Below are 116,964 nucleotides of genomic sequence, written 5' to 3' on the forward strand. Positions count from 1 at the left end.
TTGGAGCCTTCCAAGTGGTATTTGAGTGACGGGGATGTGGTCAACTGGATGTTTTCCGGGCCATCTGCAGAGGGATAAAAAAAGGGGCTCATTATGAAGCTTGGCGATGGGGCTGAGAAGTAAAACCAGAAACAATCAGAACAATGTCGAGGAGCTCACAGCTGATGTAGAGCTGGACCGGGTCACTGGTGCCATTACTGATCACGTTGAACACGTGACACCTGAACGATCCTTGGTCGTAGCGGGTCACGCGACTTAAGGTGAGGTTGGAGCCGCCGGCGGTGATCTGAACTCTATCCCCGGCCGTCATTGGCAAGCTGCCGTTCAGCCAGCGGAAAGAGAGTCCGGAACCAGCGGCGACGGAGCAGGACATGCTGAGCGGACGGTTGGACTCCAACAGGTCTGTGCCACTTGCAACCAAGACCACGCCGAAGATCCGTTCTGTGAATAAAAACTGTAAATGGCTGGACGAATAAATATGAACGCAAGCACGTACCGTGTACATCCACTTTGCAGTTCCCACTCTGATGAGCCCCACCGGCCGGGACGATGGTGATCCTGAAATTTCCGGTGTCCCTCAGGCTCACGTTCCTCAGCTCCAGCGATCCCGTGTGACGGAGGAGGGTGATCCTGTCCCGGTACTCGGGCGCCGTGACGTTGGCAACGCTCGTGGAGGATATGACGATGCTAGTGGCACCGTGCATGTCTGTCACGCTCCAGGTGATCACCAGGAAGGGTTCTGCCGGCGGAGACACCGTGGTGGCCAGCGTCAGCGTTTCGCCGGCAACCGCCACCAGCCTGTCAGCAGGCAGCACACCGGCGGCGTAGCTCGAGCCTGACCAGCGCAAAAGATGGGATTTGAGTCACTTTTGAAATCATTGAATTATGAGATTGGAGTAATCCTAAAATATTTACCAACTATTGCAATTCACATAAAATCCAGACTACCAGACTGAAAAACAGTTTCTTCCCGAAAGCCATCACCACACTGAACTCTGAGAGGAAACAACACCAGCTATAGTATGTTACCAATGCACCTTTATACTAACACTGTCACTGCTGCTGTCAACACTACGTGCAATAACTATTTATTATTTAATTCCTGTACATACCTCATTCATGTTTATATAAATAGCCACATTGTACACACCGTAAATAAGATTCTTTCACTTTTATTCTTTATGCTCCCTTTATACTTCTTAATTTTTGTAATGTTTAGTTTTTGGGATTTCTTTTTTTTTATTGCACTGGAAAGGGAGAAGCTCTCCAATTTCGTTGTACAATCGCATTGTAAAATGACAATATACGGCATTCTATTCTATTCTAAAAACTATCCATCCATCCATTATCTGTACCGCTTGTCCCCGCTAACCAGTGCGCCACACTGTGCTGCCTTATAAAAAACTAACACATATAAAATACTGCAGACTTATTTCATTGTTACAATTATTCACAATACTAACAATGATTAGCACAATTGTGTATTCATAATCAATGATGAGTACATTTAACATAATTAATTCCTATTTGAAATGTGAAACAATCCAATTGATCACAGCATATATTTCATTTCGAAATGATAAATATCAGAATGTATTCAGAATGTAAAATTGTCAAAACTCCTTTACAACCTTTTGACAGTTCATTTAACAACAAGATGTATTTGGTTTTTAAAAGATCGACATGTCAATATTCATAATTGACGAGCGTGCGAGGGCTGACCTGACAGGGCTCCCAGCAACATCAGAAGCAGCACGCGTGCGGCCATCGCTGCAGGCTTCGGACATCGATTAGCGATTGCAGAGACGTGGCAGCGCACTTAAGGCACCACTTAGAGGGGAGGAGCCTCAACCTACTTGAACCTTGGCTCACTTCAATGCTTTGGCACAATTGTTTTTTTTGTCCTAAAATTTAACTGTTCACTTTCTCAATGTTATGAGGTATTCTGGTGCATGTCAGGAAAAAAAGTTAATTTACTGCTAATTCAAAAAGTGGAACTCCTATGGATACATATTTAATGTATTGAGATGCGCCCGATGTGTCATGACCAAACAATGGGTTAGCAAAAAAAAAAAAAAAGTAGTTTTTCGAGTTGAAGTTTTCATATTCCACTCAGTGGAATTGATGTACAAAGTCATGAATTATTTCTGCGAGAAAGGCGTGAACACAATTGGTGCCGTCTTTCTTGATAGACGCATGCAACAACAAACCTTGCCACATGAGCTTTGATAAACGTTTATGGCGTGACCATCCCGATAAGGAGTTATCACAAAGCCATCAGAATACCCATATGGCTCCATGATAACACTTTGGATGGACGCCGGCGAATAAAAGAACAAAGTGAAGATCAAATGGAAGGTCAAATGAGGTTGAGCTTGAATATGAAGAAATGAGACACAAATTATCTTTCACGGCTGTCAAAATGAAGCAAAATGAAGAAGTATACGTCAGGAGACACTACATAGGATGTCACAAGTCCTCATGTATCTTTTATTATGATGTCGGACAGCACTTTTGCAAACAGTCAAATAACATTGGAGGAGGGACAAGCTTTGAATGGAGGTACAACAAACACGTTCAGAGAAAACGTCTTTTAGATCAACCGGAAGCCAAGTGACGTCAGGACTGCGCAAACCAGCACGGACATTCGGAGGGGAACGGCCGAGTCTGCGCGGGAAGAGAAACACGTTACTCACTTTCCATTTGCACACGTTTTTTCAAGTGGCACTTGATCGTCTTTTGCTAAGCCGCGTCCGAAAGAAGGCGAACTGACCACTGGTATTTGAAAGAAGAACTTTCTAATATTTGGTTGGCTCTTTCAAAGGCAATTACGGTTTAACAATGAGTCACAAGTGGTCCTTTGCGAAATCTTAATTTTCGGTTGCACATGTTTAAGCAGTGGAAAAGTGACACCATTGTGAGCATTATATTCATGTGCAATTGATGTACCTACATGTGAAAATTAAGAAAATGCAATAAAGGTAATGAGGGAGGGAGGTTGGATGGATGGATGGATGGATGGATGGATGGATGGATGGATGGATGGATGGATGGATGATGGCTGGGTGGGTGGATGGATGGATGGATGGATGGAATGATGGATGGAATGATGGATGGAATGATGGATGGATGGATGGATGGATGGATGGATGGATGGATGGATGGATGGATGGATGGATGGATGGATGGATGGATGGATGGATGGTGTGATCACAGCGTATTCCAACTTCCGCACAAAGAAATTGGATCATATTTCACTCGGAGAGCAGCCGCCATGCCATGTTGGTTGAGAAACTTCATTTTAACCAAGGGACAACGGTTGTTATCGTAAGATGAAAAATGCTGAGCTCAAATACCCTGCAAGGTGTGTTCCGTCGAGACCCGCGAGCCGGTGATTTCGTTGTGCGCCGTGCAGGTGTACGTCCCCAGGTGGCGATTCTGCATCTCCTCTATGTCATAGCGGGGACCAGACGCAACCGTGCGCTTGAACTTCCAGGTGAACTTGGCCTTCGGTAGCGAGTCGGCTGAGCAGAGCAACGTGACGCTCTCCTCGAGTTCTGCGCCAACCGGGTCTTGATCGATAAAGGGTTGGTCGGGCCCGTCTAAGCAGAAAGGACGGAGAGGAGGTTCTTCTTTAGGTCAGTGACGCCCAATATGAGACTGAGATGCGTTGGCGTACTTACAGAAGACTTTGAGCTTGCATTTGGCAGTGGCAAAGCTGATGGCGTTGCTGACGTTACACAGGAAGACGCCGGTGTCCTGCCTGTCCACAGGGCTGACGGAGAGCACTCGGCCGTCGTCGTGGAAGACGAACCTGCCGCCGGGGAGCAGCGGTTTGCCTTTTCTCGTCCACGCTCGGTGGGTCACCCCACCTTCGGCGTCGCACGTCAAGTTGAGGGAGCTTTGACCTTCAATCAAGTTTTCCGTGGGACAGGCCATAACGGGCACAGACACCACACCTGAGCACGGAAAGGAATCAAACAGTGATGGGATACTTGAAAGGGGCGTGGCATGGCAAATGTGACTTTTGAATTGCTTGGATACAAATACTTTAGTCTTAGGGGTCTTTGAAGTAAATCTTTTGTTTTGCTGGCTATTGAAATCTGTTCATTTGTGAGGTCTCAAAGGAGGTGGGGGGCGTCACATAATACTACTCTTAGACTAAAATGTGATTTAAATAACTGATATAATTGATTAAAAAGATGATTATAAAAAGTAAGCGAGTAAGGGGACATTCACGGCTCGTGTTACTCACTTAGCACGTTCAGTCGAACACGCCCATGAATGGGCTGGGCGGCATGCGGCACCATGAGCACCTCATATTCTCCGCTGTCCTCCTCCGTCAGGTTTGCGAGCACCAGAGCGCCGGTGGTTTTATCCAGGGTGACCCTGCCCTCGTAGCCTTCTCCCACCACGTCCACACTGGTGGAGGTGATCACGCTGATGGTCGCGTTGAAGCTCCAAGTCAGAGCCAGAAAGGGTTCCGATGTCGGCGTCAGGGATGTGGTGAAGGTCACGCTCTGTCCAGGTGTCCTGCGGAGCCAGTCGACTGGGATGATCCCGGCTCCGTGGCAAAGACCTGCAAAAAGGATCGGTGCGCTTAGCGTACTGGACACGTGGCGGCCCGCCGGTCCGCTCGTCGTCCCGACTGACTTACTGACCCGAGGAGAGCAGCACAAAGACGGCCGCCCGGCAAAACATGTCGGCCACCGTCGCCTTTGATTCTTTCTGCTCCTCTTCAATTGTTGTCTGCACTGTTTGAGCAGCAATAGAAAGAGTGCCTTGGAGATAATCTGCAATCAAGAAGACATATCAACAAGGTGGATACTCAGCACGCTTAATTATTACCACCATTAAGTTACATAAGCAACACAATGCTTCATAATGTAGCCCAACATCTGACTAGGATTTATAAGTGAGATATCAAATGCTGTAGGACCTTTGGAATCATTGCTACATGAATAGAATTTGATGACATCTTTACATCAAGCAATTCACAGAATTTAACAGTGAGCAAACATATTTCAGTGGATCTGCGATTCATACAACAAAAATTTCTAAATTCATAACTTCTTAATATCTCCCTCCAGAAGCATATTCTTCGAATTGCAAATTTGAAACAAGACAAACTACAAGAAGCCTTTTCCTGGTGGAAAATGGCAAATGGTGCCACGCATGTTGTTTCTGTGGCTGCTGGAAACGACAAAGGGGACTTTAATATTTCAAGGAAATTTTGTGTCGTATCCACGTCAGCAAAATCATTCAACTGAAAGTTTTTACTAAGCCACCTGGCCGTGCCTTTGTGTTCACTTCCAGCACAAACACAAGAGGGCGACGCGATGCCGCATTGAAGATGAGCCGTGCAGCTTCCCTATTAGCGCTGATGGACTGTGGCCCAGCACGCAGGTAGTTTACTGCTTGTTCCTACTTGAACGTGTCAAATGGAGCTGGTGGAAGAGCTCAATGCGACATTCTCTGCTATACAAGTTACAAAAAGATGAAATGGGTAACCTAGCAGTGTTTTGCATCTTCTGGGCGGCTTTCACAGGTAAGCTGAGCACTCATCTGGTTGACCTAAAACTGCCTAGTCGGTGTTTGTTAAACAATGTAACGGCGTCAACGTGGATGAAGAACATGTTTTGAAACGCAATTGTATTATGAGTCGTCTCAAACATTGCTTTGTAGATTCAGCAAGCCTGTCAAAGGGCAACAAACTAAGCCTGGCCATAAACCTCATGATAGGGCACTTAAGAAGCACCTGGACAAATATTTGTAGACTACACAGCAATTTGAAGTTTAAACTTTGACCAGATATTTTATCTCGTTGAGTGAGTTTTATTTTTTAATCCTAACCCATCGTGTAGGTTTGACCGCAGGATCCGGCGTGTTGCCCGACGGGCCTCTGACCGCAGCCGTGGGAGGCTCTGTGACGTTTAACACCACAGTGGCGGCCACGCCGATGCCGTTCCCGACGGTGATCTGGACGTTTATCGAGGGCAGCAATGAAATACCCGTGATAACGGCCACGTCTCAAAACAAAACTGGCCCCGGGTACCAAGGCAGGATCACTCTCTTCAAACGGACTGGGTCCCTGGAGCTCAGCAAGCTGGCTCTCAGTGACAGCGGAAAATACAGTCTTGTCATATTAACAGAGAGCGGCGACCAAATCACGGGATCCACCACACTGCAGACGCTTGGTGAGCAGATGTTTTTTGGCGTGTTGGATGTGATATGAGCGTGGTGGTGTGACGAGGTTTCAAAATAAGAGCATTGATTTCTGTCAAATAAAAAGGTTCTGCTTTGTCATCAAGTGAGAGGAGGCCCTTGATTTCGACAGTAGTACTTTGCCGCCTGTTTGTCTGTAGCCAATTATACTGTAAATCTCTCTTAATTCTAAGCAGAAGTCCCAAATTTGCCCTCTTCATAAAAAATCAGTTTGGTAAATGTTGCATTGTGAAGTCATCGTGTCGTCCATAACCACCGATTTCTAAATATGTACAGAGCCAGTGTCCAATGTCATGTTGACGGTCAACAGCACAGACTTGCTGGAGTTCAACAGCACTCTTCGTCTGTCCTGCTCTTCGTTGGGATCGTCCGTCTCCTTTCATTGGCTGAACGACAGCGCCGAGATCTCGGCCGACGACAGAGTTCAGTTTACCGACGAAGGCGCCGCACTCACCATCGCTCCCGTGACCCGCTACGACCAGAGGTCGTTCCGATGTCGCGTGTCCAACGCCGTCAGTGAAGATGACAGCCATTCGGTGCATCTTTCCGTCAGCTGTGAGGGCCACTCCTCTTGAAACATTTCACCCACCAAAACATTAGATGCACCTGCACAACCTGGCAGTCTTTCTTCATCTTTGGATTTCCTAGCAGACTGGATGCCCTGCGTTGCCTTCACAGGCCAGTCTTGGCAAGATCTGGTTTGCGAAATGTCGATAAGAATATGATATTTTATTTGAGGTGTGTAGGGTCGCAGAAAAAATACTTTAATGTTACAATTTGCTACGCATGTAGCTCGCCGTAATAGATTGTGCCGGTGTACCAAATGTTGTGGTCAGTAAATGTATAACCTTTTAACTCGCGGATGTTTCCAAATTTACCATCTGCGCACCATACATTGCAGACGGCCCGGATGATACACATCTCGTTATGTCGCCACGGAAAGAATACGTCGCAGAAGGGTCGAATGTCAATCTTTCCTGCTCGGCCAACTCCAGGCCAGTCGCCACCTTTACCTGGTTTGTGAACGGAAAGCTGTTGGTCCGGGGATCAAATTTCTCGCTGGTGAACGTCCAGCAGCATCACAGTGGAAATTACAGCTGCCAGTCCTTTAACACCAAGACTCTGAGATACAAAGAATCTCAGAAATGGCCGATTCATGTGCTAAGTAAGGGCAACTGCACTATTTAACGCCGGGTTCTTATACTATATATACTATGCATTCACATTTTGCGTTCAACAGAGAAAATTTCCGGTGCCTCTGTCACACTGTCAACGAGTCGCCCAGTTGAGGGAACGGAGCTGAATATGACCTGCGACGCCGCTGGGTCGGTCTTCTTCAGAGAGTGGACCAAGGGTGGCTCGGCGCTGATCCCAGATGAGCGTGTGACGCTCCACGACAAGAACAGGACAGTGTCCTTCCGCACCGCCGTCAGATCGGATAGCGCTTCATATTCCTGTCGGATTATAAACCCCATCGACGAGGAGGAAGTGACGTTGGGCGTGCTTGTGAACTGTAAGTAATCAAAATCTACAAAATACAATCCGCCCAGTTTAGAAAATTGGTCGTTAGTTACTCAAGGCTCCAGGACAGATTGCGTCTGACTTTTCAGGTTTTAACCCAATTGTACAAACTTCTCTAACTTCAAACATTGCCGTGTCTGGCAGATGGGCCTGACCCTGTCCAAATCACGGGACCGAGCCAAATCATCGTGAAAGAGACTTTAACCTTAAGCTGCTCCGCGGTGTCCGTCCCAGCCGCAACCTACATGTGGACAGCACTGAACAGCACAGCAGTGCTACATAATTCTTCAACCTTTGTCAAATACAACGTCAACTTTTCCGACAGTGGAAGCTACGTTTGTAGCGCCACCAACGGTATTACTGGCAAAAGCATGTCGGCTAGCCACAGGTTGGATGTGACAGGCAAGTAGAAGCACTAATGTGCCTTTGGAGCATGCAGCGGCATCGTGACAGATATCTGCTGGGATACATTCACAGATGGAACAGATACGGCGTGTTCGGCTGGTTGCATCGCCGGCATTGTGCTGGCGTGTTTAGTCATCTGCGCAGCAGTCGCTGGGGGCGCCTATGCCTTCTACATTCAACGGTAGGTTCCCAGGATTGTCCAACATTCTAAACAAACCTCTCTAAGAAAATGTTGGAGCCAAACGATAGTCAAAATAAACATTCTTTGACATCTCAATGAGATATTATCCTCATATTGATCTACGGTATGACAATGTCGCAATACAGGAACAAGACAAAGAATCGCCCCGACAGAGACATCTCGAACAGGACAGGTAAGTGTGACACGGAAATTATTTGATCCAAACTGAGCTTTTCTTTAGGTTTTGTATTAATTCACATTCCACTCAACGTAATGCTGTTGTTGACAGAGATATGTCCGTGTATTGGATTGAAATTTCTTGCAGGAGGAATAGGCCAAGACAACACAGAAGAACCCCGAAATCAGGTACAGAAATTCAGTTGGTCCGGACCGACAGACATCTGAAACATCCTCCAAGAGTTTACTTTTATTTAATCATTAAAACTTCTGTATGGTGTGTTTCAACGATTCTACGACATAGCCGCCGGTGTGGGACAAAAAAACAACAACTTTACGACTTTGATTGTTGGCTTATGAGTCTGGGTTCATGTTTGTTGGGGTTGTCTCTCGTCGTAACTCATTGGACTTTGAACCGGGAAGAAGATACACCGCTAACAGTGGTATGGAAACGGGAAGTTGCGTTATTTGTGCTTGTGTCTATTTAGGGAAATGCTCCTCTTAGTTATTTCTTGGTGCTCTCCATCTTTCAACCAGGAGTTAAACTATGCCGACGTGACTATTCTGCACGCAAAGGGCGGCGGCAAAGGTCAGTTGGAGCTCCAGGCCAGCCAGACCGAATACGCTGAGGTCCGAGTGAACAACGCGCCTCCTTCCTACGACGCCTACGTACGGCGGATGAAGAGGCGAGCCCCTCAGCCACTAGAAGCCCGCCCTCAGGTTCACAGCAATGAGTCGTGTCATGAAAGTGGGGAGCACTCAACAGTGTGACGTATGCTCACACTTCCTTCATGGCACCCTAATAATGCCGAGTGTTTGCGTAGTCATTGTGTGTGTGTGTGTGTGTGTGTGTGTGTGTGTGTGTGTGTGTGTGTGTGTGTGTGTGTGTGTGTGTGTGTGTGCGTGCGTGTGTGTGTGTGTGCGTGTGTGCGTCCGTGTGTGTTAATCATTGATCAGTTGACTGAGAGTCACAAAAACACAACGATGCCTGATTAGATGTATCGACTTGATTAGATTTGTCTACACAAGCGCGAATTGGCCAACTATGGCACACGGGCAATCTTGGCATTTCTGTAATGTATATGCCCCCCCTCCCCAAGTTTATGAATGTATTCATGTGACCAAAGTGAATGTTTAAATATTGTTTGAAAGACTTCAAAAGTGTAACGTGGACTAAGAGCGTCACGTGAACGTCTCTCAAAGGGGCAAATAAATAGTTCTTCTTGTGGGTTGCTTCCATAAACATATTTCTTTTTTATAATCTTCACATTGTTTAAAAGTCGGAAATGTTATCTACTGAGGAACCTATATATGTCCTTCAAATACTGTAGGTGCAACACAAGACGAGCAGAAACTTGTTAATATCATCCTATAAGGAGCTGACCTTTAGAAATTGTTTGAACTGCAATGTCAGTGGATGTTTGATAAGAAAGTCGTCTGACCTCTTATTGTGGCCATGTGTTCAGGCAAGATGACGTCTTGTCTCCCCCGTCGTTCTCCTTTCACTTCGCCAACTTTTTCATTCGTCACTAAGGCACAATAATTTAAAAAAAACTGCGCTACACAAACTAAGATAGAATTTTATCGTCGAATTTTGGCGGGTTCTGACATTTTCGGGTTAACGTGACTATTTCAAGGAACGTTATTGGTTAATCACCGTGATTTAATCTGATGAGTCCACCAACATTTAGGGGAAAATACCGATTTGTTTGTTTACCATGCAAACTGATAACAATTACGTTCAGGTACTCTTGGTACTAACCTTTATAAACAGAATGTGGCGAAACTATAGGCGACCTCTCGCCAAGTACACAAGGAACAAGTATATCTCGAATTCCAAGATATTTTACAGCAGAAGAATTGTTGCAATAAATCCAAAGTGCAAAGTACAAACATTCCAATGACAGCATTGCGAAGATGAACCAGAAAAAAAGTATGTGTTTTAATGTATTTTAAAATGTCTTTTAAAAATGACATTGGTGTAAAATGTCCCACTGTGAAATTGGTTGGCAGACAAGTGTTTGTTATGAATATTTCTCATAACGTTTGTTAGGGGCTTAACGTCTATTTAGCCCTTCTAGCTGTTGTAGCGCTCCCTGGTGTATGTATCTATTGCGACATCCGGCTGACTTTGGTTTCCCGTCATTGCGCACCTCTGGGAAAATACCGATCATGTTGCACCATATCCTATAGTTTGTTGTGAAAATGAAGGTGTGGCTAATTTCTTAGCTTACAAAAGACTGTTGAAACTCCACAACTTCAACTTGTCCACACGGGGAGAAGATGGTCGCCGTTTACGTCGTTTTGCTGCTGCTGGTACTGAATGGTAAGAGAACATCTTCACCCCCAAAAATTCATATATTGTAACATTGATATTTACTGTGGCTCGGTGAGTTTTTTAATCTTATTATTTAGAATTAATGTTTCTTTTTTGCAGCTTTAATAGTATTGCATAGTATATTATTATTATTATTATTATCAAGGTGGCACGGTGGCGTACTGGTTAGCACGTCAGCCTCACAGTTCAGAGGGTACGGATTCGATTCAACCTCCGGCCCTCCTTGTGTTGAGTTTGCATGTTGTCCCCGTGCCTGCGTGGGCCTTCTTCGGGCACGATAGTTTCCTCCCACATCCCAAAAACATGCCTGATTGAGCACTTCCAATTGCCCGTAGGTGAGTGCGAGTGCAGATGGTTGTTTGTCTCTGTGTGCCCTGCGATTGGCCAGCAACTGGTTCAGGGTGTCCCCCGCCTACTGCCAGGTGACTGCTGGGATAGGTTAAGGTAGGTGAGGATAGGGATAGACTTCACAATGCCCACGACCTCCGTGGGGACAAGCGGTACAGAAATTGGATGGATGGATAATTATCAAGTCTAACAGGCCTCTCCATCTTTTATCCCCGTCATGCAGGTGGACCGGTATCAGGCTTCAAATTGCAAATTGGTTGGAGTGGTAGAGTGAGCGCCGGGTCCAGCACCACATTCACGTGTTCGTCCAACTGCTTGGCAAACTGCACCTACTCCTGGTCTCTGTTCAACCTCACGTTCAATGGGAGCACGCTCACCTGGACGCCGGATGGACTGCACCCATCGGTGACACTGCAGTGCACGGTGCAAAAAAATACGGGAGATTCCAGCACCACCAAGACCATTTTGGAAATTAAAAGTAATTGCAGTACAGCATGTCTAATGCCACTCCTGCATATATAAGCATACCTATACCAGCCATACCTATTACATTTGCAGATCCAGTGTCAGTGCAAGTCAGTCCACCCGGTGCTGTTCCGTCTCTGAACCGGCCCGTGGACCTCGTCTGCCACATTAATGGACTCCCACCTCCCACCCTCTTTGCGTTGCCGGTGGTCTGGTACAAAGATGGGCAGAAGGTGGTGTGGCGAGATCATATGCACCTGCTCCACAACACTACGATCCATTTTGACTCACTGCTGCCATCTGATGCTGGATTCTACATGTGTGAGACCATGCTGAAGCAGACTCGGGTTTTCAGTCTGGGCTACCTGCTAAGCGGTAAGTACATTGAGAGCCCAAACTCTTTATAGCCATCGTTTCGTTTTTTTAATCTTCTTTTTGGCAGATGATGCTGGGTGGAACGTCAGCATCAGCGGGCCCGACCAGGTGTTTGCGGGACAAATGTGCTCGTTCACCTGCTCAATGAAGTGCACCTTGAACGTGGACTGCACCGTGAGGTGGCCATTTGAGGGCGGTTTCCCCCTGGGAAGTTACTTTTCCGTGCATGAAAACCAGCTGTGGTGGGTTCCCACTGTGCCGGGAACCTTCCAAAATTTCACCTGCCTTGTGGAGAACGTCGCAGCGGGACGCTCAGCCAAGGCCACCAAGATGGTGGAAGTAAAAGGTAGCTGCTGCTGGCCATTGGTTGTGAATTAGTGTTACGCGAGCTCAGATATTGTTCAACTGAGGGGAATAATAATTTTATTTCTTCTCCTCTGAAGGTATTCCTCTCTCTGGATCCATACAGCTCACTGGATTGTCCACTTTGATTTTCAGCCTGGCTCTACTATCAATGACTTTCTAACAACTCAAAGAGCTACTTTAATATTGATTGTTGACTTCTTACATTCACTTATTCTCTATATCATGAAATAATTTATGAACAGTGCAAAGATTGAGTAACATTTACTTTTTAAACTCAATACTATAATTTCCTTGAGTGTAAAGAATTCAACAGAGTAAATCATAATGTACATTTTTCCCAGCATGCTTGCTTTGGCCACCGGGAGGCAGTATAACACAGTCATGCAGACACAAAAGAACAGCACTTCTACTTGTTCAGTAAGTCACTCAGTAAGATGCTGTTATATGAGCCGTTTTTCATTGAGGGTAAAAAAAAATCACCTGTTAGTATTTTTATATTATTTGTCTACATGTGTCGAAAAGCGTATCAATGCACATAAACAGGATAAAATGCTGCCTTCCCGAGTGAAAAGGACTGCATGGTTTTCGCGCCCCCACCACCACCACGGTTCTGGCGCACTTCCGCAAATAGAAGCTACCTTCTCGTCGTCATGGCAACAAAACCCGGACTGGCCATTGGCCTTGCAGCGTATGGGTCGAGATGCGGGCTGGCTTATTTGCGTTGAACTGGCTTACGATTTACAATTGGTATGACTGATGGCGCACGTTGCCGATAAAGCGCCCGACCACCAGCCAGTGTGGATATAGGTTTGTTTGACTGGATGACAACCTTTGACCGGTTCGTGTTATTGATTCACCCGAAGCTAAATGGAAGCCATTGTGACGTACGTCGGAAATTTTCAATGACTATCCTTCCCCTCTCTGACTCATATTTATTTTACACACATGTGAAATACAAGTGTGTGAATCACACAAAGCAAACATAAGGGTGACAAAGGTCTCCGGTGTGTTTTGACGCATTATTGGGCCCCTCACATCTTGCTGTATTTGCTTTTAGATTATCTACCCCTGTCATGTATGGATATAAGTCAGACAATCATTATTTTACTCTTACATGATCATAACCAAAACATTGTTAAGTGTTGTAACTATTTGAAAACTATCAGCTCAAATGAAGTAGCCTTCTCAAAAATGTGCTTTTGTATACGAATGAATGACATGTTTATGATTGTGTCGTGCACTTAATAGTAGGCCCCACCCAGGGACGTGCGGTCAGTGAAGGCAATGGAGGCCGTTCCTCCCCTGCCATCATGAAAAGGGGAAAAAAACAAATTCAATTGTTTTTATTATAAAGTCATTTTCCTTTTAATTTCAGTAGTTTTGTATCATTTTGAACCAAAATCGTTGAATTTTTATAGTTATGTAAAACCGAAGACGAGTCGTTCGGAGGAGGCAACTTCCTGCCTTGCCTCCTCTGAGGATTGCGTAATCACACGGCTACCTATGCTGACAGGCTATGCAGTTAGACTGAACTGCTGTCTGTCTCTACGTCGCTGTTTAAGTGTTCAAACTCTGTGGCTATATTAACTAATTTCCGTAGTTACGCTGCTGTATATAAGATCTAGTGTTTTTTGTCATCTGTCTGTAACGTCGTGTTTCTTTAGATGAACAAAACGGCTTTGAAAAGAGACCCAACGGAGGCAACGAAAAGAAGTCCTCCAGCCTTATGGCAGGAAGCGCTAGTAATCCCGGGATGCTTCATGCGCCCACCTGGAGAATAAGTGATCTCCAGTTCAAATTTACAGTGAACAACTGAGGAGCAGTCGTCCATTTATTTCGTTTTACATTCGTTTTTTGTTTTGGTTTTACATTTTGTTTTACAATGGAGGATTACATATGCACACTCAAACGATTTTCAACTTTTCGGTCGAAGCAGGAGGTCATCAGTAAAGGACGAGCAACTGCGGAGTTAAAAGGTTTGATTCGAACAACGGGACTTCGGAGCAAAAGTTTTTGATTCCATGTGCTCTATTGAGTGTTTTTATGTGCGAAGAGTGCTGATATGGGATTTTAATTAAAATAGTTCAAATTAAATAATGAATAAGCTACTCTAGAGCAGCGTTCCCCAACCATTTTTGTGACACGGTTAGGTGTCGGACAAATTTGACCGGGGGGGTGACGTCAGTGCCTCCCCAGTCATGAACCTCACCGCACGTCACTGGCCCCAGCCACACGGGATTTTAAGACACCGAACAATGAAAATGACCCGGCAGCAGGTGCAAATTACAACACAGGAACCGATGTCAACAACAGTCTGTCGTGTCTCCTTTTCTGAGATTTACACACAACATTTGCAATTACAATAACATCCAAATGAATTCTTCTCCCTCATCTGGCCAAAAGGCTTCTTCCTGGTCTAGCGCAAAACTGAAACAGGTCACCTATTGATATCATGTCTTCCAAAGTTTTTCAACAATAATGACAAGAAGGACATTTACACCTCCCATCTCACCCGCAAGGCGACCAAGATTGTGAGGGATGTGAGTCACCCCGCTCACTCTTTGTTTGAGCTTCTGCCCTCTGGGAGGCGGTACAGGAGCCTGCGCTCCCGCACCACCAGACTTTCCAACAGCTTCGTACTCCAGGCTGTTAGGATCCTGAACTCGCTCCCCCTTTCAGCGTAGCGTCCTGTTCTTGCTGTATGCTCACTGGCTCGGTTTTGCCCCTCATGTTCAATGGGTTATTGGTCTGTTTTTATTCATCGCTCATTTTATTTTATTTATTTATTATTTATTATTTATGGTTGTGCCTTCTTGTTTTTGTATTGTGTCGCCTACTTGTATGTCTCGTCACCGTGGGATGGAGGAAACGGAATTTCGGTTTCTTTGTGTGTCTTGACATATGAAGGGATTGACAATAAAGCTGACTTTGACTTTGACTTTGAAGAAGCTGGCGTCTTAATCGGACCTGCACGGAAAAGGCCATAGAAGCCTGAACAAACAGCATCCCCGGCCGGGCCCCCTTCAGTCTCGCTGCACACAACATAGCCCTTGTCATCATTTGTCATGCGTCGAACTTCACCCAAGATGGCAAACAAAGATGGAACACAGAAGCCACCTGCAGATAAGAAGCAGCATATTTGAGGAGATGGGGTTGGACGTATATAACGCTGGCAGAACAGAGGTGGTGGTCGACACCTCAAAATGGAGAGAGGACAGGTTGCTGTGCTGCTGCTGCTGCTTTCAATACAAGGTGATGCTGAAGTGGTGATTGTGCAGTGGTTCAGTTTGAGCATTCTTTTTCTTTGCCCCCACCAGGACTTTCGGCCGTGCGGGTCCTCCCGTCCTCCAACCCGGCGGCGGCCGGGGACACCCTGACGCTCTCGCTCTGGCCAGCTGCCGACCTAAAGGGTGGCAGCTGGGCGATGGGCGACTCCCTCATCCTGACCTGGCTCAGGGACCAGCAGGCGGTTTTCCCTAACCACAGCGGCAGGGCGGCGGTGAACGTCCGCACAGCCGCCCTCACCCTCAGCTCACTCACCTTGGAGGACTCGGGAGTGTACGCCGTGCACAGCAGCGACCCCCCGCTAAGGGCCAACGCCTCCATTACGGTGCTGGGTGAGACGCTGTATCATGGATCATCTTACAGAACAACAAATGCGAGCATTCAGAGTCAGTTTATTTGCCATTTGTGGAAAACCACATTGGAAAACAGTTTGCGAGAGCTCAAAAAATACACTTATGACAAGAACAATAGACAACCAATAAGCAGATAAATAGACAATCAATAGACAGATACAATAGATAGAATAAAAAGGACCCTTTGCCCCCATGGATAGGCTGACAGTCACATAAGAAAAATACAATTCATATAGAAAAAATGCATATTAGAAAAGTGCTAAGTGCAAGGTGCCCGCCACTGGTGCCTGCAGGAGCATATGCAAGCAAAACAAAATAAAAAAAGTAATAATTGTGCAGCTTTAGTTTGTTCAGGCTGCGCACAGCCCTAGGGAAAAAACTGTTTGCATTCCTAGAGGTAGAGAATTTTATTGCACGATACCGCCTGCCTGACAGAAGAAGAGCAAAAAAAGCAGAGGCAGGATGAGTGGGGTCAGTTAAAATAACAGAGGCACAAGACATAAGCCTGGACCTGTAAATGATTTTCGGATCTGGCAGGTCAGTACCAGTGTTCTTACGAGCAAGACGGACAATTCTTCTCAGACATTTCTGATTGCGTATGGTCAGATTTCCAAACCACACTGCAAGTGAGGAGGTGAGAACACAATCATAAGAATTTGATCAAATCCGGCAGTTAGAAGTGAATTCCATAAGTTTATGCAGAATAAAAAAGCCGTTGAAGAGATTTTTGAACAATGATGCTGGTGTTAAGATGCCAGCTGAGATCACTGATAGTAACACCAAGAAATTTAAAATTACTCACCATCTCGACCTCTTCACTTTTAATAGTGAGAGGGAGATGGGACACCTTATTCCTACGAAAGTCAAACAAAATTTCCTTTGTTTAGGAGGCATTTAAAATCAAATTATTGTTCTCACTCCACTTGATTAAGTTCTCTACCTCTAGTCCAGGGGTGGCCAACCAGTCAGAGACTAAGAGTCACATTTTTTACTGTGTCATCGCAAAGAGCCACATCATACACATGAGCACACATGAACATCCCCCCCTCACACACACACACACTCACACTCACACACACACATGCACACTCACACACACACCTCTGCTCAGCCAAATTTATTGTGTGACATTATCATGTCACGCGCCAACATGATAATGACAAATTGACTCCTACAGTACTAAAACCACAGACCAAAGACCACATTTTCAACAATGAACATTGTGTGCATTGTCTCACACAGACAAACTCTCAGTTCAACAAATTCCACAAACAAAAACATAAGTTTTTTCACTTACCATGTGTGGCGGGACAGACCATTCGTTTTAGTAGATTTCAATAACCTCACTGAGGCATTTTTTAACGAACTCCACTTCATTGTATGGCTTTTTAGCCCGTGCAATGTTCCAAGCCAGTTGAAACAATGCAAGCGTGACAGTCTCTGAGTGCTTCGTAATTTTTTTGAAAAACTGTACCTATTTTTCTGCCTGACTTTTCAAAGTGTCCAAACTTGTGCTTGCGAAATTCAGTCCCTTTTGGAAAGTCCTTATCGATATTGGCATGAAGTGAGCTGAAGTGGCACTGAACATTTGAAGCTTTTAAATGCGCTAATGACGTCCGACATATCAGGAAGAATGGCTTGCCATTGCGTTCAACAAAAAACAACTTTAACTCTGTTAAAAACGTCCTGTGTTCATCGTCATATATTCGTTTAGCTGTGCATTTTTTCCTTGCCATTTTGAGAGCGAAATTGACACTCCTCAAATGGGTTTGTCCCTCCTCCTTTGCGGGATTTCACCTCACGCGCATGCGCGTTTGACCAAAATACCATATTGAACTCAAGCGAAGCAAATACGCACAAAAAATAAACACAAATATGAACGTAAAAGAGCCGCATGAAACCAGCCAAAGAGCCGCATGCGGCTCGCGAGCCGCGGGTTGGCCACCCCTGATCTAGTCTATACAGTGGAGCCTCGGTTTTCGACCACAATCCGTTCGAGAAGGCTGTTCGAGAAGTGAATCGTTCGAATTCCGAATTATGTTTTCCCATTACAAATAATGGAAAAAACATAATCCGTTCCAAGCAAAAAAATAATAAACGCCTTTTTTAAGCATTTTTTTATTTGCGCATTTTTGTCCGATCGCGCAACAGCAGCGCACCGCCGAACGCGCAACCGTAGCGCGTCGCCGACCGTGCAACTGCACCGCGCTGGTCGCATTATTGTGACAGAGCCGTCGCTGAAATTTAGAAAATATTTTTAAAATCCTGATGTACTTTCCAAAATTGAAGTGGACCTCAGTGCGCAGGGAGCTTAATTTGGTCCGACCGCGCAACTGCACCGCGCTGGTCGCATTATTGTGGCAGAGCGGTCGCTAAAATTTAGAAATTATTTTTAAAGTCCTGATGTACTTTCCAAAATTTAAGTGGACCTCACTCAGTGCGCAGGGAGCTTAATTTGGTCCGATCGCGCAACCGCAGCGCGCCGGGCGCTCACTGTCGCATTGCTTTAGGAGCGTCTTTGTGTTTTAGGATGGCTTCACTGCTCCCACTTGTTTCCTTTGGAGGCATGATTAGAGTTGATGCAATCCTCAGAATAACGAGAATGTAATAACGAACGGAGTCAGTTGGCATGCGGGTCCTCTCGGCTCATCTCGCGAGGTTCGACAACCGAATTTCGTCCGACATCCGAAGCAAAAAAATCTCAAATTTTTTGTTCGAATACCGATTAATTCGAGAACCGGGACGTTCGAAAACCGAGGCTCCACTGTAGTTTGATTCATCATCTGAATGTATTGGCCCAAGGATGGTAGTATCTTCAACGTATTTTACTATCAGATTATTCTGGAAAGAGGCAGTGCAGTCATATGTACATAAAGAAAACAACAAAGGATTAAGGATACAGCCTTGTGGTGAGCCAGTACTTAAGACAAGTTTGTCAGACACACAGTCCCCAATTCTGACCCTTTGAGGTCTCAACGTTCGAAAATTAAAAATCCACTCACATACAGCATCACACAAACCGAGACGCTGGAGTTTGCATTTGTTAGAAGTCATTCACCAATTTTTGTTTGCTTTGACTTCTGAGATGCGAGCACTGTATGGTGCCAGGCAACTCAGTAGCAACAGGTTTCCATCGTAAGATGTCCCAAAGCAACATTGACATAAGAACTTAAAGTATTTCAATGTTTGGATTGACAACCAGGAAACCGAGTTTTTTTTTTTTCTCGAGTCAGTGAAACCTTGTGTACGTGTGTTTTGGCTCAGCTGAGACTTTCTGTCGCTACGCATAATGGCATCAGCTCCTGTCTGACTTGTCGTGTGTCATTACGCTCTATTTGGAGTATCATAATCATCATCATGAGCCAAATTCTCAAACACAGTAAACTAGACTTTCCCAGGAACCAAAGAGAAGATCCGCCAGCTTTTACACCGAGCTCACGTGGATGAAAATAGGGCCCTTCATGTTTGATAGGTTCTACTTTTTCAAACACTAAGACAATGTACAGCAAAAAAAGAGAAAATCTTCTCTATTGTCCATTTGTGTCCTGCCCAGAGCCAGTTTTGAACGTGACGCTGGGGACCAAGCAAAGCCGCCCGCTGGAGTCGTCCCCAGTGGCGCTGACATGCTCCGTCTCCTCGGGATCCTCGCCATCTTTCCTGTGGTTCAACGGAAGCTCGGAGGTGACGGCCCACCACAGGGTGGCGTTCTCCGACGGGAATTCCACTCTGACCATCCTCAACGTGAGTCGCTATGATGGAGGCCCCTTTAGGTGCTTTGCGTTTAACCCTGTCAGCAATGGCACCAGCAAGCCCTTCGTCTTCACCGTCATCTGTAAGCGACACCCTTTAAACATAAACCATGAAAGTGAACGCAGCCGGCGTTAAAATTCTTCTCCTCAGACGGCCCGGACAACGTGGCTTTGACGGTCAACGATCAGCACGCTGCCGCCGCTTCCTTTGCGAGCGGAAGCAACCTGACCGTACGCTGCTCGGCCCAGTCCGGTCCGCCGGCTCTACTCCACTGGGCTTTCGAGGGCCAGTTTCTAAATACCACGGGCCCGTCATTGGAACTTGTCCACGTCAACCAGGAGCAGAGCGGACCTTATTCTTGTCTGGCCTTCAATAATGAGACCAACATGAGCAACAACATCACTGAAGACATCCTCATAACTAGTTAGTGGTGTCATACTGGATATGTATGTGCGACGAGTGGTACATGTGCTCCTCTGGTGCTGAATTGCTGAATTAAAGTGTTAACTTTTTATTTTTAAGGTGCTAATAGCATTCTGCATATGGTGCCCATAATGTGTGCTTTGTCTCAGAGTCCCAGGCGACATCGTTGAAGCTGCACGTGTGGCTCCTTCCCGTGATGCCGTGGTTCGGATGCCTCCTGTCTGACGTGTGACCTCAAAATGTAACGATCTAGCAGTTTAAGCTTTGCTTAACTATACACTCAACGTCAGGGACACAATCTGATCCGTGATTCAGAACCTGCTTCCTACTATCATGTAATAATGATCATGCCTCCCCGGTTCTTATTGGCTCAAGTTATGTTGAGACGTTTCAAAGGGTGTTTGTCCCAGGGGTGTCAAGTGGCCTGGCAAAGACACTATGGTGCTGTACAAGCAAAGGAGGAGAAGACTGAAACAATGACTGCTTGTCTGTTCACAGATGCTGGCAGCCCCTGAAGAAGCACATGTGTGCACGCATGTACAATATCTGTGTGAATCTGCAGTGTCCAGACTTCAAATACAATTTGACACAGCCATCTTTGTCATTTTTTCCTGTGACATTGGCTGCTAATAGATAATGCTACAAATAAGTCACTGACAAGGGTGGGCAAACTTGATTTTTTGACTCATTTTGCAGGGGGCTCATTTAAAGTTCTTGATGAAAATAAAAGCTGGAGGAATTATATCTTGGTGATTTATATGGCAATGATTACTGATTTACTATCAACATTTTGGACACCCCTGAGGCAAAAGCTGTCATCAACAATGTAGGCTTTGTTCCATTTCAATTCTATTCTAATGTTTGCTCATTGTATCATATTGTTTGCCTTCATTTCATGTGATGTAACGTGCTCGTGATAATAAAATATTTATCCAGCGGACACGAGCTATTGAACGTGTACAGAAAGTACTTGGCGCCAGCACAAACATGTCAGACGGGTGAGGGTGGATCAAGTGTAAACACCAAGCAGTTTCGTTTCAGTTTCAAATGCCACGGTGCGGAAGAGGCCCACATGTCCCCTATGGATCAGACTATAATAATATTTTGAATCGCAGTAACGTCGTCATGCAAAATGATTCATCATAATTCCACTGACTGCTGACCTGCCATCCTCAATGTCACAAATAAAAGACATTTGATGTTTATGTGTGCATAAAAGACACTTGTCTTTGCTTTTGGGTGGTTTTGTGAACGCAGTAACCAAAGCGCATTTGTTTGATGTCAATTTATGCTCCAGTGGCGCACAAGTCGAGTGACGACCGCTTAATCTAGTTTGGGCTCGGGCCAATGCAAGGGTACGTATGGACAAACACGCACGCATGACCAATTTCGGTTCTTCATGCATGTATTTGGAGGGCCCAAAATTCCAAAGCGCTAGGGAAAGGGTTCCCCAGAAACACCACCACTGAACTTATCGCAAACAAATTTGAAAGAAAACCGCCTCTACGAAATTGCATCTTTGCTAGTTAAACACTAACACACTGTTAGCAAAAGGTATTATTTTTGTGTGTTTGCCCAACTGAAATTGTCTGACCTCAAACTGTTCATGATGCAACAAATATTTCTGTGTTTGTAAAACATGGAGGCGATGTTGCTCAAGCTCAAACGTCCTTATCTTAAGAGCAACAGAAAATTAGAGAGAGAACAATTCATCAAAAAAGAAGTTTCAAGCCGCTTGGGAAAATTACACCTTGTGTACAGTATTCAAAACAAGCACACACCTTTTCCCTTTAGCTAGCTTAAAGCTAACACATGTTGAAAAAGACAACAGATGGTCTGAGTAATGGCATCAGGAGCCAGATATGTGAATACAAATAGTGCAGCAACACAAACAGACAATATAACACATTTTCTTGACCTTAAGTATTTTTTTGATTAACTGAGTAGTTAACTGACTCGCTTACAGACTTCATTTGTGTCGTCGTGATTTGTTTTATTGGATCCAATGGCCAAGTTGCTCATACTAAATCATAACAAAAACACTATTTTAATTCACAGACTCGTCAAAGTTGCTTTTTGTGAGTTAAACACCAAAATATAGAATTTGGGCAAAACATTTTTGTGTTTGCCCAAATACAAATGTGTGGATTGGGCTGATGTGAAATTGCTCATTACACAACAAATTTTCCAGTGTTTATTCAAAGTGTGAAGGAATGTTGCTCGAGCTCAAAGGTCCTTAAGTTAACGTTGAAAGGAAAGCGTCATTGTGTTCCCCCCACTCCCACGACAAGTGGATGGAAAGTTGCCGAACAAGAGAGGTTTACAGTAAATGGACACTCCTGCGGCGCAGCTCCGGGAGGATCAGGGCAAAACAGGGCGTGGTGGCTTTGTGGCGGCAGCGTTGAGCATTTGCATCAACACAAAGTTGTGCACAGCAAATATTTGCTATCAAGGCAGCGAGCAGGATTGGTCATCAATTAGTTTTGCTAAGAAGGCCTTGGGGAACGCATCATGTTAGTGTGTCTCATGCTCATATCGCTGTTTTCCTGCTCAGCAGGTAAGACTAAAATCTCTCTGAAGCAAATGATAATGAAGCAGCGCTAAAGACCATTTTCCCTGTCTGTAGATCGTGCGCAAGGTCAAGGAATATCCGCCTCGGAGAACCCAATAGCAGTGGGGAAGAATGTCACCCTTTTCAGCCAGAACCAAGTTAGCACGGGCGCGTGGCTCTTCAACAATCATCTGGTGGTCATCATATTCCCCGGCGGAGCGGTCACCGCCTCCAACTGGACGGGCAGGGTGGTGTTCAACGCCACCACCTCAGCGTTGACGGTGATGTCGCTCGGGCTGGGGGAGTCCGGGACGTACACGCTCCAAGACGTGGGTTCCTCCGCTTCACAGTTAGTGCTGTCGGTTCAAGGTAAGGCATGATTTGTGGAGAGTAGCTGGATAGCTCAGGATACGCAGTAGAACATGGATGAATTGATTACACGGTTGTCTGTCTGCATGTGCCCTGATTGACTGTTGACCAATTCAATTGATTGCAATGGACTGTTGTCAGCTGAGGTACTGTAGGATCCCACTTTCCCTTGACCAAGAACAGGATGAAGTAGAAGGATGGATGGATGGATGGATGGATGGATGGATGGATGGATGGATGGATGGATGGATGGATGGATGGATGGATGGATGGATGGGTGGATGGATGGGTGGATGGATGGATGGATGGATGGATGGATGGATGGATGGATGGATGGATGGATGGATGGATGGATGGATGGATGGATGGATGGATGGATGGACGGGCGGGCGGACTGACGGTCTAAATGTGCTCTCCAGTTGATTGGCGAGCAAGCCAGGATGTATTTTGCCTTTTGTCACAGAAAGGTGGGATAGGATTGAGCTGCACCCAAACCTGAATGAGTTGTAGATGGATGGCTCGCTGGCTGGCTGCGTTTCTGTCCAGCCCTGTGGTGGATTGGGGAGCAATCCAGCAGATATGGGGGACTCTAATCACTTGACAGTAGTCAAACTCGAGCTGTTGAATTTAGGACTTCTGGCTTACTTGGCTAAAATGTATGGACCTTGACTTGGATATGACATCCGCAAACCAGATGCATGACTTGACAAGTCTTTCCACGTGACAGTTGAAAGTCAGCATAGTGCGGCGTTTTTTTTTTTTTTTTTTCTCTTTCAAAGACATGTAACAATGCAGAAGAGCTTTGCTGTCTGTAAGAGCCTGCTACAGTATCTTCCAAACATACACACACAAGAGGGAAACTATTTTGTGAGCAGAGGTTTTAAGTTTTACTCCCTCCCTTTGAGACTTTTCTGTGATTAAGGGCTATATAAATTAACTTGACTTTATGTTGTTGCAAAGTTATCCAGAACCATCTTATATAGTTAAGTCTGCACTTTTTTCTTATACTTAAGGAATCGAATCCATACTTTGACTCCCTACTTTTCCCACTTCAAGTTTGAACACATTACAAATCGTTTGAAAAAACTTTTGTGAGCCCTTCTTTATCCACAGAACCTATTTCGGGTGTGACAATGTCCGCAAATGGCACCGACCTGGTGGAGTTCAATGACACGGTGGCGCTCACCTGCGCTGTGCTCACGGGCACTTCCCTGTCCTTCACGTGGCTCAACAACACGGCCGAGGTGACGCCCGGAGAATACGTGCACTTCAGCCATGACGGCTCCGTGCTCACCCTCAGCAAAGTGACACGCTACGACGAGGGCCCGTTCAGGTGTAACGTGACCAACGGCATTAGCCAGGGAATCACCTCGTCTGCACAATTCAACATCAGCTGTAAGTTGCAGGCCACAAAAGTGTTTTTGGTGTTAAATATGGTCTCGTTAAAACTTTAGCACCATTGCTGATGTTTCTGGAATATACATATCTCACACTCCAGTACTATTTCCCACCATTCCTTTTGTTCCTCCAGATGGACCCACAAACGCCGCCGTGTCAGTCTCGCCCCCGGTGCACACCCACATCACGGGCTCAGACATTACCCTGACTTGCTCGGCCGAGTCCAAACCCCCTGCTACGATCCAGTGGATGTTGGATGGGATGAACCTCAACCACAGCGGGGCACTTCTTGAGCTACCAATGGTTGCAGAGAACCACTCGGGGGACTACCAGTGTCTCCTGCACAACTCTGTCACGTCCAGGTTCAGCAGTGTGAGCTCAATGATCAGGATCATGGGTAAGGTTGGCTCTTCTGTTGCAGGAGAGTGTCTGTTTGTGGCCCGTGAACTCCCCCGTTCATGAGCAAATAGATGAATCCATATATGGTAGTCTAGATCGAAGGACTGAATGGTGACCCTTCTGGGTTATGTCTGTCTTTGGACAACATTCAATTGGTACAGGGCCCAGTTTCCCCAAATGGATGGTGTTTCCAGTTTCTGGATGCTCTAGTTTCAGAGCCTGAACGCAATAAACAGCAGAAAAATAGTAGCTGCTCCTCTGTCTGTTTGTGCCCTGTGATTGACTGATGAACAATCCAGGTGTGCCTTTAACCCAGTTAACTGGGATAGGTTCCAGTCGTTGCAGTTTTTTTTGGGACTAAATAGAACAAGCGTTTGAAAGTAGACATTATGCGTTAGAGTTTACGAGTGACCTTGCATGCGATAAGCGGCGCAAAATGGCTGTCTGGTTTTTGGTCTATATTTTTCCCATGATGGCAACCAATCCAAGGAGGAGTTTGCCTTCCACTTACAGTCAGCTAGGATAGACTCATGACCATGAACAAAATAAGTAGAAAATGGATGTCTCGATGGCTGATAGTCATGTTCTGTGAATGACTGGCAATTTAGAGGAGGTTTCAGTTACTACCTGTCACCGGTGGCCGGATAAACTGCAGAAAATAAGTGGATGGAGAAATGGAAGGTTGCTGTCCTTACGATTGACAGGCATTCAATCCAGGGAGTAGGCGGTCTCAACAGGACAAGCAGTAGAAAATGGATGTTCTATTATTTATTGTCCTTTCAGATTGACAGTAGTGCTCACACTTCACAACACACTTGAAGTGGTGCTTTCACAAACAATGACGAGGCGGTTTCATGCGGGCTCAAGTGCTGGAATGTTTTTGGGCTAAGAAGTTAATCTCACACCATTTGAGACCAAAACTAACATCAAATCTCCTTGCAATGATGTTTTACCCTAAACAAGAATTGGTCCCACAGCGCCAATAACGGCCGTCGCGGTGAACCACACGGGTGGAGTGGCGGTGGCCGATGTGCCCTTCACCCTCAACTGTCACGTAACCGGAGAGGCAGAAGTCATCCATTGGATAAAGAATGGCAACCTGGTGTCCGCTGACAATACCACCATCTTTGATGTGGAGAACCGGACGCTGACTCTGAACCCGGCCCAGCTCTCCGATGCTGGCCAGTACACGTGTCATGCTTTCAATGCAGTGAGCAACATGTCCAGCAGTCCCTATACCCTGGAAGTCTTCTGTAAGTCCAAAACATGTGGTCCACTGATTCAAGTAAAAAATAATCTTGTGTTGATTGTTTTTGAAGACGGCCCACAGACGCCAGTGATTACAGGACCCTCCATGGCCCTGACTGGAAACCAGGTTCTCCTCAATTGTTCCAGCAGCTCGCATCCTCCAAGCGTGTACAGCTGGCACTTCAACGAAACCAAGGTGGCTGACACCTCCGAATACCTGACCGGCCCGCTGGCGCTCAACATGAGCGGGACATACACCTGCACAGCCTTCAACAATGTCACCGGGAAAAACAGCACCGCGTATCACACGCTCACTGTTTTGGGTAAGTGGAGTGACTCATTATTTAATTTCCTCAAATGGCCTCTGACAGAAACTGCAATATTCTATGCTTACATTTTGTCACCTCCTGTCCAATGTATGGGGCAATGTTGATGCTCCATGTCTTCCCTGGCTTCAACCTTTCCACAGCTCCGGTGCGCATGGCCTCGGTAATGGCGGCGGGCGCAAACCCGATCCTGAACCACACGTTCAACCTCACCTGCGAGACCGTAGGAAGCGTGGAGTCCATCACCTGGACGCAAGACGGAGACCCGCTGTACGCGGATGGCAACACGAGCCTCTCCTGGAACAACGGCACCCTCACCTTTGAGCCTCTGTTGTTATCCCACAACGGCAATTACACGTGCAATGCTTCTAACCCTCTCAGCAGCTTCACCAGTGAAAATTATACCCTCAACGTCATATGTGAGAATTTTTACACGAGATGACACGACCACCAGTGTATCTGTCCTGTGACAAACGAGAATACAAATTTGATGTTTTAGATGGACCCGGAATGCCTAACGTCACGTCGCCCAACGTGACGCTGGAAGGAAGCAACGTCACACTCAGCTGCAGCGCCTCATCGTACCCGCTCAGTCAGTACACGTGGTCCTTCAATGGCACGAATGTGGCCAACACCTCTATGTACGAGACAACTGCTCTCAGCACCAACATGAGCGGGACGTATACCTGCACGGCCCGCAACACTGTCACTGGCGACAACAGCTCGGCCCATACAGTGCTGACCGTTCTCGGTGAGACCTTGTGAACTTTTTCCACCAAGAACCAGCATAGCGACAATCAGAGTTGCAACAGATGTTAAAACTAGCTACTGTGACAAATATTCATTTTATACCATACATAGCCCTGAAAACAACCAGCAAATAACCCGTGTGTTATTTTTTTCAGAGCACATCAAATATGTCCACATAAATGTGTCCGTGCATCCTCCCGTGGAAGGATACGCTTACATGTTGATGTGCAACGTGTCCGGGCCCGCTGACCATGTGTTGTGGCAAAAGAATGGAGAGCCGCTGATCACCGACGCCAGGATCACCATGTCCTCCGATAACCGGACAGTCACGTTCAACGAGCTGCACCGTAATGATTCCGGACAGTACCATTGTTGGGCTTTCAATCCGGTTCAACACATGCTAAGCCCTCCTCACTTGCTTCTTGTCAACTGTGAGTATGACGTAGACATCAAACGGTGACATCGGTGCCAAATCAACTTCATGCTTTATTGCTGCAGTTGGACCGGAGACGCCGATGGTTTACGGTCCACCCGTGGCCGTGGAGGGACAGTCGGTAAACTTCAGCTGCTCGGCAGTGTCGCTGCCCGATAGTCACTTCAGCTGGTGGCACAACATCACCTTGGTCGCCAACAGCTCTATGTTTGTGACACCTCCTCTGACGCTAAACATGAGCGGACAATACACCTGCATGGCCCGCAATCCCGTGTCAGGAAAGAACGTCACCAGAACCCTGATGCTCCACGTTATTGGTAAGAATCCACAACAGTGCCCAAATGTCTGTCTCTATGTTCTGGTTACTAACATCAGTTACAATTTAAATTATTTTTTATGCGTGAGGTCAGAGCATGGCAGCAAAACACAAAACGAACTAAGGGCTAGAAGGATGGAGCCAACAGGCAGTTCAGAGAGCAAAATATTTGTAACTCTAGTTGTTCTTTGACAAAAGGAGAATTTCAACTTAGAGCAAGTTGTCATTTTCAGAGGACATCAAGTCAGTGAAGGTGCAAAACGACACGATTCCCATCGACGGCGACAACTTCACGTTGACGTGCGTAGTGGACGGGCCGTACACGTCCATCCAGTGGAGGAAAAACGGCACAGAGCTGGCGGCAAACTGGTCCGCTACCAATCACTCCCAATACCACATGGAAGAAAACAAGCTTCACTTCACGCCCTTGACACGCTACGAGGACGGCACGTATGAGTGTATCGCCAGCAATCTGGTCGGGTCTCACAAAAGCCCCGCGTACGAGCTCCTGGTCAACTGTGAGTACTGAACAAATTGAAGTTTTTGCTTACCGACAGCCGGAATAGGCCTCAGCTCAAACCCCGACCAGAATCAGGACAAACGTTATTAAATGGATAAATGTAAAACATATTGTGATTGGCACCTTACAAAAAAAAAAAATCTCTGGCTTGTTTGACCGCTCGTTCCACTTGCAGACGGCCCCCTCAGCGTGACTATTTTGGGTCCGGAGTTGTCCAAAGAACTCTTCACCGTTACCATCACGTGCGTGGCAGATTCGCGGCCAGAAAGCGAGTACGAGTGGTTCCTAAATGACATCCCCTCATCGGCCGTTGCCTCGAGCAGCGTCATCCAAATTCCGTTGCTGGAGTCCAACTACACGTGCAAGGCGACCAACCCCGTCACCAACATCAGCATGTCGCGCAGCAAGTCAATCAGCCCTTTTGGTGAGTACGACTCTCCTTCAACGACATTCCATCATGGGCAGAAAATGAGAAATTCCCTTCATTTCTCTGAAATGTCATTTTTTCTCCAGGTTCTGCTTCTGCCCTCCAGTCCATATCGCACAAATATCTGGTGATCATAAGTGTTTTGATCGTGTCTGTCCAGGCTCTCTTCCACTGAGTAGCTCCAAATCATTTGCAGCATCCCGTCGTTGGTCAGCTCGGAAAGGCGGTGGAGACATCATCTGTTATTCATTTTCGTTTTTGACGGCAGCACTTTGTGATTATTGCTGTCACTGCACTGGAACGTGCTTTTCCTACTTTCAAAGTGGCACCATTGCTAACAATCAACTCTTGCACTTTTGGCCAAAGTCGTGTGAGATCAAACCATATGATGTGTGTTTAGACATTATCAGGCGTTGACTTGTAGTATTTTCTGCGAAATCAATAAAACTTGGAAGACTGGTTGATCCTCGGGCCGTGTTGTTTTGTTTGTTTAATTTGGGGATATATACATCCAAATCTGGTGAACGGCACGGGACTCACGTCAGTATGTACCAGCACTTCTCTGAAGTGGAGGACATAGCAGAAGACCGGCCAGTAAATATACACAAAGATCACACCCACCAAAAGAATGCTGTTGTCTTTCTTTAATTTGTCTTCTCAGCTTACAGTGCTCGCAAATTGAAGCAATGGAATTTTCCTGAAGGCCAAATTGGAGCGGCACCTCCCGACACAAGAATTGTGCAACAAACACATTTGTGGCGTTTGTTGTTTTCAACTACAGTACAACAGCAAAAAGTGCTTAAGGACATGGATAAAGTCTGAGGAGGAGCGTCATCACGGGACAAAAACAGGAGTGGGAGCTTCATTTGGACATTAGTCTCCTTCTCCAACATTTCACATTTATTTCATAATTATTATTTCACTATTTTCATTTCAAGTGTTTTGGTCCCATTACCTGTAACAGTGATTGACAACCACGTCGCCCACCGATGCGTTGTCATCGATATTATTTGTCATTCTTGCTAAGCTAGCGGGTATGAGGGACCAGTGCGAGTCGTCTATACGTGCGCATGTGTGTATGTGTTACTCAGTTCTCGGCAGACCTGTCTAGCATGGACTTGAGGTGGGTTTGCAGCGGCTCACACACAGCCTGGTAGGCCTGCGGACTGAGGTGAAGGTAGTCGTACATGTCCTGGTGGGAGATGCTGCCGTTGGAGTGCACGAAGCCCGGGTCCACGTTCAGGAAGGAGGCGTGAGCGAGGCCGGCGACGGCTGCCCGCACCAACCGGTTGACCTCGGCGTTGCGCTCACGCAGCGGGTTTGGGGACTTACCTCTGGGCAGGAGTCCCTGCATGGAAGAGGGGTTTTCAGGTTGAAAAAAAAAAAAAGCAGAGGCCGCTATCAGTACTGATATTTAACGGAGGCGTGACGACTTACCAGAACGAGCGTGTGAGCGTGCGGCAGCTTGTTCTTGACCACTTGGACGATTTCCATGATGCCGCCGCAGATCTGCTCTGCGGTGTGTCCATGGTTTTGAGTCCCCACCCACAAAACAACGATCTGGTGCGACAGAAGCGACGGGATGACGTCACCGTGTCCATGCACCGAAAACTAATGATGTGCACAATACCTTTGGGCTGATGTGGTCCAGTTCACCGTTGGTCAGTCTCCAGAGCACGTGCTGCGTGGCATCACTGCCAACTCCGAAATTGAGGGCGTGGAGTGGCGAGAAGAGTTGTCGCCACACCTGCAAAACATATCTGGCTTGCACATGAACATAAATTTAGAAGGATGGACACAAAGGATGGTTTCTTACACCAAATTGATGCATGTGCTGCACCAGAAAGTCACCAACGAAGAGGACGTCGGGTTCTTTGTCTTTGCTGTCGGACAGGAAGCGGTTGTGCTGCACATGGGCAGAAGAACTATCAATACAGGAAGTGCCATATTGAAGGGTTTTTATGTTATTTTTGTGATGCCGCCACAGTGGGGCTTCGGCTGGATCAGCCCTTTCTGCCAATAGAGGGTGGTGCTCGACTTTAACAGTCATAAGTAGTTTAATGCACTAAAATGTGGCTAGACTGGATGAAGACTGGTAATGTGTGGATGTACAACAGCGCCGGCAAAGTTCCGAGGCAGAAATTTTGAGTGGACCTATTTTTGTGGTGTAGTCATTCAACTACTAGCCCTGCGTCAATTATTAGGAGAGAGGTTTTGAAATTGTATGTAAATTGAATGTAATTTGGCGGTCTGCCTGCAATTTCGTGACTGTGTTTTGTGTGTGTGTAAGGAGGGGGGGGTTACGCTCATTTAAATTACGTTATGAACACACCATCGACATCCATCGTCCGTCTCCCTGGGTGTCCAAACAGGCGGTGGGTGTGGCGGCCGGGTTCTTCTCGTCGGCGCTCATAGTCGGCCCCGATCAGCGTTTAAAAGCCGCCACGTATGACTTTGGCTCTTTCTGTTTCAACGGCCCAACCCGAAAGAAAAAAAGAAAACAAACAGTCTAGACAACACGGCTAACCGGGCGGTCGTTTCAGACGCCAATGAAATTAGCACCGGCGGCTAGCTTGTGAGTTTTTTTTATTTTTTATTCAACTTACTTACGTTTACCTTAGTTGTTGAAATAATTGTGCGCCAGGCTATATGATAGATCAAACCAGTGAGAATTTACGTGAACGTTGAAATGGATAATTAAATAGTGCAAAATCGTGTCATCATCTCCCCAAATCCGTTTCAGGAAGTGAGGTTCACGCTGATGGCCCGTACCACTGCAATCCTGTGGGGATAACGGTGAATTGTTTCAAAACATTTCATTCCCTTAGCGGTGTTTTACAATCACGATTCACCATTGGAGAAAAATATTACATATGTTAATACTGGGCTTCATAAAATTTAAATGGGGAAATGGGAGAAAAAAAAATGCTACGTTGTGGGACTCCTTTAGGAATGTGTCAATGGTCCGGTCGAGTGACGTTTGAGAGCGCTACCACTGCGCATGCCTAGCGCATATACGCGTCGCATTTGGGGGGACGGTTAAAACTTTACAATTAGCTGTGATGTCGGCAGTTGTTTTTGAATTAATTTAATTGTTAGGTTCATTCGTCGGGTTCGCTGTTAATTCCGCCTCACGCGGCTTAAATTGTTTGTAGTTAATTTGGGCGGAGTACAGGAACATCATTCAGGTGCGTCTTCCGTTTAAATTGCAGCTGCAATCACCTGCATACGGCTAACGGGCGCGATCGATTGTACCGTTCACCATCACTGCACGTTTTATAAAATAAAATAAAATGGATTGATTTTGCAGGTGTGGTGGGCTCTTTGATCCTGACCAGTCAGTCTCCTCTTTTGGCTCTGCAGACGTCCGTTAGATGGCGCCCTCGCCAGTTTGTGAGTAAAGTGAACTTTTGATCGAATATCTGCAACGCGGCCACGTTAGCTTAACTTGCACGCGTTCAGTGTTCAGTTTTGGATCGAATTGAAATAATTGTAGACTGCCAAACTGCTGCTTGTTCTGCAGCAAGTGAGTTGACTGCCACCAGACAGCACTTGTATAACATCTGTATCTTAAAATAGGGTGATATGAGTATACCGGCAGTATGGCAGTTTTTTTCCCAGAAATATTTTATTTTCAAACGTGTTTAATTTTGTTTTTTCTCTCAAGTCAAGATGAGCCACTTAGCAGAGAGACAATCCGTGGGGGCCTCTAAATGCCCAGCGGACGTGAGCAAGCACAAAGTGAAACGCCTGAAGTCACGTAAGGAGCGCAGTCAGGTGAGAGGCAGCAAGGACGCCTGCAAGCTCAAAGCGCGCAGCTGCCACGCTCATGGCAACCTGGATATCGGGCACACATACGGCTGCTGCCGGCACAGCTGTTGCCGGCATGGCTGCAGGAGGGACGGCGCATCGACCCCGCCGCCGGCGCTCTGTGAAGCGCTGGCTCCCATGCAAGAAGCCAGTGTCATCACGGAGGCCCGCCTCACCGGCCGCCGTGGGCCTCTTCAACCGCAAGGTCAAGTCTATCGACATCGAGCAGCTGTTACTGGGGAAGAGGGAGGCCAGGGTCAAGGAGGCAAAGGCGACATCCTCGCACGTCATGACTGCTGCAAGTGGTCCCGATGAGGAAGCCGGAGCCACTGAGGAAGGATGTGACAACAACAGCCCGGCGTCAGATGTGACGCCGGACCAAAGAGAACAACAACATCCAGCAAAAAACGATTTGCGCCAGGGGCTGCCATCCTCTGCTGAATGCACGCCGCAGAGAAAGAACCCCCCTGACCCGCGCCCACCACCTAGCCCGATTCGCTGTCGGCCCGTCGTCGTGGAAACCAAGGCGGACACGCATGCCCAAAGAGAGGACACTGGCTGTAAGTCTGTCGCTGTGGTGGCACGGCACCTGTGCGAAGCCTTGCGCCTCCCCTTAATGAGGAAGAGGGATCTGGTGGCGGAGAGCAGGGAGGTGCTGGTGCGGGCTCTGCGAGCGGCGCACGGCCAGCGCTTGCAGCAGAACCTCCTCCGCATACACTCAACCACCGACCTCCACCATCATCCCAGGACAGAAGTCCAATATCCCACACGGAAAGACTGGGATGGACGCTTGATGCCAGGTAAGTGACGCCACAAGCGCCAGAGAGCCCAGAATCATCCATGAGAACCTTCAACTAAAATATGCCGCACTCGTATCTGGCATACTTTAACCCCCTTTAATTTATGGCCTTTAATTTGATAAACAGCTATGGATTTTTGTTTTGTTATTAGACACGTTCCCAGCACCATTTCAAGTCCACTCTGCGGATTACTTCTACTTCGGCAGCAAGGATGCTTCCGCTTTGGAAAACACAAGGAAGGGAAGGCAGCACGTTCCCTGGGATCTCAGGAGCTCGCCACAGCAGCACTTCAGCCAGGTATGAATGTCTGATGTATTTTTTTTTTCTTGTAGCAAAGCCTTTAGCCGCCTGCACCTTACTTTGTCTTCTGAGAAGACCGACGCTTGGCAAAGCAGCCCCATGAACACCTCGGCAGGCTTCTTGGAGGACATCTTCAGGCCTCGCGTCTCGCCGGAGGAGTTCAGCATGGATTTCGGCTCCTCCTCGACAGAGATTCATCACTTGTTTGGCCTGTCCCCTCCCTGTCGAGCGGAACCGGCGACACACGGCTTTGCCAAAACGGACTACACTGTGGGTCCATTTGAGGACTGTTTTGCGCGGAGGAGGTTGAGTCGATCGCAGGCGAGCTGCACGCAACTTGGCGCCCGCCAGGAGCTTGCAGCCCGATATTCACCTGAGAGCTTTCCCCTCGAGCGGGAAACCTTCTTTGAAAGTCAACAGTACTTCCCAAGCCCCATTTTGTTCTCACAACCTTTAACCTCCTTCCACGACCACCGTTACCAGCCATCTTACAGTCCTCCATCTTTATTTGCATCCTTGTCAAGTCCGAAGCCCTTGTCCTTTTACCACAGGAAATTGTACTAACTATTGTATTAACCCAAAAAGGCAACGTATTCTTAGCAATAATATGCTCAGTCTTGCCCCCAAGTCCAAATACTTTATTCTGATGGGTTGTGCATTTTTTGAAAAATAATTAAGCAGATTCAAACCTTGATTTTCATCTGGCACATACGACAGAAGAATCTTTCTACAATCAATTCTCTTTGAACTCACTTTCTGTTCACGTCTCGTATGCTTTTTTTTGTTCTCTCATAAACAGTCAGACAAAGAAGAGTGAAAGTGGAAAATCCAAAATGATCACAATGAACCTCGAAAATGTGGAATGTCAATCCAAATTGCAAAAAACAGTCCAAGCGATGCATCCTTTCTCAAAAGCTCATTAGTCGAGGCGCTTGTATCTCAAAGCAGGAGACATGATACATTTTATTTCACAATTTCCAATGCTTCCTCTGTGTTTTAATAACACGCCTGTGACATTTGTTCACCAAAATAGCCAATTAGATCAAGAATTACATTTTCTTTTCTTTTTTTTCTCATTTGCAATTCCACTTCAACTTTTGCAGATTAAATGACCTGGATGACTAACAAGCTAATTAGTCGCACAGTTATTTTAATAAGTGTAATAGTTTCCATCCGCTATGAGAGTCTGAGTGTCAGAATCTCCCAAATCGTCCGGAGCCGCCCGAGTTTCGTCACCGTCCTCCATCTCCAGTTTGCTCCCAGCCTTTACTGCACGACGCAACTGATTCCAGAAGAGCTCCTGGGCCTGCTCGGGGTTGATGCAGTCCGAGGAAGGCCACTGCAGATACGTCTTTTTGAGCATGACCTTCCGCATGCGGTGGTAAGAGGACATTTGGCGTTCTGAGACGGGCTCCAGGAAGACAAGCAGGAGCACGTCGCGGTGTTCGTCAAAGAGCCGGTAGCTGGCCAGCTGGATCTCCAGGGAGCACCACTCGCTCTGGATGAAATTGCGACTCACCACGCAGATGGTCTTGCGGCTACTGTACACAGCCGCCACGATGTTGTCCACAATGTCCCGGCCGGGCTCAAAGTCGCGGTGATGCAGGCAAAGTTTCAGAGACGAGCCGGTGCCTTCCAGCTTGGGCAGCAGCTGCTCCATGACCCACACTTCGTCGTTGGAATTGTATGACACAAATGCGTCGTACGTGCAATTCTCCTCCTCCTCCTTGAATTTGCGCCACTGCTCGCCAAACCAGGATCGAAAGACGTAGTAGCCGTACTTCATTTTCCAGTAGAGTTTAACGTAAAGCAGCGGGATGACTGTCAACAGAGCCGCGGCGACCGCCGTGCTGAAGAAGAGAAACTCGCCCAGGTCGATGTAGCAGACGTTTGTCTCAAAGTTGTAGAAGTTCTTCTGGCCCTCCTGGCACGGTAGGTTGTAGACGTAGACCACTTGGACCCTTTGGTTAATCACTGTCCAGTTCTGCAGCTGTGAATTAAGGCAGGTGCAGCTGAGCGGAAGGTTGCGTATGTCCAGGTAGCGCAGACGATGCAGGTCGCTCAGCATGCCCACGTCGAGGCTTTGCATCCCGTTGTGGTTGAGCTGCAACGACTGCACCCGGCTGAGATTGCCAAACACCTCCCGGGAGAAGTTCTGGATGCCCGCGTTCTCTAAAGTCAACTTGCTCAAGTTGCGAAGGTTCTTGAACATGCCCGGCAGTAGCGGAATGTTCACGTCGCAGCACTTGTTTAGTGTGAGGAAACGCAGGCGCTTGAGCTCATCAAAGGCATCAACGGCAATGTACGAGATTTGATTGTTGGTGAGGTAAAGAGAAGTGAGGTTACCCAGGCCGTGGAAAAACTTGCGTGGCAACAGCTTGAGGCCATAGAGACGCTGGTTGCCCAACTTCAAATCCTCGAGTCTGCTGAGATTCACAAATGGCGATATGACGGTGAGCCGGGAAAAGTGAATAAAGTTGTTCTCCAAATCCAGGACCTTAAGCATGCCCTCAAACACGGGATGGAGGCACATGTCGATCTGGTTCAGGTGGTTTCCGTCCAAGTATAAGTTGGACAAGTTTCGAAGTCCTTCAAGTCCTGCGGGCCGAATCTGGCTGATCTTGTTCCCTCCCAGGTCCAGCGTTGCCAGATTGTTAAGCCGGGAGAAGGTCTTGTTGAAAATGACAGAGATACGATTGTTGCGCAGGTTGAGCGTCTGCAGTGAAGTCAAGTCCTCAAAGGTGTCGCAGAAGAGGTCGGTGAGGAGGTTGTTGTCCAGACGCAGTGTCCTGAGCCTGACCAGCCCTTTGAGCGCTTTGTGAGCCAGATAGGCGATGTTGTTGATGTTTAAATTCAGGGTGACAACGTTTGGCGTGTGATGGAAGGCGTAGGAGTACACACTCAGAATTCGGTTGTAGCGTAATTTCAGCTCCTCCAACTTGTGGAAAGGCCTCACATTCCTGCACGAGTAAAGTCTGGTTAGCTTGTTATTCTCCATGATGATGGTTTTTAAAGATCGATTCTCGCCGAGAAAACGGAGGCAGGTTGAGTTACTTTCCTGGAGGCTCCTGGAGGTTATTTGATTTCGCGATAGATCCAGAGACATTCTGATTGTGGGGCAACGGGATAGCGTGTCATTTGCAAGATCCCGTATGTTGTTGTTGCCCAAGCGTAGGTCATTGAGATATTTCATCTTTCGTCTCAGCACCTCGCACAGCTCAAGCAGCAGAGAGCTGTTCTTCACACCTGTGCCAGTGAAGTCCACGTGGCCCGCCTGGATATTACTGATGTTTAAAAGCTTGATTACGTCAACCGCGGTGGTGTCCAATTTGAGGTAGTTGGTTCGTTCCAGGTCCACACCGGCAAAATCCTCAGCGGTCAGTCTAGAATTGTAGGACAAATCCAAGATCTCCACCCCCGAGAGGAAGGAGCGCTGGCATCCCAACGTGGACAATTTGTTTTGATACAGGTACAACTTGGTGAGGGACTTGGGGAAAGCAATGCGGTTGTGCTCCAGAGACGTGAACTTATTGTGGCAGAGCATCAGAATCGACAGATTCCCCAAGTGGGACACCGACTCGACAATCTCTGAGAAGTTTGTCAGGAGATTCTCCTGCAGTATTAAAGTGCCAAGCTTGTGCACGGCAAAGAAAATTTCTACCGGGAGCCGCTTGAGTCGATTGCCCCTCAGCAAGAGGAAAGTGAGATTGTGCAAGCTCGCAAAGAGCGAGGGGCTCAACTGAGAGATGTTATTGAAGGACAAGTTGAGAGACCTCAGTTGGTGCAGGTCGCTGAAGGCCAAGGCGTCAATGGTGCTCACATTGTTGCTGTCCAACCGGAGCAGCTGAAGGTCCGTGAAGCGGGTGAAGGCTTTGTCGGGAATGTGCGGGATGGAGTTGCCCCAGATGCTGAGATTGATGACATGTCCCTGCAGGTCATCCATGATGGCGGAGATATTGGTCTCCTTACGTTGGATGCATTTGAAGCCAAGGTTCCTGGCTCCGTCCCTCGTCTCAATGCAATTCTTGAAGGTATACGCTGCCGCCACTGCCAAGACTAGCGCGAGACACGACAGCCGATAGACAAGAGCCGCCATGGCTCAGCGTTCTCAATGCACTGAGTCCTTCAAAGGCTAATTTTGGACCTACATCCGAGTATATCTGAGGGGAGAAAAAGGACAAGACATGAGTGGCATCAAACGCACGCTGCTTTTTGTCACCGATGGGAACATTCCCACCTGCTGGGGTCTGACGCTGACGGTACACTTCCTTATAAATAACAGTCATTTCTCTTTTTATCAACAAGACTCCAGCTGCGCACACTGTTGTTGTTTCGCTTTGTCTTTCTTTTTTTTTTTAAACATGCAGCATTTAAGAATGAATACTGGCTCATTGTCAGCTGCAGAACAAGCGGCGTTTGAGAAGAAATGCTGGCTTATTAAAAATAAAATAAAAAATAAATCTGTGATGTAAAATTCAATGACTCAAAAGCTATTGTATGATTTATTATGAATGTAATTGAATGATTAAACAATTCTATTAATTGAAAATGACTTCACAACACACATATAAACACATTTCTAAAGGTCATGACATTTTTATTGGAAGGATACGCCTGACAAAATAAATATTGGATCATCATAACAATATGTGCAATTGTTTTAATGATGTCAATTGAAAACAATTTCCCCCGCTTTTCCTCACAAATATCTAAATAACAGGCTTGTTGAACACACATCAATCATATGCACCATATGAAATTTGCTCGAGTGAAAGCACAGCGTGTACATAGTGTGAGTGAAGTCATTATTCACTATCAAAAAATGTCCCGGCATGAACGTGACATTCAGGTGAACAAAAAATTGGAATTCTACAAAAGAAACAACAATTATCTTACACTCGAGATGTTCGCGCTCAAAATGAAGAAATAATTGCAACAAAAGAATACTTCAACTTCCTCGTGAGAAGACAACCTTTTGCACACTCTGCACCAAACACCGCACGAAAAGGCAAATCTGAGTACTATTTGGAAAAGAATGAAACGATTGCAGTATTATGTCGTCTTACCCGATATCAAAGGAAATGTGTCTTGTCACCTTCTTTCTCTGTCTGAAAGAGGAAGACGAATGACACTGTTGCCCTTTACAATTCCCCGGTACTTTGCTGACGTCAACTAAAGGTTGAACAAATCCAAACACATTTGAAAATTACACGCAGACACAATTGGGTGATGGAAGGTGTTAGGGTTGACAACTTACTCTGATCGTATGATTATGTTGGGATGTAGACTAGAATCATTTGCTAAAACCTTCCACCTTTCCTTGACTGGTTTTAACTTTCCACATTCAGTTTGTTGAAACCTTCCAAATGATGTGGAAACATTCTTGTTAGTTATCTAAAATGATCCACTACTATCTCTTTCCACAACCTTGTAAAACAAAGCACTAAGACCCTCTGCACTGATTAACCAGTTTGCAGAGGTGACCCCCTGTTCACTCTCACCCCCACCCTGCTTTCTCTCAACAAATATTCCCTTGCAAGAGGTGAAAATTAGACTGCTTTTAAGCACCTCTGTACCACTCAGGGCACTGATGGCTTTCTCCGCTTGCAAGCGTAAAACGGCCAAACTGCCTCAAGTGTGGTTCTTGCATAAAAGGTAGAATGGGCAAAACTCTATCTATAAGGGATTCATTGGAAGGGAGTGATTGCCAAAATAAATAATGAGTCAATATTGAGAAATAATGAGCTTTCCATGACCCGCCCTGCCAATCAAATAAATCACATGCACCTCACGCCTCATTAACAGCGTAATTTAAACTCCGTCATCCCAGCCAGTCCTTGTCAGTCTGTCTGGTGATGCTCCTCAGTTGCTCACTACGCGCTCTCTGCCCGACTCCTGTTGCCGACCATGCCCGTTTTCTGACCCTCCCAAGTTCTGTCTGCCGCCCGCCCTGACCATTTGCCTGTTTACGACCTCTCTCTGACCGCCGCCGCCTGTCCACCACTTTACCCCGAACCACGATTATCAGCTGCGTCCTGTCTTGCTGTGCGCTTACTCTGTTGTCCTCTACAGTAGGTTGGTTCCAGCCATCCGCCAGCCAGGCGCGCAGTGGAGTGCGACCCGTAGTGGCGTGACAGTTCCCGTCCACCAGTCGAGCCCCCAGAACGTTGTCGCTCAACCCAGCCAGACCTCCAGCTTGCCACATTCCCCTTCTCTCTTTCCAATAAAGTCTGCGGCGTAACGCATTTGGTTGTCCAGCTCGATCTGTCCGTAAATATAAGATTAGTTTTCAATGTTATGCGGATGACACCCAATTAAACAAAGAATAAAGGTGTTCTGTTCATAACTAGTGAGATCCTCTCACAGATAAGAAAGGAAGGGAGTCTAAGAACTCTCCGGAGCTAGACAGAGATCTTTGTTTAAGCAAACATATGAGGCCTCCGGTTCAGGTCGACCAGCGCTTCTGCAAAAACAATTATTCCAACACTCTCCACAGACACCTTCAAGTTCCTCGTATCCACAATCTCTCGGGACCTGAAATGGTCTAGCTGCATAGACTCTGTCCAGAAGAAGGCCCAGAAGAGGCTGTACTTTCTGAGACAGCTCAGGAAGTTCAACCTGCCACAGGAGCTGCTGAAGACCTTCTATGCTGCCATCATCCAGTCCATCCTCTGCACCTCCATCACTGTCTGGTTTGGATTGGCCACCAAACAAGACAACCACAGACTGCAACGGACAATCAAGACTGCAGAAAAGATAATCGGAACCAACCTCCCATCTATCCAGGACTTGTACCTGTCCAGGACCAGGAAACGTGCAAGTAACATTTCTACAGACCCTTCTCACCCAGGTTGCAGTCTGTTCCAACTACTCCCCTCCGGACGGCGTTACAGAGCACTGTACGCCAAAACCAGCAGACACAGAGACAGCTTCTTCCCCCAGGCTGTCGCTCTGGTGAACTCACACCACTTTTAGAGTCTCAGAGACATTGCTGTGCAATAACATCCTGCTCTCGACGCTGGTTGGAATTGGGGGGTTAGATCACCAACTGATTCCCGAGCGCGGCACCGCTGCTGCTCACTGCTCCCCTCTCCCCCAGGGGATGGATTAAAATCACACGGGGGTGGGTTAAATGCAGAGGACAAATTTCACCACACCCAGGTGTGTGTGTGACGATCATTGGGACTTTAATCTTTGATCTTTAATCTTTAATCTTTTTATCTTTGAATTGTCTATATGATGTGTACTATGTGTCCACTCTGCATCCATTGCAGCCTGGTCATCCTGGAAGAGGGATCCTCCCATCTGTGGTCTCTTCTCAAGGTTTCTCATTTCCCCTAGTAGGAGTTTCGAGTTTTTCCTTGCCCTCCTGGGAGTTTAAGATCAGGGGACGTATGAGAATATTTGTCAATTTTCGCACATGTCCTGAGTTTTGTTAGTCACCTAAATGTTGAACAGAGGCTGAGATGTACCGAAGTCAAATTCCTTGTTTGGCATGCTCAAACATGGCCAATAAAAATTCTTGAATCTTGAATTTTGAACCTGTTTAAGGAAACCACTGTAACTCTCGATAAATGTACTCTTACCCAAAGTGATACTGTAACCAATCTCGGTGTTATATTTGACCAAACTCTCTCCTTTCAAAAACACATTAAGAACATAACTGGAACTGAGTTTTTCACCTCCGTAATAATGCTAAGATTCTACCGATTCTTTCAACCCGCGGAAATTATTATACATGCGTGTGTTACGTCGCGCCTTGATTACTGTCACATATTGTTCTTTGGTCTTCCTAAGTCTAGTATTAAAAGTCTACAATTGGTACAAAAGGCTGCAGCGAGACTGCTCACAAGGACTAGAAGGTTTGATCATATAACCCCGATACTAGCCAGATTACATTAGCTCCCGGTCCACCTAATATGTGGCTTCAAGGTCCTCTATAAAACATTGCATGGCTCTAAGCGCCTTCCTAGCTCGTCGACCTACTTGTACCTTACGTTCCATCCCGAAACCTTCGTTTGCACAACGCTGGTCTTTTAATGACCCAGAGGGCCAAAAAGAAGTCCGTAGGGTCTAGAGCCTTATTGTCAATATCAAGGCCCGGGGGCCAGAAACGGCCCCCTACATTGTTTTATGTGGCCCACAAAGACAAATGTTGCATCGACTTTATGTCATTACTACAATTACAAATTGTCTTTTTTATTACCATTTATTTTTTTAAACTATTTGAACAGTTTTAACTAGTCTCTGATTTCAAAACTAGTTATTCATCAGTTTGTTGTGTAGCCTATACTATATGTATAGATGTATGAGATTTCATGTTGTGTCGGTCTGATTGTATTGCATCGGCACATATTCAGTTTATGTGTGTGTTGCTGTGTGCTTTTGCTAACAGTGACACTATGACGGCTGTGGTGCGTTTGTAGTCCGATGGAAATCAGAGCATGCAGTTCAACCGGTGAACCTGGATTGTTCATTTTTGACCAACATAAAATACACAGCCAAGTCGAGACACCTCGACTGTGATAGCCACTCAGAACAGCGGAGCGTCTTTAAAAGTGACTTTGTTCTTATTGTCGCAATATTTATAGAGCTTGTCTAAAACAGTAAACAAAGTCACGTTGATTCTTTTGGATTTTAATCACAATCACTTTCAATAGTTTATTCCTTACACTGTCTAAAACCTTTTTAAAAACTGTCACTTTTATTTAAAAAAAGAAATACAATTTAAAGAATATTTAATATTTATTTTTATTCAATTATTCAACTCTCCATACATACATGGGAATAGGACTTTACGTCTATCGTTGTAATATAACTGATTATGATATAGAAGCTGGTGTAACACTTAACAGATTTTTGTTGGTGGTGTGCCTCAAGATTTTTTCCAATAAAAAGTTGTGCTGTGAATGAAAAAAGGTTGGGAAACACTGGTCTAGAGCATTCTTTTTTTGGAATACCCTACCGATAAATAGCAGAGATGCTACCTTAGTAGAAGCATTTAAGACACGATTAAAAACAAATTTTTATGCTATGGCCTTAAATTAACTTGTGTTGGCCGATTTGGTTGTCGTTTGTGCTCTCTGTCCCGCCCCCCACCTCCCCGGCTGGGGGTTAGGTGACACCCAAACTGAAAATGGCTTTCTGGATTCCATGTCAACCACGAGGGATCTGAGGCGGATTACCCCCCTCGTAGACACTGCCATGACAACTGAGGGCACCTTCCTGCAGCTCTTCACTTTAAACATGCACATCTACTTCTTTTTCTTGACAAATTTGCTAACATTCCAGTCAATTTAGAATACCGTGTTTTTCCATGCATAATGCGCAAAATTTAACAAATTTATTGTCCTAAAATCTGGGGTGCGCATTATGCATGGATACAACAATTTTTGAAGAAAATCTCCCTCGAAATAAAACTTGAAATCACACCTTTCTTCTTGTTTGTTGTCAATCGCGCATCGCATTCAGCCATCCTGCCCAACACACTTAGTCAGTAAAATTCATAATTGACGACACATCGTTTGATGCGATGGTCCAATCCTTGATGGTGTGTTATTGTCAAATATTGTTTGTTTTTTAATCTCCATCGCAAACCGGATATCTACGGAGGCCGCCATTACAGATGCGCAGAACGGATGCGCAAGACACGTCAGCTATATAAAGAGCGAGAGTTCAGTTCTATACCTAAATGCGTATTACAGGTAATGTTTTATTTCACAACACTTTGCCTTGTTCCTTTCTTCTCTGCTGTTCACTTCAAACACGCTCCATACAAACACAATGCTCTCGTATCAGACGCTTGCTCGATCACCTGCTCGTTTGGTGTCACAATGTACCCTACACAAATCCGAAACATTTCTTCGCTATCGAGTTTGCTAGCGCATGCGCAGTGATACTGACCGGCAGAACAACATCCGGTTGTTCCCAAAGATGATCTTTTTTCTGAAATAATTTTACGTTTACGGACTTAAGTAAGAGTCAAAATTTGGGTGCGTATTATACATGGGTACAGGCTATTTTCCAGCATCGACATGCCATTTTTAGGGTGCGTATTATGCACAGGGGCGCATTATGCATGGAAAAACACGGTAATGCACAAAATTCGTCAAGTTCAAGTTTTCTGCTGACTATAAAGTCGGATTGAAACGGAAATTGGGCCCCTTCTAGTGGCAATTCAGCCTTTTTCAAGGTTGACGACGAGGCACTCCAAAGGACCCCTGCCAGAGGGCGAGGAGAAATCTTTGCCAGTTTTGTTTGGTGGTGTGTCCTGACATTTTCATCACGAATAATATTTGGCTTGCCTGAACAAAGGTTGGAAAACACCGATTGAGATAACGTAATTGATTTCATCCCAGAATACGAAGCGTATTCTTGAACCAGTTGAGTTCTGATTAAACAGACAATTCATCATGTTACATACAACAAAATAGTTTTTGGTGGTCTTCAAATGAGATTGATTTTATATGTTGCGGCTTATCCTCTCATCTTTTGCTCTCGTGCCATTTGGCAGAGTCCGCCCGGATCACACCAGTCTTGAAACACAGAGCCTTGTGGAAGGAAGTGGGAAGCGGATGTGGTGAGATGGCTTGATTTTACACTTCCCCCAAATAGCAGTTTGTGGTGCGAATGGGGAACAACATATTTAATGGTTGCAGCACAGACTCCTTGCTATTACTCTTTGGCTCTTTCTCCAGATTCACAGTTTTGCAAATATTTTAATTTTCAACCAAAATTTCCCAATGTGATATTCAACACGACAGAGTAACATGGTTCCAATTAGAATTTCAAAACATTCAGCATATTCAGTTCACCTTGGGAACAATTTTCTTGGCAAAAATTCTACCCATTGATCAAATATTTTCCAAAGTTACCCACCCTCCCGAAAAATCATTATTCATTTCCAGTGACACACTCAACAAAACATTGCTCCCATTTGAAAGTCAAAACATTGAGCACATTTAATTCACCTTCATCATGATTTTCAACATGCCAAAAACCTCCGTGTGCTACATAAAACAATTTTTTCCCTTCATTATCTAATATCGTTCAACATCATTCTATCATGTATCCATATTTCTTTTCAGCATTCACATGCCATTTCCCCAGAAATGGCAAAAGTCTAGATCACAGGTGTCAAACTCAAGGCCCGGGGGCCAGATTTCAGTTTCAGTTTATTTAAAGGAACATCAAAGTTTCATGGACTGGCCTGACTCAGTTCAAGAACTGTTTTACAGCAGGTTCCTATAACATTACATACATTTCAATACAATATATACATTATTGTTAAGGGGTGCAAGTTTGGTTTGTACATAGAAAATATGTGTATAGCCGTTTAAATTGCGTAATAGAGGTGGCTGATCTGATTTGAAGGGGTATCTTATTCCAGATCAAAATAGATGTGCGGATAAAAGAGTTTAGACCAAAATTGTTTTTGTATGCTGGGGTTCGGATGAGGTCCTGTGTAACTGAGCGGGTGATGCGAGCCTGTCTTTCATTACGGCCTGGGATGAGTGAATTAACTATAGGTGGGAGAGAATTTGTGTGTAGTTGATAGAAGAGTTTTATTGCCATGAGAATTGTGTAATTCTGGAAGGTCAGTGCATTGGAGCGTGCAAGTGACGTGCAGTGATGGGTCCAGATTGATAGTCTGCCATGTATTTTGTATGCTCTATTGTATAGTCTGGCTATGGGATCCAGAGTTTCTTTTGTGGTGAGAGACCAAATGGGAAGACAGTATGATAAGTTAGACAGTATGATAGAATGTAGATAAATATTTGAGACATTATGGGTGAGATAGTGCCTGATCTTGTTATAGACATATATTTTCTGTTTGAGCTTATTAGTGAGAGTGTTAACATGTTTTTTCTAGGTGAGGTGGGAGTCTAAGTGCACTCCAAGATATTTATATGTGTCTGTGACTACTAGAGTTTGATCGGATAGAGCAGTGGTCCCCAACCTTTTTTGCACCACGGACCGGTTACGTGTCAGAAATATTTTCGCGGACCGGCCTTTATATAAATAAATATATTTATATATTTATTATTTAAATATTTATATATATAAATAGGATGAAATAAAATGATACGACTGGCATAAAACCAAATATAAACCACATAAAAATAAAACGTTGAATTAGTGGGAGCACCGAGCTCTTTTGTCAGAAATGAGCCGTTCCCATCTAGGCGTAATCGGAGACAATGACACCCGAAGTGGTTAAGGTTTGTCTTTAAATGCAGGATGCTTGGTCTCCATGTGCCGAAGCAGGTTTGAAGGCTTCATTGCCTCGTTAGCTAGCCTTTCGCCACATATGCGGAGTGCACTTGGCGCGTCAGAGTCACCTGTGGCGATAAATCCATATTTTAAGTAGGACTCCAGAAATGTTCTTTTAAATGCAGCTTTCCTTTTCTTAGAAGTCGTAGCCTCTTCTTCTTCAGTGTCCTCATTGGACGTTTTTCCCTTTCCGAAGAAGCTTTCCAAACTTCTCTGTTTCTTGCTCATTTTTGCTTGCCTCGCGGGCTTGACTGTGGTGACATGTCACGTGACCGAGACGAGCGCCCTGTGTCAAGAGTCCTTATTTTTCAGATGCACCGACAGATGTAATTGGGAGAGATTCGCCAAATTTTTTATATTTTTCAAAATAAATTCTTACTCATTTTTGCTAGCTTTGCGGGCTCGACTGGGGAAACATGTCACGTGACCGGGACGACCGTCTTAACCTGAATGAATTGATCGTCAATGGAAAAAAAAAAATAATAATTATTTTTTTTTATTTTATTTTTTTTCCTGTGCGGCTCCGCGGCCCGGTACCAAGTGACCCACGGACCGGTACCGGTCCGCGGCCCGGTGGTTGGGGACCACTGGGATAGAGTAATGGGGACAGTTATGGAGATGTTTTTCCTAGGGGAGTGGAAATACATTATTTCAGTTTTTTTTATATTGATCGTCAGATGGTTTACTTTTAGGAGCTGGAGATCAGAAGTAAGTTTGGAGTTTATGGTTTCGATGTTCGGATCTGAGGTGAAAATAACTGTGTTGTCAGCATATAATATGATTTGAGTTTGTTTGCATATGTTGGGCATGTCATTGATGTACATAATGAATAATAATGGGCCCAGTATGCTGCCCTGGAGAACACCAGTGAGAGAGGGTTGGAGTAGATGTGGCCTGACCAATATTAACAACCTGGATTCTATCCGAGAGGTATGAAGAGAGCATAGTTAGAACTGAGGGGGAGAGATGAAAGGAAGCTAGTTTGTTATGGAGTATTTGGTGATTAACTGTGTCAAAGGCTTTACGGAAATCTATAGACTGCTCCTGTGATGTGGCCTTTATTAAGAGAAGTGCGTATATATTCTGTGAGTTGTAGCTGTGCAGATAGTGTTGAACGAGCTGATCGGAAGCCAAATTGTGAGTTGTTGAGAAGGTTGTTTGTTTCAAGATGTTCTATAAGTTGTTTTGGCAGGATTATTTATAAAAGTTTTGATATAGGTGGGAGGATTGCTATGGGACGGTAGTTGGACAGGGTTGTTCGGTCGTCTGATTTAAATATGGGGGTAATTTTTGCTTTTTTCCACGCAGTCAGAAATATGGAATGTCTTATGCAGAGATTGATTAAGTGGAGGATTAAGGGTAGGAAGCTACTGGCATGGGTTTTGTAAAAGTCTGTGTTTAATTCATATATGTCTTTGGCCTTTGAGTTATTGAGTGAGCTGAGAATACTGGATAACTCTGAGAGCGTAATCTCAGAAAAGGTTAGCTTGTCTGATGAGGGAGTTATAGGTGTGGGTGGAGACGGAGGATCAAAGTGTTCTGTCAGTTCTTTAATAGAGGTGATGAAGTAATTATTAAATGCATTTGCAATCTGTTCCTGATCAGTAGTGAGTGTATTTTGTAAGGATATTGTATTTTCATGAGTTTGCCCAGTGATGGATTTTAGTATCTGCCAGAGGATTTTGGGGTTCGTGGCGGCCTGAGTGATTTGCTCCTGGAAGTAGGTAGTTTTAGCCTTACTTATCTCTAAGGTGCATTTATTTCTAAGATGTGTGAGAGCTGTTTTAGTTTCAATAGTTTTTATTGACCTATACAATTTCAGTGCAGTGGTTTTCTGTGCGATTAAATTGAGAATATCTGAGTGTATCCATGGTAATTTATTTTGTCGTAGACTGAGTTTTCTGGTAGTAGTGTATTTTTTCTGTATGGCTTCTATACGATTCTGGAAATCTGCTAAGATTTGTTCTGGGTCGGTGAGTGCTAGTTGGTTGCTCCAATCAATATTTTTTATTTCGGTTTCATACTGTGGTAGCTTGGATCTTGGTATATTTGAAATAGTGCACTGTTGATGATTTTTCCGAGATTTAAGGTTTTTCCTAACTGTGTATATGAGAGAATGGTCTGATACAGCTACGTGGATGACTCCTGATATGCTATATTTTGCAGGTTGATTAGTGAAGATGAGATCGAGAATAGAGCTGCGAGTGTGACATATTTCTAGTTGGTTCTTTTATCAGTTGGCGGAGTCCTAATTTTTTTGCCATGCTTTTTAGAGGTTTGGATGATTTGTCTTTGTAGTTTAAGTTCAGGTCGCCAATTAAGATATATTCCTTTGTTTTTATATTTTTTATAATATTGGATAGATTTTTAATATAATCTGTGGGGTTTGTGTTTGGCGGCCTGTAACTGGCAATAACTGTGATTGCATGTTGGTTGGTAAAACTGATGACCAGTTGCATTGTTTCAGTTTCTGTTGTGATTGGGGTTACTGTGTGTGCATATGATTTATTTATTAGTAATAGAATACCTCCACCTGGTTTATTTGGCCGGTCTCTTCTGTGTAGTTGATAATTGTCTATGGAGATCTGGTGTGATAGGAGAAAGCCACGATTCTGTAATGATGAGAAGATGTGGTTTGCCTTGTTCAGTGAGTATTTTTATTTCATCAAGCTTTGATGTGATGCTTCTTGCATTGAGGTGGCATATTTTAAAACCTTTAATATTGCTTAATTGGGATATGGTTTGAATTTGTTTTATGTGATTCTTATTTTTCCGTTTTGTCATTTGTACGTTATTTTGGGTGCTAGATTGGGTGCTGGCATCTGTTTGACTGGAATGAGATTGCGTGATGGGCTGAGGGCGAGCTCCAGAGGCATGTAGTTTTGGGCTAGGGTTTAGTGGGATATTTATGAGGTTATTATGATTGGTTAATTGTGCCTGAGATCGATAGACAGTGGTGGATACTCTAAAAGAAATGTGGACATGAATCTTTTGCAGTGGGAATGTAGTGTGTGACAGTGGTGTGGTTTTTCCTTTGGTGAAGGTGGGGGGGTGGAGTAAAGGGGCCTGGTATGAGGACTAGCGTGTGGGGGAGCGGGGGGATCTTGGTTAGTCCGAGGTCTGAGGGGAGGTGAACTGTTGTTGTGAGGGAGAGAATGGATCGGACTATCCTCGCGTCACGACTCATGGAGCCAGTCCAGGGATTCCAGAGTGAGCTCCATGGAGAGGGAGAGCAGCCGTGTCCCCGCCTGGTTGAGGTGTAAACCGTCCCTTGCAAAAAGATTGTGCTGTTTCCAGAAGGTTGTGAAGTTATTGGTATAGGGGATCTTGTTGGTGGTGCAATGGGCCTGGAGCCAGATGTGTAGATCACGGATCCGACTGAACTGGGTGTCGGTGAGTCGTGGAGATGGAAAGGGGCCGGAGATAATGAAGGCCTTACCGGTTGCAGAAACGGTGGAGATGAGTGTGCGAAAATGTTGTGTGAGAATCTCTGACTGCTGGAGTTTGATGTCATTGGTCCCGATGTGTATGATGACAATGGAGATCTGTGGACGGTGCGCTGTCAGTTGGGGGATGCGGGTGTTGATGTCGAGGACCTTGGCTCCGGAGAATGAGTGGGTCTCAGCTTTGGAGAGGGAACGTGGCGTACCATTGAGCATCCAACCACCAGCACAGAGGGGACGCGGGTATGGGTAGGTGGACAGTTTGGTGCCGGCAGGGCTGCGGTCCGTGTCCTGTCAGATTGCTGGTGGCTCTGAGCGTGGTGTGGTGGGAGGGGTCGGGGAAGTGAGTGCTTGAAAAGGGGGTGTTCTCAAAAAAACACTAAAATCACTCTAAAATTGCAGGCAAGACTAGGAGCAAACAATACCGGCAGCCATCTTGCGCCGGACGCATTATTATTATACGCTATTATTTGACCCGCCACATCATTTTATGTGGCACGCAATGACAAATTGTGCATCAAATTCGTGTGTCATTACTAGAATTGCAAATTGTCTTCACTTTTAATAATATACATATGTATTTTTTAAATATTTGACCAGTCTTTACTCGTCTGATTTGAAAACGAGTTATTTGTCAATTTGTTTTGAAGCTTTTACTGTATATAATATAAGGTGCTCATACATTTATTTGGGTTGACAGTCATAATGACCCTCCGAAAGAAGCTATGACTACAATGCGGCTTGCGAAAAAAAAGAGTTTGACACCACTGGTTTAAATCTAGGGTTAGGGTTTCAAAGTAGGGTTTGATACTAGAGTTAGGGTTTCAAAGTAGGGTTCAAAGCTAGGGTTAGGGTTTCAAACATGTGTTTAAAGCTATGGTTAGGATTTCAAACTTGGGTTTCAAACTAGGCTTAGGGTTCCAAAGCAGGGTTTTATACTAGTGTTAGGGTTTCAAAGTAGGGTTAAAGCTAGGGTTAGGGCTTCAAAGTAGGGTTTCATACTAGGGTTAGGGTTTCAAAATAGGGTTTAAAGCTAGGGTTACGGTTTCAAAGTAGGGTTTAAAGCTAGGGTTAGAGTTTCAAAGTAGGGTTTAAAGCTCGGGCTAGGGTTTTAAAATAGGGTTCATACTAGAGTTAGTGTTTCAAACTAGGGTTTAAATCACAGGTGTCAAACTCAAGGCCCGGGGGCCAGATACGGCCTGCCAATTCATTTTGTGTGGCCCGCGAAGACAAATTGTGCATCAAATTCATGTGTCATTACTAAAATTGCAAATTGTCTTCACTTTTATTAATATCTTTTTTTTTTTTTTTTTTACTCATCTGATTTGAAAACGAGTTATTTGTCAGTTTGTTTTGTAGTTTTTACTGTATATAATATGAGGTGCTCATACATTGATTTGGGTTGGCAGTCATAATGGCCCACCGAAAGAAGCTATGACTACAATGCGGCCCGCGAAAAAACCGAGTTTGACACCCCTAGTCTAGATGATAATAATTCACTTTTGGGCTATGTAATGTCAGGCCTACTTACCTCTAGCCTACGATACTTACTATATAACAAAAAATAGCCAATTTTGAGGTCTAGTCTCGGTTCAGTCCTTCCACTATTTGCAGGCTTTACTGAGTTTATGGTTTTTAAACAAACATGAGAAACATTCAACGTGGCTAAAAGTTAACGACTTGAGGCCATTGACCATTACTGGTCAGTAGCGTAAAATTGTTTGCGGTCACCTGGCCAATCGTACTTCAGTGCGGTACTTGTGGCGAATGCTGGTCCTCAAAGCCATCGAGGAGCCGGGAAGGAAGGCCAGGCAGCAGCTCTTCCCATGGTCCTGGGCCACCTTGCCTTCCAGGATGCATGCCAAGAAGGTCCCACACAGACCTGTGAGCCAAACACACTGTAAGAGCCCAATAGCGGCCGGCGGATACCACTGGGCGCTCTCAACGCGTACAGATGCCGCAGTCATCGCAGCAGTCCAGCGTGTTAGAGCTCCAGTCGGACACGGCGTACTGGTGGATGCTCACTTGAGGCTGGGAGCTGATCACGCTGGGCTGGAAAGTCTCGGCTGCCGCAAGTGGAGAAGGGAAACGTTGGCCATTGCGCCTGCACACTCTCGGGGAGGCTCTTATAGGTGGCCCGCCTGGAGTGTAGCGCACCACTCAAAAGGGTGCAGCCAACGTGATACATTTTTGATTTTATTTTCTTATCAGCTGGCAGTAATTGAAGAGCGAGGAGGAATGAAAATGGAGCAAATGTGGCGTGTACATACCATCTCAGGAGCGTGACACGAGAACTAATTGTTCATGGTGAATGTGTTTATATTTGCGCAGTACGTTTTATTCTCGCCATCCGAATGAACAAATCATCCATTCATGCACTTGTCCTCAGCTGGGTCGCACCCGAGCTGGAGCCGAGCCCTGCTGACTTGTAATTTTCTTTTTGAGCATTTCACTGCATAAATGTAGAAATTTAAAAAGGGAACCGTGTCAATTTCACTCTGAAACCCCTGCACGGCAACAGAGGAAGTGAAAATGTTTTGCGTCATTGGGTTTAACTGGAAAAAAGACAACGTGGCTGTCTCCCGTGCTTCTCCACACCGGTGGGGTGCGGCATCGAACGAATAATGAGGGCCACACCACACAAAAACAACAAAGACACCACAGCCACCACTGCCTCAGAAATTGACAAAGCAGGCCCTAAATACAAGAGCAGGAGTGGCTGGCGGGAGTTGATTGGTTGACAGGGGCAGGGCCGACAAGAAGCGCTGGAAGCAAACAACAAAAGAGCAAGAAGACAATATATCTCACTGTGTATTAAAAGGGACACAATATAGCTAACGACTACTTAGTTACTTACAAGAGTATCATTGTTAAAGTGTAATGCGCCATCAAGCTGCGCCGGGTTCCAAACCAGAGCAGAAGTAAAAGCAACATCTGCACTATTGCGCGAGCACAAAATTTACCAGAAGACCCTCAGTCGAGACAAACATAACCACAAGATGATTCAGTTCCTCACACTTTAAGCCAATGAGATGTTTGCGAACATAAAGTGGTCAGGAAAAGTAATGACGGTTATTTGTTCTTGTAAGCTGAGAAAATGCAATTGAAGTTGTTTTGATAGGTCACGGTCAGTAATTGGACGTTTGAATGGTGACGTCACCACAATGGATTTGAAATACAACAATCCAGATGTTGCAGAAGACAATCGTTAGTAGGTTTCACGAAAATATGCCCATTTAGGGGTTGCAATGGAGCGAGAAATTACTCTACTCTTCCAGCTGTTCCACTCCTCTCTTGGCTTCTCTGTGCAGCAATTATATTTGCATTCTTTGTGGAGGATAAAGAATAAATGCCTGTCAGTATTCTTATGTGGTCTGTCTACACGGTTTAGCATGATTTGCGTCCAGATATACATTCTTTAAAGGGTAAGCGCCGCATAGAAGCTAAGAGCTAGCCCGCGTGCCTATACGGCGTTTCCCATTGTGTGTTAGCATTCAGCTAGCAGAGGCTATTTGCGTGAATCTCGTTGGTTTACTTACGTTGATAGCTTGCTGCCTCTTTGTCATTGTCCATTTCTGCACTTCCTCATGCAATCCATCTGCCAAAGCACTGCTCAAGGTGGACTGACTTAAGTCACCTTTGAAACTCGTCAATTGGACCGCTTGTATCTCAAGGTGCCGTTGTATTGTACAAGTTTAGAAATATTTTCATTCAATTCAAATGTAAAGGTAAAATGTCAGTCAAATATATACATATATTATGTTTAGGGTTACAAAAAAGCTAAAGATGTCACGTTAAAGTGTGATTGTAATATAGTATTTTGTCATCATTTTGGTGTTGGTTAGCAAGTGACGGCTGTCAACTGTTCACTCCGCTCTTTGCTTTCTTGTGCATTTCTATTTTCTGTGTTGTGTTTACCGTCTTTTTCCGTGCATAATGCGCCTCCGTGCATAATACGCACCCTAAAAATGGCATGTCGATGCTGGAAAATAGCCTGTACCCATGTATAATACGCACCCAAATTTTGACTCTTACTTAAGTCCGTAAACGTAAAATTATTTCAGAAAAAAGATCATCTTTGGGAACAACCGGATGTTGTTCTGCCGGTCAGTATCACTGCGCATGCGCTAGCAAACTCGATAGCGAAGAAATGTTTCGGATTTGTGTAGGGTACATTGTGACAGCAAACGAGCAGGTGATCGAGCAAGCGTCTGATACGAGAGCATTGTGTTCGTATGGAGCGTGTTTGAAGTGAACAGCAGAGAAGAAAGGAACAAGGCAAAGTGTTGTGAAATAAAATATTACCTGTAATACGCATTTAGGTAGAGAACTGAACTCTCGCTCTTTATATAGCTGACGTGTCTTGCGCATCCGTTCTGCGCATCTGTAATGGCGGCCTCCGTATGATATCCGGTTTGCGATGGAGATTAAAAAACAAACAATATTTGACAATAACACACCATCAAGGATTGGACCATCGCATCAAACGATGTGTCGTCAATTATGAATTTTACTAAGTGTGTTGGGCCGGATGGCTGAATGGGATGCGCGATTGACGTGTCTTGCGCATCCGTTCTGCGCCTACTGTCATGGCGGCCTCCGTATGATATCCGGTCTGCGATGGAGATTAAAAAACAAACAATATTTGACAATAACACACCATCAAGGATTGCACCATCGTATCAAACGATGTGTCGTCAATTATGAATTTTACTGACTAAGTGTGTTGGGCAGGATGGCTGAATGTGATGCGCGATTGACAACAAACAAGAAGAAAGGTGTGATTTCAAGTTTTATTTCGAGGGAGATTTTCTTCAAAAATTGTTGTACCCATGCATAATGCGCACCCCAGATTTTAGGACAATAAATTAATTAAATTTTGCGCATTATGCACGGAAAAAGACGGTACATCCTATCGTCTTCACAGGTCTTCAACCTCGTCTTCCTGTTGGTGTGCATTGACAATTGTTTCATTTCATAGGATTCTTTTTTTAGGCTTTCTGATGATACCTAGTGAACACTGAAAAAAAATAGGGATGATGCTGTTGCAGAAGATTTTTCCACGGCATCCACATCAGTCACGCACTGTCTGTCTGCCTGCTTGAAAACATTTTTTTATTTTACATGTCTGCAGAACTTTTTTTTTGTTTTGCCCAAGCATGTCACAATTTCCTCCAAGGCAAAAATAAGACTCAAGCTAAGTTTGCATCTGTCCTAAAGTGTGAGGATTCGGTTCCCAAAATTGTGACTTCTCCTTTTTTTTCTCATCCATCCAGTTTTGGCTGCAAAAAACGCTTTGCTTGAGCCACTTTGCAGTGTGCAGGTCAACGTGCTGCCTCGGCATCTGCAGCAAACATGGATGATTACGAAGTAACCACCGAGGACTACTGGGTGAGTGGCGCGCTTTTGTTTCCAAAGCTTTTCCAGTAACAAGCTTGCATTATGGGTGGAAGAAAAATGCTTCTGTTGTTTCTTGCTATTGGATTGATATTTTTCTCCATATTTGGAGTGCTGTTATCATATCCCGGATGAATCTCTAATTAAAAGCAAAACTATTTTCTCTCTTATTGCACTAGGGGAAAGCAAAATATGGAAAGCAACCTCACATATATTTGGGCAAATGCTTTCCTAGGTCCAGTGGTGCACAACATTGGGGTGCAAATGACAAGCTCCGTTCTAATACTGAATAAATCCCTTTGCTTTATTCAGAGAAAATTGTCACGTGCACTAAACCAACACCTGTGAATTTTTGGCTCTGTTTGAAAAGTTCATCGTGTTTTGAGTGACTGCCTTTTTTTTTAAAGAAAGAGAGCTCTTGGGAGCAAATCTTTCTGGGGGACACGTGGAGTACAAAAAATCTGAAGCTCACTAACTCACTTCCAGCAGACATAACAATTTTCTGCTTTTGGGGTGAGGACAGGAGGGGAGAGAGTAATTCTGATGATTGATGGACGTGGTTGTGTGTCTGCAGATATTTGATGACTACGACAACTACACATTGACGCCGGAAACCAGCAAGACATACGCGACGCCCTGCCCTAACGAGGACATCTACGTGTTTGCGCAGCGATATCTTCCCGTTGTCTTTATCCTGGTCTTCCTCCTGGCCGTAGTGGGCAACGTGCTGGTGCTGTGCGTGATCCGGCGCTACCGTAGCTCCCGTGGCGGCGGCTGCTCCTTTTCCCTGACCGACACCTTCCTCCTGCACCTGGCCATCTCCGACCTGCTGCTGGCCTTCACGCTGCCACTCTTCGCCACCCAGTGGGCCCACCAGTGGGTGTTCGGCAAGGCGCTCTGCAAGATTTCGGGTGCTCTCTTCTCGCTCAACCGCTACAGCGGCATCCTTTTCCTGGCCTGCATCAGTTTCGACCGCTACCTGGCCATCGTCCACGCCGTCAGCTCTGGCTGGAAACGCACCACCTGCCAGGCGCAGGTGGCCTGCGCCATCATCTGGGTGGTCTGCCTGGTCCTGGGCGGGGTGGACATCACCTTCAAGCAGGTGGGCGAGGTGAATGTGGGCGAGGCCCGCTCGCCGCTCCTGTGCCAGGTGTGGTTCCCCGCCAACGCAGCACAGTGGCAGGCCAGCCTGCAGCTGCTCAGCGTGAGCCTGGGCTTCGGGCTCCCGCTCCTAATCATGCTGTACTGCTACATCCGGATCTTCCGCTCGTTGTGCAACGCCACCCGCCGGCAAAAGCGCAAGTCCCTGCGCCTCATCGTCTCGCTAGTGTCCGTCTTCGTGCTCTGCTGGGCGCCGTACAACGGCTTCCAGCTGGCCGACGGGCTGCAGAGGCTGGGCGTGGTGGCGGGGGGCTGCCGCTTTGGCCGCATTGTGGACATGGGCACGGTGATCACCGAGAGCGTGGGGCTGTCCCACTGCGCCCTCAACCCGCTGCTCTACGGCTTTGTGGGGGTTAAGTTCCGCAGGGAGATGGCGCGCATGTGCAAGGGGCTGCTGGGCAAGAGAGGCTGGCTGGGCGTAGGGGAATGGGGGGAGCAGAAGCGCAAGACCACCGGTTCCCACAGCTCTGCCGAGAGTGAAAACACCCACTACTCTGTCGTGCTGGGAAGATGAGAGAGATAAAAAAGTTCATGATGTGTCTGAAGAATAGTGCCACTTTTTCCATTGCGCACGAGCAGCTCCACTGACTAACTCTTAAGACAGATGCAAATTTTGAAAACTTTGTCCACTTAGTGCACATGAAAAGAGAAATTTGCTAGATGCTAGGAGTGTACAGCGGTTTGAGCAAAACAGATGTGTGGTTTGTCAGGTCTTATGATTGATAGGAAGGACCAACCAAGTTCTGGAAATACGAGCTCACGGTAATCAAAATAGCAAATAAAGATGACGTACCACGCAATTGAATATATAGTATATGATACAGCCCCCCCGTGTATTTTTGTACCTAAAACATTTGTAGATGGCCCTGATTAAGAAAGTGAAGCACTGAAACAAAAATTTTGGCTGAGTATAATAAAGACTGGAAAATGTTCTCTGTGTCGCTATGGTGCCATGCTTGCATGTCGTTGCTTTAGAAAATGTAGTATTTTGTTGTTGGATATTGTTTTTGTATGATTATCTTGTGAAATAGTACCTTGTGAAAAGTTGAATTTCTTTAAAGCAAATTTTTCTTAACCGTTACATGCAAATATGTTAAATACAACTGAGCTGTGCGTAACACTTGTTTAGCCACTCTTGTAGGAACATCATTGTGACCTTATCATGAAAACAAAATGGTTCATGAGTAACTGATGAAAACGTTGAAATATATCTGCTGACTATGTCTCTTTTTTTTTTCAGCTACAAACATATCCCCGTGTGTGTGATCTGTGTTACAAAAAGAGGAAATAATTGTGACTCACTTGTTGTTTAAGGTGGCACACAGCCCTTAGCATTGGTTATGAGCTATGATTGTATGATACACTTTTGGAGAATAAAATAATCAAAGCCTGATGTACTTTTGTTTAGCATTCTTCCAAGTGTATTCTATGGGCAAAAAAAAAAAAAAAAAAAGATTTTTTATATTTTTCAGATAATTGGGTGCTTATTTTTGAGAAAGAAAAGGTATAAACTCAGGAGAATTAAAAATAAATAAACTCCGTTTGACGCCGATGTAAAGACCCGGAGGCAGTAACGGGTTTGGTATGGACAACATGGGCGGGCTGCCCAGGGCGGCATTATTTTATGTTACGACCCCCCCCCAAAATAAAAAAAACACATTTGCCCTGCAAAGCAGTTTTAGCACTTAATCACTGTGTAGGGAATTGGTCATTTAGCGCCCCCTCCAGGGGAATCAGCAATTTAGCGCCCACTTCAGCTACAGACCGGGTGCCCATGCTTGCTAAGAAGTTGTGCACAGAAACTGAGTGACAAGGGGAAATGCCAGGGAAGGGGACGCATGTGGAACAGTTCACCTGGGGGATCCCCAATGTGATTTGAATGTGGTGAATGATGTGAATTTCAAACTGGAACGACGTAAATGTGAAATGTTGAATGTGCCATCAAGAATGAATGGGGAAAATTTGCTGTAAATTTGCGAATTTTGTGAAAACTTTTGGAACATTTTTGGAATGAGAAAAATGCAAGCGCTCATTACTTGAATTTGGAATACGTCATGAGTGGAATAAAGTGAATTATGTGGAAGTAGTAGCAGGACAAAAAAGTGAGGAGAATAAAATAGAAGAAGAAGAATAAAGTTAACGGTGTAGAATAACAAGTGTGAAGGCGAAGAGGGCTGCATAGTGGAGCACTGTTTAGCACGTCAGCCTCACAGTTCAGAGCAGGGGTCACCAACCTTTCTTAAACCGAGAGCTACTTCCTGGGTACTGATTAAGGCAAAGGGCTACCAGTTTGACACACACTTCTGAAATAGCCAATTTGCTCAATTTAGCTTTCACTATGTGTTATTATTGTCATTTCCAGTTCACATGTAAGTGTGATTTTAACAAGTATAGCAAAAATACAGTCAAACCTCGGTTTTCGACCACAATCCGTTCGAGAAGCGAATAGGTCGAATTCCGAATCGGTCGGGTTTTCTCGATTCCTCCCGGCTCATCTCGCGAGGTTCGACCTCCAAATTTTGTTCAACAACCGAAGCAAAACAATCTCGATTTTTTTGTTAAAATTCCGATTTGTTCGAGAAACGGGACGTTCGGAAACCGAGGTTTGACTGTAAAATAAATAGATGCAGCTCGCTGACAAGTGCCGCTATTTGAGCTAATTTTGGAACAGTCCTGCGGGCGACTCATGCGGTCCTCACGGGCGACCTGGTGCCGGCGGGCACCGTGTTGGTGACCCCTGGTTCAGAGGGTTTCCCTCCACCTCCAGCCCTCCCTGGGTGGAGTTTGCATGTTCTCCCCGTGCCTATGTGGGTTTTCTCCGGGCACTCCCAATTGCCCATAGATGCGAGTGCGAGTGCGGATGATTGTTCGTCTCTGTGTGCCCTGTGATTGGCTGGCGACTGGTTCGGGGTGTCCCCCGCCTCCTACCCGATGATCCAGCACGCTCGTGACCCCCGTGGGGACAAGCAGTACAGAAAATGGATGGATGGATAGAATAAAGTTTACATTGTCGAACACGACTAAAGAGCGCCCTCTATTAACCAGTGTCTGCCATTGCGCCCACTTTGTTTTCCCTCTTTGTCCACAAGCGTCAAGTCCGAACCTCCCGTGTCCGGAAGTTTCGAAACGCGCCATAGTAGTCTATAAAATAAAACTTAAGCAGTGCGTATTCTTTATTATAGAGATGCAATATTTTGTTTTTCAGAGCTATAACACGTGATACTTTTCTAACAAAAGAAAAAAAGTCGTAATTTTGTTATCAGGCAACTTCTTTCTGTTTTGAACGGCAATGTGATTTTATTTTGACGCTCACGTATGCCTCGCGGTGCTTGCGGTGGTTAGTTCTGTTGCGGGCTCTGAGATGACATTTGTTGACTCGCACAAATCCAGACAAGCGATTTAATTAGTCATTAAGTCCTGTCGCGTTTTACCGAAACGCGTTGTTGTAGCAGGCTGTGTCAGTGTTGTAATTTTCGCTCCCCGTGTATTGCTTTTGGTTCCTTCAGTCTCCGCCGCGCGTTTTGGGTTTCTCAACTGTCGCCCCCTTTGGAAGAATGGGGCTCTTTAGGGTTTCGTTTTGCTCTCGGATTTGACGTTCTGCAGACCAGTCGCACTACCATCCAAAAACCGTTGCGGAGAGTGTGTGCGTTGGTGGGGGGCTTTTTCCTGCTTTTTATTCGGACCATCAAGGAGTAGAATCTTGCAGCTGTCATCCTTGGTTAAAGGTGAGCACCATTGTCATTCTTTTTTCCTTACAACTTTCAGGTTTTTGGTTTGAATATCGGACAGCGAAAAAATGAGTATTAGGTCCGATTTCACCTGTTAGTGTACTCAATTTTGTTGCTGGCAGTTTAAACGATAAGCGTTTGGGTGTGTGTTGTGTAATTTTGAGGGTACGGTAAATTTAGAGTGTTATACAAGCCGCACATTAACATTGCAGCAATGTCACACATCAGTTGTGTGCCATCAAAATGTCTTCTTTTGAGCATGTTTTTTGTTTGTTTGTTTTTTTAATTGGAAATTTGTCTTATGTTAGGACGTCCTTGCCCGAAGGGGACAAAACACAAAACGCTCCATTATAAGTCTGTTGTCATGACAAAGACGTTGTCCATAGTGTTAGGAGTGAGTACAGTTTATACAGTTTTAAAAGTAAGTAATGTTTATGTAGAAGTCAACTGAAATTACAAACCATGTCTAACAATATGACAAATAAGGTGACGTGTGTGTGTCAAGTGTCATGCACCAGTGACTTCAACATTTCCACTAAACTTGACTTATTGATAATGTTATTGAAACTATGGAAGCAGGTAGGGGGGAAAGGGTTACTTTTGTGTCCAGCACACAAAGCAACACTTACTCAAAGATCTCTACTGTCATCTCACTCCGTGTCACTTTCACACTTTTCCATATCATCTCGCCAATGACGTTTGCATCTACCGCGTGTGAATTAAAAAGCAGAAGAGTTCTCAGTTGCTGTAAGTTCACGTTGGAGGGTGGGGGTTTCCTGAAGCTCAACTTTTTCAGTGTGTGATTGCGTGTGACCGGGGAACTTCTGATTTGAACCCATGCTACTCTTGAATCATAGGGTGACACCCTACCATGTGAGACCTTGACTTGAGTTCTTTAAAAAGACTTTGGAAGTGGACAATCAACCACTTTAAGCACCTTCTGAAGACGGCACCGTTGTCTCCGCAGCAGCAGGACCAAGATGGACGTCAACCTAGACGGATTGTTCCGCCTCAACGCCACCTACGACTACGACGACGACTACGTGTATCAAGACGACGATTCCGAGTCCCGGGGGGGCAGGACGACATGGATTCCCCTGGTCTACTCGGCGGTGCTGATCGTGGGCCTGCTGGGGAACGGGCTGCTGCTGGCGGCGCTGGCCCTGAAGAAGCGAGCGTGGAGGACGTCGGACACCTTCATCCTTCACCTGAGCGTGGCCGACATCCTGCTGCTGCTCACGCTGCCCCTGTGGGCAGCGCAGGCCACGCACGCTTGCGGATGGTGTGTCGGGCTCGCCCTTTGCAGGATCAGCGCTGTTATTTTTAAGGTTTGGACAAGTTTCAAAACATTCAACTCGTGTACTTAAGGAAAAGAAAAATAGCACCAGAAGTGGCTAGAGTAGCCAATAATTGACAGGAAGTAAGAGTACTGTAACTTAAAAGTATGAGTAGTCAAGTAAAAGTAAAAAGTAGTCCTCCAAATAAAATGAGTAAAAGTATTCAGTGAAAAAAAGTACTAAGTATGTGGTGAATAACTTGTGATTTATTGATTTGATTTTAATTGGCATCATATAGGCACAAAAATATGAGCCATTTTCATTGGAATTTTGAGCCATATGTTGGCCAAATCTGTTGGTTGATGAGATGAGGAATAGAGTGGAGCAGACGCGCTCTAAGTGAAAAGGAAAGTTGTGCAGGCATTTTGAAGAAAGGGCACAAAAAAGGCAAAAGGAAAGGGAAAGTGTTTTCAAGATGACAGACTATCCCCCCAATCCCCCCCCCCCGAGGGCTTTAAACATGCCCAACAAATATTGATTCATTTACTATTGCTCTTGCTGAAATTAGACCATAAGTGGGACTTTGGATTAAGAATAAAAATTTTTCCATGAACCTGTTCTCAAAGCAAAATATTCACAAACCAAGGTAATGTTTCCTATTGAAACACATGGAAATACAATCAATCCGTTTGAGCTAAGGAAGTGAATGAATGAACTGACCTAGTATTCCTCTCCCTAGCTCAACTTCTTCTGCGGGATCTTTCTCCTGGCCATCATCTGTGTGGACCGCTACCTGTGGCTGGTCCACGCCAAGCAGCTGTACTCCCACAAGAAGCCCATGTTGGTTCACCTAAGCTGCGTGTTGGTGTGGCTAGTCTCCCTACTCCTCACCATCCCCGAGTGGCTCTTCATGGTGTTGGAACAGCATCCTTGGAAGGAGGAGAGGACCCAGTGCGTCCTCAGCCTCTATCTGGCGAACATGCAGCTGTCCTCGCGCCTTTCCCACCACGTGCTTAGCACGGCGGCGGCCGTCGTCATCGGCTTCTCGTGCGTGTCGCTCTGGCTCCGACGCCCCGCCAATACATTCCGCAAGAGGGCGGTGACCCTCATCCTGATCGGGGTCTTCTCGATCTGCTGGATTCCGTACAACGTCGCGCTCATCGTCGACACATTCGCCAGTGAGAAGACCCCGGACGGCTCCCGGAAAATCTCGCTGGCAGCCACGGCGGCGCTGGGCTGCGTCCACGCCTGCCTTCGGCCGCTGCTCTACCTCGGCCTGAGCGGCGAGTTCAGGAAGTGGACACTGGCGACGCTGAGTTGCAAACGAGCAGAACCCAAGGGTTCGGTGTGGGAGCTGGGCGTAGGTGATGACGCCCCGCTCGAGCAGAGTCCCGAGATGGAGCAGCTCAACCGGATCACCAGCGTGGAGCAGCAATTGCAGTCAAAAATTTCCGCGTAGCAGATGTCATGTAACTCAATACAAATCAGCCATTTTAAGACTTTCTAGCAGAGGCCTATGATAAACCCAACTTGACTACAGCTGTACCTTGACTATTGAGGGCCCCAAGTTACAAGTTTTCAATGTGACCAAGTTTTATTTATTTTTTTGTGACTTACTCCAATCCTTGCAACATAGGTCGTTAACATTAATTGCTGCGCGCTTAAAGTCAGTGTCATGTGCTTCAAAAGCAAACAAGGTCTGCTGACTTTTTATGTCCTGGAGGACATCATTTATTTATATATGTTTTACATTCATAAATACTGAAACATGGATCACCAGAGGAGTCCAGACTGTAATAATCTTTGGAATGTGCTCGAGAAGTCATCCAACAGTGTCCCAGTAAAGTTGTGAATGATATTGTGCTATAATCACAGCGACGGGTAATTTGACTCTCCAATCGAGTGAGTGACTGTTTTATGGCTTTCTAGTAGTTTTACTAGCGTAATGTTATTCTATGTTAGAAAGATAAGCTCCCGTGCTTATCAGTGTTGTAGGAATTTACATTTAAAGAATTTACCTGTATGCTCACCACGTAGTTGCCGTTTAGAAGACACAAGTTAACTAAGTGCTGCTTGCAATAATTACTTTTCATTTTTTGTTCACTGAGGTCTGGAGAGGTTAGCGTGACCTCAGGTGGAGCTGTGGCGGGAAACCCCCACGGCAGAGGAAAAGGGGGCCTAGACACCAATCTCATGGGAAAGACTAGACAACTTCTTTGTTAACAATCCAGCTAAAGGACATCAAACCACACTTCATCAAGTTGACAATAACAACTAAGTCATCAGACGATTTGCCTCTTTAAAGCAGCAGTGCCGTAATGCAACTTGCGTGTTCTCGTGAACACAAAGGAATTTGCTTTTGCGCAAATCCTGCTGTGCTTTTTTTATTTTTCAGTGTTACAACAAGTTTGCGGAGGGAAGACAGCAGGTCGACACAGATACGCGGGTGGGCGGGCTGATTCATGGCTTGTGTCTCCGAGGCTATTAAAAGCTCTCGCTGTCTGTTTTGGAGGGTTTGTCTCGCTCTCGCGCGGCCAACCTGACCAACCTGATTTGTAAGTTGAGGTCGAGTCAATGCAATGACAACGTTCGTGAATGACAAACAGGGCGGAGGAGCCTTTTTCTGTGTTGACAAAGCCTCCCGTGGGCGGTCTTCGTCAAATGTTGTTTTGTTTTCTCTCAATTCAAAATGTTCTAAGAAAGTATCAAGAGAAGGCCGTGCTCAAGCCATTACCACAGAGTCTTGTCAGATTGATCACAGATGTGCATAGTTGGGTGAAGTTTGCATGCCTGCACTCTTCTCCTTATCAACTGATTTTTTTTCTTTCTTGCATTAACCGTACATTGCACAAGAGTGCAAAGCTGCTTTTATTTTTCCCTCGTTCAATTCCTGTCACAATCGCTCAAGGCTTTTTTTAAAGGTGTGCTTTCCTGCCATCAAGTCATTAAGAGTCTGCATGCAGTATTGGAACAACTTTGAAACTTTGTTTTTTGTATTTTATTGAAGTACTCAGACCTTGTACTTAAGTAGAAATACTTGATATGTTTGTGTAAAAAACATCTTGATTCAATATACCATAAAATTGCAGACTGAAGCATACAAAAGTAAAAATAATTTAAATTTACTTATTTAATTCGAATTTATTACATTAATTTAAATTAAATTTCGCTCATTAATTTAAATAAATTCAAATTAAATTGAGCTCAGTTACAGTATAAAAAATACCTGTTATGATAAATCATGTTGAATGTTGTGTTTTAAAGCCAAGCGAGGAGGAGCGCCCAGGCCAAAGGTCTGATATCAAAGTAGTACTTTTCTGCCATCTTGTGGCAACTACAGGGAATTTAAAAAACATTTTGTGGGGCGGCAACTATAACACAGTACTTTCAAATGTTTACTGTTTGTGGCCCCTCTGTCCCTTCCCATAAATACTGGATGGACCACGGCTTTTCTCTGAGTAAGATTGTGCTATTCAATTCTGTTATTGAAGGAATAGCATTGTCATTCAAGATTCAAGAATTCATCATCAGCTGATGAATGCACATGGGTGGGGAAAAAAAGTTTATTCACATACATTTAATGGCACAGTGTCATACAGCTGCCTTTTGTGCTATAAATGTGGTGGAACTTTAAATCAGCAAAAAAGCTAAGCGATATGAGAAGAAAACTTATGCGCACAAAAGGAGCTGCTCCAAAATCTCAAGGCCCAAAGCTTAAAGAAACAATTTTCAGATTATGGTGGGGACGTTGGTTCTGATGTAGACGAGCGTTTCAGATCGCCAGGGAGTCTGAGGTTTCGGCAGACTCAGACCAAACAGAGGTTCTTCTGCCACCCACCGACTGGAATTTGGTTGATGTCTTAGAGCTGAGCAGTCCGAGGAGGTCCAGGAGCTGACGACGGAACTTGACCCCCACAAAGGCGTACAGGACAGGGTTGAGACTGCAGTGGAGGTTGCCGATAATCGGGGTGATGTCAACGGCCATCTGGACAGAGGTTCTGAATGCACAGCTGGTGCCGTTGTTGTCCAAAAAAGCCGTTTGCACCATGACGGCAACGTTGTATGGCGTCCAGCAGAGGAAGAAGAGCGCCACGGCGGCGACGATGACCCGAAAGGCCTTCTGCTTCTGGAGGCCGCCCGTGCCGCAACGCAGCCGGCGCAGGATGCTGGCATAGCAGAAGACCAGAACCAGCGACGGTAGCAGGAAGCCGACGATGTGGGCCAGGAGGCGCAAGCCCAGTGTCCACTGAGTCAAGTTGCGCACGCACTGGCTTTTCTTTCGCCTTGAGTCGTTTAACGCCTCCAGGAAGATCAAGTCGGGCACGGAGAGCAGAAGCGAGAGGAGCCAGACGGCCAGGCAGCTGGACTGGACGATCCACGGTTTGCGGCGGGAGTACATCTGGGTGGCGTGCACAATGGACAGGTAGCGGTCCAGGCTGATGCATGCCAGAAGGAAGATCCCACAGTGGCAGTTGATCTGAGGACGCAAAGGTGACACTTGAGCTTTGTTACTGATGGAGTTGTATCTTTGTGTCTTGATCTGCCTTTCCCTGTCCAGCTATTAAATAATCCGTCACTCCATCGAGCTATTTCCCAAGCCATCTATATTTTTGTCAATCATTCACTCGCAACCCTCAACTGCCGGCGACGCTACGTGTTGTCTTACCGTGAAAACAGCCCCGGTGATCTTGCATAGAGGCGTGCCAAAGGTCCAGCCCAAACTTTGGCCGTCCTGTACCGCCCACAGGGGCAGCGTGAACAACTGCAGGACGTCAGCCACAGCCAGGTGCAGAATGAAGGTGTCCGTCACGCTGCGTGTCTTTCTGCTCCGCGTCAGAATTCCCACAAGCAACCCGTTGCCCAGAATGCCCACCACGAAGGCTAGCGAGTACAGGACCGTGTTGAAGACCGCCTTGAACCGACCGCCCTCGTTGGGGTCGCACACGCTGTTGAAGGACTTGGCACTGTCGTACGACTCGTTGCCGTCCCACTCATATCCGTCCAGCAAGATGTCCAAGAGCGACGAGTTCCCCTCGAAGGTAAGCGATTGGCCGCGTTCCAGAAGAGAACTCTGAAAAAGACTGATTGTTTAGATATTGTGCTTCACTTGCCATTCATCTAGCCGGCCGTAATTCTGTCTTTCAATCTGTTGGTCAGTCACGCCCCTCAGATCGTCCGTTAACTGTATCTGTTGGAGCAGCTCTGACAAGATGAAAGCGCCCGCTGCTGACTCTGCTGCTCACTCAAAATCCCACCAGCAGGTGGGGACCAAAACTACGGGTAACGTGACACCCATCCGGTATACTTCCCCCCCCCACACACACACACACACACCTTTTTTATTTTTTCACTCTGGGTTATTTTCTATCAAGTCACTTGTACTTTCACTCAAGTATCATTTTCTGGTACCTGGAGAGAAGCCAGCCAACATTCCAATCCCAAAACTCTATGAGCTATGAGTCAGACATGCTAATCACTACTCCCATCATGTTTCATGTCTCATTTCAAATAACACAAAACCAGAGAGAGGCAAATGATGAAAGCAGCCAACACGACAACCGCGAGAGTCCAAACCTCTCCGACATTGTCCATCAAAACACGACATTCATTGCGTTGGTCCTCCACTGAGGAGGTCCAAACAAACCTGTTGTATTGTGTAAATTCTGATTTGCCAGTTTGTAATTTGTTGTGAGTTCATGCATTGTGTTGGTTTTGTTCTTTGAACAAGGTGATGTTCATGCACGGCTCATTTTGTGCAGCAGTAGAAAACATTTGCCTAGAATTTAAAAAAATATATTTTTTCATTAACGAGGGGTTCGATTAATGCGCTTATGAAAATGGTGGGGTTCGGTACCTCCAACAAGGTTAAGAACCATTCAGAGGCGTAGCCAAGCCGGGGCGAGCCGGGGCGAGCGGTTGAAAAAAATCGAGCTTTTTCGATTCTTCATTTTCATGCCGTTTTTTTCTTTCGGTCTTGCGCGAATGTGCTTGCGCTATTCTATGTGCGCGATGTTATCCATTCACCGTTTGCCTCCCGGACCCGGATGTTGTTTTAGCGATCAGCGAACGGCGTGGGTGATGTTCGATTTTTTTTCCTGTGGGCGTGCGCCCCTACTGGAAAAATTCCTGGCTACGCCTCTGGAACCATTGGTCTAGGGCAGGGGTGCCCAAACTTTTTCAGCTCACGAGCTACTTTTGAAATGACCAAGTCACAAAGATCTACCCACTAAAAAAAATAATTATATATATATATATATATATGTCATCGTGAAAAAAAAGTACTACTCCCATTCCCTATGAAAGTGATACTTCTTACTATGGCCAGCTGCCCCTCTCATTTTTATACCCTTTCTTAAGTTTAAGAGAAAAAACAGGGTTCTGACAATTGGAGGGAACTCGCGAGCTAGCGTGTTTGTGTTGTGTTGTTAGCGCCGTTGTTTGTACACGCGTCAAGTGCGTAAAAAAACAAAAAAACATTTTAATATCACGCGATCGACCAATAGTGGCTTGGCGATCGACCGGTCGATCGCGATCGACGTATTGGGCACCCCTGGTCTAGGGCCTGTATCGTTGTCCCACCACATTTATGACCTTTATAAAACCACTTCTATAGTATTGCTACCATTTTTCTTTTTTGCGAATGATCTGACTTTGTTGACAAGCAGTTGAACTGACCTTTTTTTTTTCTCCCCAAAGGAAGCACTGACATTGACAACAAACCTGTTATAATTGAAATCGACACAAAAGCAAGGTGCTCTCTAAATATTAACATGAGATATTGTAAAATGTATAAATCAAATACATGCATGACTCAAAATAATCATCCTAATATAACAAGAATATTAGAGTACGTTGCAGTTTTTTTTTCGCAATTTGGGACACAATAATAATAATAATAATACAAACTTACCAGGCTTAAATCATGTGGCATGGTTGCTAACACTGTGCCGAAGACTCACAATTAGCTGGCTAAAGAGCGTGTCTCTAAAAGAGAGGAAGTCAAGTGGTTATTTGAACAAAAAACAAAACCTGTGAAAACCACATGGCAAAAGCAGGTGCGCCGAGTCCCGAGTGCTGAAAGGGGGATGCAAATGAAATTGCAGCAAAATGAAGGAACTTGAAGGCTGCACAATATACAGGACTGTCTCAGAAAATTAGAATATTGTGATAAAGTTCTTTATTTTCTGTGATGCAATTAAAAAAACAAAAATGTCATACATTCTGGATTCATTACAAATTAACTGAAATATTGCAAGCCTTTTATTATTATTTTAATATTGCTGATTATGGTTTACAGCTTAAGAAAACTCAAATATCCTATCTCAAAATATTAGAATATTTCCTCAGACCAAGTAAAAAAAAAAAAGATTTGTAACAGCAAAACAAAAATCAAACATTTGAAAATGTCCGTTGATGCACTCAGTACTTGGTTGGGAATCCTTTTGCACGGATTACTGCATCAATGCGGCGTGGCATGGAGGAAATCAGCCTGTGGCATTGCTGAGGTGTTATGGATGCCCAGGATGCTTCAATAGCGACCTTTAGCTCATTTGCATTGTTGGGTCTGGTGTCTTTCAGCTTCTTCTTCACAATACCCCACAAATTCTCTATGGGGTTCAGGTCAGGGGAATTGGCAGGCCAATCGAGGACAGTAATGCCATGGTCAGTACACCATTTACTGGTGGTTTTGGCACTGTGGGCAGGTGCCAGATCATGCTGGAAAATGAAATCATCATCTCCATAGAGCTTTTCAGCAGACGGAAGCATGTAGTGCTCTAAAATCTGAATTTACTTTGGACTTGATGAAACACAGTGGACCAACACCAGCAGCTGACATGGCTCCCCAAACCATCGCTGACTGTGGGAACTTCACACTGGAATTCAAGCAACTTGGATTTTGCTCCTCTCCAGCCTTTCTCCGGACTCTGGCGCCTTGACTTCCAAATCTGAAAAGAGGACTTTGGACCACTCTGGAACTGTCCAGTGCTTCTTTTCCATAGCCAAAGTCAGACGCTTCTTCCGTTGTCTTGAGTTCAGAAGTGGCTTGACCATGGGAATAAGGCTATTGTAGCCCATTTCCCGGACAAGTCTGTGAACAGTGGCTTTTGATACCTGGACTCCAGCTTCAGTCCACTGTCTTTGAAGCTCCCCCAAATTCTGGAAGAGACTCTTCTTCACAATGAGACTGCAGAGTGGTGAGGACGGCAGAGAAAATCACCCGGACTCCGCTGCCCTCCCTGCAGAGTATCCACCACCGTAGAGTCCACAGGAGAGCGGCCTCCATCCTTAAAGACCCCCCCCCCAACATGGACTGTTCACACTTCTCCCCTCAGGCCGGAGGTACGGAAGTGTAAAATGTAAAACCTCCCGTTTCAAGAACTCTTTCTTCCCCACGGCCATTCGACTCTTAAACAGCTGACCAGATCACTACCTCACTCACTGATCTGCACTTTATACTGTACATTGTTTACACTTATTTTGTTTTGCGCTGCATTCTCCCCTGTTTAACAGTACATTCACTATAACTCTCACAACTGTTGCACAATGCCATTTTTGCACTCGCCTATATTGCACATCCCTCACCCTAGCAGTTGTATATATTGTGTATGTATTGTGGTTTTTACATTTTGTGTTTTTACTTTTTTTAATCTTCTTTTAATCTTCCTTACCTTGTCTGGCATTTTAACGGGCAGCGAAAGAATTTCATTGGACAGTAAAGTAAAAGTGCTTTCCTTTTATACACATGACAATAAACGCTTTGAATCTTTGAATCTCAATGCTGTTTTCAGGCTGCGGTCATCTCTCTTGATTGTGCAGCGTTTCCTGCCACATTTCCCCCTTCCAACAGACTTTTTGTGGATGTGCTTTGAAACTGCACTCTGTGAACCGCTTGCTCTTTGAGAAATTTCTTTTTGTGTCTTACCCTCCTGATGGAGGGTGTCAACGATGGTCCTCTGGACAGCAGTCAGATCAGCAGTCTTCCCCATACTTGTGATTTAGTTTACTGAACCAAGCTGAGTGTTTTTCAAGGCTCAGGAAACCCTTGCAGGTGTTTCGAGTTAATTAGACGATTCAAGTAATTAGTTGAATACCCTACTAGTATTCTTTTTCATGATATTCTAATATTTTGAGATAGGATATTTGAGTTTTCTTAAGCTGTATGCAATATTGAAATAATAAAAGGCTTGCAATATTTCAGTTGATTTGTAATGAATCCAGAATGTATGACAATTTTGGTTTTCTAATTGCATTATAGAAAATAAAGAACTTTATCACAATATTCTAATTCTCTGAGACAGTCCTGTACTCGAGTTGTCACGTTCCTGCGTCACCTGCCACTCGGCCACGCCCCAATCAGCTGAATCACCCACACCTGACAGCCTCTCTATTTAAACCCTGTCATCTGGTCACTCCTTTGTCAGTTTGTCTGCTTACCCTACCCGAGACACCACTGCGCTCTGTGCCCTGAACGGTCGCTGTTGCCAACCGTTTCTGTAAACTGACCGACCACGCTTCCGATCGCCGCCTGCCCCGACTACTTGCTCGTCCTTGACCACGCTCCGATCGCCGCCTGCGCTCTTCTGCACAGCCACGCCAGCCAGATCACGAGTCCAGCGTTCCACTTCCCCTTTCCCCTTATTAATTAAATCTGTGTCACTCTGCATTTGGCTGTACTGCCCGATTCCTGACACGAGTCTTGATTTTCTTTCTATTGCAATGAACGTACATAACTGCCGCGTCACATTAGGCATTCTGAGAGACTTGGTTTGAAAGTTATCAATTTACAAAGACATGCGTGGCTGCACTTGATGAAAGTTGTTTTGGTTCACAGTTGTTTGAGTCTGTTGAAGGAGCATTAGGGCACTTTATTGGCTGCCATTTTGTCAGATTTCAACAAGCTGATTCCTTGGGATTGACACCCTCGTAGCTGTGAGGTCTGGATCATGATTGGGGTTTTCCTGTGCAGAGCTCGCATGTTCTCAATAAATCTGAATTGAATAGAATCACATCCTCTGCAGTCAGGCTTTTATTGGTTGTTGTTTGCATAGACCTGACACCTGCGAGCGAGCGTTCTTTTCTCCCCGTCGTCTTTTTGAGACCTGTTCCTGTTTTTCTCACACGTTTGCAGCTTCGCTTTTGTTATTGAACCGCACCAAACCTGAGAGCAACTTGAAACTTTTTGTGTTGTTGCCCACCGCAACAGTGGCTTTGAACTACAAAGTCAAAGAATCAAATGTGATTGAAGGAATGGGGTCGAAATACAAAAAGTCCTGCCTAGCTACAAAAACAGATATGCTCGAACTTCATTAAATAAAGTACATAAGCAGAAAAGTATATTCACATATTAAATCAATAAAAGAAATATTTTAAGCATATAATTATACCTACACACCAAATCAATAAAGAAGACATAACTAGACATTTTTAATAGGTGGTAATGACAAAGGTTTTTATAACTTTATGATCTGATATATATTTCTGAGCACTGTGAAATAAATGTTTTTTGATATATTGCCTGAATAGCTTAATGACCCTTAAGGAACTGTGTAATTCATGCCTGATGTTTTTTCTCTAAATCATGGACACGGCCAGAGTCGTCTTGACCGTTCAGTACTTGATTATATCTTGTGTTTTGACTAAACGTCATATGTCGCCTAAATGTGAGACGCCAGCTTTTCGATTACTACTGAACGCTCTGCACAGAGGGAAATATTTTGCTTAACAAAGAAGAGATACGGTTGGAAGCATGATTAAACTAAGAATGTAATGATGTAAGCAAAGACATGGAGTATCAAAAGAACAAACTTTGCATCGTCAGGGAACATTAATAAATTGATGATGTCACAGCCAAAAGCTCACATAATTCCGTACAAAATGACAAAATTGAAAGAATGACGAATGGATGAGGTGCGACAGTGTAAGAATGGAGCAGAATGTTTACAGGAAGGTAACTTGGAGATAAAACCAGCTGGTGCCAGAGGGAGACAGCCAAGGACTCGGCCAAAGATGATCACCAAGGCCGAAAGACAGGATGGAAGACGGCAGCCCCCACACACACACCGAATCGTCCATAACCAGCACCCACTCCCATGGAATCAAACTCTACTGCGAACTCGCCCCACCCCAACGACTCATCACCCATCAAACTCGCCCCACACCGGCCTGCGCAACTGAATATAAGCTGACCAAAGAACCTTGAACGTTGCCTTTTCGGAATGGAGACTTTCTGCTCTTGAAGGGCCCAGCGCTGTATTGTACTTTCCTGAAAACAGAGCTTTCTTAACAAGAAAAGTGATTGAACTCAACCAACCTGTGTAAGTCTAATTTCTGCTTCAGTGTCTTTGCATTTTCCTAAATCTGAAGAAATTAAACGAGCACGCAGTGAGTAAATTGGATAACAGGTGATTGGCAATGGCTTTTGCCGTGAGGCGCAGATAGCGCTCCCTAAATTGTGGACAAAATCCAACATGATTCAAGTGGACTTAACTATGCCCTGCAATAACAATTTTTGAGGAATTTGTATCCACAGCTATACACAACAAGGAGGTTGTTGGATTTGATCCACAATTTGGGAAGCGCGCTATCTGCGCCTCACGGCAAAAGCCACAGCCAATCACCTGTTATCCAATTTCAGTTTTAGGAAAAGGCTAAAACACCGAAACAAAAATAGACTTGGTTGAGTTCAATCCCAATTCTTGTTAAGTATGCTCTGTTTTCAGGAAAAATACAATACAGCGCTGGGCCTTTCGTGCGACCATGCTCAAGAGCAGAAAGTCTCCATTCAGAAAAGGCAACGTTCAAGATTCTTTGGTCAGCTTATATTCAGTTGCACATGCCAGTGTGGGCCGAGTTTGATGGGTGATGAGTCAGGGGGTGTGGCAAGTTCGCAGGAGAGTTTGATTCTATGGGAGTGGGTGCTGGTTCGGTGAGAGCTGGTTCCGTGGGGTTGGGTGCTGATTATGGGCGATTCGGTGTGTGTGGGGGCTGATGTTTTCCATCCCGTCTTTCGGCCTTGGCGATCACCTTTGGCCGGGTTCTTGGTTGTTTTCGTCCTGCCGCTCTCCCTCTGGCACCTCTACTGGTTTTATCTCCAAAGCTGGCGTCTAGCATTAGGCAACATATGATGTCACATCTAGCATTAATCAAAACATAAGAACTGAACATTTTTAGACGACTTTGGCAGTGTCCGTGATTTAGAAAAACATCAGGTATGCATTAAACAGTTCCTTAAGTGTCATTAAGCTATTCAGGCAATATATCAAAAACTTTATTTCAAAGTGCACAGAAATACATATCAGATCATAACTTTATAAAAACGTTTGTCATTACCACACATAAAAAATGTCTAGTTATGTCGTCTTTATTGATTTGGTGTGTAGGTATAATTATATGCTTAAAATGTTTCTTTTATTGATTTAATATGTGAATATCCTTGTCTGCTTATGTACTTTATTCAATGAGGTTTGAGCATATCTGTTTTTATAGCTAGGCAGGACTTTTTGTATTTCCACCCCATTTCTTCAAGGTCTTTTCTTTTTAAGAAACCCTTCCCTCTTTTGACAAACTGGTTAGGCTGACCGCATTGTAGTTTTTTTTATTTATTTTTTTTAATAATGCCAGGAGACAAGAAAGCATGAAAAATGTTACTGATCACGGATGCAAGAAAGATTTATACAGAAAACGATTTGAAGCCACAAGAGAGAAAACCTCTTGTGGATTTCCTGTTCAACATTCACTGCATTAACTGCCGTATGCTCTTTCCATTGTTACTTTGGTATCAGGCCCACGTGCAGAGTAAAGATGATTGGAATATTGTCGTCCTAACACCAGATAAGAAGAGTTTACTTGAAAATGTTTGCTTCACACATATGTCACAATTTTGACTCATGACAAGCAAACACTGCAATAGTTGGAGCCTTTGCTGTTGATAAGCACTTGCACAGTTGCTGCATGCGACAATAAACTCTTGCTGGATAAATCACAATCATGGAAATAAATCAAGGCAAGTCATCCAACCTTTTTTGAGTGATGCGCACTTTTTACTTGCTAACCCGCACCGATATTATATCAATTTGATGTTGATGTTAAAATGTTAACTTTATCACTATAAATTGTTATGACGTGATAACTTCTATAACAATGCACGTTCGTAGTACAGCATCTCATTTTTATTGATATAAAAAAAACATGCATCGTTTATTAAATACAAATGTAGAAAGGTTGGGATCCAGATGTGCGTTGTGCGGCATCGCCACTGGGTGACGCCGCCGAGGAGGACGTGCCTGACCCAAGATTAGCTTTTGCGTCGGTGTCGACCACCAAAACAAGGAGGCATCTGTCCCGTCCCGTGTATGGCCCCGGCTTGTAGCGAGAATTAAACGTCGCTTTTCTCTGCTTATTTGCCTCGTCGGCCCCAGAAGGAGCCATCTGGAGAGCGTGTTACGTCGCCCTTGATCAATAATGACTGATACGGATTGAGTGCTCATCTGGATTGGGACTGAGGCTGCGCTCACTAGCCACCTAGCGGCTAGCCGTGTTGTTGTTGTTTCAGCCCGCTAGCCGGTCGGCTGGCTGGCTTTCTTGCTCTCTTTAACAACGACGAGCTAGCGAGTAGCTTGCTTCGCTTTAGGGACAGAAAAACCGAGAGATAAAAGATGTAAATGGCTATGGGGCCGGAGAGACGGGAACTGGTACGTACTGTATGTTTGCTAAATGCAATGAAACAGATGCTAGGTGGCTAAATAGCGAGCTAACGGGCCACGGATGGTTCTGGTCAGTGTAGCATCATTTAGTGTTATTCACGCGACACTCCGTGTTATAACGTTGTTCTGCGCTAAAGACACACGTAAGAGCGAGTTGGTCTCACGTGGTTTAGTTATGTTTTTACTTGTGGTGTAAAGATTGAAGCAAATTCACGAAACTAATCAAGCTTTTTAAGATTAAAGATTAAAGATTAAAGTCCCAATGATCGTCACACACACACCTGGGTGTGGTGAAATTTGTCCTCTGCATTTAACCCATCCCCGTGTGATTTTAATCCATCCCCTGGGGGAGAGGGGAGCAGTGAGCAGCAGCGGTGCCGCGCTCGGGAATCAGTTGGTGATCTAACCCCCCAATTCCAACCCTTAATGCTGAGTGCCAAGCAGGGAGGCAATGGGTCCCATTTTTATAGTCTTTGGTATGACCCGGCCGGGGTTTGAACCCACAACCTTCCAGTCTCAGGGCGGACACTCTACCACTAGGCCACTGAGCTGGTTTAAGAGGCTGTTTCTCAACCAAAAGTCTTGTTTCTCCAGCATTTTACTTGTTACATTATATATATGTATATATCGCTACTCGTAACTTGAAAAACTATACATAATAGTAGTAATCCATAATCAATACTAAACAAGGTAAAAACAAGGTATATCTATCTATCTATCTATAAGTAAAATGATGGAGAAAGTTTAAGTTGCACCACCGCAAGTGAAATCTGTGATGTCCAAATACGCACGTAAACACAAAATATATACAGTAGATGGAGGGGAATGTAGTATATGTATATCGCTGGCATAGTTATATGAACAAAGATGTATAATTTGTATTACTGCAGATAAATATGTTTAGGGCAATTTTGTGAAATTGCAGCAGAGTGGTTGGGAATCCTTTCTGTACTTGCATTCTTGTGTTTAATATTTATTTGATTCCCTCAATCACACAGACAGCACCAGGGATGGCCTCCCCCCTGCCCGTCTGCTTCCTCCTCGTGCTGGCGCTGCTGGCCCGGTGGCCCGCGTGCCAGGCGGGTGACTGCAAGGGTCACCGGCAGGTGTTGAGGGGGCCGCCGGGCTACGTGACAGACGGGCCGGGCAACTACTCGGTCAACGGCAACTGCGAGTGGCTCATTAAAGGTTTGCATGACAGCTTTACCACATTCTATTACAATCCAGTGGGACCTTGTTTTTACCTTGCTTAGTATTGATTATGGATTACTACTATTATGTATAGTTTTTCAAGTTACGAGTAGCGATTTCTTTTTTTTGTCTTCCTATCCTTGCAGCACCCAGCAACAGCTATCGCATTGTACTGAACTTCACCTTCATGGACACAGAGTGCACTTACGACTACCTGTTTGTGTATGACGGAGACTCCTACCAAAGCCCGTTACTGGCCAGCCTGAGCGGCAACACCCTGCCACAGCCCATTGAGGCCACATCTGGGAAGGTGCTTCTCTTTTTTTTCGTGCAGGTCATCGCAACCCGTGTTGAATTTGGATCCTGACCTTCCCGTTTTTCCAGATGCTGCTTCATCTCTTCAGCGACGCCAACTACAACCTGCTGGGCTTCAACGCCACCTACACCTTCTCCGTTTGCCCTGGAGCATGCGGTGGTCACGGTCGCTGCGACCCGTCCACGCACAAGTGCCACTGCCAACAGGGCTGGGGCGGGGCGTCTTGCGCCACTCCCCTGTGCTCCCACTCCTGCTCGGCGCATGGCCAGTGTGACAAGGTGAAGTTTGCAATGAGCGCCCTTAATAATGAGTGCACGTCTTCCACAACGCAAAGTGTCATTGTTATCTCTCTGCATCAGAAAGGAGAGCACTGCCATTGTCATGCCGGCTTCCTCGGTCACAGTTGCCAGTTCGGTCTCCATGACGACAGCGGGGCGGGGCAGTGGTGGCGCATCAGCGAGGGTGACCCCTATATGTCGCCCCGGACAGGCTCCGCTGGCGTGTACCTATCCTCCACTGGAGCCATGTACTTGTTTGGAGGTGACAGTCCAATTGGTTTATACTTTTCTGCTTGAATTTTCTTTCTTCCTTTTTTTTCCACAACAGTGTGATTGTGTTTTTTGATGTTGTCATTTGCTAAAATTCCAGGATTTGACCTGAACAGAGCCCTCGGTGACTTGAAAAAATACAACTTTACATCTAATCGATGGGAAAGCAGGTCTTATGGTCACTCACCTGTAAGTACAGTGAAAGGAGAAATACTTTTTGTTTTGCTTTGCTTTCGTCAAAGAATGCAAACATTCTGGACACTTCTTTAGGTTGGTGCTGCGCCACTTTGAGAACTATAAATTACAGAAGAATAATGTTTCTTTTTTATGATTAAATTTTCTCATTTCACTTTTATATCAGTTAAGTTCACTTGTGCATGTGAATGTAAAGACATTCATCCCCGAATAGTTTGAAAGAGCTTTGTAGCGCTTCCCAAAATGGCGGCAGATTGTAAAGAAAGTTGTTTTCTTCATATATTAACGGCATTTTCTCTGCCACCAGTTGGCACGGCATTCCCACACTGCCGTGGAGTGGGCGGGAAACATGGTGATTTTTGGCGGGGAACTGGCCAACGGCTCCTTGGCCAGCGATGTTTGGATGTACCGCCCCCTGCAGGACGATTGGCAGCAGATTGGCTTTCCCAACACCGGCGGCGCTCCCACTCTGGCCAATCACGCCGCAGCCGTAGTGGACGGGTACCTCTATGTGTTTGGAGGTAGGTTGCTCAACAAAAAAACATGAATGAAACATGTCAGCGGCCATCGCGGGAATGCTGATGAGCATGGCTCCACGTGAGTGCGGTTTCCACGTGTTCTATCCTAGGTCGCACTGAGGAGGACATGTTTTCGTCCTCTCTGTATCGGTTCAGCCTGCGGGGCTCTGGGCGCTGGGAGATGGTCCAGCCCACAGGTGGGAAGCCCCCGGCCACTGCCGGCCACTCCATGGTGTTCCACAGCCCTTCTAGGACACTTTTGGTCTACGGAGGTCACCGGCCGACCACCGCCAGGTACACGACCTCAAAGAAAAAGGTCGGAATGTCATGATAAGGTCGAGTCGATATGGAGTCCACTTGAGGCCAGAGTCGCAAATCAAGATGACGCAAGCGGCTAATGCAGCAGTCAACACTCGAGGCTCCGTCTTGTCAAATAAAACCAAGTAAAGGGACACGTTTTTTTCCCCCAGGTTTAGCGTGCGAGTGAACAACACTGACGCATTCCACGTGGACCAGCGCTTTTGGACGGCGTTTCGCTCCCGTTACCCGGCGACGGGCCCCCGGGAGAGAGCCTTCCATTCAGCCACGGTCATCGGAAACTACATGGTGGTCTATGGTGAGGCAAAATGCCCACACGGCCTCCCAGCTGACATAGCTTTCCTGAACTCAATTGACCAAACCTATTCTCCCTCAAGGTGGGAATGTTCACATTCATTACCAAGAGGAGAAGTGCTATGATGAGGAGATCTTTTTTTATCATTTGGGCTGTCACCAGTGGGTGATGGCAGGGGAGAGATGGTCGCTCAGTGAGTTACTCTTGTCTTTATTTGACGTCTGTCCCTATTTCCAGTTTAGCCCGCCTGTATTGTATCCGTGCGTTTTTCTGCAGATGGCGAACCCGTCAAGGGGCGCTACTCCCACGTCGCCGCGGCGATGGAGGGACGGGTGCTGCTGGTTGCCGGCGGTTACAACGGCGTCACCAGTGGGGACCTTGTGGCTTTCAAAGTCCCGCTGTTTGTCAGTAGCAAGGAAGGTGACAGGGTGAGAGAAAAGGCCCTTCCACAAATGGTCACATTAGAGTCTCAAAACAAAACATCGGATAGGCTTCCGTATTTAGAAAGTTATTACGCCAACATTGCCACCGATTTCATTTCTGTGGCGTTTATATCAGCAACCAGGAAAAAAGGTTCCTGGTTTTTCGACAGTGTAAAAGTGCTTTCTGACTCTACTTTCAAAGTCATAAAATTTCCAGGTCAACCCCCCCCCATCATAATCCACTGCTGTTTCTTGTTTAGGATGCTCTTTGCGCCGAGGCCCTGGATGAAAGCATGTGTTTGAAGAATCCAGAATGCAGCTGGTGCGAAGGCCGATGTCGAGAGTATCAGCCCACCAATCAGGTAATGTCGAAAAGACACAATTGGAACCGCACTGTCGGTTGCCGCACATGACGCCTGCGACCCTTTTCCCACTCATAGTGCGGCAGCACCGGCTGCTTGGGCCTGGCGCGCTTCCTCTCCGACTGTCAGTCCTGCCTGGTGTTCAGCGGCACGCCGGCCACCCTGGCCAGAGCGCCCGGCGAATTCGGCTGGTGCGTTCAGAACGAGTCCTGCCTCCCCGTGTCAGGTGAGAGCCAGGAAGGGAGGAAGGAGGGGCGGCGGCGGTTGCACACTGACGGAAATATCTTGGGAGGGACTAGATTCGGCCCGGGCGCTGGTCAGAGATGAAACATTTTGTTGTGGGGGTTTCCTCCGTGTCAAGGAAGGCCTCCTCAAATGGATGAGGCATTCAGAAAGAAGATACTAGTTGCTATCTATAGTGACTCGCTCTAAGTCACAATACTGATTTAGAGAAATTAAGCCATAACAGATAACAAAAAAATACAATTTCTACTGTGGGAGTAAAAAATGCGTTTTACAGTGCGTATTTTGATTAGCAGTTATTCAGATCATCGGACTCTTTGACTACCATATTGGCCCGAATATAAGACGACCCTGATTATAAGACGACCCCCTCTTTTTCAAGACTCAAGTTTGAAAAAAGACTTTTTGAACACCAAATTTAATTTTTATACAGAAAATGATTACATCGGAAACAAATGATTATAACAATATATTCGAGAGAAAAAGCACGTTATTATGCCTCATTCAAATCATGCAAAAACTGTCTATCACGTCTTAATATCTGAACATTTAAATATGTAAACTAAAGTGCAATCACGTTTGTAAATGAATGGCTTCTGGTTTTTGAAATGTAAATAAACCAATCTACTGTGATGAAACAACAAAATTGCAATAACTGCATTAACCATCAAAGTGAAGTCTAACTGTAGCTGTAGTCTTGAAACAAATCTGAATAAGGAAAAACATTGCAATAAAATAATGCAAACTGCTACCGCTATTGTTGGGGAGCCTGAGGATTGCATAGGGGGTTGGCTCGGATGCTTATGCTCTTTTCGCCCCCGGGTGTCGGTCAGAACACAGGAGGGAAGACGTGGTTCAGTTTTGATTGCTTTTCTGAATTATTGGCAAAAAAGTAACAGGCACTGTGGCTTATAGGGGCATACAGGCAAACTGGCAAAAGGGTATAGGCACACGTTTGGTCGTAAGGATGTGAGAGCAGGTGTGTGCAGTGTACATGGGTGAGTCTTTGGGTGTGTGAATGTGATTCTTGTATGAAGCGTGTGAAGGGTGTGTGGTGTGTGTGTGTGTGCGTGTGTGTGTGCGTGTGGGTGTGGGTGTGAGAGTGGTGTGCGTGTGTGTGGTTCTGCAACAGACAGAAATATAGCACGTAAGTCAACGCTCAACTTCTGACGTCACACAACACTAGTAGACGGCACACAATACATAACTAACTGCGCGTAACGGTTCCGGTATACTAAATAACCATAAATGAAATATTCTCAGCAACACACCAAACATAAGTCATTGAGACAACAAAATACATTTGCTGGCGACCGTTAGTCGCCGTGCCGCTGCGTAATGGCTGTAGTCATGCGTGTACGCTAATCGTACGATGCAAGGCAAAGTTAAAGGAGCGCGCCGGAGCTGTTAATCAAACGGCGCGCACACGAAGCAAACCGCGATCGGACAAACGGCACAACAGTGGACAGTAGTAACAATGAAATGTATATACTCACTTTGTGTCAAAGACGCACACGATCACAGCAACATACACAGTCGATACCAGCAACCTTTAACTTACCGCTGCGTACAAGTGAATGGGTATAATGTCTAGACCCCGAATGTAAGACGACCCCCACTTTTTCAGTCTTATTTCAATGCAAATAACATCGTCTTATATTCGGGCCAATACGGTATTTGGATTTTGTATTCCATAGTCCATTTTTTAACGGCTGGATAGCCATTCAGCCATTTGCTAAGATGCAATGACCACTAAGCATAAATAAACAAAAAAAAAATCAGTAAACTAACAAATGATATGCTAGCAGTTCCACTGTTCTTTTAATTCTCGTCACTCTATTATGAATCTGAAGATGAGTTAATTGTGAATTTCTCTAACAAAGAGTGTAATGCTAGCTTCATTGGACAAACCAGTTGACTACAGCTTTTTTTTTTTCTCTCTAATACATCTGAGTGGGGTGTAGCAACCTTGACATTGAGAAAAACCTTGAAACACTTGGCTCAACTTGACCCAGCTGAGATAGAAGAGGTCACTCAAAAAAAAAACTAATTTGATTGGCCTCTTCCATCTCTGGGGCACGTCAGCGGCTTTTGGCCACTCTCTGACTTGCGTCCGATCAGGCTCGTCGCATCATTGTGGAGATCTCATGAGGTCAGATTGCGTTTGTCCGTGTTGCTGACCTCTCCCTCTCGATCTCGCAGAGCCAAGTGCGTGCCGTGTGGACCAGATCTCAGGGGCGTACGGCTGGTGGGGGGAGCGTACCCTTTTCCTAACCTCCCTCCACTCCTGTCGCACCGAGAACTATGTCCCGGGACTGCACCTGCTCACCTTCCAGCACCCCCGCAACGACTCCCAGCCTGACAAGGTACGGAGTCCCAGTCTCAAAGAGTTGTGCTTGTAACCCCCCCCCCCACACACACACACACATTTTACAGACTGCATCCGCCTTTCCTTCCTCCAATGTTGCTTTTGCACCAAAAGATGGGATTTAGGTGCCTTGTTTTGATATTGAGAGGTACACCCAACTACTTTTGGTCAAATTTCCATAGTGTGTCCCCTTCAAAGTATCCCAGAGAATAGTGCCTCTGTTTATGTGTCTGCACTTGCCATCCTCCGCCGTGCTCTGGCCAGGTGTCCATCCTGCGCAGTACCACCATCATCCTAAGCCCCACCACCGAGATGGACGTGGCTCTGCAGTTCAGGGGCTTCATCCACCCTCTTTGGGGGGCGCCGACGACTCCTCCGGCCGAGACTGTCTCCATGTGGGCTCGCATCCAGAGGCTCCACTTTGAGGCTCGGGTGGCATCGGGTCCCAACTCCAGCCAATTAGTGAGCGCGCCGTAAACAAATTGACAAAACAGTCTTTCTCTGAATTAATGAAATGAAGTGACGAGCCAGATCCAAATTCTCTGTTGGGCTGTAGTTTGCTTCCCGATGGTTGTTAATGTTTTTTTCGTCTCCGAGCAGGAGCTGGTCGGTCGTTGGGCGGCTCAGCAGGAGAAAGAGCTGAAGCTGTTGTCTCGCCCCGACGGCGGTAAGCTGTTCTCCAACCTGACCAGAGGCAACCATTACCTGGTCCAGGCCGAGGGCTACCTCAACAACTCCGGCTCGGGGCAGACGAGTGAGATGGCCCTCATCTGGAACAGAACTCTGCCGGGAGGGAGCGTGAGTGTGTCTTTTCTTTCCTGTTCCTGTTTGTCTCTGGAACAGCAACATGATCTGTCATCTTCTCTCCTGTTGAACCCAAGGAAATCTCCTTCCTCTTCCTGGAGCCCTATCGCTCGGGTTCCTGTTCAGGCTACATGTCCTGTTTGGCCTGCCTGTCGGACCAGTCTTGCGGCTGGTGCCCGTCGCTGTCCCGCTGCCTGCTTCGAGGCCCTGAACTAGAACCCTGCCCGGAGAGCGAAGCGATGGGAGAGGAGGCTCAGCGCCATCTGCTGCTGGCACCCCAGCACTGCACACTGTGCGAGGAATATCGGGACTGTTCCGCTTGTACGCAGGTGCGCGCCACAAGATTTCGCATGCATGAAAATACAATACATTTCATGAAAGAAATCAACACTCCATTTTTTAAAAATCTTTAATTGCGATTTAATTTTCTTTAATTGATATGAACAAACAATTGGTAGAAAAACGGTAGAAGTATTTCTGCCAAAGTCAGAAATGTACTCCCTCTGCAGGACCCTTACTGCGAGTGGCAGATCAACTCCAGCAAGAAAGGCGACTATCAGTGCAGCAGGCGAGGACGCCTAGATGGCTCCATACGCCACCCGGCAGGCTGTCCCCGTGTCTGCAACCAGTGAGATGACAATTTCCTAATTGACTGTTTCACAACATGCTCTGATGGCATTTCTATTCGCTCCACCAAGGCGGAAGACGTGTTCCGAGTGCCTGTCCAACTCCAGCCAGTGTGCCTGGTGTGAATCCGCCCAGGCCTGCTTCTATTTCGCAGCCTACCTCACCAAGTACCCTTATGGCGAATGCAGGGACTGGTATGACAGGTAGCAATCACACAACACTTCTCGGCCGCACGTAAATTGCGCTGGTCATCTTAATTTGGCCTTTTCCCAACTTGCCAGTGTGCATTCAGTTCCGCAATGCAAGCAATGTTCCGCTCTCAACACTTGCACCGACTGCCTGCGCACATTCCAGTGCGGCTGGTGCGGCGACTACAACAACCCCACCATTGGAAAGTAAGCGCACTTGCCAGCAAAGATGACGTTGTGTCACGATGTTTTGGTTTCATCTTGTCATTTTGGTTTTTTAGATGTTTGAGAGGCGATTGGGCTGGAATGGACGAGCCGTCTGTGTTTAACTGCAGCGTGGCTGTCGCTGAAGCTCGAGCCGCTAAGTAAGTTCCCGCGAGCCAAACGAGGACACGTGCCATAGAAAAGAAATAAAAACAAAGTTGTTCTTCTCCAGCCCTGAGCCGCAGACTTCTGCCCCGCCTCGTCCTCTGGACATGGACATGGAAATGGAGCTGGAGCACTTGGAGGTGGAAGAGCAAGATGGCGGCGTGTGGTCCTACCCTGCTTGCCCTGATGTGGAAGAATGCCGTCTGGGCCTGCACAACTGTCACCCCTTCGCCACGTGCATCAACACCCCCACCTCTTACGAGTGTCACTGCGACCGAGGTTACGCGGGGGACGGCACGTTGCACTGCAACCAGACGTAAGAACGTGGACCTTTTTCAATCTCTAAAACCATTTCAAAGGTTCTTAATATCTTTTGAACAAGCATTTGTCCGCTAGCCCAATGGTTGTTAGCATCATAGGCCACTTGTGCACTCCACCGGCAGATGCTACAATGAGTGCAGAGAAGGTCAGTGCAGCGGCAGCCCGCGCTTCGAATGCGAATGCTCGCTGGGTTGGACCTCCGATCCCGCCACTCTGGTTCTGAGCGGTGTCGAATGTGATGTGGACTGCGGCTGCAACTTTCACTCCACCTGTATTACTGCACCAGGCATTTGCGACGAATGCCAAGGTGGAAACGCAAATAGCTTATTTTTGTGTCCGTCCAGTTGTTTAGAACTGAATTTCTTTTCAGACTGGACAACGGGGCCCCACTGTGAGCACTGTCGCCCGGGGAGCTTCGGCTCTGCCCTGGCCGGCGGCGGCGGATGCTTGCAGTGCGAGTGTAACGGCCACGGCGACCCGCTGCGAGGATACTGCCACAACCAGACGGGCCAATGCTACTGCACGCATAACACCCAGGGCCCGCACTGTGAGTCCTGCCTGGCCGGCTACTACGGTGATCCCAGGTAAGGGCACATTATGCAAATTCATCAAACTGGTCTAACTAATTACTTCATCTGAAGAGACGCTTCTGCATCTCATCTTATGACAGTAGCACATTCCTGCTGGTCTATGCTGACATCTTTGCGGCCACCTTTAGGAATAATGGGACATGCTACCGCCAGTGCCAGGGGCGCTCTGTGCTGCTCTCTTCCACCAATTCGTCCCCTTCCGTTCCTCTCTCCTCATCCCTGGGCTGGAGGAGCGGCACTGAAGGCAAAAGCGGCCTCTCCCATTGCCTTTGGGTGCTGTCGGTGACCGAGAGCCTGGCACCCTGCCGCCCCAGGCAGCCGTGCCCGCCCGTTGCGCTCACGCTGCATCCCGATTCTCATACACACTGTAAAGTGAGTCAGCATGCTCGCTCTGCTTCTTTTCTGCCAACGCTGTTGAACTCACATTTTTCAAATGAAACTGCATCAAAATCAGACCAAAATCTGACCAGAAAGTAACAAAAACCGGCGTTTGAGCAGGACTCTGTATGTAGACGTTCATATGTTATGAATGTATTCATGTATTTATTTTGCAGAGCTCATTTGTGTATGTGTTTGATGGCCTTCCTCGTTTTCTGGACAACGGCGTCGTACATTCGGACCATAACTTGATCGGTGCGTTTTGCGGCACCACCAGGTCACAGCCTATCACCGTCGAGGCCACCTCAGGTACCCCACACCCCCATGTAAAAGCAGCTGAATGGAGAATGTGACCCCCTGTGCGTCCCGCCTGCTAGGTGTGATCTCCGTTTACTTTGAGGCCAACGTGTCATCCAACAAACCCCAAGGCTTCAACGCGTCTTTCTGGGTGCGGCGGTGTCGCCAAAGCGCCGACGAGAGCGACGACGGGTCACCCGCGTGTCTGGGCGGCGCGCAATGCCAAGCCGGGCTTTGCCAGTGCCCCCCGGGATATGGCGGCCCCTACTGCGACCGACCCGTTTGTCCCCAAGACTGTGGACTCGCGGAGGGCCGAGGCGCTTGTAATCTTGTAAGTTGCGTGATCATTTAACTCCTGTTCATTGCAGTCGGTGGCAGTGTGATATCATCAAAGTGTTGAGAGCCAACGCAGCTTGCGTTGAGTGGCAATGTCTTATCGATACCGTCGGCTTCTTTCAGACACTGGGAGTGTGCGTGTGCTCCGAGAACTGGGCCGGCCCGGACTGCTCCGTCCCTCGAGACGCCAACAGCCTGATCTGGGAGACGCTGCTGGACACGCAACTGACAGTGGTACAGCTCTGAATACAACCGCGCCGGCAACACTCAAGGCCCCTACAACGGCACCACTTATTTAGACATACTTTTTTGCCCCACAGAATCAAGCCCACAGGTTCCTCCACAGGATGGGCCACTCTCTGGTTTCTGGACCTCACGGCAACCTTTGGATGTATGGGGGACTCTCTCTTTCAGAGGGCATTCTTGGAAATATTTACAGGTAACAGTCTGTTGCATATTAGGTATTCATTTTATAATATTTGGTGCCGTATTTCCCCAAATGTTGGTTATACCATTCAAAAGACACCCTCCCCCGAACAAAAATCTCCTCTGAGTTTAAGGAAAAAGCGCCGTCTGAGGTGTGGCATTTATTTATTTAGGTGGCACCCTTTATTTAAGGAAATTATGTATCGTCAATTGTCAACAGATATGTGATGACAGCTTTTGTCCTCATTGTAGATATTCCGTGTTAGAGCGCCGTTGGACTCAAATGTTGACGAGTTCAGCGGACGAGGGCTCCGCTCCGGCTGCTCGCTATCACCACTCCGCCGTCCTGCTGAGCAACCATGAAATGGGGACCAGTCATAGCTGCATGCTGGTAGTGGGCGGAGTCACTCAGCACTCTGTTGCCATGGACACTTGGAGTCTCAACCTCAGCAGTTTGGTCTGGAAAGAGCACAAGGTAGAGAGACGGACTTGTCACGCGGAACAAGCTATGTTCGGACCTCTAACTGATTATCGTTCCCCTTTCTCCATGCGGCAGACCTCAGTGCTGCCCCCGGTGGCGGGCCACACGCTGACAGTGCGTCGGGACAACTCGGTGCTCTTGATTGGCGGTTACTCGCCAGAAAACGGCTTCAACCACCACCTGTTGGAGTTCAACCCGCACAGCGGAAACTGGAGCGTGGTGGCGCACATTGGCACGCCGCCAACAGGCCTGTACGGCCACTCGGCCGTTTACCACGAGCAGACTGACGCCGTCTATGTGTTTGGAGGTTATCGTTTCCATGTGGAGGCCGTGGAGCCGTCGGGAGAGCTTTACAGCCTCTACTACCCCAATTTCACCTGGTCGCTCCTTGTACCCTCGCAGGGTAATAAGGTAAGGAGTGTTGATGCCCAGGGCATGTTTTCCTCAATCTGCCATTTCACGTTTCACTTTTTTTGCAGCCCCTCTCCCGTTTCTTCCACGCCGCAGCCCTGATGAAAGACACCATGGTCATCGTGGGGGGACGGACAGAAGTGGAGGATTACAGCAACTCTGTGTACTTGTACCAGATCAACTGTAACACCTGGATCCAACCAGGTGGTCCATCTTGTCTCGCTACGTCTTCCATCTTTACGTGCTTGTGTCCCAACCAATGTCACATTTGTATCGCCCAGACTCTGCCATCGGCGACTCTGTGAACCGCTCGGTGTCTCTCGCCATGACGAGCTGGGGTGGCAGCCTCTTCTTATCGGGCGGCTTCAACGGGGTCACCTCGGGACGACTCCTGAACCTAACGGTGCCCGCCGACCCCTGCGCCGTGCTGGCCACGCCGGAGACCTGCAACTCCACCACCGGCAGCTGCGTTTGGTGCCGAGGGGCCTGCGCATCTTCTGATAGTGCCGAACGGTAACACATCAGCACTCGGTTGCGGTCTCCTTCCGAAGCGCAACATGAATTCCCTCTGTTCTTCGTGATAGAATGGGCTGTTTGACCGGCCAGTCGCCCTGTTCGCCAACCCCTCGCCAGCCAGATCAGTGCCGCAGGCTTAAGACCTGCAGCGAATGCCTGGCCCGACATCCCAAAACATTCTCCGGTCCATCGCAGGTGGTCCCCACCCCGGTGTCATAGCTCCTGATGCACACGGCCACTCATGTTGAATCTTGAATTTTCTTTTGCTTTTCCAGCATGCTTTCCAGTGCAAGTGGTGCACCAACTGCCCCGAGGGGGCTTGCATCAGCAGCTCGGTGAGCTGTACGTCCGAACACGACTGTGGCATCAACCAGCGTGAGATCTTCCTCTCCAGCAACTGCACCGAAACCAGCTGCGAGGCTTCCGACTGCCCCAAGTGCACCGCGTCGGGCAAATGCATGTGGACCCGCCAGTTTAAACGCACGGGTACTGGTAGTCGTATTATTACAGTCTAATCAGGGCTGGGTAATAAATTGTTTAAAATTGCTGCCAAAAGGCCACTCACTCGGATTAACTCTTCACCAGGCGAGACGCGGCGTATCCTGAGCGTGAACCCCACCTATGACTGGACCTGCTTCAGCTACGCCCTGCTCAACGTCTCGCCCATGCAGGTGGAATCTTCGCCGCCGCTGCCGTGCCCTCCGCCCTGCCACACCCTCCTCAACTGCACCCTCTGCCTTGGCTCCAGAGGTTCTGACGGCGGCTGGCAACACTGTGTGTGGAGCATGGCCTTGCAGCAGGTAAGATGGAGATGCATTGAAAGAGGGCCTTTTAATTGTTTGCTTGCATAACAGACCATAACAGCGACATAAGAGAACTTAAGCACTCAAGTTCCTCCAATGTGATCCCGTTTCCCCAGTGCATGAGTCCGTCGTTTGTGCCGCTGCGATGCGAAGCGGGCCAATGCGGTCGGCTTCTCTCGGGCGGCGACTCCTGCTCTCCCCAGTGCTCCCAGCTCACCCAGTGCTCCCAGTGCATCGCCAGGCCCCAGTGTGGCTGGTGCGCCACGCGTGGGGGCAACGGAGCGGGATACTGCCTTCAAGGAGGACTTGACGGTGCCGACAGTTGATTTGGGATGGGCTCTGCCCAAATGTTTGAAGCCAAGCTTTAACCACTGCACTGCATTCTTGTCCTCACAGGAGTCAGTGAAGGGGTTTGTCCGCTGCGGAACAGCAGCTGGTCCTTCCTGCACTGTCCAGAGGAAGACGAGTGCGCCAACGGCCATCACCACTGCAACAGCACCCAGGACTGCCATGACCTTTCTCAGGGATACCACTGCACATGTAAACAAGGCTACATCCTCAGCAGGTGAGCTCGACAGTCACCAACCTGGACACCAAAAAACTGTGCTGGAATTATATAAAACTAGTACATTGAGGTAAAAGCCTGGTCTGGAACGAATTAAACTTCTAAGTCAAGCTTGCACTGCCTTCAAAATCACATTTTCTACAACATGTCCCATTTAGCGAATTTAGCGTTGTATCCCAGAACACATCGTGTTCAACCAAAGAGGATTGAGGCGACACTCCATCTTCCTTGTCATTTTCCCTTGATCTTGTTACTAGTGTCAGTGGTCAGTGTGAGCCGGTGTGTGCGCAAGGCTGCGTGAACGGGACCTGCGTGTCCCCGGGCGTGTGCCGCTGCCACTTTGGCTTTGTGGGGGACAACTGCTCCTCCCAGTGCAGCTGCAACAAGCACAGCAATTGCGCCAGTGTGGCCAAGCCCGACGTTTGCCTGGAATGCCACAACAACACCATCGTAAGTCAGCTGCATTTGCGCGCAGTACGTGCTGGCTGGGTGTTTTCACGCCTTCACCTTTCTCCCGGTTGTAGGGCAAGCATTGCGATAAATGCAAGCCCTTGTTTGTGGGCTCAGCCAAAGGCGGCGGTACCTGTCGACCGTGCCGTGAGTTCTGTCGGGGGAACAGCGCTTTGTGTCTGTCCCGCGATGAGCACAAGAAGGCCCAAGAGAACCCGCGACGCTTTCCCCTGGAGCCCAACAGCGTGAGTAGCATCATTGGGTTAGACTTTTGTCTGAATCAAGTGTATCGCCTTCAATTTAAAAACAATAAGCTCAAAATTAGTACTGTGTTGGCCCGAATATAAGACGACCCTGATTATAAGACGACCCTCTCTTTTTCAAGACTCTGGTTTGAAAAAAGAGTGTGTGTGTGTGTGGTTCTGCAACAGACAGAAATATAGCACGTAAGTCAACGCTCAACTTCTGACGTCACACAACACTAGTAGATGGCACACAATACATAACTAACTGCGCGTAACGGTTCCGCTATACTAAATAACCATAAATGAAACACTCTCGGCAACACACCAAACATAAGTCATCGAGACAACAAAATACATTTGCTGGCGACCGTTAGTCGCCGTGCCGCTGCGTAACGGCTACTTGTATGATGCTAGGCAAACTTAAAGAAGCGCGCCGAAGCTATCAATCAAATGGCGCACACACAAAAGAAACCGCAATCAGACAAACGGCACAACAGTAGACAGTAGTAACAATGAAACGTATATACTCACTTTGTGTCAAAGACGCACACGATCACAGCAACATACTCAGTCGATACCAGCAACCTTTAACTTACAAGTGAATGGGTATAATGTCTAGAGGACCCCCACTTTTTCAGTCTTATTTCAATGCAAAAAACATCGTCTTTTATTCGGGCCAATACTTGAGAAAGAAAATCATCTAACGGCAAGTGGGCTTTTCAACAGATCCACAACTGGGTGTCGGAGGGCCCCACTGAGGAGAACGCCATGTGCGTGAGCTGCCAGAACAACAGCGTCGGCGACAAGTGTGAGAGCTGCCTTGGCGGCTATTTCCTGCTGCAGGGCAAGTGCGAGAAGTGAGTGGCCGCTGTTCCTAACAGTTGCTAAGCAACGTGACCGACAATGTGTACGGCATGACTGACGTGCCGGCTTAGTCAAACGTCACATTGACACAGAATATAATAAGATTTAAAAGCAAATCGATGACCTTCCAATTCCAGGTGTCAGTGTAACGGCCATGCAGACACGTGCAACGAGCACGACGGCACAGGTTGCCCGTGCCAGAACAACACGGAGACCTCCTCCTGTCTCAGTAGCCCTCAGAGCGACCGCAAAGACTGCTACAGACAACAGGTACCTGCTTGAACTTTAATCTGCGCTGATGCCGTCATTCAAACTTTTCCCACACGCGCGCAGTAAGCGGGTGTGTGCGTACACCCGATCGTTTAGCTCAGGATGATCTTTCAGGGACATCCCGTATTCTGACCTGTCTTTTATTTTCTCGATGACCTCAAAAATTGTGTCCTGACTTTGCTGATTGACTTTGTAAAACCGCCTCCAGTGCGCCAAGTGCAAAGATTCCTTCAACGGCACGCCGGTGAACGGCCGCCAGTGCTACCGGCAATTCAACGTGGACACCGAGTGCTGCTTCGACCCCACGTCGCAGACCAACTGCTTCCACGACCCGACCATCCGCAACCTGCCGCGGGGGCGCACCGTCTTCTTCGCCGCCCAGCCCAAGTTCACCAACGTCGACATCCGTGTCACCATCGACGTAACCTTCGGAGAGGTGGAGGTCTACGTGTCCAACTCGCACGACACCTTCATCGTGGACGTGGATCGTCGCTCAGGCGTCCACGCCATCAAGATCGAGGAGGAGTCGCGAGGGGCCGCGGCGGCGGACAAGGACTCACCTCCGTCGCCCATTAAGGTGTTCGCCAATACCTCGTCAGGTCTCGGGGGAGGCTTCATCTCCCACAATCCGCTGCAGCTGCAGGCCAAGCCGCCGGGCTCGGAGCGGAAGATTCGCGAGGAGCGAGCCCGGGGCCTCATTTCTTACATCACAGTTTGGAAACCGCAGACAGTTCTGATTGTTCGAGGCGTTCGGGACCGGGTAGTCATAACCTTCCCGCACGAGGTGCACTCACTCAAGTCCAGCCGCTTCTACATCGCCCTCCGAGGGGTGGGAACGGTGGCCGACCAGGGCGAGTCCCAGGGCCTGCTCTTCCTGCGCCAGGACCAAGCGCACATCGACCTGTTTGTCTTCTTCTCTGTCTTTTTCTCCTGCTTTTTCCTCTTCCTGTCCGTCTGCGTGCTCCTGTGGAAGGTCAAGCAGTTCCTGGACTTCCGGCGGGAGCAGCGGCGACACATCCAGGAGATGACCAAGATGGCGTCGCGGCCCTTCGCCAAGCTCACCGTCTACCTGGAGCCGGACGAGCCGCAGCTCATCTACCTCCCGTCCAGCGGTGGCGGCGTGGCGGTCGCCCGCCCTGCCAAGCTCGCAGGGGTGATGGTGGGCCAGAGGGGCCGCACCGGGGCCGTGTCCTACAAACACGATCTGGGCTCGGGAACGGCCGGGCACCATCAGCACCACCTGCCCCCCGGCGGGGGCAACAACGGCCAGCACTTGCCCCTGCACTACCTGAATGCCCACCACTACACCGGCACCACCACTGGCAGCCAAGTCTCGCTGCAGCACCACCCGTCCACGTACAGCGGCTACCAGCACTTCTGCCGCTCGGACCCCTTCCTCTCACAGCTCATGGGCTTCTCCTACTCCTCCTTCAAGGTGGGGCCCATCACTCTGGAGCCCACTGACGACGGCATGGCCGGGGTGGCCACAGTCCTCTTCCAGCTGCCCGGCGGGGTCTTGGCTCCCAATCGGGCCTGCTTGGGCTCAGCGCTGGTGACATTGCGGCAGAACCTGCAGGAATACTGCGGCCACGGCAATGGAGGCGGCCACCCGGGTGCGGGCGGCGGCCGCAAGGGGCTGGCTGGCCATCAGCACCTGACCACTATGGCCATGTAGGCACACGGCGAGGGAAGAGAATCGCTGTCGTTTCCTCATATAGTGGGCGACGCCTTCGCCAAGTCGTGCTCAGCAGTCCGGAGAGTGGACCCTGAATATCCGCTTGAGCTTCTCCATAATCCTGCGTAGGTTTTCGCTTTGTAATCAACTTGGCTTCCTTCCACATTCCAAAACCACGTTTGATGAAGCGTCCTAACAGTCCAGACGAGAGTGAGTGTTTTGGAATTTTTGTTTATAAACGCCTGTAGAAAATGGATTCACGAGTGGCATGCTGAACAAGTGGTTAGCATATTTGCCGACCTATCAGCAGATCTGGATTTGAATTTCCTTGGAAACATCTCCCGTGTGGGCATGCTTGGGTAGCTTTGCTTCGTGTACGCCGCATTACACAAACATGCCTGTTAGTTTCATACATAGTGTCGGGTAACCTTAGTAGGAAACTAGGATCAATATGACAAGTGCCCGTACAATAGGAGAATTCAATATGAAAATTGCACAATACACGGCCGCATAAAAGCATTTTGTGCGCTATATACAGTCGCCACATTTGAAAGAGTTCTCTGTGTCACGTCACCATACAACTTGGTTATCGTTGCGGACGTGGCGTCTCGGGGCCACTACATGAGGAAATGCGCTCAGTTCAAGGGCCTTAAAAGCCTCCATTAAAGTGTTCTGCTCAAGTGTACTGAGCTTATTGAACACATGTACATACACTGTATGTTGCTTTGTTGTGAATATGAAGTGTTACGGCGTTCGGCGCCGACCGAGCCGGCTGTCCTTAAGAATGCACTAATAGACACGACGTCGCTCTTGCTCACTGGGGTGGTGCCATGGTGGACTTTTAACTTGACTTGGTACCTCCCAAAAGTGACAATCAAGCTTGCAGTAGAGTTGGTTGATTGTTACAGCTGGAAAATAACTTTTTTTTTTTTTTTTTTTTTTTTTTTTTTTAAAACCCCGGTCAATATGCTTTTCGTGTGTGTGTGTATGTGTGTGTGTGTGTGTGTGTGTGTGTGTGTGTGTGTGTGTGTGTGTGTGTGTGTGTGTGTGTGTGTGTGTGTGTGTGTGTCTTTCACTCACTCAATACGTTTTGTTATTTTTCCAGCACATCTGCCTTGACTGCTTGCCTTGTCCGTGGCTTAGGCTACTCCAACACAGGCGGGGAACCTATTTCAGTTTACTAAAGTCCTTCGAGGGCCTTACAGAGTTGATGATGATTGAATCCCATGTTTGAGTCCTCAACGTGTGAAAGAAATTTACAGTTTACATGCGTTTCCAGGTGAAAATGTTATTATTTCCGAGATCCTTGACACAGTTGTGCAGTTGCAGTTGCAAAGCTCACCTGGAAAGTTAGGAAAAAAATAAGTCCACGAAGCCACATTCAACAACAGGAAGTTGGCCATTTTATTTTGAAGGCCTTCATTCTTAATCAGACCAAATGTGCCCTAATCAGAATTAGGTATCCTGGCATAGGTTCCCTGCCACCAAGCGTTGATGGAAATATGTCGACTTCCTGTTACGGTGGTAATTTATGTACTTTTTTAGGTTTTGTAAAAAGAAAAGTCTTGTTCTGTGTTTGACGCTGGCAATAATTTAATGACAGTTTGAGCCTTTGTGTGCTGACACTTTATTGTATGTGAAATGTTTTTGGCTGGTTTTGCTTGACTGCTTTTATTTGGGGCGACCCGCCTCGCACAAATGATTGTATTTGCAATCGTAGCTTCCGTTGAAACAATACTGTACGACAAATAATGTGAGAGTTTTGCAAGTACAACGAAAATTCTCTTCAAGACTTCTCCTGAGGAGAGATGTTGACAGCATTATTATTAGTTGTGAGACTGAATGACTTACCCTGCTCCACTGGTAAGATTTTAGTTTGGATTTGTTTGTGTTTGTTTTCACGCTGCACAGAGCCAACTAGTCCCGTTACACTAAAAGTCACCCAAGCTCATTCATTGATGAGACAATTTGGAATGGTGCTACAGTATACGTTAACTCCTGCTATTTATAAACCTCCATCAATAAGCATTCATGCATTCTTTTTCCTATGGTGTATTTTATTTTGTTAACATGAGTATATTTGGACATAAAGTTTGTTGTGAAAGAAGGGAAGTGTTGATCAAAATATGGCATTATCTGTCCTGTCAAATAAAACATCTCTGAAATATGATTGTAATGATTTTACTCACTTTACAAGTTAGAGTGGAATGTATAAAATGAAAATTAGTAATTCGAAAACATGGAATAAATAAAAGGGGCGTGTCACACGGGTCTCTTTAAATATGGACGTTCCTGCCGCGTGCTGATTGGCCACGTATCCCGGAAGTTTCCCTCCCTCGTCATTTTTACACGGTCATCAAATCCACGAATGAAGCAGGTCAGTAAACAAGGGGTGGGCGTGGGCACGTCTTCATTTTGATATGATCAAAAGAGCACTTATGCAACGGTAGCGCATGAAGCCGGGATATGTGACTTCGGGGCGGAGGTTCAGTCTCGCCACCGCGGCCAGGTTACTGCTGTTAGCCGCCATGCTAACGCCATTACGCTAGCCGTGGGCGACACAATCATAGCATCGTTATTGTGGCCAGCTTCGCTTCACGATCGGCGTTGCCGTCATCGCTCAAGTGCATTGCACGCAGGACATAAACGATGAAGGTGGAGTGCGCGGAGTCTGAAAACAAAGCGACGACGGACGACATCGTTACGTTCAAAAGTGAGGACGAGCCGTGGTCACGTGACGGAACGGAGGACGACCCACGGGAAGACTGCGCCGATGGACGCGACCTCGACATCCGAATCAAGGAGGAGCCGCACTGCGTGCAGATCAGCGAGGACCACTATGAGCTAGATGCTCACCGCCCTTTCAAAGATGAGCTCGACCCGGATCTTCAGGACGAACTTGAGTACGAGGCGACTGTCAAGGAGGAGGACGACATCAAAGAGGAGGAAGACGAAGAAGAAGGAGAGGGCGAGGAGTCACAAGATGGAGACCTACTGGAGGATGACGAAGAGCAGGATGACACAGGTAAGAAAAAGACAATAAAGGAAAGTCATTGTCCTTCTTCCAGAATGCGCTTTGGAGCTGAATCTTATCTCCACTTTCCTTTGATCTTCTCTTAGAGTCATCACCCGACTTCTTCCCGTGTCCTCACTGCGACGTCTCTTTCACGAACCTAGACTTCCTGGAAAAGCATGTCAAGTGGGTCCACCAGAAGGAGTACCTGGCCGAGCTGAAGAAATGCTTCTCGGACCACGATGGGATCCTCATCCCGGAACACGCCTGCGCGACTTGCGGCAGCACCTTCAGCTCCAAAGTCTACCTGCGGGTCCACGTGAAGGAGGCCCACCCTTGCGCCCCGCCCCGCCGGCTACACCCGTGCCCAACGTGCGCGCGCAGCTTCCAGTACTTGAAGAACCTGAAGAACCACTGTCAGCGCTGGCACGGCATGTCGGTGGCGATCAGAGGTGGGCACTTGTGCTGCGCCAACTGTGGCAAGAGCTTCGAGGCCACCTGGGGGCAGGGACCCCACCTGTGCCATGCGCCGCGCGCCGAATCCGAGGAGGAGCCCATCTGCCTGGACGTGGGCGTGCAGTGTGGTGAGTGCGGCAAGAAGCTTCGCACGCCCCAGAGCCTGGAGGACCACATGCGCACGCACACCGGCGAACGTCCCTTTGTGTGCAAAGACTGCGGGCGGCGCTTTGTGGAGCGCAGCAGCTGGCGCCAGCATGCCCTGATCCACACGGGCGAGAAGCCGCACAAGTGCCAAGTGTGCGGCAAGGCCTTCCAGAGGGGGCACCAGCTTAAGTGCCACCTCACCACGCACTCAGCCAAGAAGGAGTTCGCCTGTGGCCAGTGCGGCAAGGAGTTTGGACTCAAGGCCAGCTTGAATCTACACCTGCGCATGCACTCCAGCGACAAGCCCTTCCACTGCCCCGTGTGCGCCAAGAGCTTCAAGACTCGCAAGAACCTGCGCGTGCACAGCAAGCTGCACAACAGTGACAAGACGCACCAGTGCAGCGACTGCGGCCTGAAGATCAGCGACCTGGGCGCGCTCAAGATCCACCTGCGCACGCACACGGGCGAGAGGCCCTACCACTGCACCGTGTGCGGCAACAAGTTCATCCGCCTGGCGCACCTGCGTAACCACCAGCGCACGCACACCGGCGAGCGCCCCTATAAGTGCGACCAGTGCGATAAGAGCTTCACACAGTCGGGCGACCTGGTCAAGCACAAGCGCACGCATTCCGGGGAGAAGCCCTTTGAGTGCCCCGAGTGCCGGCGCCGCTACACCTCGTCCGGTGACCTGGGCAAGCACCGGCGCAGTCACACCGACCTGCGGCCGTACGTTTGCCAGGAGTGCGGCAAGAGCTTCCGCCTGTCGGGCCACCTGAAAACGCACATGCTCACGCACACCGGCGAGAAGCCCTTCTCCTGCCCCAACTGCCTGCGCCGATTCGCCCGCTCGCACCACCTCTCCGGACACGTTGCTAAGTGTCGCTGACTCGCCAAATGTGTGTTTGGCTCCAAATTACAGTGGAACCTCTAAAGTGGGGTTCGCTAAGCGGTACCCTGCAGCCTTACCACAAATATAGAGAAACATTTTGGAGCTCGGTGAGATGGACTTCTGATGTATATTGTCTGTCTACCATGTTGCCGCACCGTTTGTGTTCATTTTGGTGCTGATGTACACCCCCGCCCCCTTTATTTATTTATTTTATAATTGCCGATACAGTGTTACCTTGACTTTGGAGGTTAATTTGTCATTGTTAGCAAGTGTGTCAGTCACTTTACATGCACGTTGAACGCAACTCAGCATTCATGAATTCACTGTTTTTTCCCCCCCTCATTTGGCACAATGTTACTTCTCCATCAGGCAAAAACCAGAACTGACGTCCGGTTGTATCGTCAGCAGCATGTTGTGGCTACGCCCGCACAAAATATGACAAAAGCCAAAGAACAAGCAACCTTGTGAAGTTAAATTCTGAAGAAGTTGGCCGGGGTCTGTGCAAGTCTTTGGAGGAATATTTACAATTATAACAGGTCAGAAGAGTCCCAAGTAGACTTTAGAGGTTCGGCTTGGAAACTGACGCACAATCTCGTGCGCTTATGGTTTTTATTGGTAGGGTGTTTTTTTTAAAACTAGTTTAAAAAACATTAATATTACAACGTGGTGTCCAATATTGATCCATCTTTACTAATCCGTGCTGTACTAATTGTAAAAAATGTATTAAATTATATGGCCAGTGTATGAATAGTCGTGTGTGCGCGCGCGCGTGCGTGTGCGTGTAATTCATCTAAATATGATGGCATCTAAGCGTGTGAGTAGACCACAAGTGTGCCATAGAAGCAATGAAATGAAGAAACGAAGCGCTGAATAAAATTCTAATATGTCCTGGAGGGGTGGGTGCACTTCTCAACTTACTATAGAAGTCATATTTGGTCAAAGTTTACCTTATCAAAAGGCGCAAATGCTGTAAAACTATGTTTATATGCCTCAACCCCGTCTTCAATCATGACAACACGTTCCTGCAAACGTTAAACGTCTGCCACTGTTGCTGCTGTGATTTGGAACTAGTGATGTAAGAAACTGAAGCTAATCATTTACTATAGCCAGTCGAATACTTCCAGTCGAATTTGAGGTATATAGACTTTAGAAGTTCAAAAGATTAGCAGAAGGCAATAATTGAACCTATAAAGTGAATTCAAAAACTTTTTTTCTGTATACATTTGACATATTTTAAGATAATTGCTGAAAATGTAAAGGCAGAGAAATAAGTTGTGGCAATGAAGTGTCGAATTATTTTTGACCATTCCAGTTTTGCTATTCGGAAACCGTGTATTTGAAATATATTGTAGCAGAGGCGTAGCCAGGAATTTTTCCAGTAGGGGCGCACGCCGACAGGAAAAAAAATCGAACATCACCCACGCCGTTCGCTGATCGCTAAAACAACGTCCGGGAGGCAAACGGTGAATGGATAACATCGCGCACATAGAATAGCGCAAGCACATTCGCGCAAGACCGAAAGAAAAAAACGGCATGAAAATGAAGAATCGAAAAAGCTCGATTTTTTTTTTTTTTCCAACCGGGGCGCAGGGAGTCCTAACCGGGGCGCCGCCCCGGCTCGCCCCGGCTTGGCTACGCCTCTGTATTGTAGTGTGTCCTTCTGGCCACCAGAGGACCGTCTACCTCCTTTTGGTTATTTACTACTGATGGGGTGGAAAAAGGCAAAGGCAACATGAAGCGCGAGCTTTGGTCAGATGACAAGCCAAAACATTGGTTGGATGTCAACACAAATGTGCGTGAGTAGATCACATTATCAAGAGGGTAGATTAAAGCCCAATTTTCTCCACAATGTAAGGAAATATTGTATTGCTGACTTTAGTCTGAGGACACTTTTGAAATTAATTGTACTTTATGTTGTGTCTGGTTTTGGTGCCAAATGCCAACACAAATGTCATCATTTAAAAAAAAAAAAAAAACGCGGATGTTGTTCTAACCTTACCCATTTCACATTCAAAAATACGTATTTATGTTTTTCCTAACCCATAAAGGTCCAGTAATTATTGTCTCACTGCTGACCTTTTCCAAATTCCCCCGGTTTTTGCCTTCCGCAGAAAAACAGTTTTCTTTGGATTTCCGATCAAAAGGAAATAGACAATTTGTCTGCTTTTTATTGGCGCGCGCCGACATCCCAAGATTGATTGGCACTCGAGCGCATTGAATTACCTTGGAAAGACCTGCTTTATTTTTCCGGCGTTTTCTCGTTATCTGTCGATTTGATGCGTGGCCCCTCATTCATTTACATCCCAGCAAAACGCGGCGGCCTCCAACCTGTCACCGTCAATTCCCTGGCAATTGCGCCATTATTTTTATGTCCGCAATTACGAGGACAGAGCAGCGAGCCGCGCCGACTCCCGCGCAGATAACAAAGATATATTTCGGAGTAAATAATATTGAGTGTACCTTTGTTTAAAGCCGGAATCGATACTTTCTAAAGCGTGTCCATTTTTCATTTAGCCGCGCGTGGGAGGGGCCCTGAGATGAATGGGTTGGATCCTCTAATTCGCCCGCTTGCAGTTATCATAATTGTTGAACAAGCGCCGCTTTTAAAGATCGGGCTGGAGGAGAGACAGGCCGCACAAAGAAAGCTAATAGCTTTGGAAAATTGAGATGGATCACGCCGTGCGCCCCCTCCCCTTCATTTTTCCCCACCGGTACGACAGGACAAATATGTTCCTGGGATGAAGAGGTGTTTGTCTTTGCGAATGCAATCGGTGAATAAAGGCGCCTCTGTTGTTTGTCTTCCGTTTGACAACCGCACTGAAGAAGCGAGCCGCAGTTTCCTTCTGAAGCCACCAGGGGGAAACAAATCACTGCGCAAGAAGACGGGTTGGGGTGGTGCTGGGGGGGTGCTTGGTCCAGCTCGGGAAAAATTTGTGGAGTCATCGTTAAATGCCGCATGTCGCCTGCGGTCACCATTGCAAAGACAAAAAGTGTCTCGACACCACAAGGACGGTCGCACATTTTCCGAGTAAGTGAAAACTATTTCAGAATACTTCATCCAAACTCAAATTTGTCAATTTTCCATTTGCAGACCTCAAGAAAAAATGTTTTTTTTGCTGCTATGGCAGAAAGACATACTGAAGTGTTTTCCGTACATTTGCAGTCGCCGACTTGCTTTTCTTGCATATTTTGTATCTTCCGTCCACCTTGAGCCATTTTAGTAATCAGGCAAAATATATACTTGTCTAATGGAAAAATATTGCTTTGGCGCCATCTTGTGGCAACTAAATAGACGCAGAGATCTGTGCGTGAGCGCAGCGGTGTCGTGGCGCTTAGTTGGCAAGGCAACAGACAACCTCAGTCGTTGATTTACAACATTCCCACAATTCCCAAAAAACAAAATTCACCAATCTAATGTTTCATCCTTTAGCCACTTCTACATTTGTCAACCAATTTACATCATTTACTTTTTGCCCATTCCAAGGTTAAACTGTTGAGCTCTTTTGTGTTTTTCATCCAAACGGTAATTCCTAGTTTATGACTGCGTTAGAGTAGATGATGGACATGCGGTCGTCAGACCAGAACTCGCCTAAAGATTAATTCAAAAGTCAAAATCCTGTGGATTTGCCTCGTGTTCATTGGACGCTGGCGCCATTTTTGTTTTCCGCATGGCCAGAGTGCGGCGGTGCGCCCCTGACAGCGACCCTCTTACGGCTCCGGCCCAAATGGCTTTTAGTCACCCGTCCGGATCTTTGGCAACAATTTACCCGGCGGCTGGCGCTCGTGTTTGTTTCCATTGTTTTCACACGCTGATGCATTTTGGCTTTTCCTTCCTCTCCTCTCCAATCTCGCTCGCATCCAATTTTCACCTTTCTCACATCCAATTTTCCCTAATATTCAGACAATTATGGGCTGATGCTTTCCTTCCCTGCGCCGTGCCGCCGATCTTGCCGCCTTCCTTCGCCGCTCCATTTTCAGCCGATCCCGTCCCACTTCCCCTTCGATTACGCCACACGTGCGCGCTTTTGGCCATGGTCTGTTCTGCCGGCGCAAACGCATGCGCCGAACACCTCCGGCAAAATAATCAACAAATACAATCGTAAAACTGTACATTTTTGTAGCCAAAAGTCAAACGGTCCAAACACTCTGCGTTGTCATTTTCTTGACAGACGGTACGCCATTGGCCGTTTTCGGCCTTGCCCCCGTCTGGGAATTGAATTATGGAAGCTTATAAAAGTGCAGCCGAGGGGGATTTTCTTTTTGTGATGTCATTTGAGCTATCCAATTTTCCTCGTATTTACTGTCTATACTTTTTGGTCAATTTGCCTTGGGGGACGCAAGACAATACGAGCGCCAGCGCCGCGTGTCAGCCGTGTCGTCACACTGCTGTGGTTTTCGCTGTTTGCTGGCCTCTGGGGTCAGCGTGTGGGAAGAGACGCTGGCTCTGCGGGGCTTTGTGTGTGTGTGTGTGTGTGTGTGTACGTGCGTGCGTGTGTACGTACGTGCGTGTGTACGTGCGTGCGTGTGTGTTTTGCGGCAGGGCCTGCTTGCGTTACTCTCCTTCATGGCGAGGAGGTCAAACGGAGGGGTCAGAACACACCGTTTGACTCGCCGCAACACACCGCTACGTGCGCGTGGGCATAGATGAAACCAGTGTATTTTTTTCAGACCCTCTTGGTTGGTGTTGTTTTTTTTTTTTTTTTACTTCTCTGACTCTCAAATCCAAATTTGCCTGAAATCGTCTGCTGGCACACAAAGGAAGAAGAGAAAATTGTGAGAGTGGACTTAGAGTAAAGCTTGTTTGTTGTTGGCTCTTCTTAAAATAGTTTAGGTTTGCTCCATGTTTTTACGAGATCAAAGCAATCAAATTAATCAAATATAAAGCTGCTTTCACTCAGGAACGTGAAGTGTGGTAGATCAACCAAGTAGTAGACCGGCAATAACTGACGTGTCCTGGACATTTTGTCCGATTGTTGCTAAATTTGTTGCCAAACTCATGCCTCTCATTTGATTTACAGCAAAGTGTCTGAAAAACAACCGAATAAGAGACGGAAGGCGTGACACCGGCACTCATCGTGGGGACATTTGAGCATATGCAGGTAGAAAAGACAAAGACAGCTTCCTTTCTTGTGCTAAAGTTACTACAATATTTATCCAGCACAAGAAAATGTATCTTCATGTCCTTGTCCTGTTTATTTTCTCCTTTTTTTTGGCGGGGGTGTTTTGAAAATGTTTTCTGGTAAAATCCAATCTAAACTTCTATTCTTTTTAAAACTCACTGAGACTGACTCAACAGCGCCTCTGCTGGTGGCAGTACATAGCATATGTTACCCGGTAAATGTAAAAAAAATATGAAGCAGGTGTGTGCGTCCTCATTTTTGAAGTGTGAGAAACTGTGCATGACAAGATAACTTTGGGCAAAATGTGTCCAGCTTTTGCCTTCCCTTTGTGGGGGAAGCTTATTTTGAGGAAAGGAAAAGAAAAGACGATCCTGTTTGAAAAGAAGACAGCCTCCAATATGACTTTGAGGGCAAGTCGAGCAAGATCATCAAATTTGCCTCCACTGTTGACACACCATCGGTGTACGCAGCTTTCCTCTCTCGCTCGCCCCCGCCGAGCCCACGCTGCCACGGGAGCGTGCACCAGTCTCTTGACCGAGCCCCCCCCCCACACTGTAACCTCTTGCGCCCTCCGTCTCCTTAGCAGCGGGATAGAGATGTGGAGGGCAAGCGAGAGTGACAGTGCGCGCTGGCCTGCTCAGTAAATATGAACTTCAGCCAGCAGACAGACTCATTCATCACCAAAGAGGAAGGGGAGGGCCCAAAGGACTGAGAGAAATGTCCAAAAGACACAGAGAGGGCGGGAGGATGAGGAAGACAAGTGGGAGGACGAGGAAGTAGATGGAGGGGAAAAGGATGAAGGGGGAAAGTGTTGAGGGGGCGAAAGGAGCGAGAGAGCGACCGAGCGAAGCGAAGCGACATCGCGCGCTGAAAGGAAAAGAGAAGCCACCATGATGGAACGGGAAACCCAGCCGAGGTCCTATTGAATCACTTCTACACATTTTCTCCTTTTTTTTTTTTTTTTTTAAGGCCCTCGAGTGTGGTCGCTTTTTCGACTTTGAATGTCCAACAAGGTCAAGTTGTATGAGTGAGCGCACGTCACGCTTTGTTCAGCAACTTTTTGAGCCCTCCGGCGACTCTTTATGAAGATATTTCTTCTTAAAGAGACTAGCAAAAATGACACGCGTGGTGCTGACGTTCTTATTTACTACCCAGTAATGGGAAGCGGTTCAGGCCCGACAATGCCCTGCTTGCCTCGCTACACGTTCGGACACACCACGTTTTGTCTGTTAGCGCCACTTAGCACTCTGTCATGAGACATCATTGTCGATATGATTATGATTATGATGACTCTCTATTTAATTGGGGGTCGTGGCTAAGCTGTGTCTAATCGTTGTCTTGACCTGCGGCTTTTTTCAGCTTTCAAGTTTCATCTGATGATTTTCTGGAGAGAAACATTGATAATAGAAAGTGCATTTGTTATGCTCAATTATTCTAAGATGCGACCGTGGAAAACTTTACCTAAAAAAAAAAAGAAGAAATGCAATGAATGTCCTTTGTGGCGCACGTCCTCAATTTCCCCCCGTTGACTCGGAGCCCGAAAGCCCCCCGCCATGTTGTTCCCACTCGGGGGCAGATGATGTGTGACAGATGGCGCCTTTCGACTTACTGTCACGGAGACGAATATTGACAGCGCGCCTTTCTTACCGGCGGCTTGTTGGGCTTCTGATTTCACGATCCTCTGCTCAGACACCTTTTTTTCCTTAAGAATCAGACAATAACAGATGTGGCGAGCGCGACAGGGACGGGCCGAGCGAGCTAGCGAGCGAGCCATCCGTCGCTGGGTGGCCAGAAACTGGAGAAAGTCTGGACAGACCATGTCGTTTGAAGGGGAAGCTAGCAGCAATACTTGGCCTGCCGAAACGGGAGGCCAAATGTTCAGTTTGCTTGGAAAGCGACTCGTAGAATCTGCTCAGAGTTGACTTGACTCCTGACTTGACTCGGCAAAAGCGGTTCAGGTCTTGATGTCCAGGTGCCAGGCCTTCATCGCAAGCCTGCCCGCCTCGCCGAAGTTTCCAAAGCGTAACATGGTGTCCGGCAGCTTCCCGATTTTGTCAGTTCAAACTAGCTCGCAGCGGGAGAACAAAATCAATTGGGGGAGTGGCTTGCAGGTCCCCTGATATGAAAGCGGATCCCAAACGGGAAAGCAGGCCCGGGCGGCGGCAAGCGAGGAGGTGCTGAGCGGCTTCGGCACCTAAACAAATAGAAAGTGGAGTAGGGGGGAGAATGCAGCGAGGAGACGAGAGAGCGACGGGGAAACAGTTGTCGCCGCCGACTCGTATTGACTTTTCCCTCCTCTGCCGGTTCACGTGAGCACCAGATAAATTTGCAGCGAGCGAGTATGGCGAGGAGATGCCGTGAGGGAGAAATGAGAAAATAAATTACTCTGGAAAGATATGACGATAGGCTACACGCAGCTTTAAATCTGAACGGGAATTCCTGACGCACTCAACCAATTTGTCATTGGCCCCTGGCCCTGCCCCTCCCCTTCTCTCTTTTCAAGTCTCCTTGGTAGCAAAGTGCAGACCTTTGCGATTCTTCTTCGGCCCCGTCTCCTTTTTGGGGAGCGGCCATCGATCTGACTTTTGGCTAAAAAGTGCCTTTTGTCTCCATCCGAGTCCTTTTTGTCTGCGTAACGTACATCAAATCCGTCCTGCTGCCCCTGTTCAGCGGCCGGGCCCGCCTCCTCCCGTAAGCGCCATCAGATATTGCCTTTGCGCCGCCTCCGTCGCTCTATCAAAACGCGGCAGCAGGGAGGAAATGAGATGCATGGCGGAAAAAGAAGGAGCCGGGCCGGCCTCGAGGATGGCTGGGAAATGGCCGGATGAATGGAATGGAAAAGAGAAAAGAAAGAAAATGCAGCCTTAAAGTATAGCCCCTTGCTTTTATTTAATTTAGACGCCAGGCGAAAATCGATCCTGCCATTCGATACGCAATCCGAATCAAGGCGAATTAAGCGGGCGGAAATTAACTCTGAAAATATTTTTGATGGAGTGGCTTGTAGTCTCTGGGCCAAATGGACTGCAAAGTGGAACAAATGACAGGGGCCTAGTGGTGGAGACAGCGCCGCTCCATCTTCCATTAGGCCGTAATGGGATAGGTCCCGCCCCCCAGCTCCGCTCGCCGGCATTAATCAAAACAGCCGCTATATGAAGATTTATGGTTCTCCACTCCAGCGGAGCCGCTGCCCCGGCCACTTCTACGCCTGGATGTTTGAAGGGAGGGGGGGGCAAGTGGGGGGTGGGGGCAGGGGGGGGGCTCGTCCCCCGTCCTCCCTCCATGCCTCCCTCCCTCCCTGCCTTCCTCCTACGGACTTTGCCTGCACCTTGCCGCTTTTTAATCTCGACACTGTGTCATGGCGTGCTGTCATCTGTGCTCAGCGGCGGTGAGGCTCATGTCGACACGCGAATATGCAAGCAGCCCGAACGGGCCCCGTTCTTCCTCAGCCCGACTTTGGTCATCTAGCGACAAACGATGCTAATTGCAATTAAGAATTGGAACTTTTTTTGTTTTTACTTCCAAATTACTTTGAAAAGAAAAGTAAAGACTACCCGCCTACAAGTGGGTCTTTCTTTTTTTTCTGGGTGGGAGGGAGGGCACAGGCTTTATTAGCGAGGGGGTCTTTACTTTTGTGTTTTTAATTTAATATATGACAAAAACATTTTAGCAAGGAATTCTCTTTCCAATGTGCCGCACTTTAGCACCAAAGGGAACTCGGGCAATGTCAAGTTTTTATTTTTTTCCTTAAGTTTCAGGGGCTGATATTGCCAGCCTCTATGAGAGCCCGATACCTGGTAGGGGTACTCGTCCATCCCTAGTTTTTGGATCCCTGTCAACCAAGCTCTTGCTTTGATCGCGGAAGAGAAAAAAAATTCTCAAATGAGGTCCGATTCTGTTTTACCGGTAGCCACTTTGAGAATTCACGCTTTAAACAAGCTTCGTGGAGGAAAACAAATCAATCAGTTTAGTGTTTTTGTTGTCTTCAGTCGCCGGCTGATGGTCACCTCTTTCTCGTCTGTGGGCATGACCGCTAGCAAGAAAGCAAAGTTAGCTTTCTCGACGGGGACGACTTGCTCTCAACTTGGGACAAGTTTGGATGAGATGAGCGTGACTTGAGGTCGTGTTGTTTTCACACTCAGACTCTTCAAGTCCAGCTGTAGTTTGAGCTCGCCCACACCCGACCCATCTTGTCACCGCATTCTCTCCTGCCCTCTCTCCGTCCAGCCTGTCCTTTTATTTTTCCTCCCGCTTGCCGCCTTCCTCTGGCCTCTGACTCCTCCATGCGGATAACAAATCCAGCACGGGCGACATCTCGATCGCTATCCGACTTTTCTTTTTCTTCTCCCGGTGAGCAAAGGGGAAGCTCGCTGCCAGTTTGGGTCTGCCCAAGGCTTTATTTAAATTAGAAACGCTTCAGTGTCCCCGTTGCCGGGGCGACTCTCTTGGCGGGCGGCCTCAAGGGTCCCGTCAATGCCAAACAACTTCATTTGCCGGATGGAAGCGGCGCAAAGCGGGAAACGAGGGAGGGGCGCGACTCCAGTTGCCGTTTCCTCTCACGGCTCATTCCGCTTCGATTAAGAGGCGTGAGCGGCTTCAGGGACCCCAGCAACAGCGCAAAATGCGAGCGGCTGAAAGGAAGCTATAGTGGAGCAAAAGTCTGCACACCCTTGCAAAGAGCAGGTTTAGACCGTATACAAAAATAAGACCAAGATAAATCGACAAAATGTTTTTTTTTTTCCACCCTTAGTTAACCTGCCGTGCTACTCAATTGAAAACAAACAGGAGGGAAAGTAAAGATGAACTAGGTTGTATAAGTGCGCACACCCTCTAATAAATCAAGGCCTGCCTGCGTTCAGTTCAAATGAACAAGATGAAATTGAAAGGATTGACTGTCCTGTCAGTAGTTACTAAAACTGCTTGCCACCTTCTAGAATCTTAGGCCGCTCATGTAAAGAATAAATATTCCTCCCATTGTTGTTGCTTGACAAACTTCTCCCACCTGATTCCTTGACTGTATTTCTTCTCCTTCCTCGCCAGCAAAGGCTCAGCCATCACGGCTAATCATCGCCTCTGTTAACAGCGACCTCTTGCCCCAATAATCCTCCTATCCTCACTCCCTGGGCTGTAATCCCCCCCTCTCTTCCTCACAAGCCAACCCATTAACACACAATTATTTTTGGTGGTGGGGTGACACGGGGCTACAAGGGGGGAGAGGTGTGGAGAACAGGGAGCGAATGTCTCTTTAATGGCTGAGTGACACAAGACGAGATCATAGATCATGGAGATTATTAATACCGCCGCTAAACAGCCACTCACGGGGGGCCCACAAACACACGCACACACACACACACACACACACAAATGCGCACACAAGCACACACACACACACACACACACATTCACACACTCACACACGTCTTCATATGAGCTGTCGTTCATGCTCGGCGAGTTGGCATCAATTTCACTTGGGTCGTTTAAACAATGCTCATTACGGGCATGCGAGGCTAAGAATCACATTTGCTTGTCGGGCTATTATTCACCCGGGCCCTTTCCTCCTAATGACTCTAATTGCAGCTTTGATCGGATGATGGCGTCGCACGGTGAGGTGAGACGTTCCTCACCGGTAATGCCGGCGGCCCGCAGGGGAGAGCAGATTGAAATCCTGGGATGCAGCGTGTGAGTGTGTCCATGACCTGACTGTCCGTTTAACCAGCGGGATCCCGAGCTGGAGGGGAGGGGGGTCGGTTGCCGTCTCAGGGGAGAGGGGTCTGGGGAAATCAACTTTGGCCAAACAAGCGAAGAGCTCCGTGGCAGCTGGCAGCCAATCCCAGACACACTCGTTTATATGCAAAAGAGGACGGAACCGGACGGGATGGGACGGGACCTGCACCCTCCGCAGTCTTGGGCTCGGCGCCGCTCTTGAGCCTTGTCTGCCATCTAGTTGTGAACGCTGCTAGTACAACTTAATGGATCAGCAACAGAAAACATTTTAGTTCCTGTTTTTCTTCTTTTGCAGCAGCTGACAACAAAAGGCGGCTTGAAAAAGCAGCTGACTTGATCGCCCCATTAAAGTGAACTCGCCGTGTGTGTGAGGGGGGGGCTTCTCTGTGAGTTCTGCCAGTGCCAGCTCATTGATTCCCTAACAAATCATCCTAATTAAACTGCCTTTTATTCATTCTGCGGTTTACATGGAGGCCGAGCGCTCGCCTTTGACAATCAATTGCAACATGCGCTTGCACAAAATCTTTGCTTTGTTTTTCTCGTGCAAAAGCAAACGACATGGTGCGTCGGGCACTTGAAAGAAAAGCCTCGTTCACGCACGCCCTGCAGAAAATTCCTGCCTGGGCTTGTCATGATCTCATTTTGTTGACTTTGCTTTGTCTTTTGGGTATTCCATTTTCGTGGCTTGTCAGGTTTTGGTTTCCGCCCGGTGCCTTATGTCAACCAATCAGCTTCCTTCAGCCATTTGTGTTTTGTCCAAGTGTGCCTCATTGTCTCAGGATTGAGACAAAATGGTGGCTGCAACCGTGATGAATCAAGGAAGTTTAGGAACTACAATATCAACAATGGCCAAGAAAACAAGATGCCAAGTGGGAATCAAAACACCACAAAAGGAAACAAGATGACTGGCAGCATTGTCAGACTTCACTAACACTACCAGACGGACTTCACTTTGGAAAAGTGAGCTGAGGAGCAGAAAGAGGAAGGAAGTCAAACCCAAGTTGTAGGGACAGCGGCGCTTTCCTTCAAATGCCAAGCATCATTCTGGGTTAGTCGCTCAGTACCGAGATCCCACGGGTTGGCGGCAAAGCAATACTTTTATTGCTTTGAGAAAGTAGGTGAAAAAAGTCTACAAATATGCTTGGTTGAACTTTGCGGACTCTCCCGCCCTGGCATGTGGCCAAGTATCTGATTCCTCAGCTCATGTCCTGCCACCCACCAAGCCCCGCCTCTTGAAGGCACACACACTAATATACGTGCAGCATTATCTATACATTTTATGCTTGCCCTTAGAGTTGTATGTTAAAGAATGATTGTGGTGTTTAAAGCGCCTGTCAGAAGTTTAACTGAATTTGAAAAAACTTGCCTGCAGATTTACACTTGTTGCAGAGATTGTGCAGAGGAGATGTTCTTTTGCACGTGTGACATTCTCAATTTCCATCTTTGCCCGTGAGCATTTTTAGTCACGCACACTCATTAGATAATGAAAACGATGCGGTCCCGAGCCGCTTGGCTTCGCCGTGATGGATGTCTGTTTATGAGCCGCTCCGCCGTGACATTTCTTCCCCATCAATGTATCCATTCATCAGCAAAGCTTTTTTTTATGCTAATTTCCAAGCACTTAAAATCAAGCACCCCCCGAAACCATCTTGAACTAATTACACCACATCGCCTTCATTAAAATCTCCAGACAGAATAGAGTCGTTATGGCTTTTCAAATTATTGATAACATCCTTTTGAACAGTGATCGATGGGCAAGCTGTTAGGTGACGTCATGACTAAATAACGTGACAAAATGGTCGGGCACGTGGCTGTTAATCATGAAGGTGGCGCTCTAGCGCATGCGCTTTCACACTCGCGCTTCAGCTCAGCTACCGGCGATCGGAGCAATCCCCCCCCCCCCAGATCCCCCCCCCCCCTAAATAATATTCAAGTCGCTCTATTGTTAAGTGAAAAGTTGACTGGTGTTTGATTTTTCTCTCTGTCTCTCTCATGTGTGTGTGTTTTTCTTCTTCTTTTTCCGCGGCGACCTCGGGTTAGGACTCATACATCACGGGATGACAGCTATAGAAAGGCCCTAAATTAGCAACTAAATCGAATATTGATCAGCTATGTGCCGCCCTGCGAGTCGCGCCTCCTTGCCGCTTTTTCCCCCTTTCTCCATCCGCCCCCTCCCATCAAGAGAGCGAGAGAGAGGGAAAGTGGTGGGGGCAGTGGGTGGAAAAACGGGGGCTTCTTTCTACCTTTCTCGGATGTGCGCGTTCACACGCCAGCAAAAAGTAAATAAATAAATAAATATAGTATATATATATATATATATATATATAAATCCGAGCATTGTAATTAGAAATCAAGTCGTTCCTAAAAGAAATATGCGTTATACCGAACAACAACAAATAAGTGCACATAGGAGTCCAATTAAAAATTAAAATTGTTTAAAATAAGGGAAATTTACCGTGGCGGAATTGGCACCTGCATACGCTGAACTTCAAATTGCTTGTTCACACACAATCACTAATTTGTGCATACAGGCGACGTATTTGCTCATGCAAATAACATATCGAGAGCACACTTAAGTCAAATTAATAAATATCATGAAATAATATTCTTCCAATTACTTCGGCGTCAGAGAAGGAACATATATGCACCTTTTAAAAAAAGCGATGACGCCTCTCTTCCTGTTGCTTGGCCGCCGGACGGTGGCGGCTGTCGCGAGCAAAGTGCACGAGCGGTCGCGGCGGCTCGGTGCGATTATCGCCGGTGTACCGCTCCAACGCACAGTGAGGTAGCAGCCCAAGCCAGGCGGGATCAAAGAATCGGCGGCGGGCATGCAGGGCAAGCGGTGCGTGGAAAAATCCGAGATGAGCAGCGGATTAGCGGCGGCTAATTGGACACAAGGCACTTAATGGCTCCTTAACCTTAATGGCTCTTTAACTTCTTTATGCACCACTATTGAGTCGTCACCACAACGTTTTTTTTTTTAACACAATAACATACCAGTATTAATTACACTTGAGAACCCCCCCCCCCCCCACACACACACACACACACATTTTTATGTTCATTTAATGAAGGTGTCAGCAGCAGGTGTGCCTCACATACGTAAGAAATTCAGTGTTCAAAACCTCCCAATGGATTAGGATGCATGCACACAACATTGTGGAGTGACCACATGACAGCAGGTCAGTGAAATGACCTTTCTGTTTTAATCGTCTGTTTCCGGTGTGGGCGAACGGGAAGTCGTGCGCGCTCCCGGAGGTCGCAAAAGAAAGTCGACGTTCAGCGGCCTGCGTCTATTTTGGTCGCCTCTTTTCACATGCAGGTGTCGGGCGTACGCTGCGTGTTGGGGTGTCGAGGTAAACTGGCAGACAGTCAAAAGCGCCTCTCCGAGACCCCGAACGGCAAAAGATGTTCCCTCGCACCTGCTTGCTGAGACAATTTAATGAGGTTCAGATAATGAAAGAGGAAGCCCGACAGGGAGCAAATCTAATTGCCAGATGCAACGTTACGACACTGCATTTTAGGAAGGAAGGAAAGAAGCGTGTTATTTTTCAAATTAGCTTTTCTTTTTCCTTTTTTTTTTATGGGCTCATCAAGGTCAATGAATTTCATGAGACTTCAGATTCCTCGTGCAAGTAACATTTTTGCTCATGCTCATATTTCTATCAATCAGCTAACTTCTTTCTGACTCAGACACTTTCAGCGTAGCGCCAACTAGAGCCGAGGAGGACTTAGTCCATGTCGTGTTTTTTTCCCTTCCTAAGTTTTGGTGGCTGGTCTTGGCAGCCTTCATAAGTAGCCTGATATTGTATCGGATCGGCCTGTTACCGATAGGGAGTTTATTTGTACCTTCCTTATATGTAGTGTTAATTAAGTTTTCCACGTGCCTTGTATGGCCTTTTTGTAAATAAATTCCTGGTTTTTTTCCTTGGAAGAATACCACTGCCTCCCCGCTTCCACCATTTGCCACCTTGGAGTCGCTTGTTTTGACAACGTCTCTGTTGGCTTCTGCCAAGGTGGCATGACGGGCCCTGCAGGTGAACCGCACAACCGCACACTTGTGAACAAGGTGTTATTTACATCAGGTGCGTTTCCCTGTTGAAACAAACGATACCTACATCTCCAGCTTTTTGTGATGCCTCTTTAGCATAGAGATTAGATAAAGCCACGTCATTTTGACTCAGATGCCACGAGCTCAAATTTCCATTATTAACTTCTTTTTACATTTTATTGACTTGTTAAAATTTTCAGAGACATTTTTGCCGTACAGTTTCCTCACCTGGTCTGCGTAAAGACCGTTGCTCTGTTGCCCAGCTTCAGAGACTTTGATTTATATATTTATTTTTTGTGACACACCGAGGCAGATCATTAATGATCAAAAGAACAGAGAGGAGGCGGCGAACAACGTTAAGGACAACTGACACCTGCAGACGCCGCGTTGGTAGCCACAAACGGGCAGGTGGAAAGCAAAATAGAGAGAGACGGAAAAAAATACGGTTCACAAAGAACAAAAAAAAAAGTGGCGGCGAGAAAAGAAAGATGGAAGGCCGAGAAACAAAGACAGACGGGAGAGGGAAAAAAAGAGTGCATGCAGGCAAGAAGAAGGATAATTGCATTAGAAAGAAGAGAGGAAGGAAATGATTAGAGAAGTAGGGAGTGATATCCGATGGAGAGATGGAGGCGGACTCTCTTGCCTCCCACTGTTCAATACATGCTGACACTCTGGCCGTCAATACGCAACACGCCCGTGTGTGTGTGTGCGTGTGGTCGCCCGTGTGCTCGTTGCCCGCGTGCTCGTTGCCCGCGTGCTCTTGTCCCATTTCCCTGAGGAACGCTTATTACATATGTCAATCCGGCTCTTGACCCCTCCGGCATCATCTTGAACTTCCTCCACCGGCGCTCATTTCGACGCCTTTTTGATTGTTTGAGCACTTTTGAGACTCATGAAACATATCGCAAGAGACATCTTGAATTCAGCAAACGAGGCCCACTCACGTGCTGTTTTTGCTGCGACGGTTCTGACTTCACTTGCTAATGTTTCCCAAATGAGAAAATATTTTTTTGCTATGCACAGTTTTCTCTTGTATTCATAATTGTCCTTTTAACCAAGTAAAATGTTGCTGAATTATTCTCAGTTGGAAATCTGAATGCCAAAATGTGGGCTAGCTGCAGCCCTGCTTCAAGCACGACTAATCGAGTCATGCTTCATCCAACTCTTACGATGATGTAACTCGATTGTCACATTTTATTTCTTTTCTACTCACAACTTGCGTTCAGGTGCAAAAGTTTCGCTATCCAACCACATATCTCTCATGACTTCCTCCTGCATCTGTCACCTGCCTTCCCCATTTTGCGCTCTTTCTCTCTCTCTCTCTCTCTCTCTCTCTCTCTCTCTCTCTCTCTCTCTCTCTCTCTCTCTCTCTCTCTCTCTCGCGCTCTCTCTCTCTCTGGGCAAGCAGTCCTCCCTTTTTGTCATTGACCCTTGCCCCCGGGCGTCTGGGCATCGACTGGCTCGCTCCGTGTCACTGGAGCTCGCTGTCAATACTTACCAGGTTTGGCCACCCTCCGTGCTGTGGTCGGAGAGTGGAGAGGGGAGTGGGGAGGCGGCTTGGGGGAGCTACACGAGATGCTCCACGGCACAGGGAGATAAAGTCAAAATGAAGAGAGGTGGGGCGGGGTGGGGGGTGTCGCTGGGTTGTCGCACTCTGCTGGAGCCTGAACTGTACATTTGATGAAAACTGGCTTTTATTATCCAATACAAGTTCTTTCATCAATAAAGAAAAAAACCAGCAGCCAACAGTTCCAGGAAGTCCGCTAGCCAGATGGCAGACGTACTCCAGCACAATTTCAAAACAGTTTCCCAAAGGAAATCGTGTTTGAAATGGTCATCATCGTAGAACTTTTATTCCTTGTACAAGAAATTCTTGAAAAGGCCTTGCGGTCATGCAAATGTAGAAATAATACACAGTGCAAGCCTTGCAATTTATGAGACAGAAGTCAGCGATGAGTCAGAAATTTACTCTCCACATAAACAGCAAACGGTGACGTCGTCAGAGCCATCGTCAGGTTCTGTCAAGCTCGTCTCTGAACGGGTCACCAATAAGCGACTCCTTCCTCAGTTTGTCACGTGAAGATCATCTTGGAGCATTTTCATCTTTGACGTCCTCGTGTTTGTTATGCGTAGCGTTGGCTCCTACAAAATGTGCTTCTGCTCTATATGAGAGGCGACATGGAGAGCAAGGGAGTGAGAAGGACGTAGCAGCAGTTTGGGGGGTGCATGTATGTGTGCGTGTGTGTGTGTGGGGGGGGGGAGGGGGCAGGCCGAGGGGGTGGGCGCGGGGCGGGGGGGGTCCTTTCCTCGTCGACAGTTTGACTGATGACATGCATTAAACAGTTAATCTGTCTGATTGAATGTTTGCTTCCTCCAAATTGAAACATTAAACAACAAGGCGAGGGAGAGAGGGGGGGAGGGCGGGGCGCCCAGAGCGGGATATGGCTTCATCTATTGCCCAAATCATGTAAAGCATGAGACTGGAATATATAATACTGTCCTGGCAGACGCCAGGAGGGGCGAGCCAGATTGGAAGGGACAGACCGAGAGAGAGAGTGTGAATAAGGGGGCGAGCTATGAGGATGGAGAGCTCAGAGGAAGGAAAAGATAAGTCAAGCGGAAGAGGATGTGGCAGAAGAAGCCCTCAGAGAGGCAAAGGTCCGCCAAGACAACAGTCAACGGCACCAGCTTAGAAGCTTTCCCTCAACTTCTTTTGACAGAAACAGTTGAGCGTCACTGTCGTCTTTTCTCACCGTCGCAGCAAACAATTTTGTCAGGTTCCAAAACTTGATAGCAAAGCTACAAATATGTTTTAAAAATCTAGTCGGCGAATTAAAACAGATACCAAATGCCTCCTTTGTGAGTTTGGAGTTGTTTGTGTGGCAAAAGCGTGACAGCCAAGACGAGTAAACGCTACATACGTCCGCACTGAACAAAAAAAGGGGGAGGGGGGCAAGCGATGGTCTGACCCCGCGGCCGCTAATGTGATGTCATTTAGCCTCAGCCCGACCTTGTCCACTGGCAGGGTTCATCGCCGACACCGGCGCTCCAAATGGGCTTCCCTTTGTCTCAAGTGCATATTCTCCTCCGGCCAAATAGCCGTCATTTTCTGCAAGCGACTCGTTGTGTCGCCCTGCCGTAATTGCCCCGAAAGCCCACGCCGGCCGGGCCGTCGGGTCCTGATGAGCGCGTGACTTTAAAGCCACTTTAGCGAGCAGAGCGCCGCGAGCCCGGGAGAGACAACAGCGGGAAGATGAACACATTAATGGATAGCTTGCAAGATGGACGGATAAATTGATAGATCTTTTAGAGAAGGTCAAACTTCTGTGCCCACAATGCGAGACCATCACCAAGAGAAGAGAAATTGATTGCCGCTCACAATGGCGGTGAAATGACTGCAGAAATAATTTTCTGGGCAATGAGCATTGTAGGAGGTGTGAGTGGAAAGTGCAACGCTTTCCCACCCCAAAGGGGAGAAAATGGCTCGCGCAAAAACGGCTGTCAAGTGGAGTTGGTGCCGTTTCTTTGCCGTCTTGTTTGTTCCACTCCTTTGTGTGTGTGTCTGTGTGTGTGTGTGTGTGTGTGTGTGTCTGTGTGTGTGCGTGTGTGTGTGCGTGTGCGTGTGTGTGTGTGTGTTTGCGCGTGTGTAAGTGGACATTCCAATAGACAAGTGGGAAAACTCCATTGACAGGCTAACAAGAGTTAGCATCGCTATTGCAGTCATTTTGAACCATCAACCAACTTTTCATTGAGCACATGGCCGTAAGACTTACAAATAGCAATAATCACGGATTGCCTCCATCACTGTCAAAATAAACATAAAACAAAAAGTGTTTTGTTGTGTATTTAAAACAACCAACAGGAATGGCTTGCTAGCTTAATGCTAGCATGTAATGGATGACTCCGTCGCCAAGCTAATGGTTAGCCTTCATAGTTGCTGTTTTGGCACCTTTTAACTAACAGACATTATTCATTGTTTGTGCCTTCTTGTTTTTATTTTGTGTTGTTTGCTTGTATGTACGTCGTGTACTATGTCTTGTCACCGTGGGATAGTGGAAACATAATTTCGATTTCTTTGTGTGTCTTGGCATGTGAAGAGATTGACAATAAAGCAGACTTTGACTTTGACTTTTCTTGAGACATTTGTTTGGTTTTCTTTAGCTGCTAAGAAAAATGATAATTATTAAATAAAAGTCAAATCACAGTTGTAGAAGTACTACAAACAAAGTACCGTAATTTCCGGACAATAAATCGTGGTTTTTTTCATAGTTTAGGTGGGGGGGCGACTTATACTGAGGAGCGATTTATATGTAAATTTTTTCCAAAATTTTCAAAAAAAAAGAAAAAAAAAAAAAAGTGAAACCGCGATAAACGAACCGCGATGTAGCAAGGGATTACTGTAATTTGAATTTCAAGTGACGTCAGCAGCGCGGCGCGGCGGTTGTTTACATAAAGGACAAAGATTCGATCACGGGATGACGAAGATGACGGAGGGCCCCACGTACTACCGACAATCATTAGCGGCTTTGTTTGTAAGTGACACGGAGGACGAAGAGTTTGAAGGATTTAATGATTTGGAGTGACACAGAAGGTTTGAAAAACTATTATGGCTTTTACGCACGCCCGATGCTACTCGACAGAGCTCTCTTTCACCTCCGTGGATGGAAGTCGGGGGCCGGCGCTCGGCCGGGTGGCTGTCCGGTGACGGTGGATGGGTCTCGGACATGGCTTTTACGCACGCCCGGTCCTACTCTACGGGGCTCTCTTTCACCTCCGTGGATGGAAGTCGGGGGCCGGTGCTCGGCCGGGTGGCTGTCCGGGGACGGTGGATGGGGCTCGGACATGGCTTTTACGCACGCCCGGTCCTATTCTATGGAGCTCTCTTCCACCTCCGTGGCTGGAAGTGCCACGTCCGGGGATGGAAGTCCACGCCGCCACACGCCTGGAAGTCGACGCCGGTGCTTGGGGCCGTGTGGTGGTGAACTATTTATGTTATAGTTATTTGATATATTTTATTTCGTGTAGCAACTTGTATATGTTTTTATCGTTACAGTTTAGTAGTTGTTGGCTCGTTGACCTCTTGTTTTGTAAAATAAATAGCCGTTTACCAAACTCACGCCTTTCCTTGTACTTTGCTAACGCTACAATATAGTTATATACTAGATCTGTGGAATAACGACGAGGCTGACGTCAGGGGGCACGCGCGGCGTTGTTGACAAAGGACGAGGAATTTGATCGATGGATTTAATGATTTGGAGTGACACAGACGGTTTGATAATATTATTGCTTATATAATAGTTACTTGATATATAATTTATATATCGTTATATGGCC

At 46.8% G+C, this 116,964-nt stretch overlaps 13 protein-coding genes across 18 annotated transcripts; 9 read left to right on the forward strand and 4 right to left on the reverse strand.

Moving 5' to 3' along the window:
• Positions 1–2,462: 2,462 nt before the first annotated feature.
• LOC119135620 (carcinoembryonic antigen-related cell adhesion molecule 20-like) lies at positions 2,463–4,772 on the reverse strand. The gene is made up of 5 exons (XM_037273380.1): positions 4,662–4,772; positions 4,256–4,579; positions 3,684–3,959; positions 3,357–3,602; positions 2,463–2,667 (listed from the first exon to the last, which is right to left on the reverse strand). The coding sequence occupies exons 1-5, from the start codon at positions 4,699–4,701 to the stop codon at positions 2,594–2,596; spliced, it is 960 nt and encodes a 319-aa protein (XP_037129275.1). The 5' UTR covers positions 4,702–4,772; the 3' UTR covers positions 2,463–2,593.
• A 618-nt stretch (positions 4,773–5,390) lies between these two features.
• On the forward strand, positions 5,391–9,964 carry LOC119135552 (carcinoembryonic antigen-related cell adhesion molecule 20-like). Of its 2 annotated transcripts, XM_037273247.1 has the most exons (11): positions 5,391–5,548; positions 5,865–6,197; positions 6,502–6,780; positions 7,127–7,390; positions 7,466–7,738; positions 7,891–8,148; positions 8,224–8,332; positions 8,479–8,525; positions 8,640–8,698; positions 9,047–9,281; positions 9,467–9,964. In XM_037273247.1, the coding sequence occupies exons 1-10, from the start codon at positions 5,464–5,466 to the stop codon at positions 9,278–9,280; spliced, it is 1,941 nt and encodes a 646-aa protein (XP_037129142.1). In that variant the 5' UTR covers positions 5,391–5,463; the 3' UTR covers position 9,281; positions 9,467–9,964. The 2 variants fall into 2 exon arrangements, with proteins under 2 accessions (XP_037129142.1, XP_037129143.1); XM_037273248.1 differs by having other exon boundaries at positions 8,658–8,698; positions 9,047–9,964.
• A 748-nt stretch (positions 9,965–10,712) lies between these two features.
• LOC119135622 (carcinoembryonic antigen-related cell adhesion molecule 20-like) lies at positions 10,713–13,522 on the forward strand. The gene is made up of 5 exons (XM_037273382.1): positions 10,713–10,835; positions 11,419–11,673; positions 11,754–12,035; positions 12,103–12,381; positions 12,479–13,522. Exons 1-5 carry the CDS (start codon positions 10,793–10,795, stop codon positions 12,559–12,561), a joined length of 942 nt encoding a protein of 313 aa, XP_037129277.1. The 5' UTR covers positions 10,713–10,792; the 3' UTR covers positions 12,562–13,522.
• A 2,052-nt stretch (positions 13,523–15,574) lies between these two features.
• On the forward strand, positions 15,575–21,126 carry LOC119135619 (carcinoembryonic antigen-related cell adhesion molecule 1-like). Its single transcript, XM_037273379.1, has 6 exons — positions 15,575–15,653; positions 15,719–16,018; positions 19,593–19,871; positions 19,940–20,212; positions 20,362–20,453; positions 20,711–21,126. The coding sequence occupies exons 1-5, from the start codon at positions 15,605–15,607 to the stop codon at positions 20,442–20,444; spliced, it is 984 nt and encodes a 327-aa protein (XP_037129274.1). The 5' UTR covers positions 15,575–15,604; the 3' UTR covers positions 20,445–20,453; positions 20,711–21,126.
• A 1,329-nt stretch (positions 21,127–22,455) lies between these two features.
• LOC119135518 (carcinoembryonic antigen-related cell adhesion molecule 5-like) lies at positions 22,456–29,419 on the forward strand. Its single transcript, XM_037273171.1, has 13 exons — positions 22,456–22,769; positions 22,839–23,132; positions 24,246–24,527; positions 24,664–24,927; positions 25,907–26,182; positions 26,249–26,500; positions 26,647–26,922; positions 27,003–27,254; positions 27,409–27,684; positions 27,752–28,003; positions 28,236–28,520; positions 28,698–28,946; positions 29,036–29,419. The coding sequence occupies exons 1-13, from the start codon at positions 22,724–22,726 to the stop codon at positions 29,122–29,124; spliced, it is 3,093 nt and encodes a 1,030-aa protein (XP_037129066.1). The 5' UTR covers positions 22,456–22,723; the 3' UTR covers positions 29,125–29,419.
• Positions 29,420–29,578: 159 nt separating this feature from the next.
• pafah1b3 lies at positions 29,579–31,722 on the reverse strand. 2 transcript variants are annotated; one of them, XM_037273416.1, is made up of 6 exons: positions 31,566–31,722; positions 31,282–31,413; positions 30,766–30,855; positions 30,580–30,696; positions 30,387–30,509; positions 29,579–30,297 (listed from the first exon to the last, which is right to left on the reverse strand). In XM_037273416.1, the coding sequence occupies exons 2-6, from the start codon at positions 31,360–31,362 to the stop codon at positions 30,037–30,039; spliced, it is 672 nt and encodes a 223-aa protein (XP_037129311.1). In that variant the 5' UTR covers positions 31,363–31,413; positions 31,566–31,722; the 3' UTR covers positions 29,579–30,036. The 2 variants fall into 2 exon arrangements, with proteins under 2 accessions (XP_037129311.1, XP_037129312.1); XM_037273417.1 differs by having other exon boundaries at positions 31,556–31,688.
• Positions 31,723–31,828: 106 nt separating this feature from the next.
• Positions 31,829–34,987, forward strand: LOC119135577. 2 transcript variants are annotated; one of them, XM_037273301.1, is made up of 5 exons: positions 31,829–32,137; positions 32,260–32,346; positions 32,635–33,559; positions 33,711–33,856; positions 33,935–34,987. In XM_037273301.1, exons 3-5 carry the CDS (start codon positions 32,779–32,781, stop codon positions 34,421–34,423), a joined length of 1,416 nt encoding a protein of 471 aa, XP_037129196.1. In that variant the 5' UTR covers positions 31,829–32,137; positions 32,260–32,346; positions 32,635–32,778; the 3' UTR covers positions 34,424–34,987. The 2 variants fall into 2 exon arrangements, with proteins under 2 accessions (XP_037129196.1, XP_037129195.1); XM_037273300.1 differs by having other exon boundaries at positions 32,260–32,342; positions 32,617–33,559.
• Positions 34,988–34,989: 2 nt separating this feature from the next.
• On the reverse strand, positions 34,990–39,235 carry tlr21 (toll-like receptor 21). The gene is made up of 2 exons (XM_037273179.1): positions 38,926–39,235; positions 34,990–38,019 (listed from the first exon to the last, which is right to left on the reverse strand). The coding sequence occupies exon 2, from the start codon at positions 37,953–37,955 to the stop codon at positions 35,010–35,012; it is 2,946 nt and encodes a 981-aa protein (XP_037129074.1). The 5' UTR covers positions 37,956–38,019; positions 38,926–39,235; the 3' UTR covers positions 34,990–35,009.
• A 15,581-nt stretch (positions 39,236–54,816) lies between these two features.
• Positions 54,817–57,530, forward strand: cxcr3.2 (chemokine (C-X-C motif) receptor 3, tandem duplicate 2). Its single transcript, XM_037273360.1, has 2 exons — positions 54,817–54,966; positions 55,547–57,530. Exons 1-2 carry the CDS (start codon positions 54,931–54,933, stop codon positions 56,645–56,647), a joined length of 1,137 nt encoding a protein of 378 aa, XP_037129255.1. The 5' UTR covers positions 54,817–54,930; the 3' UTR covers positions 56,648–57,530.
• Positions 57,531–59,461: 1,931 nt separating this feature from the next.
• On the forward strand, positions 59,462–64,112 carry cxcr3.3 (chemokine (C-X-C motif) receptor 3, tandem duplicate 3). Of its 2 annotated transcripts, none has more exons than XM_037273368.1 (3): positions 59,462–59,858; positions 60,829–61,189; positions 61,878–64,112. In XM_037273368.1, the coding sequence occupies exons 2-3, from the start codon at positions 60,842–60,844 to the stop codon at positions 62,595–62,597; spliced, it is 1,068 nt and encodes a 355-aa protein (XP_037129263.1). In that variant the 5' UTR covers positions 59,462–59,858; positions 60,829–60,841; the 3' UTR covers positions 62,598–64,112. The 2 variants fall into 2 exon arrangements, with proteins under 2 accessions (XP_037129263.1, XP_037129264.1); XM_037273369.1 differs by having other exon boundaries at positions 60,832–61,189.
• Positions 64,113–64,683: 571 nt separating this feature from the next.
• On the reverse strand, positions 64,684–68,156 carry cxcr3.1 (chemokine (C-X-C motif) receptor 3, tandem duplicate 1). The gene is made up of 3 exons (XM_037273361.1): positions 68,049–68,156; positions 65,805–66,209; positions 64,684–65,615 (listed from the first exon to the last, which is right to left on the reverse strand). Exons 1-3 carry the CDS (start codon positions 68,067–68,069, stop codon positions 64,911–64,913), a joined length of 1,131 nt encoding a protein of 376 aa, XP_037129256.1. The 5' UTR covers positions 68,070–68,156; the 3' UTR covers positions 64,684–64,910.
• A 6,266-nt stretch (positions 68,157–74,422) lies between these two features.
• megf8 (multiple EGF-like-domains 8) lies at positions 74,423–93,197 on the forward strand. Its single transcript, XM_037273114.1, has 43 exons — positions 74,423–74,829; positions 75,840–76,029; positions 76,179–76,342; positions 76,417–76,626; positions 76,708–76,888; positions 76,997–77,085; positions 77,399–77,612; positions 77,720–77,903; positions 78,080–78,225; positions 78,305–78,415; positions 78,499–78,650; positions 78,905–79,006; positions 79,085–79,232; positions 81,452–81,615; positions 81,882–82,079; positions 82,218–82,415; positions 82,499–82,750; positions 82,931–83,049; positions 83,120–83,251; positions 83,330–83,443; positions 83,518–83,601; positions 83,673–83,921; positions 84,049–84,233; positions 84,297–84,510; positions 84,645–84,888; positions 85,071–85,203; positions 85,272–85,522; positions 85,651–85,761; positions 85,848–85,966; positions 86,206–86,428; positions 86,510–86,845; positions 86,914–87,049; positions 87,127–87,358; positions 87,430–87,556; positions 87,637–87,847; positions 87,947–88,161; positions 88,281–88,476; positions 88,561–88,729; positions 88,987–89,179; positions 89,254–89,424; positions 90,151–90,281; positions 90,426–90,558; positions 90,767–93,197. The coding sequence occupies exons 1-43, from the start codon at positions 74,800–74,802 to the stop codon at positions 92,231–92,233; spliced, it is 8,628 nt and encodes a 2,875-aa protein (XP_037129009.1). The 5' UTR covers positions 74,423–74,799; the 3' UTR covers positions 92,234–93,197.
• Positions 93,198–94,539: 1,342 nt separating this feature from the next.
• Positions 94,540–97,631, forward strand: LOC119135562 (oocyte zinc finger protein XlCOF6). 2 transcript variants are annotated; one of them, XM_037273266.1, is made up of 2 exons: positions 94,540–95,258; positions 95,354–97,631. In XM_037273266.1, the coding sequence occupies exons 1-2, from the start codon at positions 94,883–94,885 to the stop codon at positions 96,733–96,735; spliced, it is 1,758 nt and encodes a 585-aa protein (XP_037129161.1). In that variant the 5' UTR covers positions 94,540–94,882; the 3' UTR covers positions 96,736–97,631. The 2 variants fall into 2 exon arrangements, with proteins under 2 accessions (XP_037129161.1, XP_037129162.1); XM_037273267.1 differs by having other exon boundaries at positions 95,411–97,631.
• The last annotated feature ends 19,333 nt before the right edge of the window (positions 97,632–116,964 follow it).

This window comes from Syngnathus acus, chromosome 16 (genome assembly GCF_901709675.1).
Source record: "Syngnathus acus chromosome 16, fSynAcu1.2, whole genome shotgun sequence".
Lineage (NCBI taxonomy): Eukaryota > Metazoa > Chordata > Actinopteri > Syngnathiformes > Syngnathidae > Syngnathus > Syngnathus acus.

Bases quoted from the DNA above. Each gene is read 5' to 3' on its own strand.
- LOC119135620 (XM_037273380.1), bottom strand. From the start codon at position 4,701: ATGTTTTGCCGGGCGGCCGTCTTTGTGCTGCTCTCCTCGG. The intron at 3,603-3,683 runs GTAAGTACGCCA...CTTTCTGCTTAG, and splicing joins ATGCAAGCTCAAAGTCTTCT to ACGGGCCCGACCAACCCTTT. The intron at 2,668-3,356 runs GTATTTGAGCTC...CTTCCCGCGCAG, and splicing joins GACGGAACACACCTTGCAGG to ACTCGGCCGTTCCCCTCCGA.
- LOC119135552 (XM_037273247.1), top strand. From the start codon at position 5,464: ATGCGACATTCTCTGCTATACAAGTTACAAAAAGATGAAATGGGTAAC. The intron at 5,549-5,864 runs GTAAGCTGAGCA...CCCATCGTGTAG, and splicing joins CTTCTGGGCGGCTTTCACAG to GTTTGACCGCAGGATCCGGC. The intron at 8,333-8,478 runs GTAGGTTCCCAG...GTCGCAATACAG, and splicing joins TATGCCTTCTACATTCAACG to GAACAAGACAAAGAATCGCC.
- LOC119135622 (XM_037273382.1), top strand. From the start codon at position 10,793: ATGGTCGCCGTTTACGTCGTTTTGCTGCTGCTGGTACTGAATG. The intron at 10,836-11,418 runs GTAAGAGAACAT...CCCGTCATGCAG, and splicing joins GCTGCTGCTGGTACTGAATG to GTGGACCGGTATCAGGCTTC. The intron at 12,382-12,478 runs GTAGCTGCTGCT...TCTCCTCTGAAG, and splicing joins CAAGATGGTGGAAGTAAAAG to GTATTCCTCTCTCTGGATCC.
- LOC119135619 (XM_037273379.1), top strand. From the start codon at position 15,605: ATGGAGAGAGGACAGGTTGCTGTGCTGCTGCTGCTGCTTTCAATACAA. The intron at 19,872-19,939 runs GTAAGCGACACC...TCTTCTCCTCAG, and splicing joins CTTCGTCTTCACCGTCATCT to ACGGCCCGGACAACGTGGCT. The intron at 20,213-20,361 runs GTTAGTGGTGTC...GCTTTGTCTCAG, and splicing joins TGAAGACATCCTCATAACTA to AGTCCCAGGCGACATCGTTG.
- LOC119135518 (XM_037273171.1), top strand. From the start codon at position 22,724: ATGTTAGTGTGTCTCATGCTCATATCGCTGTTTTCCTGCTCAGCAG. The intron at 26,501-26,646 runs GTAAGTGGAGTG...ACCTTTCCACAG, and splicing joins TCACACGCTCACTGTTTTGG to CTCCGGTGCGCATGGCCTCG. The intron at 28,521-28,697 runs GTGAGTACTGAA...TTCCACTTGCAG, and splicing joins GTACGAGCTCCTGGTCAACT to ACGGCCCCCTCAGCGTGACT.
- pafah1b3 (XM_037273416.1), bottom strand. From the start codon at position 31,362: ATGAGCGCCGACGAGAAGAACCCGGCCGCCACACCCACCGCCTGTTTG. The intron at 30,510-30,579 runs GTATTGTGCACA...CTGTCGCACCAG, and splicing joins TGGACCACATCAGCCCAAAG to ATCGTTGTTTTGTGGGTGGG. The intron at 30,298-30,386 runs GTAAGTCGTCAC...TCTTCCATGCAG, and splicing joins ACGCTCACACGCTCGTTCTG to GGACTCCTGCCCAGAGGTAA.
- LOC119135577 (XM_037273301.1), top strand. From the start codon at position 32,779: ATGGCAACCTGGATATCGGGCACACATACGGCTGCTGCCGGCACAGCT. The intron at 33,560-33,710 runs GTAAGTGACGCC...TTTTGTTATTAG, and splicing joins GGATGGACGCTTGATGCCAG to ACACGTTCCCAGCACCATTT. The intron at 33,857-33,934 runs GTATGAATGTCT...TCTTCTGAGAAG, and splicing joins CACAGCAGCACTTCAGCCAG to ACCGACGCTTGGCAAAGCAG.
- tlr21 (XM_037273179.1), bottom strand. From the start codon at position 37,955: ATGGCGGCTCTTGTCTATCGGCTGTCGTGTCTCGCGCTAGTCTTGGCA.
- cxcr3.2 (XM_037273360.1), top strand. From the start codon at position 54,931: ATGGATGATTACGAAGTAACCACCGAGGACTACTGG. The intron at 54,967-55,546 runs GTGAGTGGCGCG...GTGTGTCTGCAG, and splicing joins TAACCACCGAGGACTACTGG to ATATTTGATGACTACGACAA.
- cxcr3.3 (XM_037273368.1), top strand. From the start codon at position 60,842: ATGGACGTCAACCTAGACGGATTGTTCCGCCTCAACGCCACCTACGAC. The intron at 61,190-61,877 runs GTTTGGACAAGT...TCCTCTCCCTAG, and splicing joins TCAGCGCTGTTATTTTTAAG to CTCAACTTCTTCTGCGGGAT.
- cxcr3.1 (XM_037273361.1), bottom strand. From the start codon at position 68,069: ATGCCACATGATTTAAGCCTG. The intron at 66,210-68,048 runs GTAAGTTTGTAT...AGTCTTTTTCAG, and splicing joins TGCCACATGATTTAAGCCTG to AGTTCTCTTCTGGAACGCGG. The intron at 65,616-65,804 runs GTAAGACAACAC...TTGCGTCCTCAG, and splicing joins TCACCGGGGCTGTTTTCACG to ATCAACTGCCACTGTGGGAT.
- megf8 (XM_037273114.1), top strand. From the start codon at position 74,800: ATGGCTATGGGGCCGGAGAGACGGGAACTG. The intron at 76,627-76,707 runs GTGAAGTTTGCA...TCTCTGCATCAG, and splicing joins CGCATGGCCAGTGTGACAAG to AAAGGAGAGCACTGCCATTG. The intron at 83,922-84,048 runs GTAAGAACGTGG...CTCCACCGGCAG, and splicing joins ACGTTGCACTGCAACCAGAC to ATGCTACAATGAGTGCAGAG.
- LOC119135562 (XM_037273266.1), top strand. From the start codon at position 94,883: ATGAAGGTGGAGTGCGCGGAGTCTGAAAACAAAGCGACGACGGACGAC. The intron at 95,259-95,353 runs GTAAGAAAAAGA...ATCTTCTCTTAG, and splicing joins CGAAGAGCAGGATGACACAG to AGTCATCACCCGACTTCTTC.